Genomic DNA, 124,136 nt, shown 5'->3' with positions numbered 1-124,136 from the left:
GCCACCTGTTGGGCCCCCCAGCCCTGTCCCCCGTTGGGTCCCCCGCACTGCCCCTCCTTCCATCTTCAGCCCCCTCCCTTCCTTCCTCCTCTGGAGGCTGTAATATCCGTTTCACGATTTGGGGGCTGAGTTGCTATAACAACAGACGGCGATTGTGCTGTGAAGAGCAGCTCGCTCCCTACGCTGCCTCCATCCCTGCAGCCCGGTCGGCTGGCTCCCCTCCCTGCCGCCCCCCAGCCCCAGCCTGTCCTCTTCTCAGTGTGTGTGTTTGCAGATGTGTGCCCAGGTCTGCTCGCCCTGGGACTGGGACGTGTGGCTGCCTTTTCATGGTCGCCTGTGTGAATCTGGCAGATGAGCTTCACATCGTGCGCGTGTGTGCATGTGTGTGCACAGGCATGCATACTGTATTCGCTGCATTCTTCCTCCACCGTGTGTCCTCACTGGACTGCGCACGGGAGAAGGGCCACGTTGGGTGGGTGCCTGTTGGGGGGGTGTCTTGAAGTGGTGGGTCCCACCTACATCCGGTACTCTGAAGCCTGGACCTGGGTGGGGGGAGACATCACTGTAGCTGGGGGAGGGGCAGGGAGGTGCAGCAGCTGCCAGGTGACCTTTCCTGCCCTTGATGGGCAAAGGTGGCCCAGGGAGCTGGGGGTGGGAACCAGAGACAAGTGCTCACTCTTGCATCTCTCCCTGCCCCTGCCCTCCCCCCCACCCCTTCCCACACCCATCTATAAGGGTCTGAGTCACTGCGCCTGTCTGTGTGCCCATCTATGCCCTGTTGCCTGGCTGGACACGTCTCTGTGTGTGTGTGTGCGTGTGCGTGTGTGTGTGTGTGTGTGTGTGTAGCCTGCAGGGAGAGGAGCAGTGGGGGATGGGCAGGGCAGTGGGCTCTGGGGTCAGAGAGGCAATTTCACATTCACAGGCCCTGACTCAGCAGTTCCCATTCTCTGGCTCCTTTAGTGGCCTTGGTGGGGCCATCCTGAGGGTCTCTCCAAGGTCAGAGTAGGCCCCCCAAGTCTAGAACCTGGCTCAGGGATCTCTCTTCCCAACCTCTAGGGTCCTACAGCCTGGGTCCCCCTCTCATCCCCTTACAGGCCGGGAGGGAGCTCTCTGGTGTGGGGGAGTGTCCCCACGCATCTACTCAGTAATTGACCACTCTGTGCAAAGTGCCTCGGAGGGCAGGATGACCTCGTGGTCAGGTCCTCTGTGTACACCTGTTCCCCCCCAAGGCATGCATCTGCCTCAGGCACCTGTGTGCATAAGTTCGTGTATGTTCTTGAGCAAGTATATGCTTCTTGTGGGTGTTGTACCATGGGGGGGGCATTTCTGCACGTGTCCCTGTGTGTCCCCTCGGGAACGCCTATGTGCATGGATAGGTGTGCATGGCTGTGAGTACGCCTCCGAGTGCCCATACATGCATTTGTGGTCGAATGAGAGTGTTCTTGCATGTTGCCTCTGGCTAAGGACGCGCCAACTACCACTGGCTGTGCAGATCACGGACCCTGCAACAGAAATCAGGGTGCTGGAGTGAGCTGGCTGAATGGTCTTTCACACACACACACACACACACACACACACACACACACACACACACACTGCCTCCCTCATTCAGAAGCCCAGTGTCCAACTTTGTGATACACACGCTAGGTGCCAGGTCCACCTTGGGTTGGATGAGTGAAGGGGGTCCCCTTCTTTCCAAACTCATACCCATGCATAGTGATGCAGACGCCCTCACAGGGAAGACCTTCACCCCAGCACCACATTCACTCTGAAAATTCTGGTTGAAGTGAGCTGCTGCCAGCTTCCCTTCTGTGGTCCAGGCAGTGTGTATCCACGCCCCTACCCCTCAACCTACTCCTATCTCAGTCCAGAGTTCCAGGCAGGACTGAAATCAGGCTTCAAACTCTGGGATTCCCATGAGGCAGGGTTGGGAAACCCCAAGCCCCTAGGTCTACCCCGCCCCCATCTCTGCCTTTCCCTCCCCCACCGCGCCTCTGTCCTTTTCCCAGGAAAGAGCCCTCCTCAGTTCTAGGGGCGGTCAGGGGGCCTTTGGGCAGTGGGAGACGGAAGCCAGGCAAGGGCTGGAAAGTGCCCCCAGCAGCCCGCGTCCCTAGGCTCCGGGCAGCCCGGGCCCGCTCCAAGGAGTTGCCAGCAGAGGGCGCTGCGGCCCGGGCCCCCCAAACAGGACCTGCTCCTTCGGGCCCCCAAGTCTGGGCCCACAGCCTCCCCTTCGGCTCGCCCCAGCCCTGGGCGCTGCCACCTGGGCCCGCGGGCCGGGGGATGCGGGATCCCAGGGCGAGAAGCTAGGGCGCCTGGGTTTCCGGAAGTCACTGGGGTTGGGTTGGGGGTCTGCCTGGTTGGGGGCCCAGGCGCCAGGGTTAAGGACCTCGAGAAGCGGGGAAGAACTCGGAGGCCGGGAGGCTGGGACGCCTGGGTTCCTCGCGGGGCGTGGGCCTGTGGAGCAGCGGGACTGGCGGCTTCTGCGCTTTCGCATTGGCTGCGCAGCTCGTCCGTTAGCGCAGCGTGATCCAATGCTCGCGTCCGGGGGGCGGAAACTGGTGCTGATGCTGCCGTCAGTCGGTGTTGCAGGGATGCGGCGGCGGGAGCAGCCGCCCTGACGCGCGGAGCATCCTTCTCCGAGCGGCACCGCGGCGCGGCGGGCGGACCGGCAGGCGGGCGGGGACGCGGCGGGGAGCGAGAGAGGCGCGAGGCGGCAGACACCACTGGCCCTGGTTCTGCCACCCGCCGGAGACGGGGCGGCCCTGGGGTTCTGATCCCCACCCTCCTGCTCCTGGCGCCCCCAGAACCAGGTACGGGGGGGTGCTGCGGCGGAGACGGACGGGGGGGGGCGAGAGCCGATTGGGGGAGGGCAACGATTGGAGGGGCGGGGGAGGCAAGAAGGGCGGATTGGGGGGCGGGGGCGCTGGCGCGCTGAGAGGGCTGGCTGGGTGACAGCGAGGCGGCTAAACGGCTTGGGGGGTTGGGGGTCGGAGGCTCCCTGTGGAAGGGGCACTGGCCCTGAGCTGGGGTGAATGGAGGGGGGTGGGAGGGCTGGTCGTTGAGGGGAAGGAATGGGGCGAGAAGGAGGGGCATCCGGAAGGCTTGTGAGGGAGGCTCTGAAGGGAGGTCCCCAGCCTACACCCCAAGGGCTGGAAGCAGTGCCCGTCCAGAGGGGATGAGGAGCCCGTTGTGCCCTGAAGGGTCTGCAGGGGAGAAACCAGCGAGGAACTGGCCTTCCTAGGAAAAGCAGAGGGGGCTGGAGAGGGGAAAGGAGAGAAGTGGAAAGGCAGGGAGCAGGGCCAGGCCAAGGGCTCCATACTGGGGGGCACCGCGGAGGACCAGGCTTTACTGGGGGATGGGAGCCAAGGGGAGAGGAGGTTATGGGGAGGGAGCAGAGGGGAAGGCGCCCAGGTGCTAGAGGCAGAGATGGGCATGTGTTGGTGGAGAGCCGGGAAAGATGGGGGGCCCGAGGGAGAGGAGCAGAAGCTTGCGGGGGAAGGTTGGAGGTGATGAGAGAGGGAGACTGGGAAATCAGTAGGAGGGGGCTGTGCTGGGGTGGGAACACGCTGGGGGTGGTGACAGGGTTATGGTCAGAGAGTGCTGCAGGGAGGGGAAGCTGCAGGGCCCGGGGCTTGCTCCCCTGCCCCCAAAGAGGAGGAGAACATTCCTCATGTCCCAGCCTCCTCCCCAGCTGAAGGAGCCATCTGCCCTGGGTCCTCTGGGTTGGGGTATGGGCCCCTGAAGCCTTGATGGGTCCTTAGAGGAAAAAATTGGCTGTGGGCAGCTGTTATCTTCTTTACTCTCAGCCCCCACCGGAGTCCTGGGTGAAGGCATTCGGTGCCTCATTGAACCAGCAAGGCTGGGAGGGGGCTCTTTCTTGGTGCCTGGAGATGAAGGGGGAAGCTGTCCAGACCTGGAGTGATGAAATCAATCTTAGGGTGTGGGTCTTGGGTCTCCAGTCCTCTTGGCTGCCTTGGGGCTTCCATACACTTCTGGTTTTTTATGTGTTGGGGGATGGGGTCAGGTGGGCGAGAACCTCCCATTCATTCCCGCCCCTCCCTCTTGTCCACCTTCCCAGTGTCTGGGTATTCCTTTTGGGGCAGGGTAGACTTCAGGGCTTTGCATTCTCTATCTTTCGCCGGAGAAGTAGACAGAGAGAAGGAAGACAGAGGAAGAAAGAGAGGAGGGAGGTCGGCTGATCTGTTAACCGTAAAGCCTCCTGTTTTGTGGGTGCTTTGGCCACTCAGGTCCCTAACTCCTTCTGCCTCCAGGGATGCCTCCAGGGACACTGGCATCTGAGACTCGGCTGGATCTTTCTAGGGGCAGGGGAGAAGGGTCAGGCTCGGGGGTTCCTTCACTCCTGCTAGAGGAGGTGTTCTCAGATCCATCCTGTCCTCATACCACAGCGTGGGCGGGACTGACCGACAGGCAGAGGCCGGCCATCAGAGGATGGCTGGGGAGTTCTCTCCAGGAGCTGGGGCCTCTGCTGGCTTCTCAGCCTGGGCTGAATCCACACTATGGGTTCCTGAGAGGAGGGGGCTGGGTTCCAGAGGGACTGTGGGGGACCTCTTTCCCCTCCCAGGCCCTCAGTCTCTATCCAGGTCCAGCTGCTCCCTCCCGCCCACCCTTGCCAGTGACACAGACAACCTGTCACTGATACATATGCTCAGTGGCACCCGCCCAGACACACACCTACACAGGCACACACACCTGCGTACACAATACACCTCCCGGCTGCACACCGCCTACACGCCCCGCCCAGAGACTGCCACCTCACTGCCTGCCTCAGAGACCTCCCCGAGGCGCCCTGCTCTCCTGTACGTGACACGCTCATGGCCCCTACCTGCCCCCAGAGCCCCAACACTGCACTGTCAGCGCACACCCTCAGGTGCACACAGCCCCCCGTGCAACCATGCACCTCCCCAGATTCACACAGCCATCTCAGGCACATCTGTACGCTCGCAACATACCTTCACTCCCCGGGACACACCCTCTCCTCCTAGCTGCATCCCACCCCCATCATTAAGCACCACGTTCTCTTCTTGGTCCTGAGCTCTTTGCCCCAGGCTTTGATGTGCACGACCACAGCCCCTCCGGGTCTGGCCCAGCACTCAGCCACACCTGCCGTCCTCAGAACCTTCCCGTTTCTAGGCGCTCCACCCCCCAGCACTAATCCTCACACTCACACCCTGCCTGGTGCCAGAGCCATGCTGTCCATTTATTCCCAGCCCTCATGGGGACACCCCGACCCACAGTGCGAGCCCACGCCACCCACCCTGCTCCTCCGTCTGCTGGGGCGGCTCCCAGCCTGGCCCCGTCCACACCGGTGGGCTATGGCTCTCAGAGACTCATTCAACAAATAATCTGGCATCTACATGACACCTTGCCAATCCTTGATCCTTACAAAGCTGTCTCTGCTGCTGTCACACTGGAGTGGGGTGAGAGTGAGGCCGCCTGGGCTCAGCTCTGCCCCTCTGTGAGCCTCAGTTTCCTCATCTGTAAAATGGGGTTTCCCATACCTACCTCATGGGGTTCTTTTGAGGACTAGGCCAGATGATTATGCTGACAATAATAATAGTAACAACTGTATTTACAGGCATACTTTATTTTATTGCGCTTCACAGATACTGCGTTTTTTGCAAATTGAAGGTTTGCGGCAACACTGCGCTGTCAGATGGTGGTTAGCGTAATTTAGCAAAAAAGTAATTTAAAATTAAGGTATGTACATTGCTTTTTAGACACGATGCTATTGCACACATGACTGCAGTATCATAGACTATGGTATAGTGTAACTGGGAAACAAAAAATTCGTGTGACTTCCTTTATTTCAATATTCGCATTATTGTGGTGGTCCGGAATTGAACCTGCGGTATCTCCAAGGTCTGCCTGTACTCTGTACCTACTGTGAGCCTGGCTCTGTGCTAAGCACTCTGTGAACTTTGTCATATGCCCCTGGTAAACGGCAGCTATTTCCAGCATTATCACGGCACGCGTGCACACACCTGTCACGGGTACCTTTAGGAAAATTCCCAGGCACCTCCTGCTTACTCACAAGTCTACCCCTGGAAACCATCTATCCTCTGCATCGCTGGGGTGTACCCACCTGCGGCATCATCCCTCAGCTGTGCATAGCACAGGGTGGGCACGGGGGTGAGCTCACTCCTTTCACTGACTACCCCCAAGCTCCTAGGCACCTGTGCTCCGGCTCCCACTCTGCCGAGTCACTCATTTGCACCTCGGTCCCCAGCCCACCCGTCTCCTCAACCCCCCACACCTGGCAACAGCTGCCGCTCTTGTGCTCAGCCCCCTTCACGAACACCTGCTCAGGGAGACCCTCGCACACACCTGCCCACTCCCAGCCGTGCTGCTGTGGGACCTCCACTAGTCTCCAGACCCATTCATCCCTTTCTCACCTTCCCAGGTAGGAGGAGGTGCTCAGCAGAGTGGAGGAAGGCTCAGCGGGCAAAATCCGAGTCCCAGCTCTGCCACTGACAAGCCGTGTGACTGTGGGGATTCTGCACCCAGTCAGCTCCCTAGCACCCCCTACCCACAGGTGGACTCTGCAGCCTTGAGCCAGCGGTGATGGGAGCTGGAGGGGGTCGGGGTGGGAGTGACTCAGCTGCTCTCAGGATCTCAACTCTTTCTTCCCCCACAGAATCCTGTCCCATAGAAATGGGCACTCAGAGGCCCCTTCTCTTCTCTGAGTGTCAGTTTCCCCATCTGCCAAAGGGGGCAGTTATAAGGCCTGCATTACTTACTTCTCTCATCTGGCCTTGGTGAGAACCAAAGGAAACAAGAGACACATGGAATTTTGCAAACTGTAAAATGATGAGAGGAGGAGTTTTAAAAGTGATTATTAATACAATACCTACTTTTCCACTTTAGTCTCTGCTAGGCACTGTTTCAAATGCTTTACATATACTAACTCAATTTTGACAGCACTACTAATATCTCTATTTTACACGTAAGGAAACTGAGGCCCAGAGAAGCCAAGCAACTGGTCCGAGGTCACACAGCTAGAAAGGGGTAGAGCTGGAAGGAACCCAGGCCCCTAGGTCAGTGCCTCTAATCACTGCAGTATCTCACTTTTGCTTTTGCCCTCTGCCGACATGTGGCTGGACTTGGACTTGCCCAAGGTCTTCCCTTGTCACTTCTAGGTCATCAGGCCTGGAAGAAGGGAGGAGGAAGAGGGGGTGGGGCCTATTCGCAGCCCACCAATCCTGCCTGAGGTTTTAGGGAGGAAACAGGACCCTCCAAAAAACACCTTGTGCAACTGAAAGGGCCCTCAGAGCTCCAGCACTTCGATGCCCCCTCCCGTATGATTCAAGAGCCCCTCCTGAGCATCTCTGAGCAGTAGTCATCCTTTCTCAGCTCACACACCTCCACAGACTGGGAACTCGCCGCCCCCCCCTCCGTCCCGGAGGCAGCCTACTCCACTGTTGGCTGTTTTGCATTGACGGCAAGTTTCTCTTTAGCTCGAGCCAAAATCTCCCTCCCCATAACACGTACTCTCCCACCTGTCCACGGGCTGCCTTCTGGGGCCACCAGAATGTGTGTAAACCCAGCTCTTCCTCCCTGATGTCTGGGGGAGGCTCCTGCTGTTACACTCCCAGCTGGCGAGAGAGGGAGCTGGCGTGAGGAGAGCCAGAGGGAGGCTGGTGTTCTCATGGCTGGAAGTGTGTGTGTGTGTGTGTGTGTGTGTGTGTGTGTGTGTGTGTGGTGTAGATGTGGCCAGAGAAGGGGCTGAGTGGATGCTGGGAGAAGACCCCTGACCAGGGGCTCTGCTGGGATGGGTACAGACAATCTCACCCTGGAATTCACATCCATTCACTCAGTTTGTGCTGGTGGTATGGGGCTAGGCCTTTGGTCAGGCTAGAAGGCCCGGGAGTAGAATAGTGGATACAGGGGAAGCATCTAGAATGGGAGGCCAGCGACCTTGATTTTAGCCTTGCTCTTCTCTATGGCCCTGGGTCAGTCACTGCCCCTCTCTGGGACTCCGTTTCCACCTCAGAGAAAATGAGAGGGGTAAACTCCATGAGCTCTGAGGTCTGTGTCTTTCAGCCCCCAGGGCAGACTCGGAGTCTGGATTGTCTGAAGAGGGCAGTGGCCCCTGTGAAGGTTGGGTCGGAGAAGGGTGAGCTCTGTGGCCTGTGCACAGTGCAGGGTAGAAGGAAGGCCATAGATGCTGGAGCCAGCCGGCCCCGTACCTGCACTTGGGCAAATGAATCCATCATTTGAAGCTCAGAGTCCCTGTTTGTAAGCCTGGGGTGACAAAAATACCTCCTAGAACTGGAGGACATGTAAGAACGTGCATGTGGTGGTCCAGCCTGGCACCCGATGCACAGTGGGAAGCCTCGAAGTTGCAGCCCAGATGCCACACTGGCACTGGCCTGGCCATGGGAAGATGGGGAGGAAGCCGTCAGCCTAGGAGGACCCAGGAAGAATCACTGGGACAGGATTCTGTGGGGGAAGAGAGTGGGCTGAGGCCCTGAGTGCAGCTGAGTCACCCCACCCCCAACCTCTCTAACTCCCATCACCGCTGGCTCAAGGCTGCAGAGTCCACCTGTGGGTAGCGGGTGCTAGGGAGCTGACTGGGTACAGGATCCCCAGTTACAGGGAAGAGGTCTGTTCCCTAGAGGAGCGGTGGCCCTGGGCCAGCAGTGGCTGGCAGTGTGCACTGCACTGACATCAGTCAGCAGGCAGGATATCCCGAGGCTGCTCTGGCGATGTCCCTGCACTGGCAGTAGGCACTGGAGAAGAATCAATCTTGGGGAGCAGCACCTGGACACTGTGGGTGCAGGGGGGCTTCCACTGTACTGCATGAGCCTCGGGGAGGAGCCATGTGCTACACCAGGGACACTGTTTACCTGATGTAATTGTGCAAGGCCATGGCCCTCGCCCACGGGGAGGAGACCTGAGGCCAGAGAACTGCGTACCAGGAGTTGAGGAAGGATGGAGCCTCCTAGGTTAGCAGGAAGCCCCTGCGTCCTGGGAGGAAGGGTGGGTTGAAGGCTGGGTCAGCAGAAGCTTGGTCCTGGGGAGGGGGGAGTCTGAAGGGAGGGGACAGGAATGGTGAAGAGCAGCAGGTTTCCTGGGAACTGTAGGGTGGCGTGGGGTGGAAAGGACCTGGGTGTCCGCTTAGCTTACACTCCTCTTGGGGCTATCTCTGCCTCGCAAGCCTGAAGCTGCCTCATTGGTCCCTGGGTCCCTGGAGAGAGGACGCAGGGAGGGCTGGGGCTTCCTCCTGGCCAGCTCTGCAGCCCCTGTGCCCCTGGCGCTGAGCTAGGCAGGACTGTGCTGCAGAGCTGCAGGCTGTGGGGAGAATGAGTAATGAGCTTTGAGACCCTGCCCTGGCCCCTCCCGGAGGCACCGCAGAAGCCCAGCCTCTGCCCTGGCAGGCGCTAGCAGGCACGTGCCTGCGCACAGCACCCCCTCCCTTGTCACACTCTTCCTCCACATCTGGGCACACAAAGACTGATAGAGTCATCCCCTCCTGGACTCTTACCCACTTTGCCACTGCCGCTCCCATCCCCCAGCCAGGTAACATTCCTTCCGGCTTTTAGGACCTAGGCGTCTGCCTCCCAGCCTCTGGAGGCCGCCTTATCAGCCTCCACTCTTTCTGTCCTCTGCCAACTTCCTGAATGAGGGAGACCCTGACCCTTGGCTTTGCCGGCAGGAACCCCTCTGCCACCCTCTAGAGGGTGGGGGATGTGATTACGACAGAGGGACTGGGCTGGGGGTGGGGCAGGGGAACTAATCCCCTCCCTTTCCTGAGCTGAGGAGTGAGCGGACAGCAGCACGAAATCCTATTCCCTCTGCCAGCAGAAATCGATAGCTAATTAATTCCCTCCCCAAAATAGTGTCTGGAGGAGGGGGTGGGGGCCTTGCTCAGAGGCAAGGCCAGACTGAGACTGAGACCCTGGGTCGGGGAGGGAGGGAGGTTGCCATTCTCCGGCCTCCGGAGCCGTGCCTCTGCTGGGGGTCTCTGGCTGCTCCTTCTGAAGAAGAGGGGGAGTTTGGCTTTTCCCTCCCCCAAGCCTGAGGGTCCCTCTCCCCTGCCCTGGGCTGGGGTGAGGGTGCATGCGTGTGGGGGTAAGGGCGTCAATCAGGCTGGGAGCAGGTGCTGCATTTAATTTGATTGGCTAATTAGCCCGCGCATGTTAATTATCTCTATTACCCAGTGAGGAGAGGCAGTGGCAAAGCTATATATAACTGCGATAGTGTTTGGAGAGAGAAGGGACTGCTTGCCTGGAACACCTCCCTCCCTGGGGCAGCCCTTGGAGGGGTGCTGGGGCAGGACACTTGAGACCCTCTTGGAGCCTGTAGGAGTCGGGGGGGGGGCAGCAGTCAGAAGGAACCAGATGGAAGGACCTGAGAGCTGGATTTGGAGGGTCTCTTGGAGATGGCTCCCCAAACTCTCTCTGTTGCCAGCCTCCTGAGGCCTTCTCTGCCCATCTTCTTTCTGCATACATATCACTCCAACCATCCTGCCCTCCCGTGACTCTCTGCTCACCCCCCTCACTCTGGCCTTTTCGGGGGGTCCCTAGGTTTCTCTCTCCCCCTTCATACCCCAACTTCCTCCCATGTAGGGAGGAACCACACTCATCCAAACTTCTCTCTCTCCAAGTCACCCCTCTTCTCTTCTTTTGGTTCACACCTCTCTGAACCACACCCGTGGCTGCCCTGTCCTTTGTCTCTTTCGTGGAGTTGCTGGAGTCAGACCTATGTGGATCTAAGTCCCAGTTCCCTGCTGACTGGCTGTGTGACCTTGGGCAAGTCCCTAGACTTCTCTATGTGGGCTTCTCCAATGGTTAATGGGAATAATGGGACATCCCAGACTGATTAAGTAAAATGACATTTGTAAAAGTGCTCAGCATCCAGGGCCTTGACAAATGCTGTTGGAATTTGGAATTTAATTTTCTCTGTCTTCTCATTCCTTTTCTCCCCATCAGGCCACCTTTCTCCTCAATTACTCTTCCTTTTCATGTGATTTCTCTTCTTCCTCTCCACGCTCCCCTTCAATCTTTCCCTGTCTCTTCCTAAACTATGGTCCTTCTCTGCTTCTCTCTCAGGCTTCTCCCCACCTCTTTCCCTTCCTCCCTCCCCAAAATAAAATCAATGCAATATTCAGGAGGGTTGTTGGATATAAATAATTACGACTCAGAGTTTAACGAGATGCAAATTCCCCTCCCCGGCGTGGGGTATAAATTGCTCTCTGACAGCCCGTTACAAGGGTAATCATTTCAGAAAGGCAATTTTATGCAAATGAGGCTGCCTGCCTCCTGGTGGCTCCCCCAGGCCTGGATGAGGAGGATGGTGGAACTGAGGGGTGAAGAGAACCCAGTTATCGGAGCAGGTCTCAGGCTGAAGACTGGGAGCTGGAGGTTGAGGGTGACAGACACTTAGGTTCAGAAATGACCTGGGCTGGTGAGCAGGAGGTTGGGGCCCAGGAAGGGGTGAGTGTGGTTTTGGGGTAAGTGGAGACATAGAATCAGACGCCTGTCTCTTTGCATGGATGAAGAGGGCTTGGGGTCTGGTTGCCTGGGTCCTGGCTGGTTTCTCTCCCTTGCCCCCTTCCAGCCAGGTTACCCAGTGATACCATTGACAAATTGGCATTTAATTAATCCTAATGAATTATTTAGCAACTTCATTATCCAGCATCAGGAACTGATGAGAGAGAGCCGTGGCTGGTGGTGGGAGCCACGCACAGGGGTTGGGTGTCTCAAAGAGGAAGGGGCTGTGGTCACCAGCTGGAGTCTTTAGGCCTCATCCACAGGAGCTGGCCCTGGTCCTGATGGGAGGCGGGGGTGAGGGCATCTGGGTTGGGCTCCTACTGGACACGAAGGTGTTACCTCCCTACCTGTCTACATCTTAAACCAATAATGCCCCTAGCGAGTGTCATCTCCCCCACCCCCAGGGTTGAGCCCCCAGTACTCCCGTCATGGTGGTGTCTCTTGTTTTGAGACCCTCTCCAGGTCAGTCCTAAAGGGAAACAGTTGAGCTCTTGCTGGTGTGAGGGGGGAGCCAGACACCGACACCTCCCCTCCTCCGAGCCCCTCATTAACACTTTCCTCTCCATTTCCCCGCAGGCATCCCTCTCCCATCTTCCGTCGGAGCCCGCAGCAGGGGAGGGGCGCCTCCGCCTCAGTCCGTGGAAGCCGGCACCTGGGCCTCTGCTCGCCTCGCCCTGCGGCCGGGCCCATGGCACTGTGAGCCGGCGAGGGAGCCCCGCTCGGCGCGGGGGGCGCCCGGCCCCCTCCCCGCCCCATGAGCCCGCAGCTCTGAAGCCTGAGCGGGGCCGGGGGCCGGGCGGGGCCGGGGCCGCCGGAGGCATGGCGCCTGGGAACCCGTGGCGGCCGCCGTTGCTGCCGCTGCTGCTGCTGCTGACGTTGGCGGCGGGTGCGGGCGGCCTAGAGTTCGGCGGCGGCCCGGGGCAGTGGGCGCGCTATGCGCGCTGGGCCGGAGCGGCGAGCAGCGGCGAGCTCAGCTTCAGCCTGCGCACCAACGCTACTCGCGCGCTGCTGCTCTACCTGGACGACGGCGGCGACTGCGACTTCCTGGAGTTGCTGCTGGTGGAAGGGCGCCTGCGGTTGCGCTTCACGCTCTCGTGCGCCGAGCCCGCCACGCTGCAGCTGGACACGCTGGTGGCCGACGACCGCTGGCACATGGTGCTGCTGACCCGCGACGCGCGCCGCACAGCCCTGGCGGTGGACGGCGAGGCCCGCGCCGCCGAGGTGCGCTCGAAGCGGCGCGAGATGCAGGTGGCCAGCGACCTGTTCGTGGGAGGCATCCCACCCGACGTGCGACTCTCGGCGCTTACGCTCAGCACCGTCAAGTACGAGCCGCCCTTCAGCGGCCTCCTGGCCAACCTGAAGCTGGGCGATTGGCCCCCCGCGCTGCTGGGCAGCCAGGGCCTGCGCGGCGCTGCAGCCGACCCGCTGTGCGCGCCAGCACGCAACCCCTGTGCCAACGGCGGCCTCTGCACCGTGCTGGCTCCCGGCGAGGTGGGCTGCGACTGCAGCCACACGGGCTTCGGCGGCAAGTTCTGCAGCGAAGGTGAGTCTGGGGGGAGCCCCCGCTGGGTGCCTGGGCGCGGAGTGAGGGGCGGGAGAGTTGTCTGGGCCTGTAGGGGCGCCTGCGGCCCGCGGGCTCAGGCATGGGGGCGGGTGAGAGTGTGTACCAGCACGCGAGTTGGGAGGGGCGTGTGAGGACGCCTGTCCCAAAGAGAGGGCGCGCACGGTCAGCCGGTGAGCTGCAGGAACTGCAGGGTGCTGAGGTTTGGCGTGGGCGTGGCCGGCCTGCGGGTCCCGTGTGGGCGCGGCCCGTGTGGGCGCGGCCTCGTGAGCCCATCCAGTGCCCCTCTCCCTGTCTCCTAGTGAAGGTCCTGTGACGACCTGTGGGTAGGACTGTGTAGTCAGGTCCAGCTAGCGAGAGGATGAGGGCCGGCCCTTGCAGGCGTGTGGATCGGGTGGGTGACTGATTGTGAGGCGCCCGTGAGGGCTGGTGGATGTGCTCTCTGTGGGCGGGGCCTATGTGATGCAGTGGGTGGGGCCTTGTGGGCGGGGACGGTGGGAGTCCTGTGAAGGAGTCCTGAAGACGGTGTGTGGGGCTTGTACCGCTGGGAGCTGCGTAGGGCTGTGAAGGAGAGGGTCGGCACGAGGCGGGGCGGGGCCTGCGTGGGCCGTGGGTGGGGTCGGTGCGGGCGGGGCCTAGTAGGCGGGCGCGTGGTCGGCCCAGGAGGGCGGGGCCGCAGTCTGAGGGTTAGCGCGTGGGCGGGAAGTACTGTCTGAGAGGCCGGCGCTGTACCAGAGGATGAGGGCCCCGGACGGAGGGCGGTTGGCGCGGCGAGAAGGGCAGGGCGGCGCGTGCGAGGGCGGATGAGGGCGAGTGGGGTTCGCCAGGGTGACCGCACGCGCCAGGAGGGCGGGAACCGAGTGTTTTGAGAGTGAAGGAAGCCCGAGGGACAGGGTGGCTGAGGCCTCTCAGGCTCGTGACTAGAGTTGCTGGTTTTGTTGACGGACAAAAAAAATGGCTGGTCGTCTCTCCCGGGTGAGAAACTGGAAGTGGAGGCCTCTGTTTAAAACACTGGAGCCCTCGCGAGCGTGGGGTTTGGAAGGGTGACTGGAGGGCTGGAGAGGAGTGGTGAGGACTCTGGAATATGGAATTGGGTGTGGAATTGGGACTTCAAAAGGAGGTCAAAGGAGGGAGAGGTTCCGCAGGCTCCCGGGCTGCAAGAGGCTGCAGTGGGCGAAGTGAGGGGACAAGGTCGAGGGTGGCGCCAGGCCTGGCGTGGGCTGTGGCTTTAGAGGGGGTGGGGGAGGAGGGATTTCGAGGCCCCTGTTGTGCTTTGGTCTGGCTGGCGAGTCAGGGAGAGGTTCCCCATCAGTTTGGGGACGGGGCGCGTGCATCTCCTGGTCTGTGGCAGCCGTTTTTTAGCAGATGTGTGCAGACAGATGAGCGTTCCGCTCCCCCAGCACCTCTAGAAGCTGGAGTACTTAGCAGTTGCGTGTGTGTCTGCCCTCCAGAGGTAGGGTCCTTGAGGAGTGTGTGTGCCCACAGACCAGCACGGCCCTGGGACTGCTTTGGGGATGGTGTCCTACTGGCTGGGACCTGCCTCCAGCCATGGGAGGAGCCACATCTGCAGGTGTGGCTCTGGGCTTGGGAAGTGTGTATTTTGATTATGTATCTGCAGTTGTGGTAGAGGAATATATAAGGAAGGTTTTGGATGGCTCTTGGGAGTTGTTTGTACAAGGTTGGGGGATGTATCTTCAGGAACTATGTGTATTAAGTGAATCTGACACCTTCTCACCTTTTCTCCAAGGAGTGCAGGTGCTCCCTAAACTGTGAAATCGTGTGTCTGTGCGTGTTTGCTTGCACGCGGTGGTGCGTGAGTCTGGCAGTGTGTATGTTACGTGTGAATGGTCTGTTTGAAAAGTAGTGTTTGCAAATAGAAGTGCTGTGCCTAGTAGAGTGAGCAGTACACAAGTGTAAGGGTGTGGGTGCTTGTGTAGGTATCCACGTGCATGCATTTTCATGTGAGATCTCAGTAAGACACCTGGACTTTATGAGGCATCTTTCATGACCTTTAACTTGATTCTCTGGTCCCTATGACCCCTCCCCTCCAAGCCTTTCTAAGAAAATAGGATGAACCACCCTTCTAACTTGATGGGAGGGAAATTTGGGCTACAGAGAGGCTACTGGTCCATGGTCTCACTGTGGCAGAATTGGCCTGGGTGTATGAAAAATGCAGCCAGAGGCCCCCTGGTCAACCAGAGCCTTTGTATTAATTCCCTGAAAGGGTTCATCGGCCAGAGGCTCCCAGTAAGCCATACAAGATGTGCGCTTCTGAACGCGCGTTGTGTGGTTGTGTGTCTGCGATGTGTTTGGGTCCCTGTGCGTGACAGGGATGGTTGTATCATGTGTATATGTGATGGGTGTGTATCAGCTGTATGTTTGTGGCAGCTGTGTTAGAGCTGTGAGAGGCAGTTGCGTATCTGACCCACTGTGTGTGTGTGTGTGTGTGTGTGTGACATCTGTGGAAGGAGTTGTGCTTTGTCTATGATAAAAAGGGAGGGATATTCATCTGGCACTCCGTGGGTGTTTGATAAAGATCTGTGTAATGACTGAAGAGATATTAACAAGTATTTGATAGAATAAAGGCTTGGGGTAAGGCTGTATGTGTATATGAAACGATGTATGTGTGTATTTTCAGATATATGTTGTAGGTGGCCATGGTGGTTATAAACACTGATTACATCTGGCGATGACAGGCACAGTGACAACTCTACTGATTCTCCTCCCCACCCATGACCTCATTCCCTCCCCTTATATTTGTTCCTTGCTTCCTGGGCAGCTTTTGTAATATCCTGTGCTCATTACACTTCTAGTACATTCCCATCCAGCCAGGGAGGACAGGAATGAGCTTCCACCCTTGGGTGTTGGGGTTAGGGTTGGAAGATTTTTAAGGGGAACAGGTCTGGCTCCAGATGAGGGCCAGAGTCTTCAAGCTTCCCTGGAAGTTACATTTACTTCATTATTATCTGCTTTGAGTGGTTCGCAACTTCTTCTGAGATTGGGGACTTTTTTTTTTTTTTTTTTTTTTGCGGTACACGGGCCTCTCACTGTTGTGGCCTCTCCTGCTGCAGAGCACAGGCTTCGGACGCGCAGGCTCAGCGGCCATGGCTCACGGGCCCAGCCGCTCCGCGGCATGTGGGATCTTCCCGGTCCGGGGCACGAACCTGTGTCCCCTGCATCGGCAGGCGGACTCTCAACCACTGCGCCACCAGGGAAGCCCCCAGGAAAGCTTTTAGATGGCGTTGATGTTATATTTGCCATTGTGGTTAATCAAATATACATTAGGAAAAATAGTTTTAGCTTTATATGCAAGACATGCCAATCTGCCTTCAGATATTTGATGTGCATATGGATTTGTGGATCCTTTGGACCACGCTCCGCGCCCCCCCCCCCCCCCCCCCCCCCCCCCCCCGCCCTGCCGATGCCTTCCTGGGACCGCTGACTGAGAACCTCCATGCTAGGAAATCTGTTTCTTTTCTCTGGGGCTCTGGCCACAGGTGATTGAAGACAGAGCTAAGTATGAGTCACTGAGTGTGTATACTGCTGCTGATTGTCTGCCGAAGTGGGGATCAAGTAGACCGGGCTTTTGCATCGGTTTACGTGTGAACTCCGCCTCATGTCACTCGTGTGGGGAGAAAGGGCTGAAAAGTGATCAAGGAAGAAGAGTATGCAGGTGTGTGTGGGATGCCTCGAGTGGAATGGGGATGTAGATGTATACGATGGTGCGTACCTCGCTTGGGGGAGAAATGAAACCAGTGGTAATGCGTGTGTTGGCAGGGAGATAGATGCATGGGTCTCGTGTTTTGTAGGTTTGTTGGCAATTTAACAGATTGTTGTCAAGTCCTCCTTGGTGATAAGCCTTGTGTTGGGGGCTGAAGGTGAGTCAGACATGAAGAAGACATTGCTCAGGGAGTTGCCTGATTAATTGGGGAAGCAGATGAAAAAGCAGTCCAGGGTGTGGTTAAGAGCACAGATGCTGTAGTCTGGCTGTCTGGGCAGTGACCTTGGACTTAAGCCGTCTCTGCCCTGGTTTCCTTATCTATAAAATGGGGACAGTAATAGTACCTACGTTACAGAGTTGTTATGGAAATTAAATTGGCTAATTCACATAAAGTGCTTAGAATAGTGCCCGGCAGGTAGAAAGTGCTCAATAACAAAAGAACAGCATGGCATATGCAGTGAGATGCAGAGATGCAGTGAGGCAGTGTAGCTTAGTGATTAAAGCGTAGTCTTCTGAGGCTCAGATCTGGGTTTAAATCTGATTTCTCTACTCACTCGGCCTGTGAGTCAGATGAGTACTAACCTTCCGACTAATTTTTCCTGACCTGTAAAATGGGGATAAGCATGCTTATCTCACAGGTTTGTTTTGGGAATGAAGTGAGTGTCTGGTACATAATTAGTGGTGTAAATGGTAGTTGTTATTATAACAGAGTACTCTTGGGGTTTTGAAGAAGGGGTGAATTTACAAGTCAGGGGATTAATAATAAAAGACATACTATTTAAGATTGGCCTTGAACGTTGATCAGTAAACTTGGTGTGGGGAGGTCACGCTAAGCAATGGAACTAGTGAGGACAAAGGCGTGGAAGGGGGAAATGTACATCATGTCCTTAGAGGGGCACCAAGGAGTACAGGGAAAACAGTGGAATCTATAGCAGGAGAAGCAGGATGAGGCCAGGTCTTGGAGTTTTTCTTTTTTGGGGGGCGTGCCGTGAGGCTTGTGGGATCTTAGTTCCTCAACCAGGATCGAACCTGGGCCCCTGGCAGTGAAAGCACTGAGTTATAACCAGTGGACCACCAGGGAATTCCCCAGGTCTTGGAATTTTGACTTAAATCATTCACCTAACATTTACTGGATGCTGTGTATAGAGTATTGGTAAATGGAGCCACAAAAGAATTTTGAGCAGGCACGTGAATAAGAAGAACTGTGTTTTGGAGGCTGGGAGTGAAGGGTAGAATGGAATGTGGAGGACAGAGTCATGCGGTGGAGGGATCAGTGGGAGATGGTTCAGGAAAGGGATATTGGGGCTCTGACCCTCGGCTGTCTTGGGGACTGGCAAGGAAGGGTGGTGGCGGCAGTGGTGGCAGTAGCAGCAACAGTGGCTGGGAGCTGTTGCTGAGACTGAAGCTGCAGGACTCTGCCTTTCCCACGTGGAGGGGCAGAGGTGATGAGGTTTCAGGTTTGCTTGCTCGGAAGGATGGCGGTGGGAGTTGCGGGGAGGGAGAAGTTGGGAGGGGGACCAGGTTTGAGCCACAGGTCATGCACCTGTCTTGGTGTTCCTGGACAGAGGCATCCAGACAGTTGGAAGTGTGAGACCAGAGCTTTGAGTTGAAGGTGGGCCTGCAGGTAGAGACCTGGGAGCCACGTGTGTGGAGAGAGTATTTGAAGCTTTGGGATCAGATGAAGTGGCCAAGGAGAAGGTGAAGAGACTTCAGGGGGGCTCATTTGGGAGGAAGAGGGAGAGGAGTGTCCGCAGACTCAGGGAAGGAGCAGTTAGAACAAAAAGTAAATCGGATCACACAGTCAAGGGAGGAGAGAGCGGGGCCTCACAGCTAGTGGGCATTTGCTGGGTGCCTTGAAGGCATGACCACCCCGTGAGATGTAAGAGCTGGGATCTGAACTGAGCTGACTCCGGGGCCCCCCACCTTCTCCATGCTGCCTCCGAAAAGGAGAGTCAGTCAGTCAGCTGTGTCCGTGGATGACCTGCATTTGGCTTACTGGAGGTGCCTAGGGACAGCGTTTCATTAGAAACCAGCAACCACCCCAGATTCCTTGGGCCACAGCTTCTCCTTTCAGCCACTATGTGATGAGGGTGTTCCTGTATTTGTCGTCCCAGCAGTGAGAGAGGGCAGTGGAAATCGATCAGGAAACTCACAGGCTTCCGGAGCCCGCGGGGAGGAACTCACCCTGGAAAGTGGGGCATTATCGCATTAAAATACACCGCTCACTAGCATTTACAACATTTCAGATGGAAATCTTTTAAAAATACGTTGCACACCTTTCTGCCTCCCTAAGCATATTTGGAATGTGATTTAACCTTTTTGGATGACTCAGGATGTCTCTATTCCCCTCAGGTATTGCACCGGACTGTCACACAGTGGTTCCTTTGTTGAGGTTTGTCCCTGCCTGAAATGATGCCTGACTTTTGAGTTCTTAATGTTAGCTTTTTCTAGTTTTTCCACCTCTGCCCCGAGGAGGAGTTGTCAGGTAACAATCCATATCCCCCCCCCCCCATTTGTGAACTTGGAAATCAGCATTCCCAGCATGTTAGAATTGCATGTCGCTAAGAAGGAGTGGATTCTGGGTTGGGTCTGAGAGGCTCTCCTATGAGAAAATAACAGTTTTTAACGCATAACTGTTATCGTGTCAGTTTTGGCTGCTCAGAACTGTTTCTTTTCTTTGGTTCTGGTCTTCATCCCTGTCCTTGATAATGACTCTGCTGGAATCCCCAGTTCATGTTAGCCAAGGCAATGCCATTTATGCCCTCGGGGGAGGCACTCGAGACCTGTGTGTATGAAAGTTGAGTAAATGAAGTCACATATGTGGAATCACTCTGTCAGCTCTAACATCTAATACCTGTGGTCCTGACAGTTTCTGCTGTTGGAAACGGCTCTAGGCAGAATGGGATGGACAGCTCGAGAGAGAGCTGTGCAGAGAGCGACTGCTGTAAGATCCCAGAGATGAGATAGATGCTCCCAAGGAAAGCCTCCTGTGGCAGAATGGTTAAGAGCATGGGCTGACGGGTTTCATCCAGGCTTTGCTACTTGCTAGCTGTGTGAACTTGGACAGTTTGCTGAATTGCATTGTTCTTCAATGTCCTACTCTGTAAAATGGAGGTCACGTGTTGTTGTAGGACTAAATGAGTTAATACATGGAAATCCTTTACAATGTGCCAGGCACTATTCTAAGTGATCAATAAATGCTACGATGATTATTAACCCTCGTGGTCAGAGAAGGCTTCAAGGAGGAGGTGGGAATTGGCTAGATCTTGAAGGATGACTGAGTGAGATTTGTGGAGGTAAAGGAAAGACCAGGGTTTCCCCGCCAGGAAAATGTTCTAAATGAGGAGTCCAGAGGGTATGAGTCGAGTGTATCAGACCAAGATGGTTGTGCTTTATGGGAAATAAAATCAGAACTGTAGATTAAAGCCAGCTTCTAGAAGTCCTGAACTTCAGGCCAAGAATGCAGCCCATCGAAACTTTTAAAGCCAGACAGATTTGGTTCAGATTTTGACTCTGTCCCTCACCAGCAGTGTGACCTTGGGTAAGTTTCTTCCACTTTCTGAGCCTTGACTTCCCCGTCTTTACAAGGGAGTAATAGTAGTATCTGTTGATGAGGTAGCACGGAAACGAGGCATGGAAAAAGCCAGGCACATTTGAAGTGCTGGGTAAGTGAGAAGTGTTCACTTCTTATTTTTTATTCATTCAACAAACACAGGCATGCCTTTTTCTGAGCCAGGAACTGTGTAAGCAGCTGGATATAGAGAGATGAATGAGACGTTGTCCTTCCTCTTGGAGATCTCACAGTCCAGCCAGGAAGCAGACGTGGAAACACAATCGCAATAGAGATGCGATAAGTGAAATAACAACCCGAGCTACATATCGAGAACTGGCACAAAAGAAGGATGGCTAGGAGGTCAGTTCAGAACATAGACCAATGTATACTGACTTGGTCTGAAAGCAGGAGTCGACTTTCTCAGGCCGCTGAGGGTGAGAGGAATGAGGATGGGGAAGGGTGTTTCAAGCGGAGGGAATAGTATGTGCAGAGACACGGCATATTAGGGAAAGGGGGAGAAATTGGGTGTGGCTGAAGCCCGGACTGTCGCAGGAAAGGAGGTTGGAGGGAGGCATGGTCAAACCCAAATGGACTTTCCTGAGAAGATTGGACTTGATCCTGTAGGCCCTGGGAAGCCTTGAAGAGTTCTAAGCAGGGTCATGACTCAGTTGGACCACTTTGGTGGTGCTTGGACTGTGACTTGCAGGATAAGAAGACTGGCTGTAGGGGGAGATCCTTTAAGAGGCTTATTAACGTTCCGAGGAGAGGATCTGATGAGGGTTTGGCCTTGGGGCTTTGCTGATGGTGATGGAGGGATGAAAAGTGTTTCTAGGAGTCGAGTCGAGCTTTAGAGTTTTACAAGTTGGAACTGATAGGACCTGGTGATTGGTGTGAAAAAAAAAAAGAGCAAGGCTGATTTCTGGGTGTCTGACCTGATCCGGGAGTGCAGGCAGGAGGAACGGGCTTGCAGGGGCGAGGGTTTTGAGGTCCATCTTGGACATGAGGACATTCAGCCCATGAGACACTCAGGTCAAGCTTCTCTGAAGGCAGATCAGGAGCACAGAAGAGAGGTTTGTACCCAAGCTACTGAAAAGTTCTAACCGTGTGCGTGTGCATGTGTGTTGATCATGGCAGTACTTGTCAGGTGTACCTGGTACATGTGCCCAAGAGCGAGGCTGGGCATGGGCCGGGGGACCAAACAGCAGGAGGCTAATGAAGGAAACCGGGGGTCAGGGGTGAGCATGGGGGCTCTGATGACCTAGGAGCGCAGTGGACAAAGGCAGAGGTGATTTTGTGCTCCTGGGCAAGTGTCCTTTTCTTTGCAAAGGAGGTAGGTGACACACCAAGCTCGTGAGGGCTGCTGGGAAGCTGATGCGGACAACGCACGTTGAGGGTCTGTACGGCGTCTGGCATGTGGCTAACTCTTGGCCTCTCTGGAGCCTGGCAGAGTGTGGGGCACATGCTGGGTGTTCAAGAAGCGCTGGTGGAGAGCAATGCCTTTGCTGAAGGCAGGGAAACGGGAGCTTTGTTGCAGCGGGTGGAGATGTCAGATGTGGCTTTAGTGGTGGACTGGGTGTCAGGAGCTGAGTGATTGCAGAGTGCATGGCTGGGGGTGCAGGACTGGCGCCCAGGGAAGAGGCCAGGGATGAAAATACAGGTTTGAGGGTCCCTTAGCCGCGAAAGTGCACTCTCATGGAGGAGTGAGGGAGAAGAAAGAGGAGTGTGGAGGGCCTGGGGCTGAGCCTGGAGGGGCCCGTGATGGCAGGTGAGGGGCACAGATGAATCAGCAGAAAGCGAAGGGCAGCCGAGAAAGAGAGGCCGGTGAGTCCCCAGGGGACCCTCTGCGAAGCCAGGAGAGGGGAGACTCATGCAGGCAGCAGGCTGTACTTGGTCATCTGACCTTCCTGAGCATAGCACGACCCACATTTGTGGCAGGTGGGAATAGGGTTTGGAATCCCCGCCATGTCGGGTGATGTGCCTCCTTGTTTGTGCAGGAGCTGGAGAGATGAGTGTGCTGACCGACCAGGGCCCCAGCACACTGCGGCAAAGAGATCCGGACACAGGGCTGCTCTCGAGAGTCCAAGGGTTTTCCTGAGGGTCCCTTCCTAGCCAGCTCCCCTCCCCACCATAAATGTCACGTGATTCAGTTTATTTAAGGAAATCATTGTATACATGGCCTTTGGGGGATGCAGCTGTCAGGTGAAAGAAGCTCTGTGTTGTATAGAAGTGTGTTTGTAACACACGTGGATATGTAAAGGCTTGTGTGTGTAGGTTTAGAAAACAGGAGACCGATGGATAGATAGCAAAAGGGGGCTGTGTTCCTCCCGGGGGGTGTGTCTCTAGTCCCTGGAGGGAGTGTGGGGTGGTGTGGTGTGTGCATCTCATATTATGTATTAGGTCACAGCGTGCGTATTGATTCTGCATTCAGCCTGTGTGTGTGTATTGTGGGCGTGCTATAAGGTGTGACAAATGAGAGTGTGTGTTTCTGGAGTTTAGCTCACCCCCTAAGAGCGGATGAGAAGAGAACACAAAGTGAGGCTGGAGGTAGGAGATGGTGTGTGCACATGGGCATGAGTGTGTCCTGAACAGCTGTTTGCGTGTACACGTGTGTATCCCGGGTCCACATACGTGTGCTTGCGTGCGTGTGTGTTTGCCGGATGGGTCTGTTTGTTTGTAGGTCGTGCTGTTCCTTTTCCCCCTGTTGCCTCCTCTAAAGGCTCCCGGTAGGTGGCAGGTCAGAAATGCTTTCAGAGGGGCCTTCTTGGCGCTCTTAGGGAGCAGGCCGGAGCCCAGCCTGCTTGAGCTCCGTTGAAGGAACTGCCTCTCTCCTACCTTCCTTCCTTCTTTCTTGATCTCTTTGGTGAGCCCCAGGGACAGGCCCAGGCAGGCCCCTGAGAGGTGAGGGCTGACTGCCCAAAGGCTGTGGCACGACAGAGGGATGGGCCCAGTCTGGCCCCCTGAAGTGGCCCGTCCGGCCTGGGGACCTTTTGCCACACCCAGCTGTTGAGAAGGCATTTATCCCAGAATCACAGAACCAGAGCCAGAAGGGTCCTCAGAGGAGCTCTAGTCCACCCGTCTCATTTTTGCAGAGGAGGTACTGGGGGCTCAGAGAGACTGGGCGACTGGGATGGGAGTCACACGGCACTCTGAGGCAGAAACTGTGTTTTCTGAGTACGTTGACTTTTCTCCCCCGACAGGGTGGCGGTGGGGAGTGCTTGGGCCCGAGTGTGCACAGGCTTCAGGTGTGAGTCGTGTGAGAGATTATGCATGTCTCTGCATCATTAAGTGCCTATGTGTGTCAGTGTGTCACTGAGGGTGAGCCCGGCGTGAGCGTGTCCCCATCTGTCTCTGAGACGCGATGGAGTGCGGGGGTGGGGGGAGCGTGCTGGACGCCTGACTGCTGCTCCTGGCTCTGCCTCTGATTTCCCATGTGACCTTGAGCGGTTAGCTCCCTGTCCTGGGCCTCAGTTTCCTGAAGTGTAACTCGAGGCTCATGTCCCCTTGGACTGTGTGACCCTGTGTGTGAGGCTCTGATTCGGGGAACAGCTTGGTCTCTGTCTCATCCCCGCAGGGCCTTCCTGATTGGGTGACTTGTGTCCGGGCCTGGGGGGGCTTGGACCCACCTTCCATCACTCCCCTTGGAGCCCTGTCCTTGGTACCCTCGCTAACTGTCCTCCTTTTTTTCTCTCTTTCTGCATCCCCCTTCCTGAACCTCGCCGGCCTGTAGAGGAGCACCCCATGGAAGGTGAGTGATACCTCTCGGTCGCTGGGGTGGCAGATCGATCGCCGGGGGGCCTGGTGGTTCCCTCCCCTGCCCGTGTGTGGTGCCCCCAGGGAAGGATGTCTGGGTGTCCTCTTGGCTGCCTTGGCCCGCCTCTCACCTGGTCCCTCTTTCCCTCTTTCCGGTTTGCTGGGGAGAACTGCCTGGTAGCGGCCGTCCCTCCAGTGCCTGTCTTCAGCACATCTGCCCACCAGCCTTTCTTCTTTCCTGGGAGGAGACCAGACTGGGGGTGGAGCTGGAGGGATGGGGCTGGAGCATTCAGAAGTGTCCAGAAATGATTGAGGAGATGTGTTTTTGCCCAGCCCAGCTGAGGAAGCTTAGAAAGGCCACGCTGCCAAGGGTTGGGGTGTGGCCGGGGCTGGTGCTTGGGTAGAATCTGCTCCAGGGTCTGAAGAGCGCAGGCAGAGGCGGGGCTGTCGGGTCCCCAGGTCAGGGGATGTGGGCTGGGGGGCAGCTTCTCCTCTTTGACACACTTGTAGTCCCCTGTCCCCTGTCCCACGGGCTGGCCTAGGTAGGTAGGGGTGGTCTGCTTCTTCCTTCAGCCCAGGCCCGGGGAAGGGCGGGGAACGTGCCTCGCTTCGGGGTCTCTCTGTCCATTCTCTCCCTGTCTTCTGCTTCATTTGCCTTCTCTCTCTTTCTGGTTTTTGTCTTTGCCTCTCTTTTTCTCCAGGGTTCTGTCCCTTTGTTTCTTTGTTTCTGTCCTTCCCCAGGCTCTCTCTGTGTCCCTGTCTGAACCTTCTCTCACTCACCGTGCTTTTCCCTGTTTCTTTTCCTTCTTCGAGGTGGACCACGTCAGGGAGGGAAGACTGGGTTGAATGGACCAGGCTTGACACCTGGGCTGCAGGGGAGCTCATGTGGCCCACACAGGGAGGGCATGCAGCGGGCTGGGAGGGAGATAGGACCCCAGTCACCAAACCTGCCCCACACTTTCTTCTTGGAGTAGCAGGTGTGGGAAGCATGTACGCAGCCCCAGGCTGGGAGCTCCCCGGGCCTGGCCCTGCCCTGGATGCAGGAGTCTGGGGAAGGAATGAAGGGGCTGGAATCCACTTTCCCTGGTGGTGTCCATGGTTTGGCTTGTCTGTCTCTCTAATGTCCCTTCTCCTTGGGTGCCCTCAGGTCTCCCAATCCCTCTGGGCAGGCACCCGTGTGTGTGTGTGTGTGTGTGTGTGTGTATCTGTATGCACACTGTTCACGCAGCTCTGCTGCTCTGTTGTGTCTGGGTGTCTTTGTGCACGTCTGTACACGTATGCCTGTGTACATGTGTCTGAGTGTGTGTGGAGGTGTGCGCCCCTCCAGCATCGTGTCTTCTGTGGCGTGGCCCACATCTCCGTGTGCCTCTGTAGGAGCGTCTGCATCTGTGTCTGCATCTGTCCTGTCTGTGTCTGCCTCTCCGTGTGTCAGTGTTTACCTCTGTGTGTGTGTGAGAGAGAGTCTGCGTGTCTGTGTGGTCGCAGCCTTCTGAGGGCTGGAGATAAGATTTAGTGCTGATGGGACTTCTACTTGCTCTTGATGTCATGTCTCCTCTGGAACAAAGGGAGAGATGGAGGAGAAAGAGAGGGGAAAAGGGTGGAGGAAAGGGGCTCGGGGGGAGGGAGCAGGGGGCAGACAGACAAGAGGAAGGAGGGGGGTAAGTAGAGGCGGGAAGAGGAAGGACACAGTGGAGGGAGGGGCAGAGAGGGGAGAAATGGGGAGGGGGAGAGGCCAGCCCAAGAGAAGAGACCGGAGGGCTGCTGTGGGGAGGAACAGTGGCCTGGAGCTGAAGGGGAGGAAAAAGGAAACAGTTCTTCTCCAAACAAGTAGAATAGTAGAATAGAGAGACAAGACGGGAAGCTGGGCTTGGGGGACAAGTGGGGAGTGAGACCACTTAGCCACCTCTTGGGGGCGCCATGGTGGCCTGCTGGTCTGGATGTGGCCCTTCGTGTGCTTGCAGGTCAGTGGCTGTGCAGGGGTGTGTGTCTGAGGCTGTGTGTGTGTGTGTGTGTATACACCAGGGATGTGATGCATCTGTGTGTCTCTGTGTCCTGGCTGCTTGTGTGTCTCACAATCTTGTCCCCTGTAACCCTCTTCCTTCTTTCGATGTTGGTCCTCCCTGGGGTTTTGTCAGGAGAGTGAGGGGGCGAGACTGAGAGTGGGGAGGTGGGTCTGGTAAGTGGTGGCTTCACGGGGGGTGGGCTGGGGGACTCCTTGGGGGCATTACGCTCTGGACTCTGCAGGTTCCTCTTCAGATCTCTGAGTCCTCCGTGCCTTCACCCTCGTCTGGTCCTTCGACACTGTGCCTCAGGCCTAGCTTTCTCCCAGGGACCCAGCCATCCAGCTCCCCAGGCCCCTGCCGAGCATCTCCTTTTGGGGATCCTGGTAGCCCCACCCCCTTCCCCCTAGCTTTTTGTAGCAGGGAGAGAAGACCCAGAAGCAGCCAGATAAAGTGCCCTAGGAGAGGACCCTTGGTAATGCCATCCGTCACTACCAGCCTCTTCTCCAGTGGCTGGAGGAGGGACTGATGCCACAGGTAGAGGTGGGGAGGGGTGTAAGGAGGGGGGCTGGGGCATGGGGAGAGCAGAGATTTCAGGCCACGGGGTAAGGCAGGCTTTAGGGAGAGCACCCTCGGGCCAGGCTGGGCTGAGCCTCAGGTAGACGGGGCAGGGAACCGGCCTCCCCTTCCCCAAGATGGCTGGTGCTCTCACTCCTGAGGGAGCTGAGCAGCTGGTTGCCGTGGCGACAGAGGGAGAGTGCGTTATGCTAATGAGGCTGGCTGGGAGCTGGGCAGTGGAAGGGTCTTCGAGGCAGAGATGCCACTCCCCCAGAGCAGTGGTACAGGCGGCAGTGGGGACAGGAGACAGGTTCACAGGTCCCTCGGCTCCTGGGCCTGGAAGAATTGGATAAGGGGTTAGGGCCCTGGGTCTGGGTCCTGGATTTAGGGGGTTTGGAAGATGCTGGTAGTTTTGGGGGAAAGAGTTGGTGGGGGGCGTTCGGAGCAAGGAATAAGATTTGGTCCAAATGCTTGGGTCCCCTCCGGTTTTGTGGATAAAACCTGTGTCTTCCCAAGAGCTGTTTTGTCCTGAGGCAGCCCGTGTCAGCTGTGGCCCCCTCCCCCGACTGGCCTCAGACCCAGCACTGGGGAGAGATGAGTGCTGCGCGAGACAAGAAGGGGGCAACATGAACCATCTACCCAAATCTTCCACAGGATCCCGGCCCTTGGCCCCCGGCCATGCCCTTCTGGCCTTTTTGCTGCCTTTCTTTTTGGAACCCAGGCATCCTGGCCCTCAGCCTTGCCCCAGAGACTCCTGGAGCGCTTTTCCCTGTCTTGCATCCTGGTCCTGGCTTTCTACCCCCAGGGCCCACATCTCATGGCCTCAGCAGTGGGGATGGTTTCCAAGGGTGAGGTGGTGCTGCAGGGCTGTTCCTTCCCCATCCTCTTGGCCAGACACCACGGGTGCAGGGATGGGGGAGGCGAGGGCTGCGGTTCGGTGGGGCTGGTCATCTCAGGGAGCCCTGGGGTCTCAGCTCAGCTGTGGGGCATGTGCTGCAGCCTCTCTGAGGGAGGGTGTTCCTTGGCTGATGCCTTCTGGGGACTGGGGTACTGGTCCAGTGGGCCAAAGTCTCTCCCCCTAAGGCTGGGGGGGCCCCAAATCAGGGCTGACCAGGCTCTCTCAAGGGACCAAGGCACCCCTGAAAAAAAATCCCAGACAATCTTGCTCTCAGTCTTGGCTGTCAGGCTTCTGTTTTCCCTTTTCAAAATTCAGCTTTTGGGTCACCTCAGTGAGGGCCTGTCCAGAGAAAGGGGATCTGTAGAATAGTTTCGAATGAGGTGTGTCGACCTCTCAGAGAGCTGGGGCTCCCGCCCATGGGTCTTGGCTGCCCTCTTTGGTCTTTGCTGTCCAAGAGTGCTGGCCTGGCCTCCCAGTCCTCCCTGTGGAAGGATCCAGGCCCCCATCCTTGCTCCAGTGTTTCCCTAGATCCTGTTTCCTCCAACCTGCTGTCTCTCTAACTTTGTCCTCCTGAATCTCAGTTTCCTCGTAGAATCCGGGTGGGCAGGGTGCCTGTTACCCATTTGGAGGCTGTTGGGAGGATTGGACCTGGACAGATACCTTTCCACAGCCCCCTTTGGTGGGAGATTCCCTCTAGGTCCAGGCTCTTCATACCCCCGTCTTCCCGGTCTCTGCCAGGCTCGAGGGGTAACGGGATGGGGTGGGGTGGGGGGGTTTGTATATCCCTCTTGTCTGCTCAATCCCGCGCTAACAGGACACTCTCTCTCTCTCCAGGTGGCTTTGATTTTTGTGTCGTGTTTTATTTTCTCCTCCATCCGAATCGTTTTTCTCGTTGACTGTTTTTTTTTCTCTCCGCCTCCCGGAAGAAAAAAAAAAGAAAAAAAGAAAAAGGAAAAAGCAGCCCTCCCAGCCTCATGCTTCTCCTCCTTTTCCTTTTTTTTTTCCGGCAAGAAGAAAAAAAAAGAAACCAAAATCTCCTCTCCCCCTGCAGTGACTCCCTGCCCCAATCCTTCCTCTGGTTCTGCCTGTACCCCCCTCACCGTCTCCGGCGCCCCCCTTCTCTCTCTCTCTTGCCCCGCTTCTCGTGCCCTCCACCCTCTGTTTCGGCATCGGGCCCCTTTCCTCAGCTCTGGGCTGGGGGCTTTCCCCCGATGTCTGTCACAAGTTAAAAAGGGTTTTTAAATTGTGGCAGCAAAAGCTTTTTTCTCCCCTCTCTCTGGCTGATTTTGATGACTCGTGTTTTCTTTGTTTCTTTCCCCTTTTCTTTCTTTTTTCTTCTTTTATTGTCTCCTTTCTTTCTTTCTCTCCTTCCCTTTCCAAGGTCCGGCTCACCTGACGTTAAACAGCGAAGGTATGGTTTGAAGTTCTGGCTTGGTTTGGATTGGATTGGATTGGATGGCCCCCAACCTGCACCTGGATTTTCTGTCCACCCCGCCTTGCCCCCCTTCCCCCTCCTCCACTTGTCCCGCCTCCTTCCTGCCTTCCTACCCCCTTCCTCTGCCTTGTCTTTATTTTATTTGGGCGCTGGGGTGGGTGGGGGCTGGTCCCCGTGTGTGCTCTCCCCTCTCCCACCTCCCCCGACACACTCCATCCGCCCTCATCCCACCTTGGTTTCTGACATCAAGAGATGTTTGAACTCCTGCCGTTGTCTCCAGTCACCTTTTTGCGTTTTCCTGATAGTGTATCTTGCTTTTTTTTTTTTTTCTTTCTCATGGTGGTGTTTTATTTCCTTCTGCTCATTCTGCTCATTCTTTCTTTTCTGTGAACCCAAATAAAAAGAGAAAAGCATGGGCTGGAGGAAGTGGATTTTAGGCAGCCTCATTCCCCTCATCGCTGTGGGATGCCCCCTTTCCACAGCAGTTCCCCCCACCCCCGTACACCCTCACCCTTGTGTCTTCTGGATGTCTCCTGACCCTGTTTGACAGATGAGGACATTTAGGTCCAGAGAGATGAAGTGACTTGCTAGTGATTACGCAGCGTTTAATTGGTGGTACCGTTGGGACTGCTCATCTATTTTTAGCCTCCCTTCGACCAAGTCCTTACCATCTTTAAAAGCCCTGGTGTTCGGCAAACCTGGAGACAGACCCCAGGAGTCCTGACCTTGATCCCCTAGCTCTGACCTCCCTGTTGCTGACTCCCTCCCAGATCCTCAGGCACTGCTTCCCTGCCCCGTTGGTCCTCTGTTGGGGCTCATCTTCCATAAGGACAGGGTGGTATCCTTAGCCTGTAGGCAGGAGAAGCCTACAGGATGAAGGCTGGGCTGTGGGGAGAGACTCAGATCGGGAATTTAGGATGCATTTAGGTCTGGGGAGGTAGAGGCCTGGGATTCTTGCAAGGATGTGAAATTATGGTAAGAAATGTGGGGAAAGAGGAAGTCCCGAGTGGGGAGTCAGGGCCTGGTGGGTTTACTCACATCCTTCTTGCATCTCAGTGCCTGATTCTGGGTTTGCTGGCTGTGGCTCACCTTTGTCCTAGATGAAGCCCTGAAGGATCCCTAAAGCCACCCCTCCACCTCCCGAAAGGCCACAGCCCAGGTGTTATTCTAGCTTCAGTTCTGGGGATTGGGGTTGGAATAAGGGCCCAGACAAGGACTTTTTTTTTTGTGGTACGCGGGCCTCTCACTGTTGTGGCCTCTCCTGTTGCGGAGCACAGGCTCTGGATGCGTAGGCTCAGTGGCTGTGTCTCACGGGCCCAGCCGCTCCGCCGCATGTGGGATCCTCCCGGACTGGGGCACGAATCTGTGTCCCCTGCATCGGCAGGTGGACTCTCAACCCCTGTGCCACCAGGGAAGCCCCCAGGACTTTTAAACTCCATTCTTGAGTTCCCCTTAAGAACCATCTCATGGGGTCTGGCAGTAGGTGTGGTGCCTGGGAGCCGCTGGTCAGGGCTGGCTGGAGAACTTAAGGCAGCCTGGAGGCCAGACATGGTGACGAGTGCCTGCGGGACTCTGGAGGCCTGGACTGGGGGCGCTGGGCGGTGGCGAGCGGGAAGTCCTCCCCGAGAAAGGCCTTCCCACATCCACTGTGGAGATAAGATTTAGTGCTGCCAGCCAGGCAGGACCTCCTGGTGTGCGCAGCCCTGCTGAGGGCACAGTGGAGGGACAAGGAGCAAACAGAGCGCATGGCCCTGCCCCTGGGAAGCCCCGCGGCCTAACTGGCCAAGAAGTGGATGAAGGCAACATTGAGAGCACTCACTGCAGTAAAGGAACAGGTGTAGAGGGAGAACCAGCTTGCCTCGAGGATGGGCAAAGAGGAGAAGAGGGCTTTGGTGCGGGAACGGGGCAGTTTTGGAAGAGGGGTGCTCTGTCAGGCTGTTGGACTAGTTGAAGAAGAGGAACCTGGCCCAGCAGAGCACGGCCGAGAGTGGGGGAGAATCTGGACGGGAGGTCAGGGCCCCCAGGGCCAGAGGTCTGACCTGTTTGCACGTTGTTGGGCAGAAGGGGCTCCTGAACCAGCAGCGAGGCCTCTGCTCCTCTGCTCGTCTCCCCGCCCCTGGGCAAAGAAGGGGAGGTCAGTGGTCGTGAGTCTGACGGGGTTTGTGGGGCTGATGGTTCCCCGTTTGTCAACTGGCTCCTTCCCCAGAGGCCCTGAAGCGAGCGAGTCCCCAGAGCAGCACCCCACCCTGACCCTGTACCTCCAAGCCGGCCCTCTGCCCTGGACAGGGCCCTCCATCGCCTCAAGGCTGGGGTGGGACTGCCTGGGTAGCCCCCTGTGCCTGACTCCCCAATTCTGCTTCTCCAGTAGGGTCCTTACTGTTCTCCGAGGGGGGGGCCGGGAGAGGAGGAGCCAGCGATGTGCACCAGCCGACAAAAGGTCAGTGACCCCACGGTCCCCAGAGAGCCCAGCCCTCACCCTCTGTAGGCCAACTTCACTTTCTGGAGGGCAGCTGAGTCAATAGAGGCATGTACCCTTCAACTCCCTCTGAGGTCCACCCGCAGTACCTGCCTCGGTGTAAATGGCCACAAACCTCCATTTCTTTCCCAAAGCCCAGTTGTCCTGATGACCTCTTTCTAGAACATGGATGTCCTTTTTTTCTTGGCCGCGCTTATCTTAGTTCCCCGACCAGGGCTTGAACCCATGCCCCCTGTGGTGGAAGCGCTGAGTCTTAACCACTGGACTGCCAGGGAAGTCCCCACAGATGTCTTTTGGTGGTAGTTGTTCAGGCCAAAGAACAGGGATGACTAGAAAGTATCTGTTTCTCTGGGAGAGTGGCTAGGCAGCAGGGTCAGCCCCCCATTTAACCATCAAATTCTGCAAGCACGATAGGTGTCAGCCCAGGGAGATTCTGGTTGGGAGATGTGGCATTTATAATAAGTTGTGTATCACATGCGTCACCTAAATGAGCCTTGACAACCCCCTGTGGAAGGGCTCATTGCCCTTGGTTTACAGATGAGGAAACTGATGCTTGCCAATGCCCCTGAGGCCAGCCCGGGGCCCTTTATCCTGTCTCAGGGCTGTAGGTTTCAAGCTCCTTTTTTTTTTTCTTCACTGAGGCTGCCTCTCTCTCTCTCTTTTTTTTTTTTAAATAAATTTATTTATTTTATTTATTTATTTTTGGCTGCGTTGGGTCTTCGTTGCTGTGCGCAGGCTTTCTCTAGTTGCAGCGAGAGGGGGCTATTCTTCTTTACGGTGCGCGGGCTTTTCACTGCAGTGGCTTCTCGTTGCAGAGCACGGGCTCTAGGCGCGCGGGCTTCAACAGTTGTGGCACGTGGGCTCAGAAGTTGTGACTCGTGGGCTTAGTTGCTCCGCGGCATGTGGGATCTTCCCGGACCAGGGCTCGAACCTGTGTGAGGCTGCCTCTCTTAAGAGACTCTCTTCCCTAAGAAGTTTACAGGGCAGTGTAGCAACCCCTCAAGGAGTTCCAGTGGGTGCCAAGCCCTGGGGCTATCAAGTCCCATTCTTTAGTACTTGCTGTTCTGTTGGCCTGCATTTCTGCCATCCCTGCCCTCTTCCCCAACCATTTGGTATCTCTTTCAGCTGACTCTCGAAAAAGCAGCCAGGCCACCACACTGGAAGTCTCCCCCAAACTCCCCAGGCAAACCCAGAAGCTGCTCGGCGTTCCCTTTGTCTACACCTCCATTACATCACTCGCCACACGGCGAGTAACTGTCACTTTACCTGTTTGCCTCCCCAACTCCACCGAGCTCCCTGAGGACGGTGATTGGGTGTTTTCGTTCGTGTACCCCTGATGCTTTCCACAGCTCCTGGCACATATGTAGGTGTGTGCTCAGCAGATTTATTTTAAATGGGTGAATGGGCTCTGTTCTCAAGGGGCTCACTGATGTTCTAAAAAAGAACTACAATAAAGTGTGGTACGTGCGAAGTATAGGGAAAGTGCGGACTTTGTGCAGAGGAGTTAATTTATTCATTGATCTAGAGAGAGAGGCAGCACATACACACAGAGAAAGTTACATTCCAGCGTAAGGGTCGTTTATTTGTGGAATGGTTTACAGTTTATGAAGCCTCACCTGGTCTGGTCTCTTTCTAGATGCCCACGGCGACCTGTGAGGTAGGCCGATGATGAGTTCCTTTGTCCTGAGGAGGAAGCTGGGGCTTAGAGATGTTGCCTCTTGGCCAAAGTCACAAAGCTGGTGCAAGAGCCAGCATTAGTGCCCAGGTCTTCTTTCTCACATCACACTTCCTCTCAAGGGAGCAGTACAAGATGTTACTAGGCAGTAAGAGCCAAATGAGCTGAACAGACAGCTGTGGTGCTTGAGCGTAGGGAGGGGCTAAGGGGGCTGGAGACCTTCCCAGAGGAGGGCTTTGAGCTGGGCCTGGAAAGGAGGCAGCCGCTCTGCCCCCCCATGGCCATTAGAGATCCAGGACCACAGCAACTGGTCTCCAGCCACATTCAGCTTGACTGTGGGCACTTGTGGGGCTCCACGTTCCCCGACCCTGGGAGATAAACAGGCATCAGCAATGACCCCCTTCCAGTGCCAGGGGCTATTAGGAGCCGGTAACTGTTCAAGTGCTGCTGGGAGTTGTGGTTCCGGGGTCGTCCGCGCGGTGAGGTGGGGGAGAGCGCCCCCTGCTGTTCCAGGTCTCGCTCCTCTTAGATCTGGTTGGTGCTCTTCTGAGCACGGTTGTCAGGGCAGCCCCCACTTGCTTACCTGACACACTAATCCCTAGAGGTCCTACTGCCTCCTCCCCACTCAGGGTCTATCTCTGTCCTTCCCACCACCTTGGGTTTTCTTGTTCGCATTTGTTCATCTATTTTGTCGCTTTCCCCCAATTCTTTCAGGTTCCCTCTGGCTGCTCCAAGCCTCTTTCCATCCCTGGGCCTACCTGGGTCCGTGGCGGTGACGGGCGTTGGAGAACATGTAGACTCTGGCTCCAGAGTGGCTGGCTCTGCTTCCTCTCCTAGGAGACCAGAGCTAGAGCCCAGAGGAGTCGAGGAATGGCCTCATTTCTCCACTTTGCCTTGGCAGCCGTGGTCCAGCCTTAGGCCCGCCTCTCTCCTTTTTACTGGCCTCTTTTGTTCTGTTCCAATCACTTTTTCACGTGGTTGCCTTATTCTTTCCTTTCTTTCTTTTTGAGTCTCCCTTTAATATTTTCTTTGACTGCAGTGAAGGTGAGGGAGTGGAAGGGGAGGCCCAGCTTCAGGGAGGGAGTAGGATGCAGAGCAAACTCAAGGTCAAACACATTCCCTTTTCTGGTCCTTGAGCAACCCCCCTCCCGCTCTGCCAGTGCCTGGGCAGCAGGCCTGGTTGCTATGGAAACAGCAAGGCCCTAAGAAACCCTTGGCTTCCTTTCCTGGGAGGTCTCTGTCCCCTTTTCCTTGCGGGCCCTCTTCCCATCACCCTTACCTGTCCCCTCCCAGCTTGCCCTCATCTTTATCCAGATTGCTTCCCCCCATCACCTCTTGGTCCCTCACAGCTCTGCGCTGTCTCCATTTCCCTTCTGTCTCTCATGGTCCATCTTTCTCCTTCTCTACATGGCCTCCCTCCACATCGCCAGTCTTTCCCTTCTTGTTTCTCCTTGACTCCTTGTCTTTGTTTTCTGGCCCTTCCCACTGGAGCCCTAAGGTAGGCAGGGTGGGGCTTGTGGCTGTCCCCATGTGGCCCATGCCCCACCAGCCTCGCTGCCCTGTGACCTCAGGAAACCAGGCCTGGCCAGCTGCAGTGAGTGCGGTGCCAGGCTCTGGGGCAGCAGCTGGTGCCTTGGCATCCGGAAGCAGTGAGGACTGAGTCTGTGGGCAGACTGCCCGGAGGCAGAGAGTGGGGCCGTTGTGCAGGGGAGAGGCATCTGCAGGAGATGCACCCGGAGAGCCACGGCTTCCACACGCGGCGCCTGCTGCTGGGGCCCGGCCCACAGGGGGGCGGGGGCCTCTGAAGGCCGCGTGTGCCCCCTGCACCGGCATCGTGCCCTGCTTCTTCCTGGGCCTGGGGGCCTGTGCTGAGAATCTCTGCACTCCATGAAGGCCCTTGGCCGGCCATCTTGTTCGCCCCCACATCCACCCTGCAAGGTGGGTGGGCCCAGCTGTTGTGCCACTGCCTGCTGGGAGGAGAAATGAGTTACTGTCAGAGTCCAGGTCCTCTGCGCTCCCTTGACTCCACGGCCTGTTTTCTTCCCTCTGTGTGGGCTCCGGCTTGTGAAGGTGTGGGGCTGGGACCCACCTTCCTTGCACGGAGCCATTGTCACCCACTTACAGAACACTAAAAGTCCCTAAGGCCCTTCCAGTTGTTTTCACTCCTGTTTAAAGCGTGCCAGTGGAAGGAGCCCCATGCAGGGCGCTTACCCGTGTACGCACACTCACACACACACGCACGAGGGCCGGGTCTGCCTGTGCACTTTTGCCCCCAGCCATCTCCTGGCACACAGGGTCCCACACCTGCCCTCTGGGGACCCTTGGAGGCTCTCTACCTAGGGCCTGTCTGTGCTGTCCTCTCAGGTTGGACTAGGAAGCTGGGGGGGCGGTGACAGCTGGCATGGTGGCCACCTGTGTCAGCCCCGCCCAATGGCCCACTGCTCCCTGACACACATCCTTGCCACCTGCATCGCCCTCCCATGTGTCTTCCCCCTGCCTCCTCCACCCCATTCTCCTCATCTGCTCACTGCTACAAAGTAGGCCTACTAGTCCCATCCCATGTGGTGAGGCCTCAGACTGTCCCCAGGCACTGAGAATGGCCATCACTGGAGAAGAGGCGGGAGGGGGAGGTGGGCTGCACTCAGGAGACCCTTGGTGCCCCGCCGTAGGGGGCACTCTGGGAAGATGTCCGGTGCAGTTTCCTGTTGCTCTACCACATCCTTTTGTTAAGGGGTGGCCGATGGAGGGCCAGTGGGGGAGGAGACAGTGAGAACGTCTGCTTCTCTTGGCCCTGTGGCAGCTAAGTTGTCAGCTGTCAGTGTGAGAGCCACTTAGCAGCCTCCTGCTTTGGAGACAGACGTGGGGGAAGCTGACTTCTGACATCAAAGACGGCAGGGTCCAGAGAGGAGGGTGGACAGCACGGGGAGGGGAGAGAGCCTAAAGCTTGCAGTTGGGATCGAGGGGCTCCTGGTGCCCAGGACCTGCGCCTGGGTGGCTGGAGGGGAAGAGGGAGGGTCTGGAGTGCCCTGCCCCACTCAGCCCTCTCCTGTTTCCCCACCGCGGCGTCCAGGCAAGGAGGAGTTTGTGGCGACCTTCAAAGGCAATGAATTCTTCTGCTATGACCTGTCACACAACCCGATCCAGAGCAGCACGGACGAGATCACGCTGGCCTTCCGCACCCTGCAGCGCAACGGGCTGATGCTGCACACGGGCAAGTCGGCCGACTATGTCAACCTGTCCCTCAAATCTGGGGCCGTCTGGCTTGTCATCAACCTGGGCTCGGGAGCCTTTGAGGCCCTTGTGGAACCCGTCAACGGCAAGTTCAACGACAACGCCTGGCACGACGTCCGGGTCACTCGAAACCTGCGCCAGGTAGGGGGAGCAAGAAGGCCAGGGGCCAGCTGTATCTGGGACAGTACGGGAGTGGGGAGAGCGGGCTGCCTGGGGTGTGGGGCGAGGCTTCAGGGCCAGCAGCAAGGCGTGGTTCTGAAGAAGGTTTAGGCCGCGGGTGGGCTGGGAGGGTCCAGGAGCGCAGCCTGCAGTGTGCAGGCTTCAAGGACCAGGATGCTGCGCTGGGGAGGAGGCTGCCTCGGGGCCAGAGCCCGAGGGAAGAGGAAGGGCCAGGCTCCGATTGGTGCCAGGGGCCGGGTTCAAGGGTTGGGGCTGAGGAATCAGGTCATCTGACAGGAGGGCGACTGGGGGGCTGGGAGGAATGAGATAGAACCTGAACTGGCGGGGCCCTTGGGGGCTACGGGATGGGGAGACTCTGGCCAGACTCTGGTTGAGTCAGTGTACCATTAGGGCAGGAAGCCTGGGCCATGTGGGGTGGGGTGGGGTGTGGCCTACCCTTAGGCGGGGCCTTTCTAGGGCAGAGGCAGGCCTGGGCTCAGAGCAAGGTCGGGGAAGCAGGCGTGAGAGGGGAACGGACTGGCGAGGTGCTTGGTCCTGCCTCTCGTCCGGGCAGTACCCTCTCTCTCCTGTCCCTTCCTTTCCCTCCAAAGGGGTGCAGGTTCTCCCATGGGTCGGTGGCTGTCTTTCCGTGGCTTCCAGGCCAGCCCATATGGGAGCTCGAGGAGACTCTTGGGGCAGCCCCTGCAGGCAGGACAGTGTCCTCAGCGTCCCCTCAGCTCCATCTCCCAGACTCCCCCCCACCCTGGGGGCTGATGCTTCTGGGCATCGGCGCTGTCCTCTCAGTGCAGTGGCCTCTTCGCCTCTCACAAGGCACAGGGTGGCTATGGCAGGCGAAGCATTCCCTCTGGCTGGGCTTCTGCTTGACAGCAGCCTCCACAGCTTGTTTCCAGCCCTGAGAAGTTCCCGCCTCAAGCAGAGTCCAAGCCAGACCCTTCTTCCAAAGCAGGAGAAGCCGCTGTGCATCCTTAGTGGCTCCTGGATCCACCTTCTGACTCCGTGCCCTGATCGCTTGGCACCTGAGGCCCAAGTGCCCAGACTCTTGCTGGTCCTTCTCTCCGGGTCCACCAGTTTCTGTAGCTGGTGGCAGGGACACTTTTCCAGCTCCACCCCCAGCAAGCTCAGTGCAACCAGGAACACGGAGCCTCTGTGCCTGGGAGGTGCTGTCTCGGCTGGTTTGTAGCCCTTCTCTTACTAGGTATCTGCTCTGTATCTCCTGGTTCTAGCTGAGCTTCCTGGTGGCTGAACTTCCGATGTCTCTCCTCTTCACCGTCTTTGTCACCTGCCCTCTCCTCCTCCCCTTCTTCCCCCTGAAAGGCTCATAGTGGGCGGGGGTGGGATTCCGGCTGACCTCACACTGTTCTTACCTGCGCTTCTTCAACCCACTGAGTGACGATCTAATGGGGAGTCCCCCTCCTCTGGTGCCTTCCCCTTGCTGTAGGGACACCGTGACTAATCCGCCTGCTCTTTCCGAGCCGCTGCTCCCTGCTGCAGTCGGGCTCCCACCCAGGCACCTGCTCTCAGTGCGCCCTGAGCTCTGAAGAGCGGCACTCCTCCTCAGGGTGGTGCCCCCTTCATGTCGCATCATCCCCTGACCCTGCCGGAGGGCTGTCTTGTGTTATCACCACCGTCTGAGCAAACCTGAGTATTTGCGCTGTTTGTCATACTTTCAGGCTCCACCCACATTTACTGCAGGGGTGGGCGGAGTTGCCTTCTTGCTGATGTTCCCTCCCCAGGCCCAGTGCTGTCACCTGGTGCTGCCTTTGGCAACACGCTACAAGCCCAGAGTCCCTATCCACGTGTCCTTTGGCCAATGTATTGTCCATCTATACTGGATACCGAGGGAAAAAAGACATGGGCCCCGCCCTCCCAGCCCTTTGGCTCTTGAGGACACAGGATAAGTCTGTTAAAAGTGAACAGAGCAAAGCCACACAAGGGCCACCTGAGTGGCAGGAATCTTAAACGGTTCTAGGAACTCGAGAGACCTAGAGAGGAGGGAGAGGTCTGTGACCAGGGAAGGCGGGAACGCCATACGGAGGGGGTGAGGCCTGGCCTCAGCAGTACTGAGTGTGGACAGGGCCCCATAGTAGCCTTGTCCCGGGGCTCACAGAGTCCTGGGTCTGAGCTGGTAACTGGTGACCACGTCCCCCTGGCCTGCTGTCCCGGATGGGTCAGAGCAGAGTCAGGTCATGACCTGAACATAAGCCTTCGGGGCCACAGAGGGTGTCTGCTTCAGGACTTGGATTGAGAGGTCTCCTTAGAAAGGGTTTCTGGAGAGATTGATTTGACTCCAGTCCACATCCGTAAATATGAGCTGCAGCCCGTTTTTGGTCATTGTGACCATCAGGGGGATGGAATGGCAGCCCTAAGGCTGTGCTCTGGATTCATTGCCCTCGCTCGGGGCCTAGCCTGTGACCAAGTCCATCCTCACCAGGCCTTTTGAGTGCCTGTCTTTCAGGGCTTCTAATAATTTATTGGGTCCTGCTGTCCCTAGAGCAGTGGTTCTCAACCGAGGGCGGAGTGCCCCCCAGGAGACACTTGGCAATGTCTGGAAGCATTGTGGGTGTCACAACTCGGGGAGGGTGCTACTAGAATGTAGTGGGTAGAGGCCAAGATGCTGCTAAACATCCCACAATGCACAGGGCAGCCCCACAGCAAAGAATTATCTGGCTCCAAATGTCAGTAGTGCGACGAAGGGGAGAAACCCTGTGCAGACATGTTTATACAGGGGCCACATGGTGTCCTGGGGTTGGAAAGATCCTTTTATGATCTTAGGAGTGACGTTGGGTTGGGAGTGGCCAGGAGCAAAGACGGGGGTGGGGGGCTGAGGTAAGAAATGACATCTGCTTCTGCCTTTAGGGTAGATGGCTGGGATCTGAGAACACTGGGATCCACATTGTTTTCCCCAAGTGATTAGAACAGCTGGGGAGACTGCCTCCTGGGGAGAGCCTGCCCCAGGGCAAGCACTGAGGGGTCTCCCTTCCTCTTGGTCCTGCAGCTTTGGGAGACTGGAAGGAGGCATTTCAACCCCTCCCCTGAACCAGATAGTGGTCCCCGGAATCATCCAGAGACTCCTAGAACATTGCAGTCAGGATCGGAGGACACCTGACTCAGACCACACCCCGCTCTCGCCCTCCTCTCCCTCCGAGCCCAGCCCTGAGGACCCTGTGCCCGGTGGTGTCTCTTGGGGGATCTTTGCAGGAATAATTCCATCTGAGGATTCCCTGAGGCCTATTTTTAATCCTGGGCCCACCCTCCTCCCACACCCAGTATGCCTCCCCCCACCATGCAAGCCGAGTGCCAACCCATTTCATCACTAGCCAGCATGAACTCTGGAAGACAAGCTGGCTCCCAAAATACCATGTGGAGCTTCCACCCGCTCAGCTCCCATGAGGCCGTTCCTCAGTGGGGAGATTTTCGGGAGCCCCCCTGGGCCCCAAGGAGGGACATCCCCCAAGGATGGGGCCTGGCAGGCACTTGGGACTTCCTCCCCTTCCGGCCTGGGCTGCCCTGTCTCTCCGGCCTGTCACACGCCCCATCTTAGGGCCTAACTGTGGTGCTGTACACACCCTGTCCATACTGGCTTCCCGAGCTGCCCACCTCATTCCCACAGAGCTCCCACCGTTCACCCTCCTTTCTGCCGGGTGAAACCCTAGAGCTGGGGTTTGAGTCGGATAGACTGGGTTCAAATCCCAGCTCTGCCACTAGTTGGAGTGACTTGAGGCAAGTAATGTAACCTCTCTGTGCAAAGTGAGAGGGGCCTTTGAGGACTAACTGAGGTGGTGGCCTGTGCCTGGCACCGCGTGAGCAGCGGAGGGCTTGCTGCCGTCATTATTGTTAGTTGTGGGTTTTTTTTTTTTCCAATCCTTCAGGCCCAGCTGAACCGCCACCTTTTTTGTAAGGTCTTCCTTGATCCTCCGGGTCCCCTGGCCAGTCTCCCTCTTTGCTGTGTTCTGGCCGTATCATCACACTCCGTCTGCATGGTCAATGATTTGTGTTCACCTCTTTTCTCTATTTCTGCATGGTAAGCTCCTTGAGGGCTTAATACCAGCAACTACTGAGTGTTTTTATTTGTTTTTCTAGTGGTTTTGCTGGTTCCTTTGGGCTCTTTCTTGAAGCCAGTTGGTGAGGTTTTGGACATGAGGATCCAGCAGATCTATTTCATACGAGCCCAGAAATATCTCTTGTCCTCTGGGAAAAGCTCTACCTCACTTTACTCTCCCGCCCCCTCAGAGTCTCCTCAGGACCTGTCCCTTTCTTACAGCATTGTTGAGATTGCACCCTCACATCTCTCCTCCTCCGGAACCCCCAAGTTCAAGGGTCTCTTTTCTCTTTTGAATCTCACCTAACTTTTCTAACAATCCTGTGAAGTGGGAGACACTCCTATTTCACCAGTGAGGTTGAAGAGCTGGCCCAAGGCTGTCCCGCAGGAAGTGGGAGGATGGGAGTCTGATTCCATTTTCCTGCCTCCCGGGAGGGCCTGGCTGTCGGCCTTGGTGCGCACTGCTAAGGTGCCTGTCGTTCGTCTTGTGGTACCGCCATTCTTGGGTGTTCCGAAATCTTGAAACATCTAAATGTTCTGCTTGTCTTTTGGAAAAATGGGCCCCTCTTATCTCTGAATCCTCTTTTCTTTGTCCTGAGCGTCTCTTGCTCAAGCTCCACAGAGATTGCCTTCACTCAGACTGTTGTGATTTGTGCGTATAATCCCCTTCTTGGCTTTCTTGAAGGGCTGGAGCTATGCCGATAGATCAAGGTGAAGATGGGGTAGAGCTTTGTCAAAGGCCCTTGGCCATGGTAAGTTACACTTGCTACAATGACTGACTTCTTCATGCCCTCCTCACTCATCATGCACTGTCATCCTTGTGCTCGTGGGCTCCAGGAGCCCTCTAGCTGTTTCTGTGGGTGGGGCAAAGCTTTCCTTGCTCATTTGTTAGTCTGAAGCCTCCGCCCTCCCGATCCCGACATTCGACATTCGGAAAGGACATTCGGAAAGGCGTGGGCTGCTGCATCACAGGTGCCAGGATGGGTTCCAGTGGAGGCTCCACTCTAGTATTTGGCCACAATTGCCCCCTCGGGCATGATCACCATGGACCGGGTTCTGGATCTGAAATACCTAGGTCTAGAGGGGCCCCGTCTCGCCCACCACAACCTCGCTATTTATCAGAGGAAGCCCGGATCTCCTGACACATCAGTGGAAGGCCCTCTCAATCTTGTTTCTTTCTTTCTTATTTTTTAATTTGGCTGTGCTGCACGGCTTGCGGGATCTTAGTTCCCTGACCAGGGATTGAACCCGTGCCTTTGGCAGTGAAAGCGTGGAGTCCTAACCACTGGACCACCAGGGAATTCCCTCAATCTTGTTTCTCTTTTTTTTTCTTTTTACTTATTTATTATTTTTGGCTGTGTTGGGTCTTCGTTTCTGTGCAAGGGCTTTCTCTAGTTGCGGCGAGTGGGGGCCGCTCTTCATCGTGGTGCGCGGGCCTCTCACTGTTGCAGCCTCTCTTGTTAAGGAGCACAAGCTCCAGACACTCAGGCTCAGTAGTTGTTGCTCACGGGTCTAGTTGCTCCGCGGCATGTGGGATCTTCCGGGACCAGGGCTCGAACCCGTGTCCCCTGCATTGGCAGGCAGCTTCTCAACCACTGTGCCACCAGGGAAGCCCTCAATCTTGTTTCTTAATTTGCTCTTGTACTTGTTAAAAAATTGAAGTTGTCCATGAAAGTCGAAAACTATTTTTTCCTTGTTTTAGTCTCCACAACCAGTTCTAATTAAAAAAGAGTAGTAGCTGGATTTTTACCTCGAATACCTTTTTTCCCCTATCTTGTTTGACTAGTGCAGTGATACCAGAGCACTTGTACCTTTTTTTGTGCCATGGGTTTAGCTGCCCTGAAGCTAATGGTTTCTTGTCCTGACTAGTTGGCCTCTTCATTTCCCAACGGTCCTACTGGCTGATAGGACCAATCCTTGTACCACGTGTTATCCCCTGTTCCAGCCTCTGCATCTGCAGTTAGACTCTTGTCTTCCTGCTATGTAAACTGTTTCTGCATCACTAATAATTAATATTGGTTATTTAGCACTTCTTCTAGCTGCTTAATATTGAATTCTGTTATTTTTAATGATACAAGGCCCTTATTAATTGTCTTACTGAATTAGTCCTGTGCCCACTGGTTATAATAACTCTCTAACTAATGGATCTGTCTCTAGAAGACCTCTCCTTCTCACAGTCACACTCTCGGGCACACAGTTTAGTATTTGATGGACATGAAGCAGTAGTGTCCCAATATCTCTGATACACTAAGTGAAGCTGCCTCAGCCCCTTTGCCATCTCCTCCTCAAAGGGTAATTTTGAAGGTGGTTCTTTGACCATGAGGAGAGGAAATGAACATAAAGCCACATGGGGGCGGGGCCTCTAGAGTCCGGGGTAGAAGAAGCTGGCTGATAGTTTACAGAGGAGTAAGGGATTTTAGAGGGAGGTGGGCCTCTCTGTTCCTTTTTATGGTGTGGTATGTGGGGGGGAGTGAATTTTTGCTGCTGGCTGTGGGGAGCGGAGGCGCGGGGGTCTGTGGGTGTGTGTGGAAGGAGGCTGGGCTGCTGGGAAAGCCTGACCAATTCCAGGGACTTATAGGAGTGGTGGTGGTGAGGGGGTACTTCATTCTGGGAGGAACAGCTGCCCAGAGGAGCATAAGAGAATAGGCATGGGGTGATTGAAGAACTGGGGGAAATTTGGGGGTAATATGGGCTCTGAAAGGTCAGTTTAGGCAGGAAGGAGGAGTCAGTTCTCTGTGGGAGGGCGGAGGGGAGGGAGGAGGTTTTGGGATGATTAGCTCTGACCTGAGAGTGAGCTTTCTGCCAGCTCATGGAGGGCAAGTTTCCTTTTCCCTGTTCTGGTGGTGACTTACTCTCTCTTCCTTTCTCAAGGAACAGAAATGGGAAGAAAAAATCCCAGCCCTCCCCCCACCCCCCTGCCAAAAACAGAGCTGCCCCTCCCCCCACCATGACTCCTTGGATCTATTTGCTATCCTCCATCCCCAGGAAAAGCAGACACCCATATCCCCTCCTATGCTCCCTGGGAACACCTTCTCCTTGCCTCCAAATGAAATTGCCTCTCATTTGAGCCAGTCCTGGGATTCTCTGGGGGCCTTGGCCACTCTTCTCCCAGTCTGACAGCCAGCTGGCCCATCACCAACCAGTTAACCCATTAACTCGACATGGTCACTGGTCAGCCAGTTGGCCAGTACCAACTTGCTCTTTAGCCAGTTCTCTGGAAAGCCATCTGGTTGACCAGTTAGCCAACAAACCCATCCGTCCATTCCCTGAGTCAATAGCCCATCCCTTTCTCACACCCTGTTCCCCTCCCTCCCTTCCCCTCAACTCCCTAACATTTCAGCCCATAGGACTTACTAATACTGCATAATTGGGTCTGCTTCTTAACTGCCTGCCTTCCCTCTCTCACCTTCTGTTGGAAAACCCCGTTGCCAACTCTGTGTGTGTGACTAACACGCTTATAACCTGGGGGACCAAGGGATGGGCAGGGACAGGTGGGGCAAGGTATGCGTGAAAATCCGAACTAACCTTTCTGTCTCATCGCGGAATGTGGCCATCTTTAAGTCTTTGCTTTCCTGGTCCAGTTCTTTTGTTGTTTTCTTCTCTACTAACCAAGGTCTTTAACTGTTCCCCTTCTCTGCAGCCGGCTCCTCCCGGAGGGGATGATGGCGGGGAGAGGAATCCAGAGGAGGGTTGGGGGGGAGGGGATTGGGAGAAGGGATTTAATTTTTGTGTGTGTTTTATTTCTCCCTCCCATTATAATTTAATTTTCTTTAAACAAAATACTTCAGCTGAGCTTAAGGTGGGAGGGTCTGAACAACCAAACATATACGGATATATATTTTTCCTCCTTCCTTGAGTTTCACAGTTGGTCATTTTCTTTTTCTTTTCTTTTCGTTCTGTTCTTTTGTTGTTGTCTTTGTTGTTTTCTTTGACCCCACCCCACCCCCTTCCCCCATATCTCCGGTGAAGCACGCAGGCATTGGACACGCTATGGTAAACAAACTGCATTATCTGGTAGATATCACTCTAATTGTCTTACCGTTTGGTTTGCCGTGGGTTTTTTAACTGTTCGATTCTGCCTCTTTCGTTTCCTTTCCCCGTCTGGTTTTGGTTGTTTTGCTCTTCCTATTGTTTTCTGCGTCCTGGACAATCTTTAGATTTTGCTTCTCTCTTTTAGTTTTCCTCTTTCCCTTTTCTTTCTTTCTTTCTTTTTTTTCTTTTTGGTTCAAACTCAAATCCAAAAGCAAATGGAAATCGAGGAATTTGGTCTGTCCCTGCCCTAACCCCCCACTTCTGAATTCAGATTCCTGGCCAGAGAGACCTGGGGCAGTCCCCATGTTCATCGGCTCTGGTTAGACCAGCCCCGATGCCAGGCTGCTTACTTTATTGCTTTATTTTCCTTTTCTCCCCTGCCCTGCCCCTTGTTTCTTTTCTTTGATTTAGCTTCTTTCTTGATCTCCTGAAAATCCATGGAAAACACCATCCCATGACATGCTACGCTCTGCTGACTGTCAGCTCCCGGACAGGCCCCTTGAGTTGGGGGAGGGGGCTGGGGGTGAGGCCTCCAGTGGCAGCCAGCTCCACAGGCTGCAGCGAGGGAGGTGGCCTTGGGGGATGCAGAGCCATCTGGGGCCGGTCCAGAGCTCCTTCAAATCACCATTCATACCAGTTTAGGAGCTGCCCCATGCTGGCTGCCAGGGAAGAAGCGGCATCCCCTCCCTCACTTCTCAGTCTTGAGGGGTCCTGGTTCCGTCTCCCCCGACATCTTGCATGGCATGAATGGTCTTTTCCCCCCACCAGGGACAGTGTCCAGTTCCCCCACCACTCTGCTGCTCTGACTAACACTGTGTCTCACACTGTCTTCCTTCCTTCCCTTCCATCTCCTGTCCCCTGTCTGCCCCCTGCCTGTCCCGCATGGCCTCTGACCGGGGTTGGTTCCCTTCCCTGTTGAGGGGGTGAGAGGAGGAGGCCCAGCTGGGGTGAAGTCGGGGTACTTGTCGCCAAGCTCCTCTGTTTGGGTTGGGCTCAGTCCCGGTGAGTGTTGGTGTGGGTGTCTGTGTAGACACAGCTGGTGTGTGTTGGTGTGTGGGTGCGACTGTGTGTAAATGTTGGTGTGACATTTAGGGGGCGTTAGTGGGAGACTGTACTGTGTGTTTGTGATTCTCTGCTGGTGATTCTACAAGTGTAAATGCTGGTGTGAGCCGGGGGCTGCGTGACTGTGTGCTTCTGAGCTGGTGAGGGCTCTTAGGGGGTGGGCTGTGGGGACAGGGAGGGCAGGAGCAGGGGAGGAGCTGAGGGCGGCCCTTTACTCCTCGCCTCCCCTTGGAGCGTATGCCTGCAGGCCCTGCTGTGCGCCATCCCCCGGGATTCCCTCCTGCCTGCCCGGTCCTGGCTCTGCGGCAGCAGGCAGTTAGTCATCGCCTATTAATAATGCAGAGTGACTGAGCACCAGGCTGGGGACCCTGCAGTTGGACGTGTCTGCTCCCATGGGGCCCACGCTGCTTGGGGCAGCTGCCTGGCCTTCCCAGCCTCCCAGGTCTGCATAGCTGCCTGGCTGCAGAGGAGGGAAGCATGAGAGCCGAGGCTTCCTGTCTGAGTGGCTCCCCCACCTCCCCAGGAGGATGTACCTCTGAGGCCACATCTGGCCTGTCCTGATACTCTTGCAGGTCTGTGTTTCCCTGCACCCACAGACCTGTGGTGGTCCCGTCCTTTGCCCTGTCCTGAGCTAGTGCCCGTGGCCACGGCCAGCCTAGCCCTCCCCAGTCCAAGACCTCATTTGGCCACTCTGTCGTCCCAGTGTTTAGGTGGAGCCATGTGGTGGTCCCAGCACGGCTCCTCCACGGGCCTTGTTCTCTAGCTGCTGCTGCTAGGAGTTCACTGCTGCCCACACCTCAGGCCAGGCCACTGAGTACCTGTTAGGAGCTGGGCATTTAGAACTCTTTCTTTACAGAGCTTCACTAGACAGCTGAACTGTGACTTCAGGGACAGAAGGGAGGCAAGATAAAGCCAACCCCTGGGGATACCATCTGAGAATCAGGGCCCTACAGACCTCCCCTTCCTTCTAGTCTCAGTTCAGTTAAAAGCTGTGTGAACTGGGGCTAAAGCTGTTTTCTCAGCTACCAAATGAGCTGCTGATATACCTGCATTGCCTATGTCATGGGGTCAGTGTGAAGATCAGGAAGGGGAATGGAAGTGAAAGCGTGTGTATTCTGTAAAGGGAATTATAATTTTATTAAGCTTTATGAGATGTTAACTGATTATCTCCGTGTTTCCAGAGCAGGGATGTTTTGTAAAGACGCAATTCCCTTCTCATAGCAAACCCTGGAGAATACAGCATATCTGGCCCCATTGGAGATCCCATTACCGTCCTTGCTTGGGAATCAGTCCCAAAATAACTACATGAAACCCCAGAATGCCCCAGGAATCGGGCCTGGGGAGGATGGAATGACTTGGTTAAGTTGGTCAAGAAGCAAACAACCCTGTCTGGTTTCAGCCCTTGCCAGGAAAGTCCCTGTGAATTTCTAAGTCTCCAAAGTCCACGCTTTCTAGCATGAGCATCACTGCTTGACAACCAGAGCTGGTGCCCATGGGTGGCCTGAGTTGCCTCATAAACCCTCAGATACCTGTCCCAGGGATCAGCACTTTCAGCCAAGAATGGAGTCAGACAACCGGGCACCCAAAGAGACAGGGTTCAACCTGCTCTGATTCCCGGGCATTCCTCAGCTGGACTCCGGTTGGTTTTGTATTTATTTTTACTAACTTCTTTATATGGACTCTTTTTGTTATTTGAGTATTCCTCCTTGGGGGAGAGGGTGGATCCGGATCAAAAAGGCCAACCAGTGGAGAGGTTTGGGTCAGGTGTGGTCAGGCTGAAAGAAGTGTTCTCTGCTCGTGACACTGGAGGCTTTGCTTCTTCTAAATAGCTCTCATCTTTTGAATATCATTTAAACTCGATGAATGCCTAGATTGCAGGCAGCAGGCAGAGATTATTCCCAGTTAACAGATGGGGAAACTGAGGCCCAAGAAGGCCTGGGGTCATATAGCAAGTAGTGGAAGAGTTCAGTGCTTTCACTTTATTGATCTCATTTGATCCTCATAGTAAGCCTGGGAGAAGCAGGAGTGATGGAAGTTGTTAAACCCCTTTTACAGATGAGAGTCAGAGATGTAAAATGAGATTGTTCTGGAAGATGGTAAAGGCCACAGGAGAACTCAGGATTTGTGACCTGAAGTTTCTGTTCCCAAACTTTATTAAATCCAGTCATCAGGATTCACCGTGAGGCTATCACTGCTGGTTAGGTCATCTTCCTGGTGTGTCTTTCCAACCTGTTTCTCTCTGCAGCTTCTCCCCACCCCAAACATGTAACAGGGCTGCACACACTCCCTCGGCTGTCCTCCGTCCTCATGCCCTCATGCTCCCACGTCCACAGTCCTAAGGGCAGGCCAGGACCTTCTTCCTAAACTAGTTGTCCTTACCCGTCTTTGGCTCAGGAACCTTCTGAGAATTTGGTGGCAGCAGTGGACTCTCACAGGAGAAAGAAGCCCATTGAAGCCGTTTGCATACAATGCCAAGGGGTGTCATGACTCCCCAAAGCCCATCTAGCCTACCTACAGGTTAAAAACAGTCTTATTCTCCCCCAAATAATCCCCCTCCCAGGAAGGTCAGCAACCCTGTGATGGTAGCAGGGAGCTGGGAAAGGCTCTGGATGATGTCAGAGGGGTATTTTCCTCTTCCATAGCCTTTCCTCCAGGGGTGCGGTGGGCATGGAATGCCCGAGTGGATTTGTGGCCAAGACCTGGTTTCACATCCTAGCAGCCTGCCTAAGGGGGAGAGGAGCGGAGCAGAGCAGAAGAGAGGTGGGGCCAGTAGGGAGGGTTAAGAGCCCACCCAGGTCATAGGCTGCCCCTGCAGCCACCTCTAGCCACCCGCCCCATGCCCGGGGAACAGTGGAGGTTGGGCGCTGGGCTCCTGAGTCTCCTGGCTCCTTCCCCTCATCCCTGGCTGGCCGTGGCTCTTCCAGGGCAGAGCTGTGGCTCATTCCTCTTGTCCTACTCAGCCCCACTCAGGGCCCAGCCTGTCTGTGTTGCGTGGATTGGTGTGGGTTGGGTGCAGGGTACCTGCTGTGTCTTGGGGTGCTAGCCGTGGTTCTGATGACAAAAAAGGATTCTGCTTGGAAATGAGCCTGTCAAGACTCCCTCCCACTGCCTTCAGTAAGACGTGGTGTGTGAGCAGGCGTGTCTGGGGTCGGTGATCAGTGATCAGTGGTGAATGGGTGGTGGGAATGAGTGTCTGGGTCACCCTCTGGGGAGGAAGGTCTGAGTCTAATGTCCCATCCCTTTCTTTCTCAATCTGTACATGTCTCTGTTCTAGTGGTGGCTCCTCTCCCTTCCTCCGTTGAAAGGAAGCTTCTCCTTCCTGCACCCCTACAGCTCTTTCGCCTCCATCTCGGCTCTTCCCAATGCCCCCCGGTCCCGCATGCCTTCCCACCTGTGGCTGCCTTTCTCTCGCCTGTCCTGCTGGGCCAGGCCCCCCCACCCTGGCCCTCTAACCTGCACGCATCCTAGCTGTGGTGGCTGTTCTGTGTCGCATGCCCCCGCTCTGCCCTCTTCCCCTGCCGTCCCCACCCCTTCCAGAAGCTGCGCGGGGGGATTGGGGGGCAGGGGCATCATGAACCCCTGGGGTGGAGGGGGACCGGGGGAATTATTCCCCTGTTTCCTGCTTTTACTAACGAACCTGCCATTTTTGTGTCTGGACTTTGATTTGTCTGAGGGAACAGTCGGGTTTTACTAATCTCAGTCATCTCCCTCCTTGCCTTCCCCAGAGACCTTCCTCCATTCCCCCGACCCTTGGCTTCCTTTCTACCCAGTGCCCGTCTCCCCCTTTCTCTCTCTTCTTCCCCCACCGCCAGGCTGACCACCCCCCCTTCCTCTGTGCACCCTGTGTTACCCTGCCTCCTGCTACCCTCTTCCCACCCCCTGGGCCGGGGTGGCTCTAAAATAGGGACAGATACAAAAGGGATTAAGTCAGCCCTTTCCCAATGGGGGCACCACGTGGTGGTGATTTGCGTAAAGCCATGGCGGGCAAGGTCAGATCTGTGCCCAGTCTGGAGGGGAGTTGAGGAGGGTCCCCCCCAAGTCAGGTCCTTCTAACTCTGAGGGCGAAGGCAGGTGAGCTGGCTGAATGGACTGGCGGAAGAGGGCCCATAGGGTGAGGAAGATGCCGGTAGCTGGTGCCCTGGCCTCTGGGGCTGGGGAGGGAAGACACCTGAGTGGCTCAGGCTGCTGGTAGGCCGACGTATATACAGAGCGAGGAAGAGCCTCTTCTGGGGGAGCTTTGGAGCTGGGAGGGCCCTCCTCATGCACAGGAGCAGGGTCATCCCATCAGAGCAGTCTTGGAGGACTGAGATTCTGTCCACCAAAGGCCCCCGAGGCGCTGGGTTCATAGATGGGACACAGGCAAGTGAGAGCCAAGTGTGGCCCTGGGTCACAAGGTGACTTGACATTCATTTTAATGATGGAGACGTGTCCCCTGGACTGTGCTGGGATTAGTAGGGTTACAAGGACACATCAGGCCAGGGGCCCGGCCTTCAGGAGCTGACTCTCTAGCTGGGGTGACCAGACACAGGCTCAGGAACTAATAGTGGCCCAGTTCCTGGTCTCTCAGTGCAGCCCCGGGAGTGGAGATGGAGGGCAGGATGGAGGCCCCTTCCCCCTGCCTCCCTGTCTTACCCCCATCTCTGTGTCCCAGCCCCCTTCTGCCCTTTCTCCAGCCCCCTTCTGCCTGTTCTAATCTTGTCTGCATGTTTTTGTGACTAATACTTTGACCCTTCCCTTTTCCACCCAGATCTCCACTTCCTAGCCTCGGGTGGGGTGGAGGGAAGAAGAAATAAACAATAATGACCAACCCTCCCCTCAAAACAAGACCCAAAAGCCTCAAAGTGCCCGCTTCCACAAAGACGCCCCCTTACCTCTGTCCTTGAACCTAGTCCCCCCAGCACAAGATTTGATGGCTCCCAGGAGGGGGCCCCTTCGGCCCCTCCCCTCTCACTGTGAGGCTCCAGCCCAGCATGAGGGGGACTCGAGGGGTCTGTGAGGGACGTTCCCCTTGGCCCCATTCTGCCCATGTCCCTTAGGTGTTCCTAACACCCACTCTGCGGCCCTGCAACAGTGGAACCCTGGCGACCAGTCACTGGAAGATGGCTGGTGGCATGTGGGTATGGACTGATGTGGGGAGGACATCACGGGCTGCGATTAGAAGGCCCCAGTCTCCAGACTTGGCCCAAAAAGGGGGTGCCGAGGCATGTTTGGAGTGTGGGATTGGGGTGAGCTGTGGCCTGCAGAAGCACAGTGTCGGGTTCACCGCCAGTCAGCTTCCTGATCACCGCTGCAGGAGCCTGACCCTCCTAATCCACAGCCTCCAGAGAGCGGGGGCTTATGGTCCCCTGGCCTCGGCTCTTCCCCACAACCTGGCTGGGTGTGGGATGCTCCTACGGCTAGACTTTTCAGGGCTTAGGTGGACATTTGTCTGGGGAGCAGGGAATCAGGAGTTCCCTGTATTGTCACTGCCCCCCAAGGTCACTTCAGCCTTCTCCAGGCCACTACTGAGCCCCTTTCACCTCCTCAGAGCACCAGGTATGCCCCCATCCCTACCCATCTTGCTTTCTTGCCTGACTTCTCAGCCCAGAGTCAAGGTAACATGAGGTTAGCCTGTCCCCCTCTGTTCCTTACTCTGGCCCCGATGATGGTGGTGGTGAATGAATCAGACAGACTGATGAATAGGCCAACGGCTGCCCTCTCCTTGGGGGACAAGGGAGTGACTTGGAGAGTAAAGAGACAGACTCAGCAAGGGGGCTAGGACCAGTTAGGGGGGTGCTGGTGGGACTCAGCCCTGAAGGGTGCTATGTGTCCCCCAGGAAGTTCCAAGTCTCCCCAGGAATATCTGGGTTCCTGTTCCTCATGCCCTTGCTGTTGTCCACCTCCCTCCTGGCTAAGACTGAAAGGACTCCTCCACGCCCTGCAGGGAGAGCTGCAGGGGAGTCCAAGCCTCCAGCACCCCAGGAGAATGGGTGTTCTCTGCCTTGTTTATGAAAGATGCTCTGAAGTCACATGGGGGTCCAGAGACCCCTTCAAGAGGAGAGAATCGAGGGCGCCACTTGCATCCTGCCCTGCTGGGGCCCCTCCCGAAGCTCCCACTCCCGTCCGGAGCCACTTCTTGGTGCTGTTCACAGTGAGCACTTCGAGCGCGCTTCAGGCCTCTGCCTGCCGAGCTGGGCCTTAGCCCACCCTGAAACCATCAAATCTTGTGCTGCCTCCTTCCCCCACTTCCCCCCCCACACCCCCACTGTTCCTCCTCTGAGACAAGCAGACATAAAAATGGGGGGGTCCCCCTCCCCTGCTGCCCCCCGGCCCCTCCCTTGCCCAGCCCGAGGCTCTTCCCAGGGGGTTGATGCCGGTTGTCTCCTTGTCTCTCCCCCTCCCTCCCTGGGCTGGGCAGGTGACCATCTCCGTGGACGGGATCCTGACCACCACAGGCTACACGCAGGAGGATTACACCATGCTGGGCTCTGACGACTTCTTCTACATTGGGGGCAGCCCCAACACGGCGGACCTGCCGGGCTCGCCCGTCAGCAACAACTTCATGGGCTGCCTCAAGGATGTGAGTAGGGCCAGGAGGGGGCCAGGGGTAGCCCGGGAACCCTGTCTGCAGTGTGATTCGGTCTGACCGGCCAGCTGCCTGGGGCCTCTGTTCCTTCTGGTCAGTGGTGGGAGATCTCTCTTCAAAACCTAAGGCCCATTGACTCCGGCTTCTCTCTTGCCTCCTTGAGCCCCAAAGGCCCCCGTCCTCTCGGAGGACCCTCGAGGCAGCTGTGTACAGAGGCAAGAGTGGTGGACGTGAACGCTAAAGACCTGTGTTTAAGGCCCACTCACTAGCTCCATGACCTTGGCCAGGTCCCTTGACCTGTCTGACTCTTAGTTTCCTCGTCTGTAAAACGAGTGGTCAGTACCTACTTCTCAAGGCGGCTGTGAGGAGCAGATGAGAGCGTAAATGTCAACCAAACGTCAGTGGCGATTGTCCTGCGGTTATTACGAACTGCAATTCAGCAGCCCCGAGGGCCGCCGTGCTTGTGCTGGGCAGGGAGACAGGACAGAGAAATAGGTGGGGCGAGGGAGGTGCTGCTCGCAGCCTCTGCTTGTGCAGCTCTAGAACAGCGGTCTGGGGTGTGGAGTGCGGCCCCGGGGCTGGGTGGCAGGGGCCCATGCCGCCGGGCAGGAGTGGCCAGGCCCTAAACTGCTTCCTCTTCTTCATCCCACCCCCACCCCTTGCTGCAGGTGGTGTATAAGAATAATGACTTCAAGCTGGAGCTGTCCCGCCTGGCAAAGGAAGGAGACCCCAAGATGAAGCTGCAGGGGGACCTATCTTTCCGCTGTGAGGATGTGGCTGCCCTGGACCCTGTGACCTTCGAGAGCCCTGAGGCCTTTGTGGCGCTGCCGCACTGGAGCGCCAAGCGCACCGGCTCGATCTCGCTAGACTTCCGCACCACTGAGCCCAACGGGCTGCTGCTCTTCAGCCAGGGCCGGCGGGCCGGGGCTGGGGCCGGCGGCCACGGTGCTGCCCCGCGGGCTGACTACTTTGCCATGGAGCTGTTGGACGGCTACCTCTACCTTCTGCTGGACATGGGGTCTGGGGGCATCAAGCTGCGGGCGTCCAGCCGCAAGGTCAATGACGGCGAGTGGTGCCATGTGGACTTCCAGAGGGACGGGCGCAAAGGTCAGAGGCCTCTGGACCTTCCCCTTTCCCCTGCCCGCCCCTCTCCACCCACCCTGACGGTGTCTTTGGCTGTTCTCCTCCCGCCCTCCCCTGGCCCTCCCAGCCCCTCTGTTGTCCCTGTTGCGTGGTGCCTCGGTGGAAAGAATGGAGTCAGTCGGACCCGGGCGCACACCTCATGCTCCCACTTCCTGCGCGTGTGACTCTAGGCCGTCCCTCAACCCCCTGCAGCCTCAGTTTCCTTCTTTATAAAAGGATCATTAAACTGGGGTGCTCAGGAGGGAAAATCAACAGGACACCTGTACCGGCGTTAGTGCAGTGCGCAACACAGTGGCTATCCCCTTCTCTCTCTCTCTGTCTTTTTAAAACGTTTATTTATTTTTGGCCGCGTCGGGTCTTATTTGCTGTGTGCATGCTTCTCTCTAGTTGTGGCGTGTGGGCTCCAAGGTGCATGGGCTCTGTAGTTGTGGTGCACGGGCTTAGTTGTCCTGTGGCGTGTGGGATCTTAGTTCTCTGAGCGGGGATCAAACTCGCGTCCCCTGCACTGGAAGGCAGATTCTTAACCACTGGACCACCAGGAAGTCCCTATCTTGTTCTCTTAAAAAAAATTCCCAACCTTGCCTCCCTTCTATCTAAATTCATTCAAACTTCTTTATTAATTCACTTGAATATTTAGCAAGCACCTACTGTGCGCCAGGTGCTGTCCAGGGTGCTGGGATGGGGCAGTGCTGAGCTGGAGTCTTGGCTGTCCCAGAGCTCGTGTTCCAGTGGGGAGACAGACAGTAAACACCACGCTCCGCGTGGTGAGGTTCTTGCACAGTAAAGCAGCGAGGCGGAGGGCACTGGGGCCGGGCAGGTGCTGTTCTTGAATCGTCTGCTGCTTCTTGCCACCCCTCCTCTGCTCTTCTTTTTCAGTCTTCCTTTCCCATCCTCTTTCTGTTTTCTGCCTATTTCTCTTTACTCTTCTCCATCTTGCTGGACATAGAGAAAGAATTGATATAAATGAGAACTGACACATTATCCAATTTAAGCTCTTATCAACGTCAGCTAAATTTTCATGCTCCCCCAGCTGTCGCTGCACAGGGCTTCATGTCTGGGTGGAGTGAGCGTCCCCGCACACACAGGGAGGAAGGGGCTGCCATGGCTCCCGGAGGTGTTGGCCTCTCGTGGGCTTGCTTGTTTCTTCCTCTCCTTTCCTCAGGGAAATGAGGCTTCCCCAGGCTTTGCGGTAAATGGCTTCGTCCCCTTGTTTTGTGTCATGATGGTACCAGGGAGTCTTCACAGAGCACTTGTTGCCTCCCAGGGTTTCCACACAGGGGATCTATAACTCTCTAGGTTGGAAATCTGCTCAGGCCTTGCATAGAACCCCAGGGCCTTCCGCTCTTCTCTGTCTTCAGGAAGTGGTCTCCTTAGCCTCGCTCGATTTCCAGAGCCCACACACCAGCCCTGGCTAGTCCTTGGGTCACTTTGACCAGTTCTTTTTTTTTTTTTTTTGCAGTACGCGGGCCTCTCACTGCTGTGGCCTCTCCCGTTGCGGAGTGCAGGCTCCGGACGCGCAGGCTCAGCGGCCATGGCTCACGGGCCCAGCCGCTCTGCGGCATGTGGGATCCTCCTGGACCGGGGCACGAACCCGCGTCCCCTGCGTCGGCAGGCGGACTCTCAACCACTGTGCCGCCAGGGAAGCCCCGACCATTTCTGATGGCCCACATTTGTTCGTGTACACCAGCACAGACTTGGGACAGTCACTCCAACAAAGCTCTCTTTGACCTTCCCACGTTTCTAAATTTTATTGTGGTAATTTATACATAACATAAAATTTACCATTTTAATCATGTTTAAGTGCACAGTTCAGTGGCATTAAGGGCATTCACATTGTTGTGTAACTATCCCCACCTTCCATCTCCAGAATGTTTTCATCTTCCCAAACTGAAATTCTGTCCACATAAATACTAACTCCCCGTCCCCCAGCCCCTGTTTACCACCATCCCACTTTCTGTCTATGAATTGCCTACTCTAGGGACCTCCTATATGTGGAATCACACAATATTTGTCCTTTTGTGTGAGGCTTATGTCACTTAGCATAACGTCCCCAGGGTTCATCCACGTTGTAGCATGTGATGGCATTTCCTTCCTGTTTCACAGCTGAATAACGTTCCATTATATGGATAGACCACCTTTTGTTTATCTACCCATCTGTCGTGGGACACTTGGTTTGTTCCCTTTCCATGTTTTAGAGTCACCTTGAAAGAAGACCTATATTCACTTTAATTTCCTTTTGCTGACTCTCCATTATACACCCTTTCCCCACCATAGCCTTCCACCCCCTTCCTTCTTTCATATTCTGTTCGTCTGTGGAGAGTCCAGTTGGGTGGTGTCCGTGTCCAGGAGGCCCCACAGGGGGTGGGTGGAAGCACCTGGGGAGCCTGCTACAAATAGAAGTGTGGGTGATTGGGGGCCACGTTTGGAGGGCCGGGAGGAGCAGTGGGGATCGGACACCTTGTCGGGGAGGACAAGCCAGGGACCATGGTGTTAAAATGGGGCCCAGGGGAAGGGCCTCTCTGGTGCAGGGAAGGGTTTGCACAGAGGAGCACATGCTCCAGGTGCGGAGCCAAGTGTGCAGAGGAGGCCCTGGTCCTGCTCCTGCCGCTCCACGCTTGGTGCCCATGCTGTCTCTTACCACTCCCCACCCCCGATCTCTGCCCGATCAGGCCTAGCGTGGATCAAACCATCCTTACCTCTCTTTATTAGCCCCTCTGAGATAGGCAGACTTTTTATTTTTATCTTTTAAAGAATTCTTCCAAACTTGAGAAAGGAGAGCGGAAGGAAAATGTATGGAATAAAAATTACGAACGGAATAAAGCTTCTAATGTATAGGTTTTGGTTTCTTGAGATCTCAGGAGAGGCTTTGAAGCTCGCACCTGATCCCAAATCTTTTTTCTAAGATAACCAGCCTCTCCATCCAAAGAACTCTTACAACGCAGAAGCTCCATGCTTCGTTTCCCTTTCCTGGCTGCCGTCCTGTCTCACAGGCTCCAGGAGCTGATCAGCCTGACTATCTCTCCAGGTCGGGGGGTGGGAGATGCAGGTTCTGGGGTCCTGCCACGTGGGTGGTACTTTGGCTCTGGTCCTTACTCGCTGCGGCACTTTGGGCAGCTTCCCCAGTCTCTCTAAGCCGCATCTGCCATTTCAAAGTGGGATCGTAAAGGACCAATTTCATAGGGTTACCGTGAGACTTAAGAGATGTGATATACATGATGGGCTAAGTGCCTGGAAATATAGTCATTAAAGCTCAATAAATGTTAGTGGGGGAAACCCTTTGGATTCAAGCCTTTCAGCTTCCTTGGGGGTCTCTGCCTCTGACTCCTGGTCTAAGGGGCTGGCTGGGGGAAGGACATGTGAAGGATCCAGCCCTTTGGGGGCGCGTCCACCTCCTGTGCATCCTCTGAGGACTTGCTCTGGTGGGAAGGAGGAGTCCGGACAGAGGCCCACTGCACACTGCAGCTGGGCTGGGGCTGGTTCACACTGGTTCCTGAACTTGGCACCTTTGTCAAGCAGTGTCTGCAGCCCAGGGCTGCCTGCGGTGTGAGGGCAGGACATCCTTTTCTGGCCTGTGGGGTCTCTCAGTCCTGCCCTCCCCACTGAAGCCCACTCTTTCTCCATCTGCAGGCTCCATCTCGGTGAACAGCCGCAGCACGCCATTCTTGGCCACCGGGGAGAGCGAGATTCTGGACCTGGAGAGCGAGCTGTACCTGGGCGGCCTACCTGAAGGCGGGCGGGTGGACCTGCCCCTGCCCCCAGAGGTGTGGACGGCGGCGCTCCGGGCTGGCTACGTGGGTTGCGTGCGGGACCTCTTCATAGACGGGCGTAGCCGAGACCTCCGGGGCCTGGCTGAGGCGCAGGCGGCTGTGGGCGTCGCCCCCTTCTGCTCCCGGGAGACGCTGAAGCAGTGTAACTCCGCCCCCTGCCGCAATGGCGGCGTCTGTCGAGAGGGCTGGAACCGCTTCGTCTGTGACTGCGTCGGGACCGGCTTTCTGGGGCGGGTCTGTGAGAGAGGTGAGGCTGGCTGTCATCCCGGTGCCCCCTGCCCATCCCTGCGCCCCTCGTAGACCAGCCCTGGGCCTGCCATCCCTGCACTGATTCTCTGGGTCTTCTCTCTCCCTCCACTGACCTCTGCCTGTCCCCCCCTTCTCCCTCCCCCCACTCCTGGGGCAGAGGCCACGGTCCTGAGCTACGATGGCTCCATGTACATGAAGATCATGCTGCCCAACGCCATGCACACGGAGGCGGAGGACGTGTCTCTGCGCTTCATGTCTCAGCGGGCCTATGGGCTCATGATGGCCACCACCTCCAGGGAGTCAGCTGACACCCTGCGCCTGGAGCTGGACGGGGGCCAGATGAAGCTCACCGTCAACCTCGGTAACCGCCCTGCCCGCGCCCCTGGCCCCTTCCCCGACCCTGCCTCTCACCCACACCCCCTCTGTCTGGAGAAGTTGGTGGTGGTGCCAGTGAGAGATTGGTGGTGGGGAGGCGCCAGCCCTGGTCAGAGCCCCTGAGAACTTCGTCCCAGAGAGGATGCACAGCGTAGGGCGATGCCTCGCGCTCGGCGGCACTGTGGGGAGGGGGACCCCGAATGTGTCTGGGGTGTGACAGCCACCCTCCCGGGGCGCTCCTGGGTCTCGGAGGCATCTGTTCCGTGCGTGCACATGTAAGGACGTAGCTCGTTCCTGGTTGTCGGCTCATCCACTTGCTCATACGTTGGTTCATTCATTCGTGAAGCATCGCAGACACCGACTGGTGCTCAGCCCAAGCTCAGTGCAGTGGCAGATCCGGAGACAGGAGGACCCAGCCCTCACACAGCCGCCCTCGTCTGCTCTGCGTTTAGAGAGCCGTGTGTGTGTGTGTGTGTGTGTGTGTGTGTGTGTGTGTGTGTGTGAGATGCACAAGGGGACATGTCATCTTCCCCTTGTCTGCTTTCACATGTGAGTCCCCATAGCTGCCCCTGTTTTATAGATTGTGAAATCCATCTACTGACCTGTCCAGCATCACAAAGCTATAGTGATGGTCAGGGAAGACCCCGGACTCAAACGCAGGCCATTTGCCCCGAGGTTTGGTGCTTTCCTCATTGCCTCTGACAGAGCTGGGGGGTGGAGGGGCATCAGGGGCCCTTGCCACCTGAAGGCTCGATGCCTCTGCCCCTGCCCAGAGGAGGCACAGCTCCACTTCACCTGGCAGTCCCTGGGGCATCCATGTGGTGGGACCGTGAGACCTGTTGGACTCTCCGTAGGCTTCAGCTCTTGTGGGCAGGGTCAGAAGGAAAACAGCAGGGCTACTCATTCAGCTGACATTTATGGGATACCTTCTTAGTGCCAGTGTGTTCTGAACCTGGGGCTACAGTAATGACTAAGGTGAGGTCCCACCATCATGGAGCTTTCAGTCAGGGGAACCCTGGAAGCTAGAGGGCCTAAGCTGCCCAGGCTGGGGTCACATCTGTCCCTTTCAGGCTAGCCTTTGAGCATATAGAAGTGTAGCACCCAAGGGCCTGTCATGTGGGAAGTTCAGGCCCCTGGGGTTGCTTCTTGTGTCCTGGGCCTGGAGGAGAACTTGGGCTCTTCTGAGCAGGTTAGAATGCTCAACTGGAGAGAACACGGAGCTTTGAGCTTTAAATATTTATCTGGAGTCTATCTTAACATTGGTCTCCAGGGCATTTGGGGGACAGACTGTGGCCTTTTGGGGACCCATTACCTCGCTAATAAATTTATACTGTGTCCTTTCCCCTTTTGGCCACCTGGCCTTTGTACTCCTAGGACAAAGATTTGCTGAGTGAGGCGGGGGCTGGAGGTGGGGAGGTGTGCAGGCGGCCAGGGCCCCGGAGGTGGGGGACTTTAGGGTTCCCTGAAGCTCAGCTTCTGACCGCAATCACAGCCTACAGAGCGGGTGGGGGGTGGGTGGCAGTGGGAAGTGGGATAGGAGACACCCTTTGGCCAGCGCTCCACGGGTCTGTACAGCGGCCTCTGGCACCCCTGAAACGGTCACAGGAGGAAGGCGCCAGCCCAGGACCCCGTGCGTGGCCCTGCGGTTCTCAGACTGCCCAGGTTTGTGTACCCAGGGTGAGGTACCCCCTCACCCTGGCATGTGTTCTCGGTGTGGTAAGCACGTGGCTCTGTACTTGGTGGGAACACTGCAGGGGGAATCTGGGGCCTTCTATTTGCAGGGAGAGCAGATGCTTCTTCCTCATTTGGACTGTCTTAGTTTCCCTGTGAAGAAGCGTGGGTTCCTTCAGGTTCGACAGGAGGCAGCAGCCTTGGCCAGGACAGTGCCCTCTGGGGACCCTCGGGACCTTTCACCCTCAGGATCTACCCTCTCCTTCCCATGGATATGCTTTTCTGTCTGTGTCACATAAGTATTTAGAAGTTAAGGAACAAGGTGGCCAGCAGGACAGTCCTCCCACATCTCTCGCTGCCTGCTGTGCCCGCCTCCATCCACAGAGATGCCATTTCTAACGGCTCATGACAAGCCGTGACCAAATGCTTGTTGCAGACACATCTGTCCACAGACACCAAGTGATGTGTGTACAGGGAGGCGTGTGACCTCTGTGTGAAGCACACAAGCACACAGGTGGTCCACACCCAGCCATCAGCCTCAGGCTATGATGGGAAGAGCACTGGGCCTGGGGCCAGAAGATCTGGGTTCTAGCCCTGGTCTCCTAGACTGCTGGGTAAGTCATTTCCCCTCTCTGAGCCTCTGTTTTTTTGTCTGTAAAGTGGGGATACGGATCCTCACTCTGCCTCCTTTCTGTGGTGGTTTTGAGGCTCAAATGGAATAGTGGGAGTGAAGACGTTATATAGATGCAAGCCACACACATAAAGACAGACCCAGCCAACTGGAAGGGAAATCGTACTGGGACACGGACCTAAGCTTAGAGCCAGGCCTGGGACTTGCTTCCACATTGCATGACCCAAGCTGGCCCCACCTCAGGAGCCCCATTCTGATCCCCATCCTGCTTGCTACCCAGGGCCTGCTCCACCGAGGCCCCAGTCCTGGTCCGGACTGGCTGCTGGAGGATGGAGAGGAGCCCGGCGGGCTTTGTCTTTGGCCTCGTGGTCCCATCCTGTAGTGAGGGAAGCTCCCACAGGCAGCTGTGCAGCATGTCAGGGGCTCACTGGAATGACGCAGACTTGGTCCTGAAGAGAGCGGAGCTGCCCCTGGCCATGTGGCGGGAGGAGGCGCTCAGTGCCAGCCTCAGGCGCCTGGGTGTTTGCTGGGCTGGAGAGGGCCGAGAAGGCCTGAGGCTGCTGCCTCCAACCAGGCAGAGGTGCCAGAGAAGCCGGTTGTGCCTCCTGCCCTGGCCCCGGCCTGTACCACGTACGCCAACGCTGAGCCAGTTCCCGGAGCTCTGCTGTCTACGGGCCCTGAGCAGGGTGGTTGGTCTCTGTCCTTAGAGGACCGTAGAGTCCCTGGATTCTTCACCCTGTTCCAGTGTGACCTGGGTTCCTGGGTTCCTTCTACCTTGGGCGTGGCCTCTGGGGCCAGTGCCCAGCCTGGTCTGTCCCTCATCACCCCCCTGGAGTTGCCTTTCTCTAGGTGTGCCCGTTGGCAATCCCAGTTCCTAGTGAGGATGACATGAACGGCGCATTGTAACTGAAGAATCTCCAAGCTGGAGGGGCCCTCGGAAGGCACCTCGTTCAGCCTGCCCCCGTGGGTGCATCCTCTGTGCCTTCCCCCACCAATGGGAGGCTCTCCACCTCTGTTCAGATGCCTTCCATGTCCGGAGCATCCCATCTCTGAGATGGCCACCTCAGTGATTCTAATCTCTGGGTTGTTCTTCCCTGGTGGAAGCTTCCCTTTCTGAAATTCCTACTTGTGGACCTAGTTCTGCCCTCTCGAGCTGTACAGAGCAAGCCTGACTCTCATTTGTGTTGTAAGCCAGGCTAAATGCACATTACATTCCAAAGCCCTTTAATCTCTGGGACCGTGAGACGGTGCCTTGTTCCCATGGGGGCGCTGTTCAGTAGGTCTTGAGCTCCTTCTGAGGCTGGGCTGCTGGGGAGATGGCTGTGAAGGAGGGCTGCACCGGAGTGCATGCTGCCACTCTGCGGTGTCACCTCCAAGACTCCAGCCAGCGGGCTCCGGAGGCTCCTTGCATTGGAGCCTCTGTTCTCTCTCCCCCACCTCCAGTCCTTGGGGCCTGGGTGGGGGGCAGGTGGGTCGCAGAAAGAGAAGCCTGGCTTCTTTTCCTGAGCTCCTTTCCATGCAGATGACTTTTTCCCACCAGTCTTATCACACATTCATACCATCACCCTGGTCTCCATGTCCTGCCAGGACCTTGGTGGGTCTCTGCAGACCAATCGCTTCTGTCCATTTGCCGAACGTGAGGCGTAGGTTTCTAGTCAACAGATTAGCAGTTAAAGCTCCCTGAGCTGCACTCTGGGTGGGTGTGGGCACCAGAGGGCAGTTTCTCCCACTTACTCACAGTTCCTGGCTTTCCCCTGGGATGGTGCTGCCTGCTTCCTGGGGGCCCATCTTCAAGGGGAGTTTGCTCCCCTCAAGCCCCACTGGAGTAGTGGCTCCTGCGGGTGGGGTCACTGCAAGGGGGTGGGCCTGGAGCTGACACCTCTTCTCTGGACAGATGGACCCCCCCCCCTTCCTGGTGCTCCCCTGCTGGGGAGGGGAAGAACTGTGCTCCTCTCTAGACCTCTTCTCCAACAGGGGATCGGCCTGCCTTCCCAGCCCCCTTTTTTCTTTTTTGGACCCTTCATTGGTGAAGACTCTGCTGGCCCTGAGAGAGCCCCCGTGACCTGACTCCAGGCCTGGCACCCCTGCCCTCACCCCGACATCCTCCCCTTCCCACTCTGTCCAGCTCCTCCTTCCCTCTGCTTGCCCTTTCTTCCTCTTTTCTCTCCGCATCCTCTCCACTTCCTTCCTCTCCCTATGACTTCCGACTTGCCCCTGTATCTGCCCCTTGACCTCCCTCTGCCTCTCCCTTGGTGCCAGCCTGTGGCTCAAGGTCCCGGCTGCTCCCCCCACTCTTCTGCTGCGGTTGACAACGCGTGTGGGGCTCAGCTGTACTGCCCGAGGGGCCCATGCCCCCAGAGCCACAGGGGAATCTTTCACCTCTGCTGCAGGAACCTTCAGGGCCCAGGGGATGCCAGGTGCCCCCACCCCTCTTTGCCTCCTGGGCCTTGTGGGCAGAGCCTGTTCCGGGAGGAGCCACAGGATGGCAGGATATTGCTGTTAACAGAGGCCTGGAACTTGCCCCTGTCTGAGAGGCAAGGGCCAGCCCAGTGGACACCTTTTCTTTCTCCCAGCTTAGGATCCTCTTGTTCAAGCCCCTCAGCTCACAGGGAGAGAAGAGATTTGCCCGCAGTCACATGATGAGATTCGGACCCAGCGTTTCTGCCTCTTCCTGCAGGACCTTCTGCAGCCCCAAGCTGTCTGGGTCTGATGGAGCAGGACAGGCGTCCAAAGGGCCCTAAGCCCCAGTTTCACAGGACGCTAGTGCTCTATTTCCTCGGCAAGGCTGGCTGACTCACATGGGGTGGGTAATGTGTCCCACCAGGGGTGTGGCCAGAGGCCCTGGGCTCCGGGCTGCAGCTCTGTGTAGACAGTGTGCTTTCGGAGCCCATGGGGCCCTCCGAGCCTGGAGTTGCCGGATAGGAATGCTGGGGCTGGGGAAGGGGCAGGAGACTTTGCCTATGGTAACTTCTTGTCCCCGAAGTCCTCAGGAGTCATACACTGGGGGCCTCGGTGTCTTCATCTGTGAGCCCCTGGCCCTTCCCTAGGAAAACGGATTAATACTAGTTCCTCTTCAGGGTGAAGGACCACCCTGGTCCCCAAGGACAGCCTGGCATCCTCCAGGTTAGGAAGGGTAGCAAGAAGGTTCCTGTAGGGGTGGTGCTAGCCCCCTGGGACTTTGGGAGGTGTGTGGCCACGGGAAGGGGGCCCTGGGGCAGACTCCTCCGTTTAGCTCAGAGCCCAGAGGGCACGGGGTGATGTGTCACAGCCTGGGCTCTGAGCAGGGAGTTGTCCCAGAGCAGGGGGTGCAGGGGCTCTGGCCCTCCCCGCCCATCTCCCTCTCAGAGGTGGGGAGATGTCGGGTTGGTCAAACCCTCAGTCCCCCTCACTGATCCCCTGTACGACTGGGATTCCCAAGGTGCCCATCTCCCTCAGACATGAGAGGCCTGGGCCCCTCTAAGAAGGGAGATGTAAACCTTCTTCCCATCACCTGGCTGCCCCGCCTCCCAGCTCTGGGGAGGGTTGGAGCCCTCTTGGGGGAAGGAGGGAGAGGGGTCCAACTGAGGAAGGGGAGAAGGCACCTGAGCACGCGTGGTCCCCAGAAAGTGGCCCTGGGGGGAACCCCCGCCCGCAGATACCCCTCCCTGTGAAGGATGTAAAAAAAAAAAAACAAACAAAAAAAACTTGTTCTGCCTTTTTGTCTCCCCTCCCCCTCTGCCCGCCCCATGGCCCCCCCAGACTGCCTGCGCGTCGGCTGCGCACCCAGTAAGTGGCTTCCCTCTTCTTCTGCAGAGCCCCAGGGGGCCTGGGATTCTGGACTCTGGGATTTGGGGAGGGATGGTGGGGGAGGAGAAGGTTTCATGGATAGCTTGTGTGGGGCTTGGGCAGTGGGTGTGGAGAGGGGAACTGGAGTGGTGGGGGTGAGGGTGGTACGGTCGTGGAGGGCAGAATGAGCCCAAGGAAGCTGACCCAGGGGCAGCTGGTGGAGGGTCCGGGTCAGCATGTTCACCGGGACCGGGAGAAGGAAGGCCCAGAAACTTCAAGTCACCTCACATCCTCTGGGGGGTGGGGCAAAGGCCTGGTGGCACCTACAGCAGGATGGCTGGAGGGAGCCGGAGAGGGGCTGGGACATCCTGCTGCATCTCCAGAGGTGGCCACAAGGGGGAGGGCGGGGCACACAGGAAAGAAGATGAGGGTGGGAGGCAAGCAGGAGGTGAGCTTGGCCAGGGCTTCAAAGCTCAACCCCCACAGCCCCTGTTTGGGGTGGGGGGCGAGATTCTGCCAAAGCGGGGCTCTCTCAGAGGTGACAGTGAGGCTCGCAGCAGGGGTGAGATGGAGAGCAGGTGTGGACAATTCTGAGCACCCCAGTGTGCCTGGATTCAATGCTCTGTCTCTGAGAGTGTCTGCATGGTGTGCCCTGAGGTCACGTAAGAGAGCACAGGGACGTGGCAGCCACAGGCAGAGAGGGTGTGTACGTACCGTGGCTCTGGTGTGTGTTTGGCACGTGTGTGCGCATGCATGGTGAACCCTGTCCCTGCTGGCAATAGCACTGGGGGGCCCAGGTGTAACCTGGGGGTGCTGCAAATGGACTGCAGCACCATTCTAAAGCTACACGTTTTTAGTCTTGGGAGTGGTTAATCCAGGTCCTGAATAAATGGCCCTAATTCCTAAGAAACATTCTGCTCTCTGGCCAGGCTGGATGTGCTGTGTATATGATTGTGTGTCTGGGTGTGTGGAATTAACCAGGCATGTGCAGAAAGGTCACGTTGGGTTCCTCTGGATGGGGGAGCTGTGTGTCTGTGTGTTTTCACTGCCAGCAGTGAGTCTGTGGGTGCACATTCACATTTGGGTGCGTGGTAAGGCTCAGTAGTTTTGGAAGTTTTAGGCCTATGTACATATGCTGGGACTTTAGCTGCTGGCTACACACACTGACGACTGAAGGTCCTTAGGAGATGTGGGGAGGAGTATGTTGGTGCAGGTGTGAGTCTCTGCGTGCAGAGTCTCAGGGCACAGCTCCAGAGGCACTGCGCCATTCACACCGTATTCTTTTCGAACAGCACCCTTGGATGTTGCGCGAAGTGTGGCAAGACTGAGCATGTCTGTGTTTATGACTGGGTGTGTAAAGCTCTGTGTGTGTGGGTGTGTGTACCTGTGTGCATAGGTGCGTGCAGTGGTGAGGCTCTGTGTGCCCAGGGTGGTACATGAAGCCAAATGCGAGCGGGTGGAGGTGCCATGCTCACTCCCCCCTTGGTGCCGCAGGTAAAGGCCCCGAGACGCTCTTTGCGGGGCACAAGCTCAATGACAATGAGTGGCACACGGTGAGGGTGGTGCGGCGTGGCAAGAGCCTGCAGCTGTCAGTGGACAACGTGACCGTGGAGGGTAGGTGGTCTGCGGCCCCATTCTTGGTGACCACTACCTGGGGCAGCATTCTGGCAAGCTGCCAGTGCCGTTGGTATATCATGGGCTCTTGGACCCCAGGGACCATTTCAACTCCCCGCAGGCAGCTTTGCCCCGCAAGCCTGTCGGCCCTGGCCTAAAGAGTCCCGCAACTCCCCCAGACCCAGGAGCCGTGCTTGCTGCCAGCACCCACCTGCGAGGGTTTGCCAGTGTCTCTCCCATGTGGCCCTTGAGTGGAGGGGAGGCTCCTGGGGACCCAATGATCCTACGATCTGGGCTCCAAAACCACGTCCCCATCTCTGTCTCCTGTCCCGAGCAGGACAGATGGCAGGAGCTCACACGCGGCTGGAGTTCCACAACATTGAGACAGGCATCATGACGGAGCGGCGTTTCATCTCTGTGGTGCCCTCCAACTTCATCGGGCACCTGAGCGGGCTGGTGTTCAATGGCCAGCCCTACATGGACCAGTGCAAGGACGGCGACATCACCTACTGCGAGCTCAATGCTCGCTTTGGCCTGCGTGCCATCGTGGCTGACCCCGTCACCTTCAAGAGTCGCAGCAGTTACCTGGCACTCGCCACACTCCAAGCCTACGCCTCCATGCACCTCTTCTTCCAGTTCAAGACTACAGCCCCCGACGGGCTCCTCCTGTTCAACTCGGGCAATGGCAACGACTTCATTGTCATCGAGCTGGTCAAGGGGTGAGGTGCTGGGCACTACACCGCTGTCAAGGACGTGGTTCCCCCCCACCCGCCATGACCAAGATGCAACTCCCCCAGCCACTGGCTGAGATGTCCAATCCCCCAGACCACAGGTCAAGGTTCAGGTCCGCCCCCCACCAGCCAAGATGGAGAAGCAGCACCCTGTCCTCCACCCTGGTGACCCCCCCGCCCCCATTACTTCCTTGCCAGGGATTTCCCAGTCATATCTGTCCTCCATTCGCTGTCCTGGCTCAGGCAGAAGACAGGGCTGTGTCCCTCTGGCCTCTCTTGCCTGAGAGGTCCCCGCCCTAGAGCAGCTCTGTCCCTGCCCCCAGAGGACCCTGCTGCCCTCACAGATATCTCCCCCCACCAGCTTCTCTTCTGAGCCTGCCCCTGGAGCCAGGTCCTCTGTGGCCTTCCCTGCCCGCATCCACCCATGACGGGACCTCACACCAGAGTCCTCGTGTTGTTGGCTTGGGTCCCTCCACTATGAGGTCTCCCTCTCCACCCCTTCTGCTTATAGCTCCCAGCCCCGCCGCAGCTATAGCTCCTCCTTTCCCCGCCTTCCCAGCATTGGCCCCCACCTTGACCCAGTGTCTCCTCCCTACTGTGGGGCAGGTACATCCACTACGTGTTTGACCTGGGGAATGGCCCGTCCTTGATGAAGGGGAACTCAGACAAACCAGTCAATGACAACCAGTGGCACAACGTGGTGGTGTCCAGGGACCCCGGCAACGTGCACACGCTCCAGATCGACTCCCGCACTGTCACTCAGCACTCCAATGGCGCCCGAAACCTCGATCTCAAAGGTGGGGCCTGGGGCCTCTGCAGAAGGCCTGGCCCTACCCCAGATGCCCCCTCGGCCCCAGCAAGATCACCCCTTACCTGGGATGCTCTTTCACGCGCGTGATTCTCCCCCTGCCCCCACCCATGGTTTCCCTCCCTCTTTCCTGTTCTCCACTGTGTCCAGCCTGACATCTTCCCGTCAAAGTTCTGCTCAGCTCCCCTGCGAGGCTGCCCTCCCAACACTGAAAGCCTGGTTGCAGGTTGTGTCTGTCTCACGGGGAGCCTGGTGGCCTCACTCTAGAGCTAGGAGTAGGCAGCTGCACTCCTACTTCTGAAGACCTCTTGGCCCTCCAGGGTTGAGAATTCTGCCTTGGTTGGGGGCTGGAGAGAGAATAGTGTCCTGGCAGATGCCTCCCTGCTGGGGCAGGAGGGGGCAGTGATGTGGGGAGGAAGGAGGGGCAATAACTGGGTCCCCACATGCTGCCCTGGTCATAGCCCTTGGGCATTGGCTGGACTAGGTCTGGGAACTTTTTTGGACTCAGAGCCTCCCTGGTGGGCTCAGCGTCATACCAGGGACTTACATTCCCCAGGGTGTCTTCAGTAGCTAATGAAAGTCATTGCCTGCCCCCAGAATGGGTGGGTGAGAGAGGAGTGAAGAGGATGAGCTTAGAGACCGGGGTTTTGGCACAGGAGTGAGGACAAGGCCTGCGGCTTCTCCAGAGCCCACCGGGGTAACGTGAGCGACCCTCACATGCCCAAAGCAGCCCTCAGTCCCTTAGGGACCCCTGGTGTCAGTGCGACTGGGACTGTCTGAGCTGGGGGAGGGCCATTAGAGACTATTCATCCCCCTCTTGGAGAGACAGAAATGGAAGCTTCAAGAGGCTACGTGGTTTGCCCAAGGTCACAAAGTGAGCCGGCCGCAGAGTTGGAACCAGAAGCTTGGTCAGATCCAGGGCCTGACGAATGGCACAGTGCTGTCAATTCTCCCTGATGCCAGAAGGGGGCGATGTGTCTTGGATAATCCTCAGTGGCAGCAACCCCGGGGTGGCCTGGGCTGGTCTTGCATTGCACTGAGTGCAGGTCAAGGGCAGCAGGGTTGACTCGTGTCTTGTTGGAGCTCTGCTGGGGGCCAGCCATGATTTCCAGGGAGTTAGGGTCTACGTGGCCAGGCAGTGATGTGTCCCTGAGGAGAACTTCCTCGTGTCACCCAGAGTCCCCAGGACAAGCCCTAGTTGTTGTTGGAAGGTGCTGGGCTTAGAACCCCCAGGAGACAACTCAGAGCCGGGAGAGGCTGGCAGAGGCCTGAAGGAGTTCTGGGGATGGGAGACTTCGGAAGGGAGGGAGTGGGGGTGGAGGGGATTGGGCTGCACATCTATGAAAGGCCCTGATTACAGGCCGGAACTGGAATCAGATGTGTGGGAGAGAGCACGGAGCAGGTTCCTCCAGCTGCCCCCCCTTTCCCGGGCATCTGGGCTTCTCTGGGAGGGGAGCAGACAGATGGCAAAGTGGAGAAGGAAGAAAGAAGAGTGGAGGGTGGGCATCTGCGGGCTGCTGCATCTCTGAGAGGAAACTGGAGTCCGGGATGGGACACTGTGGGGCTGCACGACCTGACAGCTGGGTGCCGATGTCCTGGGAGGTCAACGGGGACCTGGGGAGCGGGATGCTGAGGTTTTGATCCCACTCCCTTTGCAGGGGAGCTGTACATTGGCGGTCTCAGCAAGAATATGTTCCACAACCTGCCCAAACTGGTGGCCTCCCGGGATGGCTTTCAGGGCTGCCTGGCCTCGGTGGACCTCAACGGGCGCCTCCCCGACCTCATCGCTGATGCCCTGCACCGCATCGGGCAGGTGGAGAGGGGCTGTGACGGTGAGTGTGGGGCACAGAAGTCGGGTGTGACTCTGCACGCTGCAGGGGGGCCAGCGGTAGAGGCAGACCAGGGCCGCTGGGTGGCCTTCTTCTCAGGCCTCGCAGGAGCTGCCACTCTGGGGCAGAGTATGGGGGAGTCAGGGGGGTCACTTGCCCTCCCTGTTGCCTCCCACCCCGGCCACTTATCACAGTTCCAGGCCAAGACTAGAAGTCCTTGAGCTCCCCTCCATCCCCCTCCCACCCCCATCAGTTCTTGGCCCTTTCTGCCCAGCAGAACGGAGGGCAAGACCTCTCGGCCTGGCCCCGAAGCTTCCGTACCTCCTGAGGCTGGAGGGGGCTTGGCTGAGCTGGGGGTGTTCCTTCCTCCTGCTTCTTCCAGGCCCCAGCACCACCTGCACCGAAGAGTCTTGTGCCAACCAGGGCGTCTGCCTACAGCAGTGGGATGGCTTCACCTGCGACTGCACCATGACCTCCTACGGAGGCCCTGTCTGCAACGACCGTGAGTGCAGGACCGGGAGAGTTCGGGGTGCTGGGGGGAGATCCTGGCCCGTCCCCGGCCCCAGGGATGCTCTGGAGGAGGGAGGGTCTCTGAGAGCCGTGCTGCTTGCTTGCTTCTCATCCCTTCTCGTCACGAGAGACCGAGGGAGCTGCTGGCTGCCGTCCCCTCCCGGAGTCCCCTCTCGGGCCTGTGCAGGACTGCTGCTGCCTGCATGTCTGGGGCAAATCGTTGATAGACGGCCTTTCCTCTTCCTTCTGAGCTGGCGGGACACCGCTCCCTTCACCCCTCACCAAGGGCGTCAGCCTCTGTCGCTCTCCCCATGCGATCCTGGTGATGGTCTCACAAGTCGTAGCTCACACGTACACACTGTTGCACAGGGTGGGGGGTGGGAATTGTCGACCTGCACCCCCTTTCCTCTGGTGCCCTCAGAAACGTGCAGTGGAAGCCTGGGATCTCCTGCCCAGGGTAGGCCTGCGCCCCAGAGGACGGGCTCAGGAGGGCAGGCCTCTGGAGCTGGCTTCCCTGGAAGCCGGCTGTGGTGCAGTTCCCTGGTTTCCCACCCAGCTGCAGGGTGTCCCTTGGAGCCACAAGAACACTCCCTAGTGTCCTCACCTGGCTCTTCTTCTCCCTGGCTGGGTATCTGCTGCCAGCCCGCATACTGTTTGAGGCCCCTTCCCAGAGAGGGCAGCTTCAGCAGCAGTTTCCAGTCCCTGGTGGTTGGTGGCCAGCAGCTGGTTGAGCTTGGCAGATGGAGGGCAGTGGGGCAAGAGCGGGGAGAGCCAACCTCCTGCTTGCAGGGGGCGGGCTGGGGAGCACGCAGCCTCTTCAGGTGTCATTTGAGTGGTCTTCCTTGGGGTAGCCCTGCTGAGACCAGGGACATGAAGGGTCAGCTGCCTGGGAAAAACACACAGACACACAGACACATACACAGACACACAGAGGAGGCTAGGGCTTCTCCATTTTACAGACATGGACGCTGAGGCCTGGAGGGGTGGGTGGATTTCTGGAGGAGTGAACGGTAGATCTGGGCTGAGAACGGGGGTCAGGGCCTTTGCCTCTGTGCCACACTGCAGAGCCTTGGCCATCTGGGCAGAGTCCTGAGTTTCTTACGGGATAGATAACCTACTGGTTTCAGGGATTGGGCTCTTGCGTGGGTCTTGATTTTTTCTTCTACTTTGTGAGAATGCCCACCAATCTCCCTCAGTGCTTTCCTGGTGCTCTAAGGCAGACCTGTCCTTCGGTACCTCCACATCCCGTCCTGTCCCCCAGGATTTTTCTTGTCCGACCTGCCATTCTCTGTACCTTCCAGCCTCCAGACAATGGCCAGCTCGGGCGCTCCAGCCCTGGCTGCCAGGGAATAGAGACGGGGCTGGGCCTCGTCCTCTCCAGCTCACTCAGCTTTGCACGGGTGACCTGGAGACGGTGGTGACTTTGCTGTTTAACAGTAACATTCCCCACTGATTGTTTCATGTTTTGCAGCTTGCAAAGCCCTTTTAATTTGTCCTCAGAGAAGGCAGTAGGATGGAGACCAACCATCCGATTTAGCTGCTGAGGACACTGAGGCCTCAGTAAGAGGCAGTTCCCTGCCCTAAATCACAGGTGCTAGAAGCTAGGCATCCCTAAAGTTTGCTGCCCCTGTTGCTCATTTAGTCCCTGGGCTGGGGGCAGTGGCGGAGGTGGAGACGGTGCCGACGGTGGGCATGGCTGGCCCGGGCTGCAGGGCATCAGGGCTGAGAAGAGCTGCTGCCCGTCATCACTATTACACTCCCACATGATGGAGCCTTCTGGAAGGGAGCGTAGAGAGGGATGGTGGTTTAGGGAGTCAAGCCATCTTTCAGCAGGGGTGGGAAGGGAGCTTGGAGCAACTTCTCTGGGGGCAGGTGGGAGGCAGGGAGAGTTGGGGCTGGGCACGTCTTGGGAAGTGTCACTGTCCCCGAGCACTGGTCTGTGTGTCTGGTGGCAGAGCCTGAGCAAAGCCATGGAGGTAAGGACAAGGTGGGTGCAATCTGGGAGCCTCCAAACCCTGGCCCTGGGGTACCTCTGAGATCTCTGGCCCCAAAGGTCGAGGCAGGAATCTTGGGTCAAGCCACACCCCCTTTTCTCTTGAAGCTGTGCCTCCTCCCGCTTCTCCAGGCTTGGCTGTTTCGTGTTCGTGCTGTCTCTCTATGGTGGGTCTTCTTGAGGCTCCACTGATGCACAACGTCAAGCAGGAACTTGGCCCAGAGGCCTGTTTGCTTCACCCCCAAGTGTGAAGGCCCTGGAGGCACCACTGGGCACCAAGGGCCCCTGTGCCTGAAGAGAGGGAGGCGGGTGGGAATGGCCCAGGTGTCCTTAGAGGGTTGGGCCTGGGGTGTGGAGCTGTCTGGTGGTAAAGAGACTGGAATGAGGAGGAGTCCGACCTTCAGGACAGCCTTTCCCCTTGTGTGGCCTCAGTTTCTCCGTCTGGGATATGGGCATTACACCTGGGGCTGAAGGTACCTCTGTGGGCTCAGGAGTCTGCCCTGGGAAGGCAAGAGAGAGATCAGAGGGAGAGAAGTCATCTCCAGGATGGGAGAGAGAAGAGTGGAGAGAGAATGAAAAAGAGAATATGAACTCAGAGAGGAAGGAAGCTGGAAGGAGGCGCGCTTCCTGGCAGGGCCTGAAGTCCCAGGGCTGAGGTCAGGACAGCTCCCCTTGGCAGCTCAGTCTCCCAGAGCCTGTCTCTGGCTCGCCCGGGCAGTCAGTTCTTCCCCATCTCTGCCCCTCTGTGTGTTTCTCGTCTCTCCATTTGCTCCACAGCCTCTATTGATCTCTTGCACACCTCTGTCTCTCCCTTCTTTTTTACCCTCTGTCTCTCCCCCTCGATCCCCAGCGTCACCCCCTCCAGCTCTCCACTTCCCACTCACTGGTATTGATTGGCCTCTAGGCGGTTTCCCTTCCTCTCCTCTTGCCACTGGCTCCTCCCTCCCTCCTTCCCTCCCTCCCTCTGGGACCATACATTTTCTGCCTGCTCAGAGCTCTGTCCGTCTCTACCTCAGCGCCAGGGCCAAGAGCGTGCACGGGATGAGAGGGCAGGAGGACAAGGCTTTGGGGGCCGCAGCCCTGCTCCTCAGCCTGCAATCTCTCCTCCCTCATGGGGCCACATACCACCTGGAAACTTCCTCCCGGGTGCCTCTGAGGACCCCTTTCTTCCCTTCTGAAGGGCTGGGGGCCAAATGGGGCCCTGGCATCTAGCAGGGCTGGGGAGGTGGCAGGTGCGGCAGAGGAGCTGTCCTGGGTTCTGACTGCACCCAGGACCTGGGTGCAGAACTTGTGGGGCTCCTGGTAGCAGTTTTTGCTCCAAAACGGAATTCAGAATCAATAAGCAGGAGCCAGCCCCTCCCTCCCCTTTTGCACATGCTTCCTTTTGCCCTTTCTTCACCACCTCTCCTTCTCACCCTATGACACTCCTTCTTTGCCTCCTTCCAGGTCCCATCTCTACCTCCCTCCCTCTCTACCTTCAGCATCTCCCCCCCCAGCCCCCCCCCAGGCCCCATGCCGAGGTGGCGTCCAGAGGAAGGGAAGAAAGCCCCCCTGCACTTACCTCTGGGCCTGTGACGCGTGCTTCCCAGAGGTGTCCCAAAGTCTGGGAGGGGGCAGATCTCAGTGGAGGGGCCCCTAGAAGGAGAAGTGACTTCCTCGGCTGGACATTAGTGGCCCAGGAAGGGTTTTGTCACAAGTGGGCCACTCAGTGGATAAGTATCCTGGAAACTCCCCTCCCCAGAGGTAGAGGTTGAGGCAGCGGGAGGGGCAGGGGAAGTGGACAGGAAGGATTGGAGGAGTGTGTGGGGGAGGGGAGCACCCTTTTGGAGAGGTGGCAAGGGACTGTGTGTGTGGCATGTCTTACTCTGGAGCACCTTTGCGCCTCTGGGTGCGTTGTCTGTATGCATATGGGTGACCCTGTTTTTGGAGGGTGAGCTGGAGGGAGCCGTCCGTGTGTACGTTGGCTGTTCATTCATTACCTGTGACCAAACATGTATGTGTGTGTGCATGTATTGCCTCCATGAGCATGTGTACACGCTCGGCTGAGTGTGAGTTCGTGTGCCAGTGTCTATGAGCACATGTATGCATGTATGTATCCGAGCTTATGTGTGCGTGCGTGCACACTGATGCCTGTATGGGCACGTGGGTGTCTCCATACCCGAGCCCGTCCACATCCTAGCGTGCACGTGTGTTCCGAGGCGTGCGTGCAGAGGTGGCGGTGTCCACATCTCTGCGCCCTGGACCAGCGAGCACTCCTGGGGTTCGTCCAGGTGGGGGGAGGGAGGAGGTGGGAGAGAGCGGCCTCTTCTGCTAGCCTCAGTCCTGTTCAATTATTCAGCAGGTCCCCTTCTCCGGAGGGGGCGGGAGGGGAGCGCGCGCCAGGGCGCGGGGGAGGGGCGGGGCTCGCGCAGAGGAGAGGCGAGCCCCAAGCGGGCTAGCCGGGAGCCGCGCGGCGGAGCTGCCCAGCGCCGCCCGCAGATCGGGAGCCGCCCGGGTCCCTCCGCCCTGCCCCCTCCTTCTCCCGCGCTCCTCCTCCCCTCGCCTCCCCTCGCCTCCCCTCTCCACTCCGCTCCTTTCCTCCTTCCTCTCTCCCTCCCTCTCCCTTCCAGCCCTCTCAGCCTCTGCAGCAACACTCCGCTGCCTCCTCTCTCCGCCGGAATCTAGCAGGCTCGCGCCTTTCCTCTGCTCAGCCCCGCTCCCCTCCTCTCCTCTCCCCTCCTCTCCTCTCCCCTCCCCTCCTCTCCTCTCCCCTCCTCTCCGCTCCCCTCCTCTCTTCTCCCTTCATTCCCCCCTCACCCGGATTTGCTTCCCTTCTCTCTTCTCCCGCCCCCCCTCCCCCGGCCCCTCCCTCCTTTCCCCTGTCTCCGTTGGGCGGCAGCGGCAGCGGCAGCGGCCCTAGCCTCCGTCGGTCTCCCGCTTCTCTCCTCCAGTCCCCCTCCTCCCCGGCTCGGTTTTTCTGCAGGATTTCCCCCGCTCTCCCCTCCCTGCTTGGCCCCCGCGCCTCCCCTACCTCTCCACCCGGCACCATGCACCCTCCCCCGGGCGCTCCCCCGGGTTTCTGACGGCCCTCTGCGCCGCTCCGACCCCGCCGGGATGCGGGGAGACCCTTAGCTCCTCGCGATGGACCCAGGCGTCCTGGACCTTGGCGTTGCCACTCTGCGGACCCCGGATTTCCCGGCGGTATCCAGTTGATTTCGTTGGCTCGGGACCGAGGCTTGGGCTCTGGTTTTCCTTCTTTTCACCCCTACCCCCTCCCGGGGCTCGGAGCCGGAGGGGGGCTTCGCGGGGCTACGCAGCCCCGCGTCCCTGCCCCCGGCCATGGGACTGTGAGGCGGCCGCCCCCGGGCCGAAATGCCCCCCGGGGGGAGCGGGCCGGGGGGGTGCCCGCGCCGCCCCCCCGCCCTGGCCGGGCCCGTGCCGCCGCCGCCGCCACCTCTGCTGCCGCTACTGCTGCTGCTGCTGCTTGGGGCAGCCGAGGGGGCCCGGGTCTCCTCCAGCCTCAGCACCACCCACCACGTCCACCACTTCCACAGCAAGCACGGCACCGTGCCGATCGCCATCAACCGCATGCCCTTCCTCACCCGCGGCGGGCACGGTAAGTGGCGCTGCCGATACCGGCCGGCCGGCTGGCTCCCGGGGCCTCCCGTGTGCGCGGCCCTGGCCCCCGCGGGCCGCACCCCAGCCCGTGAGCGCCGAGGCCCGGCCCCTCGGCCCTGCGGGCCCGCATCCCCTCACCTACCATCTTCGGTTCCCAGCATCTCAGCCCCACCCTCGCCTCTCCATCACAATCCCCCCACCCCGTCCCTTTATCATCCTCATCTCTGTCTTCATCACTTTCATTCCTCGCCTCACCTTTACCTCCGAATCCCTATCTCTGGTTTGTTATCACCCTCCTGTTTAGGTCCCCTCACCACCTCCCCATCTGTCCTTTCATCCTCTCTGCCCAGCTCTCCCTTCCGTTTCTCTTGTCTTCACCTCCTCCATCCCTGCCCCTTATCATTTCTCCACCTGGCTTACCTCCACCTCTGCCTCACCGTCGCCTTCCCACTGCTGGTGCAGCATCTCTGTACCCATTATTTTCTTATCTTTGTCCCCCACCAACCTCTCACCTCTGTCCCACCTATCATCTCTGGCTCAGACGGGTTCCATCTCTGCCTCTTTCACCTCTTCATATCTGTCTCTATTTTACTTCTGTTCCTCCAGCAACTGTCCCGTCTTTGTCCTGTCTTTCCCCTATTACTGTCCTTCAAGCACTCAACCACCTCCAAGCACTCACCTCGCTCCACTGTCCCATTATTCTCCCAGCCTCATTCCCTGAATCTCCGGTGTCTCCTCTCCACACCTCTTCACTTCTGCCCTACCTCCACCCCTGATCCTCAGCATCGCCCACCTCCCACTGTTTGAATTTCTGTTCCCCTATCCCAGTCTCCCCATCACCTCCAGAGTCAGTCCTCTATCACTTTACACTGACTATCACCTCTTATCTCAGCGCCCCCTCCCATAACCTTCCATCTCAAAACCTACTTCCTCTTCCCTCTCAGACTCCATCACCTTCCATTTCTGACCTCTATCACTTCTGGTTTCTGCCCTTTGTGGGTTTGCTGGCCCTCCCATCCCAGTCCCTTCATCACCTCATACCTTGGACCTCTAAGATTCTCTGGATGCCATCTCTTCCCATCTCTGTACCTGCCACCTTCCATCTCTTCCATCTCTTCCGTATTATGTGTACCTCCATCACTTCCCATTATTGCATCCCCATAACTTCCAATCTCTGCCCTCCCCACTACCTCCCATGTGTGTCCCTCTTCACGTTTTATTCCATGTCAGACTCCATCATTTCCCATCTCAGTCTCTCCTTCACATTTCATCTCAAAGCTCCTGTTACCTGCCATCCCAGAGACCCCCATCACCTCCCATTTTCGTCCACTTCCCTTCTCTGTACTCCACATCACCTCCCATCTCTGTACCTTGCTATCACTTTCCATGGGGTACCACCGTTTCTGTACCTCTCTCACCTCCCATATGGTGCAACTCATCACCTCCCATCTCTGTACCTCCATCACTTCCCATCCATATACTTCATCACCTTTCATCTTCAGTCCCCATCTCATCCCTCCAACACTCACCGTTTCTGTACCTCCATTACTTCCCATCCCTATATCCTCATCACCTCCTATACCTGTCCTCCCATCACTTCCCATCTCTGAACCCCTATCACCTCCCATCTTGGCACTCTGACATCTCCATGCTCCCATCACCTTTTATCTTGACTCCCATCACTGCGCCTTTACCAGTTCTCGCTCTGTACCTGGTTGCCTCTAATTTCTGTATTCCCATCACTTCCATTTCTGTTCATCCATCCCCTCTCATTTTTTTTTACTCCATTTTTGTTCTGCCCGCATCTTTCATGCCTGTATCTTCACTTCCCATCTATGCCCTCATGGCCTTCTATTTCTGCACTCATCTCTGCCTCCCCATCATTGTTCTACATCTGTCCATCCTTGCTTCCCAATCTTTGTTCCCCCATATCACTTTCAGTCCTTCCACCCCTTTTCTACTCTCCTTTCCCCTTTTTTCCTAGTTCACCTTTATCTTCTTCATGTTTCTACTTTCTCTTCATCCAGTTCCCAGGAGCGGCCTCTTCCAACACTCTCCTTCATTCCTTTCCTCTCCCTTGCCCAGCAGAGTGTCCCTGGCTAGCCCCTGTCTCAGCTGGGGTCCTCTCTGTGCAATGCTCTCTAGGCTCCTTGCTTCACTTCCCCCCCCACACCTTGCACCTGACTTTAACTCCCCTTTTCTCCCTGCGAGCAATCTGGCCCTGTTTGCCTTTCACCGTCCCCTTCATCATCCCTTCTGACTCCCTTGAGGCTCAGTCCCCAGAGACACCCAGATAGGACATGGTCTTTCTGGGCAATGAGGAGAGGCATGAAGGGACAAGAGAGGAAAGGCTATTGGGGGAAATCATGGTGGGGGGAAGAGGAGAGGAGGTGAAAGGGGAAAGGAAAGGAGAGAGGGGCTGGCCCAGGGGAGCTGAGCAGATTGGAAGGAGGGACCTGGGAGCCAAAGTGCCAGAAGAAGGCTCCGTGAAGGAGTTGGAGTCGGGATGCAAAGAGCTGGGGGAGAGGGAGAGAAAATGGAGGAAAGAGCTTGTGGGGGGGTGTTGGGGGAACCTATGGAATGTTGGTGTTGGGATGGCCTCAGAGACTCGCTTGCTGTGCAGAGGAGACAAACAGCCCCAAAAGGGCCGATGGCTGCCGAGGACCACGTGGAAGCAGAGGAGGTGGAGGGTGCTGCAGGGCCGTGATGGAAGGTGGTGGGGAGACCGAGTGGAGGAGCCCGAGAACGGTCAGGCAGTGAAGAGGAAGGAAAAGGGTCAAAGGACGGATAGAAGAGGGGGGAGGAGGCCAGCTGTCGTGGCTGAACCCCACCTGGGTGCACCTCAGATGTGGGGGGAGGCGACAGGATGGGCTTCTGCTGGGACCCCATGCTTGGCTAGAGGAAGAGGCCAGCTTGGGAGACCTTTGTAGGCCAGGGGAGACCCTTCCTTTCTGTGCCAGCATCTCCCTGGCTGCCCCCAGTGTGAGAAGCCTCTCTTTCCTGCACATGCGTCTCCACTTCCCGACTCTTTGCGTTCTTCCTGCATTCCTCCTTGCCTTCCTTCCCTCCTCTCCTCACTCTTTCCTGCCTTTCCCTTTCCACCCTCAACCCCACCCGTTACATAATATCCCTACTGACCTGCCGGACACTCACTGACACTCCTGCACCTGATGGCAGTCTGCGCTTGGGAGGACCAGTACACCCGGGTCCTAAAAATGGCCTGAGGGGGTGACACTCTGACCCTGATTCTAGTTTCAGAGCCCTTTACGAGCCTTGCAGCCCCTGACCTTCATTTCTTATACCCTCTGAGGCCAGGAATAGAGGGGTCAATCCCGGTTCGGTTCTGAGTCAGGAGCTTCCACGGGTTCTGGATTCATTACTCCAGCTTCTAAAGGGGGCTGGCATTTCATTTGATTTGCTGGATATGGGTGTGTTCACTTGGATTTCTGACTGGATGTCTTATGGCCAAGAACAGGCTTAAGAATTGAGGGGCTATTGTTCTGGGATCAAGAGCGACCTGAGCCCAGGGCTCTGGACCTGAGAGATAACCCCGTGGACTGTGAGGGTCTGTATTCAGAGAGCTGGCGTGGGCTGTGGGCACCCAGGACTGCGGCTTTTCTGGACTGTACAAGACGTTTTCTCCTCTCATGATTCGAGATCCACCAGAAGGTTTTTGTCATGGCTTCTGATGCGGCAGGGACAGGCAGACAGAGGGTCTGCACGTGTAGTTTTAACCACAGGGGCAGCACTGCATGGGTGGTTTTTCACATGGGATGATTATGTTGTTTGGGTCTGGGTAAGCTAACCATTATTAATGGTTGGTTGGGGTTTTTCTTTTTTTTCTAGAATGCAGGTGTGTGGGAATTGTACAGAAGATTCTTGATCATTTAGTGTTCTACTGGATCAGTGAATTTCTGGGTCCAGGAGGCATTGAGGGGACCATGTTGGGTGTGGGCAGAAGGTTCCAGGCCAGGGCCTTCGGGTGGTGGCCACTTGGGCCTGGGGCGTTTTGTGTCTGGCCAGAGGCTGTCTTGCCTTGGGCTTCAGGGCTGCCCCCACCGTTCCACCCTGCAGTGTTGTGTACTTCGTAGCTCACTAGCGTTTTCCTGGGGAGGTCAAAAGCAATGGGTCTGGACCACCCTAGGGCAACATAATGGGCCTTGGCTTTGGCCCCTTTCTTCTCTGGAGCCCTCTCCGGAACCTTTCAGAGGTTCTAGCTGTGGTTCGGTGTCCTGGGCTCCCTGTGCCTTCGCCCCCCGACCCAGGACGCCCGGTGGCCAGGGCGGAGGACGGCTTGCGGAGTGAGAGGCGTGAGGCGCCTACGCCTACGCAGCGCGGCGGGGAGGGACGGGGAGGGACCAGGCGGAGTCCCGCCCCTCCGCCCGCGTTCATCCCAGCCCGAGCCCTGTGCTCCCGGGCTGGAGCGGGGTGCCGGGGAGAGAAATGTCTCCCCAGGGTAATTAGTGCCGCCCCAGTCCGATAAACCATTCATCCTTCACCTCTTCGGCCCAACAAGTGTCTCTCCACCCGATCCCCCCACGGTGTAATAAACGCCCTTAGGCTTTAACAGGCCAGCCCCCCACCCCCCACCCCCGGAAAAAACTGGCGGCAGTGGGAGAGCAGCTGTGTAATAAATCCCGGGGGAGGCCCGGCCGAGCAGGGCCCTGGCTGGGGACTGGGGGAGGCTGGGGCGGGGGTGTGCGGCCCGTGCGCCATGGGCCTCGGGGGCGGGGACCCGTGCGCCTGTCCCGTCCTGCGCAGTGCCAGCCAGCCGCTGCCCTCGCCGCCTGCCAGGGCCCGTCATTGTGCGCTTACCGCCATGTTTCTCGGCTGTCTACTGTCTGGGGTCTGCCTCTCCACACTGGGTCTTTGTGCGCAGCTGGCTGCGTCGTGGCCTGTGTGTGGGTGCGGGGTCTGCGGGGTTGGAGCACCGCCCCGCCTCTGATCCCTCCGGCCTCACTGCCCTATGGGGCATTGGGCGTGCTCGCTCCTCGCGCCCTCTCCGGGCTCAGCCTGATGTGCTGTCTGGGTTCCTGGGGTGGGAAAGTGAGGAGAAAGGGCCTTCTTTCCCCTAGACCTGGGAGATTCGGGAGGCTCCAGGTAGATGGAGTTTCTTTCGCTGGTCTGAGGGATCGAGAAACCCAGTAAGCCCCTCCCGCGTCTGACTGGGAGGCGCTGGAGCCCAGGGGGTGAGAGGCAGCAGCCTCAGGTCTGGGAAGCAGGGAGGGGTGTATGTGGAGGAGGGTCAGCATCTTAGCGCCCCTGGCCCTCCTCACCCCCCAAATTTTGTACATGCAGCTTGTGAGTGAGTGGAGGGGGAAGGGAGGACCCTGGCTATTACGGTTACCATGGAAACAGCCGATTTTCCAGAGTGCTGCAGTGTTGGGAGTGGAGAGACCGTTGCTGACTGAGGCCTACCCTGCTCCTAGCCTTCGGGCCCTGCCCTGTCCAGGCAGTGACCTGCTGGAGGCGGGTGTGTGGCTCACTGCCCCAGTCCAGCTCTCCACCCTGATCCTGGGACCCCATCCTGAGAGTTCAGATCTCACCACTGAGCCTCCGGGGCCCTCAGGTAGGAAGCATCCCTCAGTTTGGAGGGGCAGAGCCGAGCTCCCTCTATCTTCTGCGCGGGGACTTTCCCTGCAATGTGCTGTGGCAAGATGTCAGTTAGTTGACATCAAGGTGGTTCTTTCCCACCTGCCTTGCCCCCCCCCCCCCCGGGAGTCACCTCTCCCCTCTAGCCTTGCCTGGGGAGACGGAGGGCCCTGATGACAAGCGCTCTGGGTGACAGCTCCTGCCCCCCCAGCCCCAGCCCCCTGCTGGCCTCACTGCCTCTCTGCGACCCGGGCAACAGCCTTCCCTTCTCAGCTCCTCCTGGGCGGGCAGATGGTACCTCCCTCCAAGGCACTCAGGAGTCCCCTCTCCTTCGGGGGCCTAGGAGCTTCCTGGGATAGAGACCCCTGATCCCCGATTGCCCAAACTACAGTGGGGTTCCCAGTCCCTGAGGTGAGAGACCCCAAGGTGCCCGAGGGGCCTGGCCTTAGTGTTACCAGCTTGGCTGCCATCTTGGCAGAGCGCTTTGGCTCCCGGGAAGTACCCCAGGCCTTCCCCGACCCGGACTTCCCACCCACCCAGAGCTCTCCCACCCCCAAGGCCTTGCTTTTCTCCCAGGCTGCTCCAGGCTTGTGCCCTCACGCTCCATCCGCCTCTCTCCTTCTCTCTGGATAAGTCCTCCCCTGAACCCCTCTACCCGCAAGAAGTGCTTTGAGAGGAGTTGTTAGTGGCTAATTATTTAATTAAGCATTTTATGAGTCTCATCTGCTCCATTTATGTTCTAAAGAATGCAAGATTGTTGTCTTTCCTTCTCTGAAGGCCCCAGAGTACTAGTCCTCTAGGCCTCCCAGACAAAGCTCCCTTCCCGGAAACTGGGCGACCGGCCCTGACCCCTGCCTCCACCCTGGCCATCAGTCTGCCCCCACCCCCAGGGAGCCCAGGCAGCCGCAGGAGGGAACAAGGCGACTAATAGGGTTTATTTTGGGGCTGAGATCGTTAGGGACCTCACACCCGCCCCAGCAGCAGCCGGATGGCAAAGAGGAGACAGAGGGGGAGAGAGGGTGGGATGGGAGAGGGTAGGGAGAGGGATCCCTTCATCATCTCTGGCTCCCACTCTCCCGCCTTCTCTCACCTACACCCCTCTCTGTCCTTCTCTGTCCATCTGTCTCTCTGCCTCCTTCCTCCTCTGGCTGTCAATCTCTACCCCCCACCCCCTTGTCTGTCTCTTCTTTTCTGGGCAGGGCTCCAGGACCCCCCCTCCCCCACACCCCGTTTTGGCACCCAGGCCGTCCCCTAGCTGGGAGTAGAAGCAGGGAGTCCGGGCAACGAGGGACCAGGGTTTGCAGGGGCTTGGGAGGGGGTGGGGAGCAGGCGCTGGAGCGGGGCCAGCCTGCAGGCTGTGAGTCAGAGGAGCAGCCCCTGCTCTGCCGCCGCCATCGCCTGGGGCTGCTTTCGCCTTGGCGCCTGCTCCGCTCAGGCCCCGCACAAGTACAGACCTCGAACCTGTCACCTCTGCCAGCCCTGGGGGCAGCCGAGTGGCTCAGGCCCAGGCCCCTTGGGTCCTGCCTGTCCCTGGCGATCTCCTCTGGCCCCTTGCAGCCAGCCTCTCTCCGGGCTCTCTCTCTCTGTGTGTCACTCTCTCTATTACCTCTCTGTTTTGCTGTAATTAAAGCTAGAATTCTTGATGAGGCGGCTACATCTGTCTGCGCGCTTGCACGGGCTCCCACCCAGGCACCCGCCTGTCAACTGTTCCCTAGGAGGGCAGGGCCTGGTGGCCGCTGTGGGTATCACAGTTGAAGCCCCCGTACCCTAAACCTGGTGTCCCAGTGCTCCGGTCACAGCCCCAAGGACCCGCTAATCTCGCCCTCCTGACCTCTTATCTCTGTCTCCCTTTCCTTCTCTCTGCAGCCGGGACCACATACATCTTTGGGAAGGGGGGAGCGCTCATCACCTACACATGGCCTCCCAATGACCGGCCGAGCACGAGGATGGACCGCCTGGCCGTGGGCTTCAGCACGCACCAGCGGAGCGCCGTGCTGGTGCGGGTGGACAGCGCCTCCGGCCTCGGGGACTACCTGCAGCTGCACATCGTAAGGACGCGGGGCTGGCACCCCCGACCCCCCAGCCTTCTGCCCCGAATCCACTCAGTCCTCTCTTGCCATGGGACCAGCACCTCGCATCTTCCCCTCCCGTGGAGCCCTCAGAACCTCTGTTCCCTGAGTGCTGGGGTTTCCAGTCTGTGGTTCCGCACCTGAGACCCATTCTCCTCCCGGTTGTTCACTGAGGCCCCCAGAGCCACCTCCGCTCACCTGAAGCTCCCCAGCTCCCCACCCTGAGACCTCAGGGGCTTCCTTCAGCCTTCCCAGTCATTCTCCTGCAGCCTGTGGGAACATCCCCACCTTGTGACTGCCCTGGGCTGCTGCCTGCTCACTCCTGCACCGCCTATGCCTCCCACTGTGTCCTGCACCTTTTCCTGTCCCCTCCTTCGGGCCTCCCTGCCCTTGATTACTGTTCCCATGACCTTTGCCCTCCCAGCCGCCCCCTTACCCGGCCTCCCTTACAGCCCTTCTGGCCATAGCCCTGCTCATTCCTCCCTGACCTTGGCCCTACCCCACATCTCTGCTCTGGCCTCCGGTCCTGCTCAGCTCTGCTTTTCTCTGCCCAGCTCCCCTCCTCGCCCTCTGCTGCTCCCCACTGCCTCCCTCTAGGCCCCCCGCCATGCCTGTGGCTCCTCTTCTCACAGTTTCCATCCTAACTCTGGTCTTCGGGCGGCCCCTTTTCTTCCCCCTCTCTGCTCTGGCCCCACACACTTCCCTGTGGCCTCAAGCCTTGCTCCATTTCATTTGTGCTCTTAGCCTCTCCCCTGCCCCTGGCCCACTGTCTTAACCCTTGGGCCTCTGACCTCAGTCTCCATTTTCCACCTATGTAGCCGCTTACGGCCCCCTCCCTTCCCTGCCCACATCCCACATGGTGACCCTGGCCAGGACCCCGAGCTGGGAGGGTTGAACAGGCTGGCCAGGCTCTGTGTGCTGGAAGGGTCTGAGTGGGGGGCCCTGAGCTTTCAGGGGAGCGAGGGAGCCAGGGGAGAAGGCTCGTTTGTGCTCTGGCCCCTCCTTACATGACAGCTTTGCAGGGTCCCCAGCCTGCACACCCCTTCCCCGACACGAGGGAGGGAAGGAAGGAGGTCTGAGGAGAGATGGACCGTGGACAGAGAGGAGCTGGAGTAGAAGTGGCAGCTGATGGACACCGGGCCTGGGAGGCCGGGCAGGGAAACGAGGGGGAAAGGAAAGCAGAGTAAGGAGTAGCCTGGGGAGAAGGCCTGCAAGTTCCGTGCGTGTGAGCGTCTCCACCTGCGTGAGAGGCAGTGCGGACGGTGACTGTATGTGACAGTGTGGGCCCCGTGCATGTTGATCGTGTCAGGAGTGCTGGGGGGGCGGCGCCGTGGGGGACAGTCTCGTGGCCTCTGATCGGGTGTGTCGCTCTATATTTGTATTTCTTGGCAGTGTGGCATTTGCTGCTGTTTCAGTCTCCTGACTCTGCGTGGCAGGTGTGACTGTGTTTCCGGTCCCTCTCTGTGAGTGAGGGCTGCTGCTCTCTCATCACATAGTCCTGAGAGGTGGTGTGTGGCTTTGGAGCAGATGCCTGGGTTTGAGTCCCAGCTCTGCCGCGTCCTTGCTCTGCCCTAGTGCATCACCTTGTGTCTCCGAGCCTCAGTGTCCTCATCTGTGTAATGGCATGATAAGCGGACAGCGATGCTCGCAGGTTTAATAAGCGAGACCATGTATATAAAGCACTGAGGACACTCCTTGCCCAGCCCGTGGGAAGCACTGTGTCCACTAATGTCCTGAGCACCTGTGAGCATCCACCTGGGTGAGCAGATCTGTGGGTGCACTGTGTCCGCCTCATTTGACAACTTCTGTTGATATGCCTGAAGGTTTAGGGGACAGGGTTCCCCAGTACTGAGGAGAAGGGGCAGGGGGATCAGGGTGCAGGGAGAAGGAGTCTCCTTTGCCCTCCCAGCAGTTGCCCACAGCCCTCGCCTGGTGCCGGGTTATGGAGGAACGAGGGTTATGGAGGAACGAGGCCTGGTGCCTCGTGCTGTAGCCGGCGGGGCGGGGCGGGGCTGCCCCTGGGATGAGGAGCCTGGCGAGGGTCGGGGGCCCTGGAGGAAGCGTAGGAGCCATGAGAGAGGTCAGCTCTGAGGGGAGAGCTGGGCACCCGACGGGCTGAAGCCCCCTGGGGCAGCCCCCAAGCCCCCTTCTCCCCTGGTGATATATCAGCTCCCACCGCCGCGTCATTAGCAGCTCTCAGAGAGTGGGGAGGCGGCAGCAAAATGAGAGAAAAGCAATTTGACGTTTCTAATAAAGCGTCGCTCCACTTTGCCAAATTAATTTTGACTCCCATAATTATTTGCTGTAGGAGCGGCCTCGTTCTCCCACCGCCGCCTAATGAGGTAATTGGGGAATTAGGAATTAATGACTTTAAAAGAAGTGACAACTGACTTCACGTGGGGAGCAGCTCTGGGAGCTGCCTCTCCCCTGGAGTGCACGGCTCTGGGCTCTGGGCTCGGCTGCCTCCTAGGAAACGCAGGTGTCCTGCCTTCCAGCCGCCCTGGACAGCCCTCTGCCATCCCGGCTCCCAGACCACTTCTGCTCCTTGACCGTTGTCACCACCCAGCTGAGCCTCGTGGGGAGAAACCCTCAGAGGCACCCAAGGGGCTGATGCTGTTCTATTACTGACAATAGTACTGAGGTCTGTTCCTCTCACGTGGGGAGCAGAGACCACCCCTTCTCCCTGGATGTCGTCAGTCTGTGGGTGGTGGATGAGTGCGGCTTGCTAGTACCCTTTGTTAGGCAAGCTCGGCCTCAGTTTCCCTGCTTTGCTGCATCTGAGGGACGCTGCACGTGTATGACTCTGTGTGTGTGTGTGTGTGTGTGAGTGTGTATGACTCGTGTGTGTGTGTGTGCGTGTGTCTTTCCCAGGTTCTAGGACGGGGAGAACTGGACCCACAGTGGGGAAGGGGTAGGGCGTGGATCTTCAAGTGGGCCACGGCTGCACATCCTGCCCCCCCAGCTCTCTCCGCAAAACCCCAATCCCTGCCCCGTCTGTGAGTCACCCCATCCCCACACCCAGGGCCACCAAGCCCCTCAGCCCTGTTGCATGCTGGAGGTGGCAACTAAATGCTTCCTCATGCCCAAGCCGGACAGCAACAGTCTTTCAGGAAGACTCCAGGAGTGTAGTGTCTTCCGTGCTGATCTGGTCCCCGTGACTGTGTGAGCCTGTGCGAGTGTCTGTCCTGTGTGGGAGGAGGGGTGCAGGAACTCAGGAGGCCGAGTTCGGGGGTGCTGCTGGGTAGTACAGGGAATGGAATAAGGGCTCAGGTTTAGGGCCGAGTGGGCCTTCCACTGGCTTCTTTAGACGTCTTTGGTCTTGAAGGAAGGTTGGCCTCAGTAGCCTCTCAGATCACTCCCACCTCCAGCACCCTGAGTCAGTGTCTCCCGAGACTGGCGGGCAAAGCGGGAGGGAGCACTTGGCTTTGGAGTCAGGCCAACTGGGGTTCAAATCTGGGGGTCCATCCTTATGAGTTGTGAGATTGGGGGAGGTTACTTAGCCTCCCTGAGCCTCAGTTTCCCCCTCAGTAGAATGGGATGCTGTCTATTCCTCAGAGGGTTGCTGTGGGGATGAAGACAGCATGTGTGTACAGTACCCACAGAGGACCTGGCACCATTTAGGGGTTCAGTGAGGCTCTCCCTCTCACTCTGGCACCATGGACAGAACTCTTCCTGGGCTGGATCCTGGGTGGGCTCTGAAGGGTTCCCTATGCAGGTCCTCTCTGGAGCCTGGGCCTGGGAGAGGTTGCTCAGACTGACTCTTTGCTCCCCTTCTCCACGCCTCAGTCCCTGTCTTTCCTCTTCCTGTCCCTTCCCAGCTGCCAGCCCTATCCTCTACCATTACACCCCCAAGCTCACCTTCCCTTAATAAGCCCAACATGGTTTGTCTTCTTGATCTCTTTCTATACCTGACTCCCTCCAGAACACACAGTCCAGACCCTGCGCCTGTGCCCCCTTGACTGCAAAGGGGCTGCCCCTGCACTCAGGCCTGACCTCCATGGGCTGACACCTGCCAGTGCCCTGGTGCCAGAGCCCTCAGGGACTCGCCCAGTGCAGAACATGCAGGGGAGGCGAGGGTTGAGCTTGGAGGTGTGAGGAGTGGGGAGGCCAGACCCTCCTCAGGCACAGGGCTGGCTTCTGTGGATTTCTCTGTTAGCTGTGCCTTGGTGAAGCCTCCACCTTCTGTGGTCCCACTGGTCCTGGGTTCCTCTTGGTCGTCCCTGTCTGGGGCCTGGAGGCCCTTGCATGGAGGAGTGGCCCTTGCATGGAGGAGGTGCCCTGTGAACATTTGTGAACATTTTGATTGAACCAAAAAGCAACAGGCAGGTGTGGTCAGTGGAAGTGCTCCAGGCCCATGCTGTGCACCCCACGGTGGCTTCCCCAACCTCTCGGAACCGCAGTTACTCCCTTGCTTGCATATGAGGCAGGGAGGGGACAAGCCTGCCCACCTCCTTGGGCAGGTGAAAAGGTCCAGTAAAGGCGCGGCTGGGAGAGGTGTGTTGTAAAGCTGTTAAATGCTGCAGAGCTGGACTGGTGGTGTTCACAGGTGGAGTTCTAGAAGGAGTGAACGGTCTCTCCCTCCGGATCCCTGACCTCTACCTCCCTGTCCCCAGGACCAGGGCACCGTGGGGGTGATCTTTAACGTGGGCACGGACGACATTACCATCGACGAGCCCAACGCCATCGTGAGCGACGGCAAATACCACGTGGTGCGCTTCACTCGAAGCGGCGGCAATGCCACCTTGCAGGTGGACAGCTGGCCGGTCAACGAGCGGTACCCGGCAGGTAGGCGGCGCGGGGCGCAGGGGAGGTGCGGGGTAGGGCGGGCGGGGCGGCCTCTGATAGGAGAGCTGCCTGCACCGGGGGCGGGGTTAAGTGGCGAGGCTTTCGGCTGCGGGAAAGGCGTGGCTTGTAGGGGCGGGACGATGGCGGGGCAGGGCTAAAGGGAAAAGTTGGGATTTGTAGGGTGGGGGCGAGACTGTGGGAGTGGGTCAGCTAGGAGGGAGGCGGCACAGCTGAACAGGGAAGGATGCAAGGTCAGGGTCCAGTTTGTGGATGGGGGAGGAGAGGAGGGAAGGAAGGTAGAAGTAAGGAGAGTCTGTCGTAATTGAGGGAAGGATGAGTTGAGAAAAGAGGGACAGGCGGAAATGGGGAGGCAGATGCAGAAACCAAAGAGAGAAGATCCAGAAGTAACCCAAAACGGATCTTGGCAAGGAGGCAGGACTGTTCCCAAGGATAGAACCAAGGCAAGAACCCAGGTCTTTACAAAGAGCAAGTCAAAGGTTCATATTAGGTGATCTCGATAAAGGAAGAGAAGTAACCATGGAGACCCAGAGAAAAGGAACCCCAGGGTCTCAAGAAGTAAGGGACATGGTGAAAAGGAGAGAGCGACAAGTGACAACGAGAGCGAAAAATAGGTCAAGTGCCTTCAACAAACCTTCATCGACAACCTGCTAGTATCAGGTCCTGTGCCGCGCCCTGAGGACACAGCATACAGCCCCTGCTTGCAGGGAGCTCGCAGTCTTGGGGCTGGGGGAGCACGGGGATGCAAAGAGACCCAGTTCAACAGTGTGACAGCTGTGGTGGCCGAGGACAAACCAAGGTCTGAGGAGCACAGGGGAGGGACAGAAATGAGGACCTGAAAGAAATGAGGAGGCAGAGACTCTGCAAGAATCTGAGGGAGGCAGAGAAAGAGCCTCAGAGTGAGAGGAAACCAGAGGAGGAGCAAGGGAGAGAGATGGAAATAGTCACCCAGACAGAAGCGGAGACGGAGGCAGCTCCCAGAGGGGTGCAGGGAGATATATGGAGCCGCTGTCGTGCAGACCCAGCCAGCGAGAGAGGAGGTGGCCAGAGCCTCGGGAGGGAGAGGAAGAGAGCCCCAGTGCGGGAGATGAAGAGGGAGGGGAAGTGGAGGTACTGCAGAAGAACCACAGAAACACAGAGATGTGGAGATACAGGCTGAGCAGCACTGCAGAGTCACACGCGCGGGTGCCGACTGAGAAGCAGCCCCTGAGAAGCAGAGAGAGCGTCTTCGGGCTAGCCCCTCTCCTGGCAGAAGTGATGCCCAGAGAAGCTGCCCCATGCTGGCTGAGAGAGCCGTGGGCAGAAGGACAGTGAGAGGCTCAAGTGCACAGACCCTCATGGACCCGCTTACATGCCAGGATGAAAACGCCAGTGTGGGCTCACGACTCACAGCCATGTAGGCTTGTACCCAGACGCTTTCAGGCAGGCCCTGGAAATAGAGAGAACCACACGGGCCCCTAGGAAACTCAGAGGCTGACAAACACACAGGCCAGCCCCAGACACACAGACAACTGCAGATATTCATACGGTCAGACAGACACGAGGTAAAAAAGAGCCCTACAGTGGGATGCCAGCTTACACCAGGGCCTGGGCACGTGTAGGGCAACTCCGGCACATAAACGCTCCCATGCTGAGTCCCACAGATGCGCAGACACTGACAGGCCAGGCTCTGCGGGCATCAGACTTCGCTCTGTCTTAGACACACATCCCAGGGCAACCTTTGTAGCAGTGAAGACGCCAGCCTACACTGGACAAGGCTGGACTTGGGGAGCATGAAGCCTTTACCATGTCAAGCCAGAGCTCCTCCCCTTGGAGCCCAGCAGGCTGGATGCGAGGTTAGAGGAGTCACGCCTTCTCTCCTCTGCTCAAGGACCCCTGGCTGGGGTGCGGAAGGCCACTGGGTGCCCCCTTACCTGCCAAGCAGAGCACCGTGAGGGCCTGGTGGCTGCCTGTGTGCCCTGTGACAGCAGATCCCTTACGAAAGCCGAGAGTCACCCTGAGCAACAGCAGTGTGCGTGACCCAGACTCAGGGAGCTCAGAGACACAGCCCAGGGACTCCGAGTCAGCAGGACCAGGCTTTAAATCCTGGGTCTCCGACTGACAAGCTGTGTGACCTTGGACAAGTCATGTAGCTCCTCTGGATCTCAGTTTCTACCTGTGAAGGTTGGGGATAATATCTACCTCATAGCCGTACTGTGAGAGTTCCGTGAGATAACCTAAGGAGAGTGCTAGAATGGCGTGGCGTAGCAGAGGTGCTCAGAGGTGCTGTGTAAACGGAGCTTTTGTTAGAATTGTTATGTGTGCCGGTGAGACACACGTACATTCATTCTTCCCTCCTTCTCAGGACCCACACACAAATACATGCCACACACAGACACACAGACGCACCCACAACTCTATCCCAGTGCAGGTAGGTCCCTGAATGCCTCCTGCCCTCCTGCCTCTCTGCCTCTGTATGTGTGTGCCCTCTCCCTCCCTCCCCCCATCTGACACTCTTCTGGCTACTATACTTCCCCTCCAGTGTCTTCTAGGGCCCCTCTCAGCCCCATCCCCAGGGCTGTGCTACCTCTAACAGAACACAGGACACTGCTGGTCACTTGCCAGTCTCTCCTGCTTGGCTGGGGCTCCCGGTGGTCAAGGACCGGACGTTCATCTTTGCATCTCCAGTACCCAGCACCAGGAACAGAACAGGCACTCAAGAAATGTTTGTTGAGTGACTAAACAAATGGATGATCCATTTTTGTCTGAAACACAAGTGACCTGAATCTGTGGATTCAGAACCTGTGGAATCTGTGGGAAGGCAGGGTCTCATTGCCTCGTAAGCACCTAGGGAGGCCCCATCCATGCTCGTGTGAATACACCATGGGCTCATTAACGGGATGTGTACGCAGGCAGGCCCAGGCCCAGGTCTCATTGGGCAGGTAGTACAGCTGTGCAGTGGGAGATGAGAGGGAAAATGCCCCCGGCATGCATGTTACTGAAGATCGTGTAAGTGGTTTCAGTGGGTAGAGTGGCCAGATTTCCAAAGGAAATCATTTCCATTTCCACGGCTGCAGTTTGGGATCACCTACAGCCTTGGGGAAGAGCTCACAGGACACACAGACACAGACAGACAGACACACGCGCACACACACACACACACATATCCTCCTTCCTCCCTGTGAGTGGAGAGAAGAACAGGTGTGTATCCAGATGGGCAGCCAGGGTTGAGAGGAGGGGTGGAGGTTAGGAATTGTGGGGGGAGGAACCTGAAGGAGGAAGGCTCAGGTGGGAGCTGGACTGGGCTCCCCAGGGCCGGAAGGAGAGGGGACCTGAGCGACAGGAGTCTGAGGGTCTTGGAATGAAGCTGAGAGAGAGGGGAAGAGAGCAAGGTGCCGCCAGGCAGAGGAGGGCTGGGGCGCCTGTAGGGTGGACCAGGGGTGGAAGAGGTGAGATGCAAAGGGTGGGCGAGGCGGCTGGGTGACATCCAGCTGCCACAAGCAGGCACCTGTGCCCAGGGTGAGAAGCCGGAAGTGCCTGCAGTGAGAGCAGCGGGGGGCTTGGGGGGACTCAGGTGGAAGCTGGTGGTGGGCTGGGGTGGGGTGGGAGGTGAGGGGAAGCTGGGGGTTGAGCACGGAAGGTAAAGGGAGCCGAGGGGGCTTCGAGAAGTGGTTGAATCTCACTGTTAAATGCGTGTGCTGGGCCACCCCTTAAATGCCGCATAAACCCCCCGCTTAACCCGTCCCTCCCACTTCTAAACAGCCCTCTAAACGCAGTAACCCGCCGGCCACCGAGGCCTCCCACCCCCAACTTAAACCCGCTAAATGCCCCTCCCCGCCCCTCTGCCCCGCTCTGGGATGGGGAAGGAAGTGGGCAGACAGGGAGAGCACAGACAAACCTGTTTAACCTCTGGCCTTTGGCCTCCCGCTGCCTTTTCTTCCTTTCCCCTTCCCTTTTCTTCTTTGTCCCTCTCTTCTTCTTTGGGTCGCTCCCGCCCCCAGGGTGGGGCTGGCTCTGCATGGGAGCCTAGGGAGGGGGACCGGAGGGAGGACGAGGGACCCGCGTTTCTTCTCCCGCCTTGGGTGGACCTGGCCCCCTCTCCGTTGAATGTCGCTGCTTACTCTGAGTCTCCTGAGAAATGCATAATTACTTTCTAATTTCGCCGCCTGAGAAACCTACTGTCTTTCTAAACTTTTCCAAGGAAACTTTGATAACGAGCGCCTGGCGATTGCTAGACAGAGAATCCCCTACCGGCTTGGTCGAGTAGTAGATGAATGGCTGCTCGACAAAGGTAATTAACCAGAATTAATTAATTAATTAATTAATTAACTTTAAAAACACTATCTTAAAGGTGCAGAGCTCTCTCTTTCCCCATCCGTGCCTTCCCCATCGTCCACCCCCTAGTGAAAGGACAATTGTCCGGCCAGGTTGTTCCCTTCCTCTCTGTTGTCCAGGGTCCCTGTCTTTTAGAGTGGTGGTTTGGGCAGGCGAGGGGCTTTTCCTAGAAGACGGAGAGTCCTTGGTCTCTTTCTAAACCTGGGAAGGGACTAGGGTCATAGGGGAGATCCTGGAACCCCTCCAGGAAAGCAGGCTGGAGTGCGGGTTGGGAGGGAGCTGCCCTGTTGGCTCAGAGGTTTTGTCAAGGGCCACCTGAGGGCCACAGCACACTGAGAAGCAGGAAGGCTTTGGGAAGCAGCAAGTGCTGGTCCTAGGATCCAAAGGCGGGTAGGAAGGGTCCACCAGGGTCATCTGAGGAGCAAAGGGAAGAGTGGGGGGCTCAGATCCTACTGGAAAGACTGCCACCCTGAGAGAGTGTCTGTGGGACTGCCATCTCTGGAACGGGCCCACCTTGGTCTGGAAGGTCTCCTAGAAGCAGTGGAGGTTGCAGGGAGACTAGGAGATGGGGAAGAGGTGGCCATCCCATGGGGATTCCTGTGCCTGCTGAGCTGATGAGGAAGACAGAACAGGCTGACTAAGCGGCCGTATGTGTGAGGCGCTGCTGGGTGTGAGGGAGAAGGCCACTTGTCACCAAGGGAAGTTGGGGCCAAGGGCAAAGCCATCCCATTCCCTTTGGAGAGGGGGCGAGCTCTGTACCTCTAAGGCTAAACTCTAGGGGGGAAGTAGAACTGTTAAACCTCCACCTAACCAGCTGATAACTGTGCTTTTAAATAAAACCCCCGATGTCACTTCCAGCCCCCAACATGGCCAGCGGGGACTAAACATGCTGATAACCAGATGTGATAAATCCATAACAGGACAAAAAGTTAAAGGGACTAACAGACATCGCTAAAACCTACAGCCCCCAGCCACACTGGGCTGCTCTCTCCAGCGGGGTGAACTTTAACCCTTTGAGGAGTTCATGGTGGGTGGGGCCCCAGAGGCCTAGTTGGCTCACCTGTGTAGCTTCCTCTCCATTACCCACCTCCTTCTCCCGGAATCAGAGAGGCCAAGGGAGCAGCTTGGGCTGAGGCTGGGACAACTTGTGACCCCAAGGGTAGGGAGAGCCGGACAGGCCCGGTAGGGGGGTGGGGGTGGAGGGACTTGTGGTCCAGATGAGGGAAGAGCTCCTGCCGGTGGTTTGGAAGCCCAGGCATCCTTTACTAGCTGCAGGGTCACATCTTCTCTTTAGGCCTCTGCTTCCTCTTCTAGAAAGTGAAGGGTTGGCCACATACTCTAGTGTTTCCCAGAGTGTGGCTGGAGGAGCTCACTTGCTGCACGGCCTTGCTCAAGGCTTCCCCTTCCCGAGCCTCAGTTCCCTCCTCGGGGAGACAGGGCTGGTGATCCCGGCTCAGCCTGCCTCACACCGGGTGCTGTGAGGATGAGATGAAATGAGGAGCAGGAAAGTATCTGAGAACAAAAGCTGGGCGTTCTTGGAGGGACTACTTTACTGTCAACTGGCGTGTGGTAGGTTCTTAATAAATATTTATTGAGTGAATCCAGTTCCAAAACATGTCCTGTGAAGCATAAGTCCCATGAGATGCTTCACGATGAAGAGATTTATGGTTATAAAAAAGAGAGAGAAAGAGAGAGAGATTTGTGGTGAAATGAGCTTGAGAAGTCTGAATCCTGTTTCTTCCTCTTGGAGATGCATATGGACATGGATTTTAATAAAGGCTCTGAGAGGTCCTGTGAGAGACAAACCTCTTGTGTAATTGTGAAATGTTTGTTTTCCAAACTCATTTGACCACTGTGAACCTTCTTCCCTTCGTTTTTCTCATAATTCTCATATGCGGGAATAAACTCTGGACACAGTGCTCCTCAAGGGCCTCTCTGGGTCTGGTGTCCAGCTGCCACTCACTAGTTCTCCGCTTCTCTGGGCTCCGGCTCCCCCATCTGTAAGATGGTGACCCTGCTCCAGGCCTGAGGGAGGTGCTGGGCAGAGGGAGAGCTGGAGGAGGTACAGAGGTTGAGCAGAGGGGCCGAGCAGACACACCCCTGGCTGATCATTGACCAGAGGCCAGACAGATGGTTGGGTGCCCCAGAGGCCTGGGTGTCCCAGGGAACCTGTGTTGCCAACAAGGGTGTGGGTTTCACAAGTTGGACTGTCCTCAGCCCAGGTTTGGGGGGCAGGGCTTACAGGCACGTAACTCTAAACCAGATCTTTAACAAAGCACTAACCAGAGGCTAACAAGGGCTAAGCCAGGTCTTAAACACCCCCAGCACCAGCAGCTGAAGGTCCAGGGGAGCAGGGGGCAACTTAGTAGTTCCTCTGACCCTCTCCCCCCAAAAATAAGCAACATCAAAACCAAAGTTAAATCTAAACTTAAACACAATAAATATCTTTTCTAAAAACCAAACCAAAGCAACAAACTCAGAGGGTTAAACTGACCCCCAGATCCATTAAAACCAAACAGAACAGCCAAACCCCACCCAGGTGGGCATTCTGAGGTGTAACTGCTAAGTAAAGAGTGAGGTTGGAGCTGGAGTTGGTTTTGTTTGGCTGTCAGCGAGCGAAGCAAGGTCCCTTTAACATTTTCCATCTCTGTGCTTGCACATCCTGGCAGGGAAGGAAGGTCTCTGCTCTCCAGGGCCTGATCCCCAGGCAGTGGCTGGGCCTTGGAGGGGAGGAGGAGAGAGGGGGGCCTGGTCAGAGGGCCTGGTGGTGGCTGGGAGGGTGGCGTGAGGTCCCCGGCTGCTCCCAGCCTCACTCACGCTGGCGCTCCTCCCATGCACTGTCCACCCCTCGGTCTCATCTCCATCCCTGCCCTGACATGCACTGACCATGTGGCCTGGCAGTCGCTGCTCTGTCTCTGCCTTTTTGTCTCCTCTACCTGCTGCTTCCGAGGGTTCTGTGGCTTGGGGCTGGACACTGGGTGTGGGAAGTTTGGGGAAGCACAGAGGGAAGATGGGGGGTCAAATTGAGGGAAGGGAAAGAAGGGGAGCGATGCCCCTGGAGCAGGAGAGGAGGGGGGATGGGAAGGCCAGAGGCATGAGCATGGTGGGAAGAGTGGGGAGCTGGGCCCCCTTTCCCAGCCCAAGTGTGTCCTGGAGATCCTTCCTGTCCAGGGTCCCTACCTGGCTGGGCCGGGCTAGTGACTGACAAGGACTTTCCTTTTGGTGTCTGCCCCTTCCTCCTTTCTCCCTCCCCACCCCACCCCCACTTGCTGGTTTCCACCTCCACCCCTCCTTCCCTCCCTTGGATCTCCATCCATTCTCCCTATCCCTTTCTGGTCTCCCCACCCCACTGCCTGCCCCCCCCCCCCCCCCCCGTCTGTCATTCCTACCCCTTCCCCTCCCCCCCAGGCCGCCAGCTGACCATCTTCAACAGCCAGGCTGCCATCAAGATTGGGGGCCGGGATCAGGGCCGCCCTTTCCAGGGCCAGGTGTCCGGCCTCTACTACAATGGGCTCAAGGTGCTGGCGCTGGCCGCCGAGAGCGACCCCAACGTGCGGACCGAGGGCCACCTGCGCCTGGTGGGGGAGGGGCCGTCCGTGCTGCTCAGTGCGGAGACCACGGCCACCACCCTGCTGGCCGACATGGCTACCACCATCATGGAGACCACCACCACCATGGCCACCACCACCACGCGCCGGGGCCGCTCCCCCACGCTGAGGGACAGCACCACCCAGGTGAGGGCCCCTCCGCCGGTGCACGAGGAACGGGGCTCCAGGTGGGGAATAGGGCTGATGTCTGCATAGCAACTGTGGCGCTCAGGAAGGGTCGGAGGGGACTGTGGTTTAGGTGGGGCTGGCAAGGTCTCCTTTCTTTCTTTTTTAAAAAATATATTTGTTTATTTATTTATTTCTTTATTTGGTTGTGCCGGGTCTTAGTTGTGGCAAGCAGGCTCCTTAGTTGTGCCTCGCCAGCTCCTTAGTTGTGGCATGCAAACTCTTAGTTGCGGCATGCATGTGGGATCTAGTTTCCTGACCAGGGATCGAACCCGGACCCCCTGCATTTGGAGCACGGAGTCTTAACCACTGCACCACTAGGGAAGTCCCCAAGGTCTCCTTTCTCGAAGCGGTTGTCACCCTGATGACCAGGGATGTTGTAGATGTGGAGGTGACCACTATTTCTAGGGGGACCATTCCCAGAGTTGAGGGGGAGTTTGGTACCCTAGCTAGACCAGGGGAGACCACCCCACTTATGAGAGAGGAAGTCCGGGCTGGGGATGAGGGGTGGAATGACCCCCTCTGCCTGCCCCATAACGAAGGCGACGCCCAGTGTTGTGTGGGCATTGAGGGAGAGACGGAGGGAGCCACAATGGCATCGCTTTGCGCAGGGCACAGAGATGACAGCACTGGAAGGGCTAGTGGCTCACCCAATGGTGGCAGCCCCTCTCCGGAGGCTGATGGAAGCAGGACACCCTGATGGCTGGTGTCCTTGCAGTGAGACTGCCAGCCCGCTGCCTTCACACGTCCTCTCCGTGTGACCTTGAGTAGACGCCGTCGTGTAGCAGGCCTCAGTGTCCTCCATGCCTGTGCCTCAGAGCCGGGGCTGGTACAGACAGTCCCCTGGTGCTTTACCCTCCCTCCCCACTGCCTGCCCTACCTGCTCAGGTGCTCTCCCTGTGTCAGGTTTGAATTTATCTTCTCTTGCACCCAGGGGAGCACCGGAGGGGGCTGTACCTGAGAATGAGGCTCCACTGGGGAAGGACAGGCCTGGCTTTTCCGGTGGCCAAAGCCGATTGAGTATATGTGACTTACCAAGGCAGCCCTGGAGTGCAGCTGAGTTTTCTAGTTGTTGCTGCCAGTCGTTGTTGGCCAGCGGGGGGAGGGCTCACACCTGGCACACTGGACCTTGCTCAGTCACCCTGCTCCCTCTGCCCAAGCTACTTCTGGCCCCCATCACACATGGCTGTGGGCCTCTGGGCCTGGAGGGACCTCTGCCCTCCCAAGGTGAGGGAGGTGCTGGGTCAGCCATGGGGACGTGTCCTACCTCCACTGCCAGCCCGCCTTCAGCCTCTGTAAATGAGGGCTGGGTTCTCTGAGCTGCAGTCCCCTCGTCCCTCCCCGTCAGTGCTGCAGGGGCCTGGGTCTGGCTGACAGCCTCGTCCAGGCAAGAGAGTCAAGCCTGAGCCCCCTTCCGTTCTGCCTTCAATGCCAAGAAAATCGAGGGGACCTGAATGCCAGGCCTTGCCCTAGGGAGCGGGGAGCCCTGGGAGAAAGGCCTGGCTCTAGCCAAGGTTGGGCACCGGCCATGCCCAGTGCCCAATGGCAAGAAGGGCTGTCCAGTCTCAGTGTGAGGTGATGGGCAGACATCCAGGTAGAAGAGAAGGGTGGGGTTCTAGGGGTCATAGCTGTGCTGGTGGAGCCTGCACAGGGGAGACTGGTGCAGAGGGGCGGATATGCAGAAGGAAAATTAGTCTTCCAGGTCCCACCTTGCCCTTGGGTGAGGGCTGCAGTGTCCGAAACTCAGGGGGTGGGGAAGAAGCAAGATGTGACCGTTTCACCCCCTACCCACCCCAGACTCCTCCCATCCTTGGCCTTCAGCCTGGCCCTCTCCCTGCACCCGAAGTCTCTCAGAGTCCGTTCCTGCTTGGATTCTGGGTTTCCCCTCCTTGAGTTTCTTCCCTAGCACCCCCTGAGAATCCCCCCCACCCCTTAACACTCACCCTTCTTGGGGATTCTCTTTCTTTGCAAGCAGGAGGAGAGAAAATGCTGACAAAGTCGACTCCTGTTGTCATGGCAACCACAGCCCTAATTATCGTATGCAGCCCGGTTTCCAGGCTCGGGGAAGGGGGTTGGGAGAGAGATGAAGGTGGTGGGGTGGTGAGGCTGGAGCCAAGAAACCCCCCAGGTCCTGCTCCGTGTCTGCCTGTGCTGGCCTCCAGAGGCCCCTGTGCTTTACCTCCCTGACGCCCCGGGCCCCCTCGCTCTGGCCCTGCAGTCCCAGTTCCGGGGTCCAGTCTCCCAGGCTTCCCAGAAATAAATGGCACAACGTGTGCTGTTTCATTGATCCCCGGGAGCGCGGGAACCGCTGCAGGGCAGGCGCTGTTCAGTCTACCTTTGCACAAGGGAGGTGGAGGCCCATGGTCACCCAGCGAGCGATGAGAGAGCTGGGGTGTGGACCAGGGTGTGTGTCTCAGCCCAGGGCTCATCCCCTGTGCCTCAAGAGGTGGCTGCGGGGCCTGCTGACCCAGCCTGGAACCCTCTTCTTTCCCCCCACCCTCCTCTCGCCCCCAAGAACACAGATGACCTCCTGGTGGCCTCGGCCGAGTGTCCGAGCGACGACGAGGACCTAGAGGAGTGTGAGCCCAGTACTGGTGAGTGCCTTTCCCCCCTCCCCTGCCCCGGGCCCGCTGCAACACTGATGGGAGGGGGGCGACTGTCCCTGCCACCTGGCCCGAGCCCGAGGGGCCTGCTGCCAGGCCTTAACTTTCCCTGGTAGCTTCCTTTCCCCTCCTACCGTTGCCCCAGGTCCCGCAAATGCCCCCTGGCGAGGCAGTTTCTGGCGTTTTGGTGCCCCTCAGAGATAGTGAGGTCCTTAGCTTGGGGTCCTGGGGTTGAGGGCCAAGGGATGCTGGGCGGGAAAGAGGGAGACTTTTCCCTAGAAAGATGAGTAACTGCAGCTCCCATGAGTCCTTAGGGTGCGTGTGTCGGGGGGTGGGGGTGGTGGGGCGGGGTGTGTGGGGGATGGGGATGGGGAACACAGGCCTAGGAACTACAATTCCCATCGACTCCTGGGTCCAGAACTACAACTCCCATCAGTCCCCGAGGCCTGGTGTTCTTTTGGTCGCTAGAAGAGGAGGTCTCTGCTGGCTCCTGAACCCTCCTCATTCCCAGAGTCAGGGAGGTGGCCAGACACTGCCGGGGCTGCCAGGCCAAGCTGGGGCAGTTACTGCACAGTGTCGGGCAGCGTGCTGGGTAGGAGGTGCCCCAGCCAGACATGATGTCCCCCGGGGAGATTGGGTCTGGGGTCTGGTCCAGATTTCTAGTTGGGGAGCTGCTATAGGAGGAGAGCAGAGCTGGGAGGGAAGGCTTACAGGGGGAGGCATTCCAGGGCTCTACTTGATGCTTCCAGCTGGAGAGAAGGGTGCAGCCCCAGAGAGAGAGAGACCAGATTGGCAAGGCAGGGGTGGGCCTTGGGTGCCGACTCAGAAGTGTGGGGTGTGGAACGGCACAGGGGGTGCCTCTGAACAGGTGGGCGGTGGCTGGGAGGAGCTGAGGTCCTGGTGCTTGAGGCTGGCAGCGGGAATGGAAGGAGACTGGATGTGGCCAGATTTCCCAGTGGGAGCCCGTGGGCTTGGTGGTGTCCTGGATGAGCCCCTGGGAGCCTCATCCCTTGCTTGGGTTTCCAGAGACTTCTCTCTGTTACTTTGCAGCGTGTGGCACCTGGGTTGTTGGTACTGGAAGGCTGGAGATTGGGGCAGGTGCCCACAGGGTCGGGGCGGGGGGTGATGGGGTCAGCTGAGGTGGGCAGTGTGACCTGGGCATATCCTGTGAATCTGGCCTGGGCATGAGCCTAGGGGGTCTGCCAGCCCCAGAAGAGACACTCTGGGGCTGAAGGTGAGGGTGGGCTGCAACCAAGGAAGGAGTGTGAGGAGCCTTGGAGCAGAGGCTCAGGTTCCAGAGACCAAGGGCAGAGAGGTTTCTGGGGCGCAGGCCGCCAGGCCCAGAGGCTGAAGCCTGACTGCCCCGTGTCCCCCCAGTAGGCCAGAGCTGAGGGGGTGGTTCTGGCAGTCCTGGGCCCTGAGGTCCTTGCGGGAGCCTCCGGCTGCTGGGCTGGAAAGGCCTCCTCAGCCACAGACAAGGACCAGTGCTTTCTGGACAGACACCCTCCCCTGTGGGGAGTCTCCTCTGCTGAGGGCTCTCCCCTCCGTCTCACTGGATGATCTCGGCTCAGGGATGCACCCTCACACCCCACCTTTGCTTTGGGAGGCTCTGGGAATCTGGCAGCTTCGACACAGCACTCTCCTTGCACCCTGCTTTTCCCCCTACCTAGTTACTGGTGGGGCTTTCCTATAGGTGGACACAGTACCTCAAGCCTAGGCCTGCGGGGAGCACCTGTGACACATGGTCCCCTGAGAGCCCCGGGATGGGACTCTGGGGACAAAAGGCTGTGCGGTCACGAGAAAAGGGCCCGGCTTGGCCCTGCCACATGTGTTTGCACACTCAGGGGTGGGAACTGCCAGGTGACAGGAGGAGCCTCTGCTCTCCCTGGACCCTGCAGATGGCCATGATGCAGGGACGGGAAGCGCACACTGGGCTACCCCAAGGCCACATCCTGTCCACCAAAATTCTGGCCTGCCAGCCCCAGCCCGGGGTCTTGTCAGGGACCTGGGTGTGATGCTGAGCGCGTGCACAGGTGGGCCGAGCTCTTTTAGGCTGTGTTGGGACCACGGAGTGAGGAGGAGCTGAAGTGGGCGGGTCAGCTGCCCTCCCCGCATCAAAGGGCCAAGTATGTGAGGGGACAAGGAGGGTGGAGGAGGAATGGAAGCTGGGGGATGGGGAGAGGCTGGCGGGCCAGCCCAGCATCCAGCTTTAAAAATAAGAGGGAGGGAGGGCAGAGTGCATGCTTGAGCCCCCAGAGAAAACCATCGCAACCCACAGGTGTGCATCGCGTATGTCTGCACCTCCACGCTCATACTGCCCTGAAATGCTTAAATTGGATTTTTATCTTGATGGGAGGCCAGACAACGACCAAGATGACTCCAGGGTCCCTCAGGCTGATTTAGACTGTGATACACCCCACCTGGAGAGGGAGGGGACTCAGGCCAGAGCCCTCTTGTGCCCCCAGTGTAGGGAGGCTTTTTCTCTAGCAGACAACCAGGACTCCTTGGGCTCCAAGGTCAGTGTCAGAGGTGGAGGCAGCCTGGCTGGAGACAGCAGCTACCCAGGGGCTGACCGCAGGCTCTTTGCACCCCTCTCACCTGCCAGATCTTCCTTCCTGGGTCCAGGTATGAAGCCTCGGGTCATCCCTGAAACGTTTCACACCTTCCCTTGACTTGGACCCCTCCACAGACCCCAGGTCCCAGCCTCCCTAGCCTGGAGAGCCCATCATCTAATGGTTATTTTACCTGAGGTTGGCAGCCCAGCCAAGAGTACTGTGTTGATGGACACGGTGTTTAACTTCTTTTGAATGGGAGTACCTTTATGGGGACCTGCCCTGCATAGTAGGCAGTGTGACCCAATGCCCCTCGCTGCCTTAGCCGGCCTGTCCCACACCGTGTGTTATGGGCCTGGCCCCTGTAGGAATTGCTCCCCTTGAGGCACATAGGAAGTGCACACACAGACTCAGACCCACAGAGGGACCCAGCTACATGCACACTCGTGTCTGACCAGAGGCACGCCCATGTCCAGGCACAAACATTTATGGACCTACCAGCAAGCTCACGCACATCCACTTCCACAGGTACTCATATGTTCAGACCTAAAGGGCATACACCATTTGTGCCTAGAGCAACAGAGGCACCAGGTGCTTAGATCTAAAGGACACGCATGTATTCAGAGCCCCGGGAGTCCGATGAACACAGACAAACCCACACACGTGCACATTTTCACAGAGGTACACACGTGTGCTCAGAGCTACAGTCCTGCATGTGTGGGCTTAGGACTCCACACCTAGATGTGGACTCACGGGTGTCTGCCTGTTTAGACACTTACACACGAGCTCAGCTGCACAAGGGTGCATACGCAGCATGTCTTCAACCCACCAAGGCAGTTGCATGTGCTCAGAGCTGCACATCCATGTACACACAGACCCACTGCACAGACCCACTGCACAGCGCACATGTGCACATCTATCGAGGAGTAGACCAGAGCCACCAAGGCAGTTGCATGTGCTCAGAGCTGCACATCCATGTACACACAGACCCACTGCACAGACCCACTGCACAGCGCACATGTGCACATCTATCGAGGAGTAGACCAGATGTACCAGACCAGACACGTACACCTATGTGCTCAGACCCTCAAGGCCCAGGCATATACGAATCCTCAGACTCTCAGAATTCCACATCCACACTCAGCTCACAGAGGCACACACACGTGTACAAATCCACTTGCATCACACACATGCTCACACACGTGCTCAGGCCACAGAATCCTCCACGTGAGCTCAGACTTACAGACACTCACAGATGTTTCAGAATCACAGGTGTGTGTGTGCGTGTTCAGGGCAGGCACGTATACAACATGCACAGACCTTCTGAGATGCAGGCACACACGTGCACGTGGGCGTGTGAATTCAGGGATGTACACGTCTGCGCCCAGGCTCACAGAGGTGCACGAGTGTCACAGCACCACCCCCAAATACACTTGGGCTCAGACCTACAGTCGCCTGCACATCTGTTCACGTACTCTAAGACACACACATCCTCAAAGGCATATCCTCGTGTACCGACGTGTGTGCTCATGCTGAGGGCCATGAGGGCACACGTGTGTGCATCCTCAGGCAGGCTGTGTGTGCCCAGACCCAGGGGTCCAGGCACACGCACACATTTCTTCAGACTCACAGACCTGCGCCCCTGCCCCACCGCCCCAGGAAAGGAGACCCTCGGAGGCCCACCTCAGCTCAGACCTTCTGAGGCTTACTCTGATGTGCATGCCTTATGCTCAGACACACACACACGTGCTCAGACCCCTCAAGGCATGCATACTCGTATTCAGTCCCACGGTGGTGTACACACACGTGAACACACACACACACAGAGTCAGGCCAACACTGACACGGGCGCTCACAGCTGCTGGTGTACTTACTCATATGCTTAGAAGTACACATGCAGCTCCACATAGAAGGACACCCACATATCCGTGGACCCTCAGGCCAATCACACATGTTCAGACACAGTAAAATGCATGCTTCCGTGTTCACCAGGTGAGCACACAGACCCACAAGGACCCACACATACATGTGTACTCGGCTTCATATAAGCCCACGTGTGCTCAGACCCAGAGAAGCAGCCTCATGCACTCGGCCCACTACAGAGGCGTTGCCCCCGTGCACACATACACAGGGCCCTCAGAGGCGTACACATGCTTAATTCCACAGGCACAGACACATGTGCTCAGACCCACACATCTAGCTCAGAATCACAGAGGCACAAACATGTTCAGATTCCAACGTGTCTTAAGGTAACACTAGTTGTAACAGAGAAACTCTCAGCACCCGTGGTTAAACACATAGACATTGACTTCTCCTTCACGTAAAGTTATAAACACTGTTCCTGATGGGTGAGCAGCTTTTTTTTTTTTTAACATCTTTATTGGAGTATAATTGCTTTACAGTGGTGTGTTAGTTGCTGCTGTATAACAAAGTGAATCAGCTATATGTATACATATATCCCCATATCCCCTCCCTCTTGCGTCTCCCTTCCACCCTCCCTATCCCACCCCTCTAGGTGGTCACAAAGCACCAAGCTGATCTCCCCGTGCGATACAGCTGCTTCCCACTAGCTATCTATTTTACATTTGGTAGTGTATATATGTCCATGCCACTCTCTCACTTTGTCCCAGCTTACCCTTTCCCCTCCCCATGTCCTCAAGTCCATTCTGTACATCTGCGTCTTTATTCCTGTCCTCCCCCTAGGTTCATCAGAACCCTTTTTTTTTTTTTTTAGATTCCATATATATGTGTTAGAACACGGTATTTGTTTTTCTCTTTCTGACTTACTTCACTCTGTATGACAGACTCTAGGTCCATCCACCTCGCTACAAATAACTCAATTTCATTTCTTTTTATGGCTGAGTAATGTTCCATTGTATGTATGTGCCACATCTTCTTTATCCATTCATCTGTCGATGGACACTTCGGTGAGCAGCTCTTTTCAGGGCGCTGATTCAGGGCTGGTCTGTCTCCACCTTGAAGCTGCACCATCTTCACCGTGACTTCCCGAGTTGTGGTGGAAGGGGATACGCAGGGAGGGGCATGAAGGGGAGGGTTTATGGGCCAGGCCTGGGAGGAACAGGTGTGCATGGGCTCTACTGATTCTGTTCTCCAGAGCTCGGTCATGTGGCACGACCTAGCTTCCAGGCAGTCCAGGAGGAAGCAAAAACAGATTTGGTGACCAGCTAGCCATTTATTTGCCACAGTCTGGGCTTTGGGTCACCAACGATCCAGTCCCCTGTTCCCCCCGCCGACAGAACACACCCACTCCTACCCAGGAGAGACACCCGAAGCCCTACCCGGTTAGGATAGTCATCTCAGAGGTGAGGATGTCTGGGAGATGGACCTGCTCCATTGGGTCCAGACTTGGCTCCTGGGTACCCATATGTGGTCTGGATACCCATGAACTAAAAGGATAATTGATCTCACTGCCCATACAGCCCAACACACACCCAGAATACCATGATGGGCCAGAGAAAACCACCACCACAAAACCCTGCATCCCAAGGGAAGGATGGAGGGTGCACAGCAGCTTGTAGTTCCTAGTGTTGGGAAGATCCAGCCAGCAGGCAGCTTGAGGCTCTGCCCTCAGTAGTGGGGAAGTTTCTCCCTGAAACCCCACCTCTGCTGTGTGGGAGAAACTCCCCTCTGCTTTGTCTGGGGCCCTGGCGCTGCCCTCTGGCAGACCCTTCGCAGTCCTCCATCCTCTGGGTGGGTGTCGGGAAAATGACCTCCTTGGAGGTCTCACAGCCTTGACAGCCCTCTCTTCCTGCTCATGCATATTTGGGGGCCCAAAGGTTGTTTTAAGGCTCCAACAGTCAACGGAACGACACTCAGAGTTCTCTCCTAGACATAATTCTCAAGCCTGTTTATTTCCTTGTTTCTCTGCCCTCTCTCTTAATTTAGTGGTGACTATCTTGAGGGCGTTTGAAACAATAGGTGGGGAGACACACCCTTAGTGTGATCCCGGAGGCAAGGCTGAGCCCCGTTTTTCAGGTGGAAGTGTCACTGGGCCACTATCCCTGAAAGCCGTTTCCCATCTTCTCTTTTAAGATTTGGGGTTTGGGGGCAGTGGTTCTTCTGACACTTGCCGGCCCCGCATTTCTGGGCTCTCTCTGGTCCCTTCATCTCTGTTGCAAACGCACCAATTCTCGTCTAATGTTGTTTCTTTCTTGTAATACGTTACCAAACACAGAAAGTAAAAGCCGGCATTGTCCCGACTTTTCTGGCACCTTCCCTTAGTGCCTCAGCCTCAGTAAGCACGTGGTCTGTCCCAAGCAACGGTTGGTGCCAGGTGTCCTGCCGCTGCATTATGTGGTTCTGCATCTTTCCAGCCTCCAAATCCATTTTCTTGAATTGTTACCTGAGGGCCACAGGTTTCTGTTAATGTGACACCCACTTCTGGTTGTGTCTGTATTAGTTAAGGTAACATGTGTTTCTGTAACAGATAACCTCCCCCCGAATCTCAGTGGGTCCTTCAAGGGGAGTTTCTGACTCAGGTGAGGTGGTCAGGTGCTCCTGACCAGCAGGTGGCTCTGCCCCAAGGAGTGCTTGGGGAATCCAGAGACCTCCCATCTGTGGCTCCTCCATTTCAACACGTGGTTTGCAAGGTCACTGGAAGGAGGAGAAGGAGTGCGGAGGATCGGGCACTGGAGCTTTTATGGGCCGGTACTGGCACTGCCCACTGCTTACTCCTGTGGCCGCACCTACTTGCAAGGGATGCTGGGAAATGTAGTCTCACTACCCGAGGGCAAAAGGTGGTCACAGAAGCACAACCGCGTGTGTTCAGACCCGTGGTAGCACGCTCACATGTTCTCAGTGACACATTCATGCATTCATATGCACACACGAGCTCGGACCCAGGCCTAGAGGCAGGCGGACCACACACAAACCACGTACAGAGCACAGGCTCACTCACATGCACGCACGTCCGCTAAGACTCGCTGACATGCATGCTCACGTGCTTGGATCCATTGAGGTTCGAGCGCGTGCGCACATGCGCGCGCGCACACACACACACACACACACACACACACACATACACATGCTTAGAGACACGTGCCCAGCTGCGCAGAAACAGACCCTCAGAGGGGTGGGTGCACGTGCGTGCACACAGTAGGCGCTTCACCGTCTCTGACCTTGACTCCACCTTGACGTTTGCCCTTGCTGTGTGTGGGTTTCCGGGTGGGGAGGGGTGGTACCCTTCAGGCCACTGCACACAGTTGCACAGATTGTTCTCTGCTGGAACAGGTGAGTAAGGGCTGAAATCTAGCCAGTGCTCTGCTTGCCAAGCTGTGTGTCCTGCGCCCTGGAGCGGGGCTGTGCCCACAGGAGAACAGAATGCCTTTTTCCAGTTTTGCACAGAGACACTGTTTGCCAAATGGTGTACCTGCAGGGCTGTGGCCACACTGAGGGTCTGCCATGTTTCTAATCCACACGCAATGCCCTGTGGACTAGTGGCCTTCTTGCCGTCACAGCCTGGGCAGGGCACCCAGCACTGGCAGATGAGGCCTCAGGCAGCTGATTGCTTAGTCTCTGGCGCTCAGCCTCAGTTCTAGATGCTGCTTTGGGGGTGGGCACATCTTGCTTGGGAGGGAATGGGGTTCTTGGGTAGATTTTCAGTCAAGGGCCTTCTTTGCCCTAAAGGCAGAAAGGGCCCAGCTTGCTTGTCCAGCAGCCCCCAGAGGCAGGGGAGCTGGGGGAGGAGGGTGCTCGGGAATGGCTTGTGGTCTCCTTGGCCAGAATGGAATTCCTTTTAGTAAGCGGAACTGACATGCACTGAAATTCAATTTAGGAGCAGAGGGTGGGTGGCGTCTATGATAAGTGCTCCTGTGAATATTTCCCCAATGCTGCAGTTGCCTGAAGTGGGGGAGGGGAGGGAGGCTGCCTAGGGTCCTTATCAGACCCCCAGGGGCACCCCATCCCAATGCGCACCCTTGGCATAGAGCTGGACCCAGGGTCCGAGGCACCATGAGTCTTCATGAGTTTGCACCCCTAAAAGCCCAGCGGGAGGGGTGTCCTGGGGAGCCCCCAGTTGGACTTCTGCAGTGAGAAGTCTCTGAGAGTTCCTGCCCCCCTCCAGGCCCCACTAACTTCTCATTGGCACAAGCTTGCCTGACCCTTCCTGCATGACCCCAGGAAAAGACGGTACCCTACTTTGTGTGTGACTTCACTGCCACAGAGCCCAGGCCGACTTGAGTGAGAGTTGGGGAAGGAAGGCAGCGTGGGGTCTCAGTAGTGTGTCATCTTGTGGTGAGGCGTGTAGGGCCCAGGGAGGAAGTGGCATGGGAGGTGGAGGCTGAGGTTCAGGGCCAGGAGAAGGGGACACCAAGGGGCAGTTGTGGCAGTGTGGGGGGATGTGAGTGAGGGCAGGGCACCCTCAGGAGATGCTGTCAAAGCCTCGGGCCAGGGAAAGTCCCCGAAGGAGTTGGGGACGCAGGCACAGGACCGAGACCCAGAGATGGAGGCCAGGAATTGGCTGGGGTTGAAGGGCAGGGCCGAGAAGTCAATATGACCAGGACTGGGAGGGCTCTGGAGGCAGGGTTGGGGGAGGCAGGAGGCTGCACAGGGGGACCCTGGGAGCCTGTGTGTCCTAAGGACCTAAGGAACCAGTGAATTGGGGCAAATGGTTGTGGGTGGTGGGGGTGGGGGGAGGCTCAGGCTGAGCAGGATTTGTCTGCGGTCCAAGGCCTGAAGCCCCCACACACCCTCATCTACTGGGGAGGTGAGCATAAGGATAGAAAGCCAAGGTCTACGCCCTGATTGGCCTGATCAACCCCTTGGGCCATGATGTGTCCCCAGCAAGGGCCTTCCCTGGCAGTGAGTCCAAACCTGTGCCTCCAGGACAGAATAGGGACAAGGTGTCAGAGGCACCCAAGGCAGGGAGGAGCCTCTGGAGGTCTGCCTGGAAGAGGAGGTATTTGGTTGGATTCAAAGGATGAATGAGATATCAGCGGGGGAAAGGTGTTCTGAACAGAAGGCAAAGTTCAGGAAGGGGGCAGGTGGTGTGGGCCAGCAGTGAGGACCCCAGATGTGTTCAGGGTCCACACAGGGAAGGGAACCTTATCATGGCTGGGCCCAGATGCTACCACTCGAAGGGCTACCAGCCTCCTCCTGAGACCTAACAGCTGAGTTTGCCACTTACCCAGGGGCCAGGTTGCTGGGCCATCCTTGGTGGGTCTAGGGCTCAGTAGGGATGGGAGGACAAACTATGTTCATCCACAGGCTGGGATCCAGGCCTTGGCCTCACCCTGGGCCTGGAGCCCAATACCCTAATTTTATAGATGAGGAAATTGAGGCCCAGGAAATGAAAGAAACTTGCCCACAGTCACACAGGAATTAATGACAGAACAGGTCTTGGCCTCCCACATTAAAATCCAAGCCAAGAGTCAAGCAGCCTAGCAGATTCCTGCAGGCGTGGGGAGGATGAGTCAGGCCTTCCGGGGCTCCTTGTGAGACTTGGCCCTCGCCTGGCCTCTGAGAGCCACAGAAGGGACTGGATAGTCTATTCATTCATGTAGCCTGACAGTGACACCTGGAAGACCCTGGAAGTCCTGCCCACCCCAGGCCTCAGCATCCTCCTCCATAAAAAGCCGGGGTTGGACAGTTCCAGCCCCACAAAACATGCTTCTCTGCTCTTGGCTCAGTTTTCCAGTGTGGCTGAGCCGGTGGAAGCCCAGGTGCCCCGAGGCTTCACAATCTGGGGTGCAGGTGAGCCCCTGTCCAGGGGGAGATTGGAGCCTGGTGGGGAGAGCAGCCTGAGGAGCTCAGCAAGGCTGTGAGTTCAACAGCAAGGTCTTGGCTGAGCTCTGCCAAACTGCTGGAGCTTGCGATCTGAAGGATCAGCAGAGGTGTTTGAACAGCAGGGTGGAGACCAGAGCGCTTTGGGTGGGGGGAGGAGGAGAAGAGGTGCCAAGGTGTGGTGGTGGCGGCACATGGCTGGCCTGGATGCACTGGGGCAGAGGGGTCTGTCGGGGAAGCCCTGAGAAGCCTCCCATGGAGCAGGTGGGAGGTTTGTGGTGTGATCTCTGAAAATCAAACCCTGCAGAGAGACCAGGGAGCTGCACTCAGATGGGGGCAGGGCTTGAGCTGTCCTGGAGGGAGAGCTAGAGAGGAAACCTACAGCCCCTACCAGGCCCAGAGCTGCCCCTCCAAGAGAAGGGAGCCCTTCCACCAGCCACCTAGACCCAGGGCTGCAGCTCTGTTCTACCCCAGACCAGTGGGTTGCAGTGCTTTTGTTTGAGAGGGGGCCCAGCGGGCTGATGGGAGTTGTAGTTGTTGACCCAGGGGCTGATGAGAATTGTGGTCCACACCCCTGTAAGAACTAATGGGAGTTGTAATTCTCACCCTCTGGGGCTGATGGGAATTGCAGTTTTGGCCCAAGGGACCCCAGTTATCCGACCTAGGGAGTGAGGAGACCTACACCCCTACCCCAAAGGTCCTCCCCAGTAGTTCTCCTGGGCCCTATATTAGCAAGTGCATCCTTCCCAGATGGCTGTGTATGTATTTTCTTTTCTTTTTTTGCTTTCTTCTTCTTTCCGTTGTTTTATTATTGTTTTAAACAATAATAAGAGGGCCAGAGGCCGTCAAGCCCTGGCCAGGTCCTGGCGGCCCATGGGGGTTCTGGGGAGGGGGAGGGGGGGAAGTCAGTGGGGGTCAGAGGTGGAGGGTGAAGAAAGAGAAAGTTGGGGATTTAGGGTTAGCTCAAGAATCATGTGTCCCTGCCCAATTCCCTCACTCACTCCCTGTCCTTCCTCACCTCCTTACCTCAACGTGGCTTCTCACCACCACTCCCAAAGTCCTATAGGATAGGACCCTCCTTCAATGTGCCCGTGTGTCCCTGCCAGCTCTTCCTCCTGGACCTCATCACCTCCCACCTTCAATTCTCCTCTCCCCATGACCAACCTGCAGTTAGCCTTCAAAGCCCCTTCCCATGCTCATCCCCTCCCAAGTCCTCTCACCCATGAGGCAATTCCTACGCAGCTGCCTGTCACGTTGCCTCCTCCCCAAGCCTTCCTTCCCACTGCTCCCTCCCTCCCCCACACGCTGACACCAAGTGGTGGTAACAGTTCCTCAACGCCAGCCTTCACTGTGCAGATTTCAGCTTTGTGTTTAATGAGGGGGAGAGGGCCCAAGTGAGGGAGGAGAGAGAGTATTCTGGAGGAAGCAAGTTGTTCAGGGAGAGAAGAGTGAGGGAGGGAGATACCAAACAGATAGAAAGGAAACGTTGTACGGAAAAGTTGTTTTTTTCTTATTTTTTCCGGGAGAACCCGCTTACACAGCTCTGTTTGTAATTTTTTTCTTCATGCTAAAATCACACGGCCTATTTGTTGATGTAAGTTGCCTGAATTCCGTGGTATGCTATCTTCTTTTTTAAAAACAAAAGAAAAAAAAAAAAGCAAAACAAGAGAAAAACCCAGAAAAAACCCTAAAAGATATTGTTGTTAGGTTTGTTGAAATGCTGCTCTTGTATCTGTTTTAAAGCCTTAAACCAGTAGAATTCCTTTTTTCTTTTCCATTTCTTTTCTATTTCCTTTCCTTTCTTTTCCTTTTGGTTTCTTAAGACAAACAAAAGACCAAAACCCAGAGAGCCACAGAGCCCGTGCGTGGGGTGCCCAGGGCATCCGAGCCGCTGCCCGCTTAAAGCTTAACGCGCAGTGCTCCGGCCGGCTGGCGGGCGGGCGCAGCCCGCTCTAGTCTCCGCCAAGGCCAATTGGAACCGATTGGGGTGTGTGAGGCTGTTGTTTCTCTCTCTGTGCCGGCCGCCTGCACCCCGGCCCTCGCTGACGCCCTGTCTTTTCTCTTCTCTCTCTTGTTCTAGGAGGAGAGTTAATATTGCCCATTATCACGGAGGACTCCTTAGACCCCCCTCCCGTGGCCACCCGATCCCCCTTCGTGCCCCCACCCCCTACCTTCTACCCCTTCCTCACGGGCGTGGGTGCCACCCAAGACACCCTGCCCCCGCCCGCGGCCCGCCGCCCGCCCGCCGGGGGCCCGTGCCAGGCCGAGCAGGACGACAGCGACTGCGAGGAGCCTATCGAGGCCTCGGGCTTTGCCTCCGGGGAGGTCTTTGACTCCAGCCTCCCCCCCACGGACGACGAGGACTTTTACACCACCTTTCCCCTGGTCACGGACCGCACCACCCTCCTCTCCCCCCGCAAACCCGCTCCCCGGCCCAACCTCAGGACAGATGGGGCCACGGGCGCCCCTGGGGTGCTGCTCGCCCCCTCCGCCCCGGCCCCCAACCTGCCAGCGGGTAAAATGAACCACCGAGACCCGCTGCAGCCCCTGCTGGAGAACCCACCCCTGGGGCCCGGGGCCCCCACGTCCTTCGAGCCGCGGAGGCCCCCTCCCCTGCGCCCCGGCGTGACCTCCGCCCCCGGCTTCCCCCATCTGCCCACAGCCAACCCCACGGGGCCTGGGGAGCGGGGCCCGCCGGGCGCAGTGGAGGTGATCCGGGAGTCCAGCAGCACCACGGGCATGGTGGTGGGCATCGTGGCGGCCGCGGCGCTCTGCATCCTCATCCTCCTCTATGCCATGTACAAGTACCGCAACCGCGACGAGGGCTCCTACCAGGTGGACCAGAGCCGGAACTACATCAGTAACTCGGCCCAGAGCAACGGGGCGGTGGTGAAAGAGAAGGCCCCGGCTGCGCCCAAGACGCCCAGCAAGGCCAAGAAGAACAAAGACAAGGAGTATTACGTCTGAGGCCCCGGCACCGCGCCCCACTGCCAGCTGCCCCTCCTGGGAGGGCCCGAGAGGAGGGTGCGGCCCTCTCCCTGCCGGGGCCCTGGGGACCCACTCCCTGGCTGCCTCAGACTTCTCTCACGAAGAGGAAACGCAAAAAAATGAAAAAAAATGAAAAAAAAAAAAAAGGAAAATCCCGTGCTCGTCCCCTTCCTCCTGCCGTCCGTCGGCGCGGAGTCATCGTGCGTCCTGGGGCTGTCTGTCCCTCTCAGCTCTGCGCCCATCGGGCAGGGCACGTGCTCACAGCCCTGGGTTGATTTATTTTTTTAAGGGGGGTAGTTTTATTTTGGTGGGGTTGGGAGGGAAGGAAGACTGGGGGTTTTGTACAGTGTCAACTACTCGTCCTGTTCATTTTCCTCCATTTTTCTTCCTCCTCCCTCTGTTCCCCCAGCCTTCCTTCTCTTCCCAAGCCCTCCAGTCCCCACCCCAGGCTTGCTATGTCTCTCTGTCCCCACCCTCCTTCCCCAGTTCTCCTTTTTGTGTGTGTCTGGTTTCCCCCTTCCTTTCCTCCCTTTGGGTTTCCAGAGTCGGTGGGAGAAGGGCGGGAGGGTGGGCGGAGCGTCCCAGCGGGGGGCGGGGCCGGGATGGCCCCGAGAGCCATGGCTCCGCCCACCAGGAGGAGGCGCCTGCCTGGTTCCGCCCAGGGAAGGGGCTCGGGCCTGGGAAGACCTGTTCTGTTGTGTGCCGCCGGGCGACGTGCATTGATGGGGAAGCTGCTGGAGGAGCAGGGTGGGGGGCGGGTGGGAGGGGAAAGGCAAATGCAGATATATATTGAAGACAATTAATCTAGATATCGCGAGCAGCAGCCTGTGGCACCCATTGGGCGCGGGCAGCAGGGAAGAGAGGGAGCCAGGCATTACCCGCATACTGCTGGGGTCACTTATCTGCCCACAGGCTCCCTGCTCCCCCAGTTTTTTTTTTTCTCTCTTTGTTAACAAATGTGTCTGAGTCTTGGATAACACCCCAACCCCGGAAATGTGTGGGAAAAGAAAACAAAAACTTTCCAAATCCAACGGTCCTGTGCAGTTTGTTCGGGTTGGGTGCTGTTGGGACATTGGTCCGAGCTCTGGGCTGGGGTCTGGGTGCAGATTGGAGCCCACGAGAGCTGGTAAGTAGCCCCCAAAGTTTTGGGCTGAGCATGACTTTGGGCACCTTGGGGCAGCTTGTCTTTGTCTCACCCCCATGTCCCAGCGGGCTGGGGAAGGAGACTGCAAACAGGCCCCAGGCTTGTGAGCGATGACTGGTCTCTGGTCCCATTGGCCACGGACCTTAGCTTCTCTGGGGGCTGACAAATCCCGAGACGGGAGCAGTGTTTTGCCCCCTAGTGGCTAAAGAGGGCCTGCCCTTCTGGTGGCTGTGTGTGCAGGGCATTGGCCTTGACACAGCCCTTGGGAGAGGTGATGTTATTCCTGGGTGGGAAGAGCTTCAGTGGCTGGTCCAAGGTCTCAAGGTAACTCAGTGTCTGAGTCCAGATTGGCCCCTAGTTCCGCCTAACTCCGGTCTCTGCCCCTTCTGCATCTCTAGGGTTTGGACCTTGCCCCCTCCTGGCTGACCGTGGGCAGCCCCTGTGGCCGCAGGTGGAAGTAGAGCCAGCACACCTCAGACCAGGTGTTTGCTTCTTCATGGGGACACTAAACAGGCTCATGGTCCCAGACATGCTGAGATGCGTCTGGATTTAAGCCTCTCCGTCGAAAGGAGCCGAGACTCTTGAGATGGGGGTTGTATACCAGGAGCCGCGCACCTGGGCACCCTCGGGAGAGCAAGCAGAGTGTGGGTGGGTCTGTGTCTCCCAGGGGGCCACGGTGGGCCGCCGCGCCACTGGACACAGGACTCAGCCACGCTTCCGTCACTCAGGTCTCCTCTGCCTTCGGCTTGGTGGGTCTCGCCTCCCCCTCCTGGCTCTGCTTTCTCGTGCTCTTGGCTCACTGTGGCCCTTCACCGCCCTGTTCTGCTTCCTGAGCTCCTACCTCGGGCGGCTCTGCTGCTGGCCAGCTCATTCTTGCAGCATCTTCCAGCTCACAAGCCTGGTCTGTGTTTAGGCCTGGACAGCACCGAGGGCCCTTGGGCTCAACTGCCCACAGGAGCCCCACCCAGGGCCGCCTCATCTCCCCCTCCTTCCCCTCATCCTGGGACGAAGCTTTTATCGTGGGACCACCCTTCCCACCACAGGTTGTGCCCCAGTGGCCCTTGAGAGTCCTCCCCCCACCCCCAAGTCCTAACATGGGTGGGAGAGCGAGTCTTCCCCCAGCGGCCCCTGAAGGTGGGTTTCCATGGACTTGGCCTCCCCTTGCCCTCCTGAACCAGCCACCAGGAGGGAGGGTTGGGCCCCACTTGCCTCCTACAGCTGCTCAGTCTTGGAGATCAGCATCACCGAGGCCGCCTCTAATCCTCTGTGGGAGCCCGAGGGGGGAGGCCTGACCTGAGGCAGGTTTGTCAAGACATCCTGTTCCTGTGCTGGTAATGGCCTTGCCCCCGGCTCTTCTGCTGCCGCTCTCTCAGTCCAAGGAATGGAGACTTAGCTCAGGTTCTCCTCCCCCATCACCACTGGCCAGAGAAAGCAAAGAGAGGCAGGCAGGATTTCCTTGGTATCAAGAAGGGAGCATCCTTACTCCAGAAATTCTAGAGTGGCCTTGAATAGTCTATCAGAGTAGGGGGCCAGAAAGAGGGAGCGTGCAGGAGCTAGAAGGATGGGCCCCAGTCTGGCTCATTGCCGTGTGCCTGTGGGACTGGGTGTTTTCCTCTCTGTGTAAGGAAGCTAAGAGCCCTGCCACCCAAGGACTTGGTAGTAAGAGGAAAGCTTCCTGGACTCTGCCGCTGACTCAGTGTACTTGTCCGTAAGGGACGGTCACCTTGCTCTTAGCTCCTTCATCCTGTGCATCTGATATTGACCTTAACACCTGGGCCGGACCTGGGCTCCTTGGTGTCTGGCTGGGCTGGCAGTGACCCCCAGGAGAGTCCAAACAGCATACGGGGGGGGGGGGGTGGCCGGAATTCCAGGCACGCTGCTCCTTGCCAGCTGGTACTGGCAGGGATGTGCCAGGAGATTCTACCGGGGGAGGGGGATGGGAAAGGAAGGACGGAGTTTGGGGAAGAAGCTTGCAGTGAAGTCTGGCTGCTGCCTTCGACCTTGAAGACCTGCACTGGCCATGAAAGCCCCCAGGGGAGGGAACACAAGCTCAGCCAGTGCTGGGGCTCTTCTGGGAGGATGTCCTCCTCCTGGGGGTGGACATGGGGCCTGTGTTGCTGACACTGTCCTCCCTCACACACCCTCCTGGGTGAGCTGCAGGCCTGGCTGGAGGCAGGAGAATGGCCCAAGTGGGTCCTGAGGCATTTTCCTGTGCCTGCTGCCTGAGGCGTCTCCTGCCATGGGGGGGCGGAGACTGTAGGGGTGGTGGTGGGTTCTTCTTTCCCACACCCACTTCCCTTGCCTCTACCACTGCAGGGCGCCCAGCAGCTTCCGGGGCCAGGAGCAAACTGGCACGGGCATCAAAAGAGCGAGTGTGTCCCAAGTGAAGACCTGCCTTTCGGGTAGTGGCACCTAGCTGATTGCAGGCCTGTGGCTGCTGCCGAGGGAGGCCCCTTCTCCCTTGGTAGGGCGCCCACTCTGCCACAGTGATGACACTCACTCCCTAGCTGCCCCAGTGGGGCAGGGCCCTGGACCTCCCAGCTTCTAGGTCCTGTTGAATTAAGTGAGGAGTGACATGTTGGAATTAGGTAGGCCCTGGGTCCTGGAAGGCTGTGACCACCTGGAAGGACCAGGAGCAAGGCCGTTCTGAATTTGGGCAGAGGGACAGCTCTGACCACTCGGTGAGCTGGAGGACATCGCTGGGGAGAGGAGGGGCCATCTTCCACCAGCCGGGATCTGCCTGCTGGAGGCTTCCGGATACCCTAAGGCCCCAAGAATGCTAAGCAACAGCAAGTGAGGCAGCTGAGGCTCAGCTGGGCAGCAGGCAGACAAGACAGACGGTCACGGCAGGCTGGGAAAATCTCACCTTTACAAACACGATGCCACACCCAGCCCCTTTGTTCTGGGGGTCTTCACTGAGGGGTGGCCACAGGCAGACAGCTAAAGGACGCGACCCCCCAGAGGCCCAGGCAGGCATGACCAAGCCAGGGAGTGATCCTGTCTCCTGGGGCCAGGGAGCTGCTTCCTGATTTCCCGTTGACCTTCTTACGTGTGTGCCCACGTGTGTACCCCTCACTGATGTGTGAGTGTGTATGTCGGTGTAGAGGCTGCAGCCTTCTGCTGAGGTGCCTGGAAGCAGAGGCACAGGCACAGGTGGACCAGAGACCACCTGAGCACAGGTCTGGGGTGGCTCAGTAGATGGGGCAGCTGGCGGGGACCCCACTGGGCAGGAAAGGCCTCCTGCTGCACCCATGAGTGTGTTAGCTGGGGTGGGGGAGCTCGGGGCCCATCCCTTTCCATCTGAGCTCTTGCACTGGGTTTCCCCATAAGTGATGCCAGTGAGGGGGTTTGGGATGGTTTTCAGAGGGAGGCCCTGCCCTCGAGAAGCTCACTGGATGCCCAGACTTTGAGGCCTGAGGCCAGGCTGGGGGTGTTGGGGCCAGAGCTGGCTCTGGAGGCCTTCGGACCTGCGCTTGACTCCTAATCTGCCCCTCCTAGCTGGGTGTCACAGGCACCCAGGCACAGTTTCTCTGAGCCTTAGATTTCCCGTATGTGAAATGGGGCAACAGCTACCACAAAGCGTTCAGGAAAAGATGAAACGAGACGATGCCTTGAGGCGTCCAGCACGGTGCCTGGCCCACAGCAGAGGCTGGAAAAGGCAGCCACTCGGCTGGCACTCAGGGCAGGAAAGCTGGCCTGGGAAAGGGCCGTCCCAGGGAGGAAGTCCCCACCCCCTGCGCCGGCAGACCCTGGGGGCACAGTCCTTTATTCACTCTCCCGTCTCCCTCGCACCAATGGCCCTCTGGTCTGTGTGGGAGCTGGGGACACGGGGAGGCGGACCACTCCAACCCTCTGGGGACTCACAGGCGTGTGGCCGCAGCCGTGGTAAGAATTTCACTGGAGACTTGGGTTGGGCGCTGGGCCCCAGAACAAGGCCATTGCCCTGGGTATGGGAGGCTGAGGCGGGGGATTTGTCAGGTAGGGAAGGTGGCAGAAGCATTCCAGGCAGAAGACCTGGCTGCGTGGCTGGAGTAGCGAGGGGGATGGGGAGGGCCCGAGCCGTCTCTCTGGTAAAGTTGAGGGGCGCTTGTGCGGAGCCCTCAGGTTGGCGTGAGAAGCTGGGGAGGTTTTGAGCGTGGCTGACGTCAGCCTGTGAGCTCAGGGCTGGTGAGGGGCGAGGAAGCATAGGGTCGGGTCGGGTCGTGCCCCTGCTCCTCTCTCAGCAGCCTTGAGAGAGGGTCGGGTGATGGTGTACCGGGCAGCGTCCTGCCAATCACACCTTCCTTGGCCCCTTCTGTGTTCAGGGCGGCTCCTTAGATAGTGAGAGGCTGGGCTCGGCTGGAGGGGCAGCCCCCCGGCCCTCCGGAAACCGAGGCCTTTGCTCTCCTTCCGCAGAGAAGAGCCTCCTCCTGCCATCCCATCGCAGGCTTCCCAGGAGGCCTAAAGTCGTGTGGATTTCAGAACAGGACACCCCTGGGTGCTGTGTGTTGCTTTCTTTACTGCCCCGTTCAGGAGCGGCACGGAGGGGTTATGTCTCGTGGGTGCAAGTCACGCCTGACCCCTGACATGTGTCCGTCCTGAAGACTTAGGAGATACTGCTGCCCTGCTCTCAGGGGCCCAGGACTGAGCTCCCTGAGCACATCGTGGGGGATGGGTGCACAGTGACAGCCTTGATAGACGTCTAGGGGCTTTAGTAGTAGAGTCTGGGGCCCGTGAGGACCTGCAGCACAGCCGTCACACCCTCAGCTCTCCCTCTCACAAAGTCCTACACCCTCCCTTCCCCTTGATCTCTCCCGAGGTGGAGCTGGGGGGTAGCTAGGGCATTTAGGTCTCAAATGGTGGAATGAAGGGTAGGGGACAAAGTCCATACTGTCAGCCGGGAGACCCAGCCCTTGGTCTCCAATCTCCCAAAAATGTGCTGTGTGACTCTGGGCCAGTCCTATCCCTCTCTGGGCCTCTGCTTCTCCCTCTGTCCAGCAGTGGGGGTGGCTGCCAGGCCTGCCCTCTTCTGGGGTTCTCCGGAGGGTGGAGGGGATGGCCCACTCACTGGCTCCACACATATGGGATAGTGTCGCGCAGTGGCAGGCTCTGGGTCTCGGGCAGCAGCAGTGCAGCCAGGCCGCTTGGCACTGGCACCGCCCCGTACACCAGCAGGGGTAGGGAGGCACCGTGTACCCCCAGCAGCCGCAGCAGAGGCCCCAGGATGGCTCCCCCTCGGGCTGCCGTCTGACCCAGGCCCACTGCGGTCATCCTGCCCGCACAGATGCACCTGTGAGGGGCCGCACTGCCTACCTGTGGCTTTGGGCTCTCACTCTGGCCCGGCCCTGCTCAGCCCAGAGAGGCGCCGTGGGTCAGGCTGGCTCGGGATGCACCTGGGCAGCCCTGAGACCACGTGAAAGAGAGATTCAAGGGGGAAGGCCCAGCCCCGCCTCACCTCGATGGTCAGTGCGTCCCGCACTGCCCTCTCCCGTTGATGGCAGCCGCCCTCTGTAGCTCCCGCAGGCCCCTCTCCAGCCTGCCCGTAAGGAGGAGCCACCGTGCTGAGCCTGCCGGCCACCTGGGGTGGGGCAGAGGGAGGGAAGTGGAAGGCGGACACCGCCTGTGGTCCCCAGGGTCTGGCCTGCAGGAGTCTCACTGCCCCCCATCCCCTTCTGCCCAGAGGAGTGGCCTCACTGGCAGCCGAGGCTCAGGGTGGCTGAGGTCGGGGGAGGCAGCACAGGGCTCCGGGGCTGCGGAAGCCGCGCCCTCTGGCACCCTCCTTCCCCTGCAGGCCACCTTTTCTCCCTCCTCCCTCCTCCCTCTCTTGGGCTGGGGTTGGGGGCCCCTGTTCTTGCTTCCTGCCTCCTTCCCAACCCCCTGGCCCTTCCCCGGCCTCGCCCGGGACCCAGGGCTGGTGGGCCTGCGTGCAGTAAGGACGCCCTCAATGGCATGCCCGGTGACAGTCGCTGCCTCTTGAGTGCCAGCCAGCCTCAGGCATCCCAGTGCCCCCTCCCCGTGGCAGGGCCCAGGCTCAGGGTGGGCCTAACACTAACCTGTCTCCCACCCCCTCAACATCCAGCCCAGATCCCCTGCGCCATCCAGGCCTCGGAGCCCCCTCCGTGCCCACCACCACGCACAGGCTCCTGCCTCCAGACTCAGGTCCCCCAGCCAGACACGTTGCCCCCCCACACCCCGCCCCCAGCAGCAGCCAGGGCGGGGCCGCCTGCTCCGCAGCCACCGGGTCCCTGAGATCCTTGGGGGTTTGCAGAGCAGGGGAGAGAGGGGACTCAAGCGCACATTAGAGGTAGAGTTGGCAAGACCCTGTGACCTGCTGGACTTGGGGTGCGGCAACCGTGAGGGAGAGGGAGGTGTCAGGTGTCAGGTACTCCAGTACCTGTGGGTGGGGGCCCGCCATCAACGTTGGGGAGGCCCTGGGAGGAGCAGGGGTAAGGAGATGCTACGTTTGTGATGCCGAGACACTGGTAATGGGGACATCACGCTGGTGGCTGGAGGCCGGGGAGCGGCAGGACAGGGGAGGGGGTTGGGGGCCTGCAGTGTGTGGAGGGAGAGCAGTGGGCACAGGTGAGATCCCCGGAGAGAGAGCGTCGGTGCTCTTTTGGGCAGGGGCCGAGTGAGGGGAGCAGAGTGAGGGAGGCAGGGTCATTGGAGTGGGTTTGTGTGTGCAGACACTTCTCACGAAGAGAAATTGGGTTGGAAGAGAGGCAGAGGAGCTGGCGGGAGCTGAGGGGCCAGGGGGTCCCATTCTCAGATGGGTCCACATCCCCCACTGATGCGTCAAACCCCAAGCATGGTTTGTGATGCTGTGATGCAGGGGATTTCCTGCGAGCTCCACGTGGGCAGTGATCCTGTCCGTGCTGCTCATCGCTGTCACCCCGGCACCAGCCAGTCCCCCCCCCCCGGTGGTGGTTCTCAGTGCAATTTGTTGACATGCTGAAGTAGTAGAGTAATGAATACATGTGGGCACATAGCACCTGTGTGCGCCTGTCTGCCAAGGAAAGTGGGGCTCAGCCCCGCGAGTCAGCCTCAGCATCAGAGAGCCAGTAGGGGTGCCCTGGAATCTGCATCACTGACATTTGCCCTTCACCCTCTTGTTATGGGGGTCAGTCTGCCATCCCAGAAGGCCACCTGTCAGGTACGAGTACCCCGTCTCAGAGCCGCTGCGTGAGATGTGATTGCCTCCTGCGCTGGCAAGTGACTGCAAATTAGTTGCTAAAGGCTCCATATTAAGAACTTTTCTGCTCCAGGCTGTTGGGCTGGGAGAGATTTGTGGAGCCAGCCTTCCTCGTAGTGCGGGTGCAGGTGCCCTGTCCTCCACTGGGCCTCTGCTGTGCTCCTTTCTGCGGTGGCTGCAATGGCCAAGCGACTACCAGGTGCTGGGCCTATATATACGTGATGAGCGAGGCTCAGCCCTACCCTGAAGGGCCATCCATCCATCCATCCACCCACCTATTCATCCATCCATCCATCCACCCATCCACCCACCTATCCATCCATCCATCCATCCACCCATCCACCCACCTATTCATCCATCCATCCATCCACCCATCCATTCACTCATCTATCTGTCTGCCTGTCTATCTGTATATCTATCTCTCCATCCATCCAGCAAATATTTACTGTGCACCTACTATGTGCCAGGAGCTTGGTAAGGGCCACGCCGGATTAATTTCAGGTCAGTGCAGACATTTCCTAGCCTCCCGTATGTGTCAGCCCTGTGTGGAGGAACCAGGGCCCCCTCTGACAATTGGGTTGTGGTCCTTGTCCTCTAGCAATAATGTCAGTACGTAAGGCTGACTGTGGCTGTGTTTTGGGAGTGGGGTGTGTGTGTGTGTGTGTGTGTGTGTGTGTGTGTGTGTGTGTGTGCTGGAACTTTGCATCCCATCCCCCATCTGGCCTAGTGCTGCCATGCCTGGCACGAAGGAGGGGCTCAGAAAACGTGCCTGGAGGCACACTTGCCAAGGCAGGCAATGACTGGAGAGGGGAAAGGGCCGACAGGTGATGGGAAAGAAGGCGGAGGGAGTGGAGACACGTGGGAGGAGCAGGGGAAGAAGCCCTGGGTTGAGTGGGTGAGCTGTGGCTGTACCAGGCTCCCGTGGCTCCCCTCCGGCCTCCTGCACCCCGGCCCTCTGCGCCCCGGGGGGAGGGTGGGCAGTTATCTCCTCCGAGGAGGGGGAAGGGTAGCACCCACCAGGGGTACACAGAGCAGAGGAAGAAGGGGGCGGAGCCCGCCAGCCGCAGCAGCGCCCAGTCGCGCACGCCGTAGGCCACTGCGGCCCTCAGGACCTGGCCCAAGCTGAAGCCCAGGGCTTTCAAAGTCATTGCCGAGGCACGGGCTTGCGCCGATGTCCACTCCGTCACTGCAAGGAGACAAGCGGGTCAGCCTGGGAGGCTGCACGAGCCGCCCCTGCACGGCCCGGGTCGGGGGCCCTACGGAGAGTGCCGGTGTTCATCATGACGCCCACCACGGCGAAGGCCACCAGGAAGCGGAAGAGGCGGTACACGGTGAAGGTGTGGAGGAAAGCGGCTGCTGTGCCCCACATGGCCGTCGGAAAGTAGCTCCAGGTCAGCACCAGCCCGAGTCCAAATGTGCAGCACACGCACGGGGAGGGCGGCCGGGTCCGTGGTGTGCCCACCCTACGCTCGCCCGCTGAGCATAGCGGTGCTAAAGTGCCTCTCAGGGCCAGACCCACATTCTGCGTCCGTGGAGGGAGGGCTCGTGGGCAGCGCCCCCGCGGCCCAGGCAGGAGTGAAGGCACTGGGCAGGGGGTGAGCTCCCTGTCAGCAGGGGCAGCCAAGCAGCAGCGGAAGGCAGGCACGTTGCTGAGCAGGTTTTAGCAGTGAACGTTTGATGAGGGCAATGACCTTTCACGGCCGCAGAGGAGGGTCAGTGAAACCGAGGCCCGGAGAGGGGCTGAGCTTTGCTCAGCGGCACAGCTGGAGGGTGTCAGAGTGAGACCCGGGAGCAGGTATTTCCACTGCAAGCGGAGTTTTCTCCCCAGGCCGGCTGCAAGAGGCCAGTTCAGGGCCAGTCAGGGCCAGGAGTCTGGGAGCACAGGGACAGTGAGCGGAAAGGGGGCCTCACTTGTTAGAGGCTTGGCGGCACACAGCAGCTCCCACCAGGATCCCGTCCAGGTAGATGGACTGGGCCGTGGGCTTCCGGGCCTCGGAGTCACACATCAGGTCCCCCTGGTGGGAGAGGAAGAGGATCTGAGCTCAGGAGGCTGGATAGCCCAGGTGGGAGGGGCGGAGGGCGCAGAGGAGCCAGATGGGAAGGCCCAGGGCACTGGGGCCGGGCGGCCGGCCTGGTGACCTCTGGGGCTGTCACCCCTTGCCTAAGCCCCTCCATGGCTCCCTACTGCCCACAGGTCCAGGATCAAGCCCTCTCTGGCCTCACCTGCCTCCTTTGCTTTGGCCCCTTGGCAGCAGCCACGCAATGCTGGCGCCTCCCCCCGCTTTCCCGAGGCCGCGTCCCTCCCGTTCCACAGAGAGGCCCCTTCTGCTTGCTGGGATGGGCCGCCTCTCCCGCTCTCCCTCATTTGCTGGATCCTGCCTCTGGGAACCCAGCGACTCTCCCCTGAGTCTCCTGAGACTCCTGGGTGGAGAGAGCTGCCCGAGTTGCAGCAGTAGGGCCGCCTGGGTATGAGACCTGCTCTAGTACCACCCGCTCTTCCACAGCCTGGGGACAGTGTCCGTCTGCAGGCTCATTCCTGCCACCAACCCCTGTAGGGCAATGTGGCCGAGGAGGAGCCAGAAGCCACCTGTGAGTGTGGAGGCCAGGGGTGGCGGGTCCCTCCTGGGACTGGGCCATTTTTGAGTCCAGCCAACTGTAATCTGTGACTTTGGCCTCTAAGGTGCTAGGACCTGGGGAGGGTCTTAGGGGAGGCCCTCACCTTGGCCACGCTGGTGGAGGTGCTGCGGTCATAGACCCAGCCATCCACGTGTGGCTCCGTGGCAGCCTCGCTCCAGTCGGTGGCTGCAGGAGTTGCCAGGAGCTGCCACTGTGGTTGGTGGAAGCAGAGACACTGGTGGGGCTCGTGGTTGGGACCCGGTGGGATGGAGACGGCCAGGAGGGCCTCAGGGTCCAGGGCCCTGGGGACACTGGCCTGGGTAGTGCTGTTGTCCAGGAGGGGCGCCCAGCCACGGTGGCTGGGCATGGTGGCCGAGGAATTCTCCAGCATATTCTGAGTGGTGAGCCACATGGTGGGGACCACAAGGGCCACCATCTGGAGAACCTGGAACCTGCCCAGGCTGCCCACTCAGTCTGGGAGTTCGGAAAAGGCCATGGAGCCTGCCCAGGGGGCCAGTGGAGGTGCCCACTTCACAGAGGCCGGCCCAGGGCAGAGGGGCTGACGTGAGGGGCCTGCCTCCCCCGTGGCATCTCCTGCTCCGCCAGCCAGGCCACCTGGGGCATGGCAGTGGCGCCCGCTTCGCAGACCTGGCCCGCGGGTATCCGAGCGCCTGCTCAGCCGCCGTCACTCAGGGTGGCTCCGACGGGGACCTGAGCCTGTGAGGTGTGACCCTGAAGCCACCGGCATCTCCCCAGAGACGCAGCTGCCCCTGGATCTCTGGGAGAAGCTGAATTTGGGAAGTGGGGAAAGCGGAGGCTGAAGTCACCCAGGCTGGAGTTACTGTGTCCAGGTGACACTGTGGAAGAGGGTTAGTAATCATTTCCTTGGTCAGTTTAACCCGGCTCTGAGGGAGGTGCAAATTCAAAGGCACGGCAGCTCCTGCCCCATGTGGGCTGGGAGGCCTTGGCTCTGCCCTGGTTGCCGTGAGGCTGCCACCGCCCCCAGCATCCCTGCTGCCCCTTGGCCTGGCTCTGCCGGTGCAGAGGGCTGACCCAGGAGAAGCATTGCCCGGGGTCCTCTTAATCTGGGGGCTGGTATGACATCGGGCGCCGTGAGGACTTCTGTGTATGTGTAGGCTGAGTCACCGGCAGGCATCCAAGCACCACGCGTCCCAGCCAGTGTGACCCAGCCCTCCACCCACGTCCCCTCACTTGTACGTGTCCACTGTCATTGATGCTGCCCCGCTTTGCGGTCACCCCCTCCTGAGTCCTTCATGGGGCTTTTAGTGTCACCAGACACCCCATGGGTTCCTCAAGTTCAGTGTTTCCCCAAGGTCTCTGCCCCCTCCCCGAATCCACTCCCAAATTCCGTGTCTTGTTTCATGCTTCCTGTTACTCACTTCCCAACCCCTCCAGTGGCCAAGCCCTACTAACTTCTCCTCCCCCACCTCTCTGTCTCCACAGCTGTCCCTTCCCTGGTCTACCTGCCTCTGTTCCTGTCCCTGCAACCCATCTCCCACACTGCAAAACCCTCCTGTCAAATCCTGCTTAAAAGCCAGGGGGCACCCCCTCAGCAGCAGCTAGCCAATGTATCCCATGGCCAGGGCGGGGGTGGGGAATCAATGCATGCTGGGGGGGAGGTCAAGAAAGATTGGACCTGAGCCAAGAGACACCCCCCCCCCCCCCGTGGTTGCAATAGTTAATTCTCCAGGCTAAAGGGCCAGAGGCCACAAAAGGGCAAAAAATGTGTGTGCATGTATACATGAGTGCATGGGTATGTGTACACACGTGGTGCATGAATGTGTGTGCATGTGTGTGTGCATGAGTGTATAGATGTAT

At 57.8% G+C, this 124,136-nt stretch overlaps 2 protein-coding genes across 16 annotated transcripts; one reads left to right on the top strand and one right to left on the bottom strand.

Moving 5' to 3' along the window:
* Positions 1-12,332: 12,332 nt before the first annotated feature.
* NRXN2 (neurexin 2) lies at positions 12,333-111,536 on the top strand (the record flags this gene model as incomplete). 15 transcript variants are annotated; one of them, XM_082845296.1, is made up of 22 exons in its annotated part: positions 12,333-13,056; positions 24,076-24,093; positions 28,936-28,965; positions 31,358-31,426; positions 36,211-36,512; positions 44,560-44,583; positions 52,082-52,243; positions 52,918-53,356; positions 57,020-57,406; positions 57,566-57,769; positions 63,824-63,850; positions 65,345-65,464; positions 65,802-66,183; positions 66,802-66,992; positions 68,662-68,835; positions 69,215-69,334; positions 82,391-82,572; positions 87,207-87,378; positions 91,577-91,666; positions 95,119-95,444; positions 97,999-98,077; positions 111,041-111,536. In XM_082845296.1, 22 exons carry the CDS (start codon positions 12,333-12,335, stop codon positions 111,343-111,345), a joined length of 4,527 nt encoding a protein of 1,508 aa, XP_082701422.1. In that variant the 3' UTR covers positions 111,346-111,536. The 15 variants fall into 15 exon arrangements, with proteins under 15 accessions (XP_082701422.1, XP_082701421.1, XP_082701418.1 ...); XM_082845295.1 differs by having other exon boundaries at positions 31,355-31,426; XM_082845292.1 differs by having other exon boundaries at positions 31,355-31,426; positions 110,459-111,536.
* A 6,017-nt stretch (positions 111,537-117,553) lies between these two features.
* SLC22A12 (solute carrier family 22 member 12) lies at positions 117,554-122,793 on the bottom strand (the record flags this gene model as incomplete). The annotated part of the gene is given in 10 exon segments (XM_082845030.1): positions 117,554-117,761; positions 117,803-117,834; positions 117,945-117,973; positions 117,976-118,067; positions 120,699-120,867; positions 120,942-121,157; positions 121,201-121,265; positions 121,593-121,696; positions 122,401-122,766; positions 122,770-122,793. Coding segments are annotated over 10 exon segments (1,305 nt in total).
* Between the last annotated feature and the right edge of the window lie 1,343 nt (positions 122,794-124,136).

The sequence above is a fragment of the Leucopleurus acutus genome (genome assembly GCF_964270905.1).
Source record: "Leucopleurus acutus genome assembly, chromosome: 8".
Taxonomy (NCBI): domain Eukaryota; kingdom Metazoa; phylum Chordata; class Mammalia; order Artiodactyla; family Delphinidae; genus Leucopleurus; species Leucopleurus acutus.
The sequence above is the reverse complement of the archived record's forward strand: the minus strand, read 5'-3'. Positions and strand labels throughout refer to the sequence as shown.